At 35.6% G+C, this 144,179-nt stretch overlaps 2 protein-coding genes across 6 annotated transcripts; both read left to right on the plus strand.

The window, feature by feature from the left end:
* Positions 1 to 5,686: 5,686 nt before the first annotated feature.
* Positions 5,687 to 49,544, plus strand: SLC6A5_3 (Sodium- and chloride-dependent glycine transporter 2; the record flags this gene model as incomplete). Of its 5 annotated transcripts, XM_051210460.1 has the most annotated exons (18): positions 5,687 to 5,931; positions 6,329 to 6,509; positions 12,453 to 12,738; positions 15,016 to 15,147; positions 17,011 to 17,175; positions 19,071 to 19,171; positions 19,535 to 19,586; positions 24,189 to 24,321; positions 28,554 to 28,884; positions 30,270 to 30,508; positions 32,608 to 32,732; positions 35,186 to 35,390; positions 37,442 to 37,578; positions 38,630 to 38,781; positions 41,193 to 41,455; positions 45,179 to 45,553; positions 47,123 to 47,424; positions 48,870 to 49,544. In XM_051210460.1, the coding sequence occupies 4 exons, from the start codon at positions 38,658 to 38,660 to the stop codon at positions 47,162 to 47,164; spliced, it is 804 nt and encodes a 267-aa protein (XP_051070454.1). In that variant the 3' UTR covers positions 47,165 to 47,424; positions 48,870 to 49,544. The 5 variants fall into 5 exon arrangements, with proteins under 5 accessions (XP_051070454.1, XP_051070453.1, XP_051070452.1 ...); XM_051210459.1 differs by lacking the exons at positions 12,453 to 12,738; positions 19,071 to 19,171; positions 37,442 to 37,578 and having other exon boundaries at positions 28,558 to 28,884; XM_051210458.1 differs by lacking the exons at positions 12,453 to 12,738; positions 19,071 to 19,171; positions 28,554 to 28,884; positions 47,123 to 47,424 and having other exon boundaries at positions 35,186 to 37,578.
* A 49,653-nt stretch (positions 49,545 to 99,197) lies between these two features.
* Positions 99,198 to 102,421, plus strand: MS3_00001083 (uncharacterized protein). The gene has a single exon (XM_051208594.1). The coding sequence runs from the start codon at positions 99,608 to 99,610 to the stop codon at positions 100,493 to 100,495; it is 888 nt and encodes a 295-aa protein (XP_051070456.1). The 5' UTR covers positions 99,198 to 99,607; the 3' UTR covers positions 100,496 to 102,421.
* Positions 102,422 to 144,179: the final 41,758 nt, after the last annotated feature.

Below are 144,179 nucleotides of genomic sequence, written 5' to 3' on the forward strand. Positions count from 1 at the left end.
ATGACCGATCCTCTTGATGTTGGGCGTCCTTCATCTTATTCAGCAACACTCTGTTAAAAACGTTTCCTGGTGCCGATGGTAGTGTGACGCCTCTCTAGTTTCCACATTAGCTCTTGATGAGGTGTCCTTTTTCCAGTTCGTCTGCACTTGTTGTTCCTTTCAAATATTCCTGAACAGAACACTGAGCATCTCTGAGGTTACTTCTATATCTTAACTCAGTGCTTTGACTAGTGTATTTTCAGGTCCTGCCGCTTTCCCACTCTTCATTTTTCTCGTGGACATCGTGATTTCTTCGATCGCTAGTGAGGTGACATTTATAAGAAGGTCTGTAAGTGTTTTTTTGATGTCTAGTGTATTCAGTGGAGCTGGTCTATTAAAAAATCCCTTGAAGTGTCCTACCCATCTGTTCCTCTGTTCTTGGATCTCATTGACTGGCTTGTCTTCTTTGTTGTTGACCAGTCTCTCTGGTTTACTATAATTTCCTACTAGTTTCACCGTTTTGTCATGTTGTTGTCTCATATTTTATTCTCTTGCAGCTTTATCTGTTACTCTTGTTAGATCTTTCACGAATTTCCTCCTGTCAGCTCTTTTTCACTTGCTTGTGTGCTTCTGTGTATTCGGCTTATGACTTGACTGTCTGTGTTCTTGTTCGTCTGTAGTGAATCGCTGTTTTCTTCTTCTTCCTTTCCTGAATTTTGTCCAGGGTTTCTATTAGATCTATTCTTAATGACGATGCTACTTTCGGCCCAGCATCTCCTAACACGTTGAAGTTGGTGCTTCTTTGATCCCTTCCCAGTTGTCCTCCATCGTAGTTTCTTCTTTTAGTATATCTTGTAAGACTTGGAACCTGTTGTTGAGAGCCATCTGGAATTCATTGAATTTGTCGATATCTTGAATGAAGTCTGTATCGAACTTTTGCAATGATATTTCCCCAGTTGTACAGTGCTTCTTTAGCTTCAGTGTAATCTTGAAAACCACCAGGTGGTGATCTGAAGCTATGTCATCTCCTCTCCCGGTTCTCACATCTATTGTCCTTCTGAATTTTTTAGCGATACATTTATATGGTGGGTCTGGTTACTTGTAGTGTGATCCTGTGAGACCTGTATAGTTTTTTTGCATGAGTTTGTGGGGGAATATAGTGCCATCATTTTCGTCCCTTTTTCCCAATCAGTAACGCTAGAAGATCTACAGGCGGTGTTTATTTACAGGAAGGCTGAATATTATTTTTTGGTGTTCAAATAATTAGTCAGGCTGGTTGAAAGGGAAGCACTATAGCTCAAGATGACGTAACTACAAATTCTTTTTTCATACACCTGATGGTAATCCCCATCTGTTATGTTCAACACCAATTACGAAGCCAGTGGAAAATCCTATCATCCAAGTAGAAACTAGCACCGATATTTAGTAAATATATAATCAAGGCGTTACCTCCTTGGTCTCTGTACCCACTTTTGTGCAGAATAACTTGTCTAATTTAGACTAAGACCTTGATGCAATAGGATGACTGGCTTAACCTTGAGGCTAGTATGAGTGAGTTTGAAGTGACACCAACTACTTGGAGTAGAGAGACGAAAGCTGTTCTATCACCTGATTGACTGACAAGCACGCGAGTGAGAGAAGACAAGCCAACTAGAACACTACTCGATTTATCCTCAATTCCGATCTGGTCCCCGATTTCAGATTAGTCCAAAATGATACATGAATAAATAGATGACTAACCGCACCACAACGCACAAAAAATTAGGAAAACACAATTATTTCCAAAGCTGGGAACTAGAGTAGAAAATGTTGTACAAAAGATTGCGTTTAAATTACAATAGCTTTAGAACAGAAAAAGCTATGGCAGTGAATCATACATCAAACGAAAGCATATGGTTTGTAGAATAGACTAGGGACAAAAATAAATGTTACTGTTCTGCAAGCTTTGAATTACATGAAATAACGTCCTCCAAAATAGCTTCTGTAGTTTGTCAAGGCTTCTTGTTTCTCTGTTCATATCACAAGGGATGCGCCAATCAGAATCAAGAACATGACTTTTAGGTTTCTTAGCAAACTTCGAATATAAAGTATGACGAATAACAAAAATACTACGTACATTGTTCAAAACATCTAAAAGAAAATGAGGACTTATTGTTCACAATCATGGAGTAATATTGATAGTTTTGACGTATCAAACGCTTCATTCTTTCTCTTTGGATTTTATGTAACAAGCAAATTGATATTATCCCTACACTCTAACACAAAACACTTGATCTTGAAACAAACCTTAAACTGATAAAACTACACTATGCGTATGAACTAATCAATTAGTGTCTCATATGTTTGAGGAAAATTCACCCATCCAAATAGCAACAGAGCAATCTTATATTATGGCTGATGTCAGTTCGTGATTAAAACCCTGACCCTAAACCCATAAGTTCTACTCTAAATATCTAACTCTAACTAGGAACAATGTGAGTATTTTTAGAAATCTGTTGAAATCTTTTAGAGGTTTTAGAAAAACAAACTGAACAAACCTGCAAATATCTTTTTTTTTTGTTTAGTTAGTTGGGTAAAACCCAGGTCCTGAAATAAACTCATTCTGTAGATAATTTTTTTAATATAATGAGACAATTAACTGTTCAATAAAATTGACAGTCATCATGTACATTATGTAGTATTTCGAATAATTGTAGACAACTATTCATATGTCTGACTGAATTAAAATAGAACCATGAGGAGAAAAGTAATATTAACGAGAATAGACTGTAAGAGCAAATCCGTTCTGAGATCCATTCGAAATCTTGATTGTTACGTTACGAAAGGTAATAGCAACAATTTATTCATGATATAATATTTTGCATAATACTAACCAATTCTTCTTGAATTAGGTTGAAGTTATTTCCCATCATTCCAGTATAAACTTGTGTTCTATTAATTCTATTTTACTCATCTAAGTGGTTACATATTATTCGGAGCATTTATCGTAATACATTCAAAACTGATTTTTTAGATTTACCAAATCTGGAATTTCATTGATGATTAATTGTGGAATTTATTAAGATTAATAGACGAACATGATAAATCAGGATAGTGAGACAAGTTCATACTTTATTCTCAATAATCAAATTTAACGTTTTGTTCAGTATGGCAAATATGAACTTCGCCTAGTGTAACATTCACATTCTTTGTATTATTCTATGTGAAGTTTGTGTTTACAGTGAACTAGCGTATCTTTACATTTATATAGTGTTTATTAACTAATCATCGACTGTACGTCAAATGAGTCTAAATATAAAAGTATTTAATTTAATCTCATGCTTTCCAAGTCTATAAATTTTCATTGCACCAGTTTTCCGAGTATTTTCCCTTCGTTTCATAGAACTTTCAGGAGTTCCTCATTTTCAAGTATAAGCAATATGATAGAGCATAATTAATTCGATTTGAATATATTGATCACAGACAACAAGCAGAAATGATTCGTTTGAATAAATCTCTTTTCTGTCATACTGTGTGTACAGACAAGTGAAAATCGTGATTCCTAAACCTAGAAGTTTCAACAAAATTCACAGTGGTAATACGAGCTTTTTGAAGTCAAGTCATTCAGAACAACACATAAATTGATAATATTGTTTTTGACTGTTTTGATTAGATCTTCATCAAACTTTAATATATTGTAATGTATTTATACGTGTATATGAAAACTAATAAACCGTTCAAGTCTATTTATAAGTCAATGGTAAAAATGAAATACATTGTACCCCAATTAATAACGAATGAAAAGTATACATTGATAATAAAACCACAGGTCTTGTAGTAATTTTTAGGATAATTAAAAATATGATGATATTAGCAAATATTTCATCATTGGAATTAGGTGAAAACCTTGAAAAAACAAATTCATTGCAAAAAATTAACAGTAATGATTATGTAGTAAGAAGTGGGTAGTTAAGAAGAAATGAAAACGGGTAGAGGAGAAATGTGTAGAGCGTAGAAAGAATTAACAAGTCTGATAGATTTCCGCTGATCAAGGAAATGACAGGGAAATTATAGATATGTTTTAGGCACAAAGTCTATGGTTTAGGTTCGAATCTACAGTTTCCGCTATGAGTAAGAGACGAAATAAACGTTACTAGAAAAACTTCAAGATATTCAATCTGCTGCTCCCAATACTTTGGTTCTATCTAACGCGTATTTATAACCGACCATGTATTATAGAACAAAATTATATGTTACCTTATTTTAGATGATGGGAATATTTTTTAATATCTTCGGTTTTTTCCAGCATATTTTTACGAAAATATACAATTTTCGCAAGCATGTTTATAGAATATTTCGATGAAAGCCAGAATTTCATATTTATGTTGCTACTTTGTTAAACTTCTTATTTCTGTTTGTTCTAATGTAGACATTATGCAACATTCATTAATATGTCGTCGACACATAAAACCTGCGTTCAGTAATAGTCTAGAAATAAATTGTGATCATCAGTGCATATTTTGAACGTCTTTAAGACGCTCGCTACAAAGTAAAAATGGAAACTCATTTTATAATGTGATGTAAACTTAGTTGAATGAATTAATTAGCATTTTTACGGAGTACAATAAAGGATTACATACTCGTCGAGATTATTAACCAACCTAAATGGTCTCGCTCGAACTGTTTCTTTATTTTATTGAAATCCACCAATATTCACAACTTTAAGCTGATAGTTATCATGTACAGACTGGTGACTAGCTCTGAGAGGAAATGCTCAGAGTTTAATCGTGTTAGGTGTGAGATGGGTAGATAGACAATGGAAGATGGTGATGCGACTTCGATGATCGATTAAAATCAGAAATGTATACGAATGGATTCCAGTTCACCAATCTAAGGATGATTATTTCACGTGCCAGTTCTAATGTTCTGAGTTTGTGAGTACGCAGTGCTCAAATAGCTGTTCTGTGCTTCTAAATTTTCCATGGTTGTCTAACTAGGTTCGGTTCAATTGAATTTTTGTCGACAGAAACTAATTATTAGTAGTTGGACTTCATTGTATGAAATAATAACATTGAATCTACTAAAAGTGTAAATACACGCGAATATTCTATCTAACCTACCTGTTTCTATACTCATTATCTAAATGTGCTTTTGAGATTTTCTGATTAGAACGATTCAGTTTAGACGAAATGAAATATTCAAGATATTAATTGTTTTGCCAACCGACTATCGCTTTTACTAACTTATTGTCCAGGTAATTTTAATACGATTATATATTACAAGAACCTTTCACATTCAATTGTAAATTTAACCATAGTTTACGATTGAAAGCATGGGTTTGACAGATCACATGTGGCTTTATATTATTCGAAATATTTCAGTGGGATACAGTGATTAAGGTTTCAGTAATAAAGGACGTTATTGACGTATTATTAGTTGAGTTTTACTGAATTGAACTGATGATGAGTTTGATTTGGTATCTTCAATATTTGGATACTTTTCATGGCTCAAATCAAGAACTCAGATTTCCCCATATTTCCAGACAATTTTCTGAATTCCCAGAATTAAATTTGATCTGATTGTCTACCTTAAAAAGAAATAGTACCTATGTTATTATTGGGCATTGTATTCAAGGTCATTCCTGAAGATAAACCCTGATAATGATTGGACAGTTCAATATATTGAAATAAAACACCAATAAACTGATTCCATTTGCGTAGGTGGACATGGCGATTCAAATATTGACCTTGACAATGCTAGGCTAAAATAATTATTTCGATTTTTGCCACTGTTTCAAGGCTGCTGCGCTGCGCCACTGTGGACTTGTCGTTTTGGCCGTTTGGATTATAGTAATCGTGTACACTCTAAATCTGTCGGATGACCGACAGGAAAGCACAGGATGTTGATGGATGTTTTCTATCAGACGACCATGGCATGCGCAATTCGCATGATGGAAATCCGAACAAAAATACAGTAAGTCAAGCTACCGTGGTAATAAGACATAAAGTCACATCAGTTTGAGCAAAATCATAGCTTTCGAGACAAGGAATCGTGCGCTTTCTATGAGCGTCAACAGAAATAGCATTTATTTTGCGCAATTTATAAACTGTATGAAAGGAATTATTAGCTTTTTAACTGTTTTAACCAAGCAAATATTTGAATTATTATAGGCAGAGATGGGTGGTGGCTAGCACGTTTCGTCCTATCTAGGGCTTGTCAGCTGGAGCGATGTACAAAATGACTTAAATATTTGGGTGTTTCTGACGTTATTGAAACCCGTAAAGTATACTCGAAATATACGACCAACCCTATCTTCAACATAAATATCGTTTCATCATCAGTTATTTTCAACTAATTTTCATTTTCTTAGTCTTCGGTACCGCTTCAAGATGGGACAGGAAATAGCGGTGAAGTAATCCTAGTACGCCAGAATTCAACTGAGCGAGGTGGCTGGAATGGGAAATTGGAATTCATGATGACATGTATTGGTTATGCTGTCGGTTTGGGGAATGTTTGGCGTTTTCCATATTTGTGTTTTAAAAATGGTGGAGGTCAGTAAGATTCTACTCGTATAAGTAATTGAATTATCTATTATGCTCAATTAACCTTGTCTGCCCCGTAAAATATATCATATTATTGTTTCTTGATAATCCATTGTGAAGTTTATATTACATAACCAAATTACTTTTAGAAGATGTTTGTAAATTTCTATAATTGTTTCGCTCGTTTGCGTCAATTTGCTGTTTCGAACAAATGTTTAGATATACATCAACCTTACCAATAAAATGTATTTGTATCATCACATCAATTTACCATATTCTCTCTAATTATATGTAGAAATCACCCATACGGAATAGGACTACACTCATTTAAACCAAAATGATCAATAATGGGCTTTGTAAAGATTGTTAGGTGATATTAAGATTCCAAACAACTATATAAAACCTGGTGTCATTGGACAGCTACTTTGTCTAATTATGAGATTCCTCAGTTGAACCAGAAACATACTCGCAGCTAAACGTCCAAGTCTAATTTCAATCAATTCTCTATACTGTGCGACGATCCTCTATTTCTTGTATAACTGTGGTTTAAACTAACAAAATATCAATTAATTTAACCGTTCAACACTAAGACGTTTTGTCACATAGTTCAGATGATCGGTTTTAATTTTAAAAATATTGGTTTATATGGTTGTGTTTCCTTTTGAGTTTACTATTTACACATAAGTATGCATTCAAATTTTGGGAGTATCATACAAAAGTGAGTAATAAATATGTTTTAGATTTTTATACTCCATTTATTTACGAGTATAATCGCTTTTGAATTATCTCAAACAGAGTTTATCAAGTACGTAAATCGGCATAAACAGATTGTACTTGTTTATATTAGCGCAAACTACTATTTCACAGTTAAACTTATTGTGTTGAGTAGATGTATTCAGTTATTTCGTTCTATTTTTTTATAAATTATAACATACATCCTATGAAGTTATGTGTATCTGAATGTTGTATGAAACAAATATGACTGAGAACAAAAATATAAATTCAGGTAGATTGTTTAATTAACGGGTTTTCATCCTCATATTAAAATTTGAGCCCAGTAGTTTTTGCTTCGAATGCTCAATATATCATTTATTGGGCGATTGATACTGATTAACTGCAGTTCTTAACATAATCGATGGGAAGATTCAGACAATTACAAATGAAACTAATTCGTGCGCGTTATACAAGTTAGCAGCCATCTGGACTCAGTAGCTAACGTGTTAGGACTTTGAGGTTGGAACTGAGTTCGTTACTTGAAGTGAGTACCAGCACAGGAATGGCAATGCATTAATCTGTCCTAACGATGGCGGAGTTTGATGTCCTACCTCAGGTATTTATCTTGATTAGGAAACCACTGTAGACTAGAAGACATTGGACAACTGTTTCGTCCCATTGTGGTGCCACCTGGGGTTCATTCAAAACGTAGCAATGCGTATGCAAGACCTCACTGCTGAGGGAACACAGGACCAGTAATTCTAATCATTGAGTTGACGTTCAACTGTTAACCTTTCTACGTTTGAGTCCTTTCTGGGCTTAGATTGTAAGTAGCTTCCGTGAATATGCATCGCTATTTCAGTTTGGCCGGCCATTTTCATAAATGTTCATAGTGACCATTTGGTAAACGAATAATTCATTGAATCTATACATAATTCGTGATATAAAGAACTTTTGTTTCTTTATACATCATAAATACTATAAACATCAAAGGATATTTTGTAACACTGAAATGTCTAGTATATAATTCATTAACTTAGGGTAAATAAGTAGTATCCGTCATTACTACTGCTGAGAAACAGGCGAATTTACTTATCAGTGATTGGCGTCATCATAAAAAGACGTTTTTATAATATCTCTATTTGACATAAAAATATCGTTCTTATATCATATGAGACAAGATTTGTAAACAAAACCCACATTCAGCTATTGCTGTATGTGATAATTTAAACTTGAATGGAAATCCTTATTAAACAATGAAATTTAATAAATGCATACTAAATACAGCATTCTCATTTTGACAAAATCATTTGGAATGCGTAACAGACTTTTTACAAGTACATTAGTGCAATCAGTTTTACTAACTTTCCTATAAAAGGATTTTTTTGAAAAAAAGACGAAATATAACCCGTGAATATCCTACGTAAATAATGATCACTGACAGATTGAAGTAAAATGATATTTAATACGATTATTTGTTAGTGTACGTTTTCACGGAACAATATCAAAGATAAAATAGTCGTGTAAACCTAAAATATTTCTTAGTCACACACTAAACTATAGGGTCTTGTTAAGAGATAGATGAATACTGTACATATGTGAACTAAATTTAACTAATTGAAGCTTCAAATATTGTTTGATTTATATCATGGCCCATAATCGATTCCAGTTGCATTCACTCTTTATCTTCTCCCAGATCTTGAGTTTCAATATTATTTATTTGACGGATTCATTCTGTTATCAAATCGTCTGTATACTTGATATGTTTTACTGCTGCGTATAACAACGCTACTCTGGTACTCACCATTTTCCACTGATAATTATATGCTACTTAGAACAAAATACTGTTTTTGAATATTTTTGAGTTTTTCAACTTCATACTTTCTTTAACATTGATGCAAGAATCGTAGAAAATAGGAGAGATGTAAATATACGCACACATTGGTTAAATGGTTAAAAACAGTCTAACCATTTATTTATCAATGACGTACAATGCTATATTGACGAAAGGTATTAAAAACAATACTCTTTATGATAATTTCTCATGTCAAAAGGATAACAACTGAAAACTAGTTCCCAAAAATATTCCAGACTATTTCAGTGTACGTTAATGAATAGTGCATTTGAAAGGAATTATGTAATACTCCATTCTGAAGGAAACAGTTAATTCCTTTTTTTAAATAACAAGTTTATGTTTTTTCCAACAAGACATTCATTGAATTGGCTCATTCAAACTGTTGGTAAAATAGTTAGATTTGAAAAGATAAACATTTTCCCGGTTATCGTTGTGAATATATATTCCAATATTGGTTTACATCATTGTTATGGCTTCCGTTAGGAACAGTAAAGTTCTCTTTTCTAGTAACGAGATTTTCATAATTCAACTGCTTTGTACTTAGGATGGTGTTAGGTCAGTGTAATAGTCCAAAGGAGTATTAATAAAACAGTAGTCTGGTATTATTTTCTGTCTGGAAATTCTAGTGAAACATACTACCAAGCAGCACTGGTCTGTTGAAAGCTGACAATGTCATATTTGCTATTGTATACCATATAAATTTCATGATAATCGTCTCACGGCAAACACTGGGATAAATGAAAACTAAGTAACTGCTTTAAAAGAAGTTCTGTTGAAACAATACTTAGTTTTTAGTGTTAGATACCATCTAAAGTCCTTAATTATAGTTCCAGTATGATCATGGTATATAAAGTGGTTTTACTATAGTACACATTGAAGGTATTATTTCAGATATTTAAAACATCAATTTTTTTATTGAACTTTTGAACAAAATATGGTTTTTTTTTACAAATTATGAACATGTTTAACCTTGGCTAACTCAAAACAGTTCATTTTGATAAATTTAGAACTAGATGAGTACATCTCTTACAGTCATTTTGTAAATGGTGATCAGCAATTGTGTTTGGTTTTTAGAAAAAAGAGTAGGGTGATAAAAAGGAAAATTCAAGCATAGATTTTCTTGTATAGTGATTTCTTTCCTAACTAAACATTTATTCATTCTTTTTTTTCATTATATTAATATTACTTCTGTTTAGTCAATAATGAACTGAGAAATGGCTGTATATTGTACCAGTTAAAATTCTAAATATTATTAGATTGTTTCGATGTGTGGTTCATGATTTGTGATAAGGTATATATAGTATTGTTGTTCTTGCCAAATACATAATCTTGGAATCACCTGACAGTAGATGATCGCACCTTCTGCAACGATTTATGTCAGTATCAGGTCTCTGACAAAGCCAGAACACAAGTTTCTCGAAATAGGAAAACTGACCATAATTAGTTTAACAGTTAAGAAAATAACAAGAAAATATAGTAAGGATGAGAATAACAAATTTTACTGTTGTTAACAAGTAGTCGTTTTTCTTCTATTTTAAATTGTTAAGCTGCAAACATTTACAAGTGTCGGACCATAAAGTGACAACAGTTTAGAAATTTTCACTCTGATCACTGACTCTAAAAGGAAAATAATTTTAATTGATATCTTACTGTGGTATAAAAGGCCCAGTTCATTAGCATTTTTCATGTTTTATTTATGTTCTGATCTTTGACATTCTGTACTTGTAATTATAGGAGTTTATTTATAATCATTATTTAGTCACTAACAGGCAGTCAAATATTGACGCGCATTCAAAAAGCTCAGTTGGCTCCTTTCAACTTCAATCTCTTATGGCATAGGGAGGGTCTCTGTTTGTCAACTAAAGGACGAGTTTACTTCTCAGTAATTCGCCATATTCTCCCTAATGGATTTTAAAATCGCGATTAATAATGGGTGATATTTTTAGGTTACTAATATTCAATCATGAGTATCTTCAAAGCATTGCTCATATATTTTGTACAACCAACTGAGTAATACTAAAACTAGACATCGGGTTCTAATTAAATATCTCAGAGCAATTCACAAGGTAGGGAATCTTCGCCGACTGAGGTAATTGAAACCTGTTTTAATCATACCCGACCACCGCCTACCTCGACGAGCAATTAAATCTTGTGTAGTAGCAGAAGTACGTTAGAAGAAAGCTTAGTGTTGGCAAAAACAAAACTCTGCATTTGTCTATTAAGTCATTGATATTTTAACTTAGCCATGTAGGTAGGTACGAACTACCTGGTTGTGGTTCACCCGATAATGGCGTCCAGAAGTTGAAGACTTCGGTCAGCCTGGTTAAGTGTCGTACAATATGGGGTAAGTGAATTTACTTCTCAGATATACAAGACAATGCAAGCATGAACCTAATGTTGACAGCAGATTAATATTTTGTTCTCTTTCCAAAAAGAGCAACAGTAATTTCTTAACCAATTACATTGATTTCTATCAAAATGTACCTGACATGTGTCACATGTCAGTCAAAATACAGTGGAAATTTTATAAAAATATGGACTTTTGGACTGAACTAGTACAAATACATTAATTAAATATGAAGGAATGTTAAACTGAATAATCATCACACTGGATAGAAAAACATCGTATATCCTTGACAAATACAGAAAAGCATCAGATAAAATTTGGTAAAATCTATGTCATTCATCATTATTTAGAGATCTTAAATAGTCGTTTAATCAAAATATGTATCAAAACGATGTGGATCTTCTCTAAAATAGTTACACTGCTTTGTCAGTTAAATATAATCCAGAAAAATGTATCTTTGATGAAAATAAAATAGGCATGGAATATTCAATATGATTTTTATTCACCTAACGTTATGTATGTCAAAAGGCAGATATATGAAAAACAAAGAAAATTCTGACTGATTTCTTTTTCAAATCCCTAAGAACGATATGTTTTTAGGATGAATTCTGGCACACGGCTAGCTTTAGACAGATATTTTTAATACCGAATCAATCAATTGTTTTATGGGAACACCCTTAAGTTTTTTAGACGTCTGCATCTCCTTAAAGGCTATCTATTCGTCCCACTGGTTTAGTAAAATGGTATTTTTCAAAAAGATTATTCATGAGCTTGGAAACGATAGTATTTGGTGGGTTTTTTTATTTTATTTGTATGTTTATGATAGTAGGATGTAATAATGAAAATCTTTGTGTCAAAATCACAAACAAGTTTGGATTTTCATCAAAATAATTTACGAATGATTAAAAAAACCACTTATCTATCAAACTTGATAAGTTAGTTCAATAACAGCCTTATGTTAGGCAACCAATTGTTTGTCATTTTTCTATTTTAATTTTTGAATGCTAATTTTTTCAAATACTATTTTTGCCAATAGTATTGATCACAAAATATCGTGGGAAGCTGAACGTATTTTGAACACTTCTGGGAATAGAAGAAACGTTTTCGTGAACAACCGCCCTCTTTTTTCCCATATTGTAATGTTGTAGAGATTGCAATTCAAGTTCTGTGTTTATGTTAAAGAAATAGCGAATAAACGCAAATGAAGAGGAGATTTCCATTTCTTTCGATATTCAGACAGAGATATAAGGTTTAGCGATTGTATGAATGAGTTTGAAAAGGACGTCCTCTCTGTCCAGTGATTAGGTTGTCAACCCACTGAAGTATGTTCAGAGGCGTCTGCTTGTTTGATTTTATTACATTTTAGATTTGTTTTTCTGATATACTACTTATTATATAATAAATAATGTATCATATTAACTAAACTACATAATCAGAAGGGGTTTTGTAGAGATTTCAGGAATTTCAATAGTTCAAGTCATGAGTCAATTGAAGCTAGACCACCATGGAAAATCTGGAAGCACTGGATGGCCGTTTCGTCCTATTGTTGGATTTCTCAGCAGTGCGCATCCACGATCCTGGAACTGTCGTCCAGTGCTTCCAGGTTTTCCATGGTGGTCTAGCTTCAATTGACTCATTATTTGAACTATTTTAAATTACATAAAATTAATGAAATTTTATGCAATCGGTTCCCTTTATGAATTTAAATAGAGCAAGAACAAACATTGATGCAGAATAGTATGAATTCATATTATTTCGAGGTTTCTCGTCAGCTGCTTACAAACCGAAATTGTGATAGAATTTTTACGTGGAGATAGTGTGAAACAATTGACATAAATGAGTGTAAATAACTTGATTACAATAATAACTATATATATATATATGCTAGAAACAGGTCAGAGGTCAAAAGAGGGGGGAATAGCAATGGGCAGCCCTCTAGGCCCAATTCTTGCCGACATATTTATGGGACATGTGGAACAAAAGAAACTGAAGCACTCAATCGACAGTACCACACTCTACTGCAGATATATGGATGACACGTTCCTTGTCTGCAAGAATCACCAACACTCCACGTACCTACTTAGTCTGTTTAGTAAAGTACACAAAGATATAGAATTTACCATGGAACATCAAGTTGATGATAAATTCCATTTCCTAGATATTGGAATTAGGCGAACATCAGATGGCACACTACAAAGACACATTCACCGCAAAAATACTTGGGGCGGAGTTTATCTCAATTTTAACAGCTTCTGTCCAATGAGTTATAAAAAGGGTATTGTGCGAAACCTTTTTGACGGCGCACGAAAAATCTGCTCAAAAGAATGCCTCGAAGAAGAAATTACTACAATCACCAAATGCCTACGTGAAAATGCATATCCGGATAAATTCATCCACAAATATGCTAATACAAACCCTCCGATTAAGCATGATACAGTCGAAAAGAAAACCTGCTTCCTATCCTTGCGCTTCAAAGGAGATGAAGTCGCCGGAATTATCAACCACAGAATTAATTCCGCTTTAAAAGTGACCTACCCGGCAGCCAAACTGACTACGTCATGGAAAACATACTGCTCACTGAAACAAACGAGAATCGACAAGTCCTCTCCCCTCAGTTGCTCCAACTGCATTTACCAATTCACATGTACGTGCCGTAGCACATACATTGGAAGAACTGAGAGAAGAGTACAGGTTCGCATTTCTGAGCATATTCCGAAGAACTTGACGCTGCGAGGGACTAAAGCTTTTAACAGTGCAATAGCTCGGCATCTACTTGACACCGGGCATACCGTCGATATTATACGCGCGTTTAAAATTATCAATAGACAAAGAACTACCACTCTCCGCTTTGCTGAAGCCATTGCAATCAAGAAACTGAAACCGGACTTATGCATCCAAAAAGAGACTTTAATAAACTTATCACTACCCCGGTAATCTTTTTGTTTCTGTTTGTTTTGTGTTTTGGTTATTTTATTCATTTACTTATTCTAAGATATTTTATACTCCCCCCCCCATTACCTAATTCTTAAAATAAATTTTATTCACACATTTCCACCACCTGATACTCTTAAATCATCTTAACTTTCCAAACCCTATTTAATTATTGTTACGTAATCTTCCTTATCATTATTTAATTCCATTAATCTCCACAATTATCACACAATTTATGAACTTCATTAAATTATTACACCACCCACCCTGAATTAACCCCCCTCTTTTGACCTCTGACCTGTTTCTAGCATATATATATATATAGTTATTATTGTAATCAAGTTATTTACACTCATTTATGTCAATTGTTTCACACTATCTCCACGTAAAAATTCTATCACAATTTCGGTTTGTAAGCAGCTGACGAGAAACCTCGAAATAATATGAATTCATACTATTCTGCATCAATGTTTGTTCTTGCTCTATTTAATGAAATTTTACTGTACTTTAATTTTTGTTTTCTAATTGGCAATGTATATAATGAAAATTGAACGTACTTACCGTAACACTTTTGTACAATTTTGATCATGTTTAATTATGATATTTAAATGATGTGTGATATGGAAAAAGCATTTCATTGTGTTTGATTTATTTAATATAATTTTTAGGTGCGTTTTTAATTCCATATACATTAATGTTAGCATTACTTGGATTACCATTATTTTTTCTGGAATTCGCTTTCGGTCAATTCGCTAGTTTAGGTCCAATTTCTGTTTGGAATATTAGTCCATTATTCAAAGGTATGTATAGATGTGTGTGTGTTAGTATGTACAGGTAATGTTTATTTTATTATATTGTCTGGGAGAAAAAAATATACTTTACTATATGAAATTTTTGTATTATTCAGCATGTTAACCATAGCTCAGTAGGTTAGTGACTTCATTTACACTGTCTTCAGTGCAGATCCTATGTCAGTATTTTAAAAATCCCGAATAAAATAACTAGAGGAACCTATTGAGTTAATAAACAATAAACAAACACAATTCAGCAAGCTTGAGACGCGGGGATGGGAATTGTCTTATCAGAATGAATTGTCTTGTTTTTCTTATTCAAAGTTATAAGATGATATCTAAACATGAAACATTTGAGCACTTTATTTTAGCAACTATATAAGAACTTTTGATTATAATCATGTAATCAGGTAATAAATATTTCGCTACATAATCCGTAGTCTGACTATGAACAATTTCACTTATAATACATGGATTACGTGAAGGAATCTTACAGTGTTTATTTCATAAAATACAATTTTTCAAATGTTTGTCACCATCTATTTTTTGCAGTAAATTAATTTTGTCATCTCATGAATTGATTATCGCAGTTATTCTGTCACAGGTTTTCTCATCCATAGTTTGATGACAAAAAGAATGTTCCGTTTATTATTATCATACTTTTCTAAAATCTTCAACTTTCCTAATATTCATCGACTACATAATTTGTTAAATTCGTTTTGAAAATGTGCCATTTGAAATAGGAAAAAAAAACAATTCTATCCATTGTTTTGTCAGAGCATCGATGATTGTATTCCTTTGATAGAAAATATCTAAAATTTATATATATATATATATATATACTCATTAAATTCAACGAGTCCATAAACTATGTCTATGATTGAAGCATTGGAATAGGTATTCAACGTGCCTTTTCTAGTTTGAAAACAGAAAACTGGTTTTCGAAAAGAGAATTTTCAGTTTTTGTTTTGATTTTTTCTTTCTGAACAACATATGTTCATATAAATAAATATCTATTTTCAATATTTTGAAAAGAAATTATTCACATAGTAAATAAATCAAATTATCAATCCTATAAACCTAAAATATAATACAAAGTTATTCAACGATATACCGAATAAAAGACATTTCTTGGTAGAAAAAATCATAAAAAGAAAACAGAGTTTCACAAATATATTTTATATGTCTATAATTGTGGTAAACATTGTCATTTACAAAAACAACATATACAAACATTGACATGTTGAACACTAGCTCCCTGGTGTTTTAGATTTAAACAAACTGATTATAGATAGTATGTTATAAAGCTAACAAAAAATGTGCATATATTTTGTCAGAATTTATTCTTTTAGTACAATCTAGTTCTTTATTGAAATTAAAATGGATGATTTTTGCTTACATAGATAAATTTTTAATAATTTCTCTAAGTCAAATGAAAAGAATATTTCCCATTGATTTAAATCTATTTGTAAGTTAATGAATGAAATACATATATTAACGGAAAACATATGGCAAAGTAGATAGCTAGTTTATAGTTGAAGTAAAAAAAAGCATTAATTTTCTATTCTTAGAGCATCCACTTGACGAATCCAAAATAGGATGAAACCTACGTCTATGATCCAACTTTACTGAAAACTGTAATATCAAGTCGATTCTATATGAATACGTTTATGCCAACGGAAGCTGATCTTTTGTAGTTTTTTTATATCAACAATGTGAAATACATACTGTGATAAATATAATTTATTAGAGTAAATCACTTATTCCCTGTTATCACATAGCGCCTCCCAAAAAATATTACGTTTTGTCATCTATACATTACAAAGAAAGTCTACTGATTACATTGTGAATTTTGCTTTTTACATTTTCCAGGTATTGGTTACGCTATGGTATTTTTATCATGGTTATTAAATATCTACTATCAAGTTATCGTTGCACATTGTTTATATTATTTTGGTGTTAGTTTTACGCATACATTACCTTGGACAGAATGTAATCCTCCCTGGAGTACACCTGATTGTATCGATTCAAACAGAAGTAAGTGATATTTATTATGTAGATTAATCTAAGGATCACGTTAAGAAGTGATTATTTTTAATTTACACATTATTCACCGTAATAAGTTAACTATTCAATGGGTAGATTTATGTAGCCGTACCAATCTTCATTTATTAAGTTTCTATATTGAATTATTTCTTTGCTAGCTTACATGAATGTTTACAGTATATATATCCTAACTGCAACTCCTGTTCGACATTTTATCGCTGTTCCTTTTTAACGTGATTGATTAATCGACAGGCCAAACGTTTACCCTCTAAACCATTGAGCTGGCATACAACGGCGTTAATGTCTAACCTCGAAGAATCCACGTAATTGCGCGACCATCTTCCATTGTGGAACTCATCCATGTCAGGTAGAGACAGGTATCTACCTCAGTACAATGGAAGATGGTCGCGCAATTTCGTGGATTAGTTGAAGTTAGACACTAGCACCATAAGATGCCTGCTCAGTGGTCTAGAGGCTAAGCGTTCGCACGCGAGATCAAAAGTCCTGGGTTCAAATCCCGCGAACGGAATTGTGGATGCGCACTGCTGAAGAGTCCCATGATAGCACGAAACGACCGTCCAGTGCTTCCAGGTTTTCAATGGTGGTATAAGATCAATCGATTCATGATCTCAATCAAAACTTAGTAATCTCCCACAACCCCATATTGATAATTGTTTTATTTGCTGGCTATTGTTATGTATCAACCTAATCGCTTTTAATTTATCCTAAATTAATAAGATCTCAGCTGAGTTGCACATTATAGTAAGTAGTAACATGGGACGATCATCCAAAACATTCTAAATCATAATCCTTTTTTATTCTAACTATCGTAATGGATCGAGTTGTTTGATACCTTATAAGCTCAAATACAACAGGGTAACGGCTTCAAGCTAACACGTTTTATTTGATCTCTTCAAACTGTTCATCATGAAACTGCAATTGATAAGTATTTGTTTTGAATTTAATTTTACATGGACAATGGTCCATGTAAAATTGATTGATCACTAACTAATGACTAGTGTCATGTTGATTCAGTTCTTTTGTGTTGATCAAAGTCTGCTAACAAAATCGTAATATGACCCAGGTCTGTAGTATTTCGTCGATTAACTACAGCCAACTCAGTCAGTCAGTAACAACGTAGAACTTCGTACGTACGTACATCAGATTTGAATGTGACCACCTTGGTCTCTTGTGCTGTCACGGGTATGAGGGCTGATATCACTTCCCGGCTGCCCACACCGTGGAAGGGTATTTCTTGAGGAACCTGAAAAGGAAATTGGATTAGTGTTGGTCTTGACGATCTGGGAGCGTGACCGCAGAGCCCAAGGGACAACTGCTTGAGGCCGGTCGCGCACGGCCTTTTTGTGGAAGGTTTTTGACGTGTTAGCTCCGTTCTTCAAAGGGCCTTACCGCCGGAGACGGAAATCCGTGAGGTAAGGTGATGTGTGACATTTTTAGGGTCGACCTTTTCTAACCCCACCCCTCCTTGTGGGAAGGCAGCATCGCTGCAGATGCTGGTTGTCTGAAGGAAACACCTTACTGCTGTCACACCCCTCTACAGTCAGCAGTACGACTTCGCCCTCAGACCTTGAGTTGCTGCTTTTAGTCTTACCGTTCACCAATCGACCTGCCTGGCATGGTAGAACCTGCAGGAACATATGTTCCAGCCAATATAGCTCTGTTGGGTCATCACGATAGGCAAGCCCGACCACCGCGTCAAGGTAGCAGCTTCGATCGGGACAGCCAACTAACACAATTAATTGTTGTTTAATAAGTATCTACTGCATTGCAACTATAATTATTTACATTAAACTTCTTCTACTCTAAACTTTACTATTAAATTGCCCATTTACTTCTATATTTTATCAAAATACTTTACAAAGTAGCAGATGAAAATCGGTTCAGTTCCAGTTGTATACACTTATTATGTAGAAATCACAAATCTTCACCGTTCAGGCGATGCTTCTTTACTTATGTAAATCACCAGGTATGGGGATTATTCATAATCCTGATATTTACTCTGTTGATGTACAAACGTTGACAAAAACTATAATTCGTTGCTTTGTAGTTCCTTTATATATTTCTTGTGTTTTTTTTTATAAAAAAAAGCTGATTTCATTCTATGAAAATACTAATGAAATTTCTCATCCAAGTTTTGATAAATCTAATCTTGTTCACATGTCTACATTTTATGGAAGTGAGAATTTATTTCAATATCATGTCAAGTACAGTTGATCTATTTATACATCAGTTTATTAAATTATGCATATACATATAATGTGAATTTCTGTGAATTTTTACTGAATTACACTTCTAACATAAATATGTAAATATTCTGTTTTGATTTCAGTGAATTACAGTAACATCACATATCCTAAAACACCATCAGAAGATTATTATTTGTAAGTGAAATTTTATAAATTATAATTTTATTGTTAATTAATTGATTTATAAATATGGAGAAATGATTATGGTTGTTTTATCCAATAAGACAATTGTTTACAACCTTCTCTACTCTTTACTCTACTCCACTCCACTCTACTCTACTGTACTTTACCTTGTTCTATTCTACTCAATCCTTGACTATTTTCTTTCTACTAATTTCTCATTATCTCGGATATGAACAAGACAAACATCGTTATAATTGTAGATAGTTTTCATATAATATAAATTATTGAAACTAGATAATATGCTAATGTTTTATTCATTATGCCAAATGCTTTGTGCATATTTTATTCTATTGAAGCTATCATGAAAACAAAAATAAATACCACATCATATTGGTTTAGACTAATATGAGTTTTTTATGCCTCAATTGAATGATTAATTTAATAGGTCATCCAACGGGTAACTGTACTCCATATTGTAATCAATAAGATATATATATATATATATATATATATATATATATATATATATATATATATATATATACCACTATTAAATGTAGACCATAAAGCGAAATCATGAGAGTGGGTCAATCGATCTCCTGAATAAGTTGAATAACATAAAAAATTCACTAACATTTTCATAATTGATAAAGTAAATAATTTGCTATATGTTGAAACATAAATGATCGAGAAACAGTAACTGTTCAATGAACCTAAATGAAATCAAATGAACAATGAGCAAATTATTTGTTAACATTATGATCATGATCATTAATATCGTCCAATGGCATATCAGTTTGTAAGTACTTACGAATACCGGTTCAAAGTTACCAATAACATTATCTGTAAGTTACTATTCTCATTTATTGAAAATAACCATATTATGTAAGTGCTTCTGAATTTACGTTTTTGTTTACATTTATTTAAATCTATATTCACGTACTTATAATTGTCTTTCTGCTCGTTAAGTAAAACATTTTGTAGTAGTATAATGTTTTAGATCCATTAGATATTTTTGGTCATCCATCATTGTTACAGGACAGATGGAATGTGGCTAACAGCGCAATCCAGGACTGGTGTTTCGCCTCGTTTGGGACTCATCAGTTGGATATACCCGGAAATGAAAGTTAATAATCATTCCTGGATTCTAACCCGATACCGTTCGCTCCCAGCGCCATCGCGTTTTCCACTTAGTGACTAAGTCCAAAGACAGTGGGATGAATTCTTGTTCATTAGTATTAGTTGTTTGAATCTTCCCATCATGTTTATGACTGAAAACTACCATTCTATACTTCTACATGTGCAAGTGGTGCAAATGGCCTCAATATTCCATTACATCAAGGATTTTAAACGCAAATAGATGGTGGCGATAAACTATAATTTCCACATTACACACGTCAGCAGCTATCTCGACTCAATAACTAAGTGAATAGCGAGTTGATGTTTGAAGCGAGCGGTACTGGATTCGAGTACCGAAGTGAACATAAACTCTATCTGAGGAGACTCAAGTGAGACAAAACGCGCGTCATGGATTCCACTGCTAGCCACCGTCCCTCTTTGCTTATAATACTTGTAACTCAAAGGAATCCATACAAGATGCACATATACCAATAAAAGACTGAATAATTGCCGTTTTCAACATTATTTGGATGATGTAAACAATCAACACAAAGGAATAGTTTTAAAGCTCTAATTGTTGTGGTTTGAAACCTGTGGTTGTGATTTCAATGTATTTATTGATTACCTTCCTGTATATCCTATATATTATTATTGTTGAACACTTCTGATTTGTCAGTTCTTGTCAGTACTTCGCAAGTACCGTTTTATATTTACAATCGTTTTTGATGTACCTATCAGCTATTTTCCCTCTTTATGTCCTAAACAAAATGTATCGAAAGTGGATTCATGCAAATTTGTTATATTTAGAATTATTTGAATATTAATTATTTTTATTGTTTAATAAAATATACACCAGGTGTATATACAGTTTTGTTTTGTTTTAATGAAACATTCAAAAAGAACATTATAGAAATGATTATGCGTATTACGCTTCAAAATAGACACATTATTTCATTGATTTATTAAAGATGTGTAGTAATCTGAATTTAAGAAAAGTTAAACTGGGGGAAATTTCTATTTTCTTTTTTTCAACGGACTATTATTTATGGTATCTGGGTAAATTTGGACTATTTATTAATTATGACAACAATTTCTATATCGCTTAGCTAAATTTATCTTCGAATCAACAATTCACCAATATATTAGTATAACTATGACAATTTATATATTATTATTAATAGACTGTTATTTACATCTACTATACATTATTTGCTCTATAATATCAGTATAGGGTTGGAGAGATTGTTCAATTTCATGGATATCATGAACTGATCTAAGTTGGATAGGCACCGAAACTCTGAAAGCACTGAGTATCTTTATCGTCCTAGTATGGTACCCCCTAATAATGTGCATTTGCGTTCCTGGAACCGAAAATCAAATTCAAGATCTTCGGTCTCATGCGTGAACGAACAAACTCTAGACCACTGAGCCGGTTTTTAATGGCTTACTGGTCTAAATTCTGTCAGTTCTCTATATTGCGCGAATATCTGTTTTCTTCGGTGAGTACCTTCCTGACAATCGGCAGTGTATACTAAATGAACATCAAGTTACTTCACGTTTTGAATATTCGCGTAAGATAGGTCTGTTCGTGATAGCAATAAAATTGAGCTATTCCGACAACCCTATACTGATAATTTTCATTTAGTTATTGGTGATTAGCTTTGAGAGGATATTCTCAGGGTTCTAGTAAGAAGCCATGATCAATGTAACTCAACCACTTCAGGTGTGACGGAAATATTCATCGACGACAATGGAGGGTGTTCGGGCAGTATAGAGGACTGATTGGAGTTAGACCTGATTACTGAACACTCATCACATTTTATAAAAATTTGGTTTCAATGTAATGCGAATTGTAATTCGAAGTTGTTATTATGACCTGGGATTAATGAATCAATCAGGTATGATCAGAGTAAACCCTGGCACAACGAGATAAAATTAACAGGACACAGCAAAAGAGATTGGAATACATTAGTAGCAGTGACGATGCAAAAGACTAGACATTGAGAAAGTTTCAAAAATACAGAATGTAAAGGATTCTAAGAAGAAATTCAAGGTTGAAAGATGAAGGGTGAATATATCTGCACCATTGATAGCAGTTTACAGAGTCTCTTACCACTGATCACAGTTACCACAAAGATTTCAATCAGGTTAGCCTGTATCTGCCAACGTGACTAAAATGAACAGTCAGGGACTTTATGGACTGATGCCATGTTTTAGTTAAGCATCGTCTAGTTTAATTCCAACCTTTTATTACCACGAAAATTGACTCTCAAACAAGCTGGCGTCTAGGTATACGTAACATCTCTTGACTGTCTTAATTAGTGAAGACTCAACTTTATCAGTCCATTTGTCACGTTTGCTTAACACCATATGGTTAACCTCAATATATACTCACTTCATTACTTTTGCATCTTTTCCTGTATTTTGTTTGCCTAAACAGAATATGATTCATCTTTACAGTAATTTCGTTCTGCATTTATTATCAATGTATCAAAGAGTATGCTATTCCAGTTCATCAATGTTATGTTGTTTAATCATGGAGAAATGTTATCTCGTGATCTGTTCAGATGCGTGTGTAATAGTTTCCTGTTAAGAGTTATTGCTCAGTCAACTTCAGAAGTGTTTAGTTCACGTGCTTACGCTTTATCCTGCAAATTGACATATTTGGCTTGTATATGTGATTATTCTGATAGTTTGACATCAGTAACTGTCTTTAGTTAACAATGATGGAAACTAAAATAAACTGAATGTTTGTTTCTTCCTAGTGTTACACTCCTGAACAGTTCCCTTCCAGTAATCTGACGGTCATATTTTCATTACAAGGGATTGAGGTTTTCACTCCGTTCGCGAAACGTGTAGAGAATGTGCATAGCGGTGTGGTTCTATACGACAATAAAATAGTAGTTTAATGCTTCTTTCTTTCCTAGCTAGAACAGGCCCTTAATGTTGAACTCCAAAATATAAAAATACACTCGTAATATACTCTTTGATCAAAGTTTTTCTGATGTTATCAAAATTGATAATAATAGGAATAACATCAGATAAATATAGAATAATCAAGCTTAAAAATTACGTTTAGTGAATATCTTTGTCAACAATCTTTTGAAACTGAACATGGATTTTGTTTTGAATTGTCTAACAAAACCATGCATGTACTCCTTAAGATTAAAATTTTTTATTCTTAATGTAAACTTTCAATCTCCATTTATTTTGAATATATTGACAAGAAATAAACAATATAGAATATCAGTCTATGGAATACCGTCAAGTTCAAAATCAATCAAATTAACAAACTGACAACTTAACCATATGACAAATTTTGATTTGTGTTCTGTAATAGTAAAATACTTACTACTCACCAAACAATAACAAAAATAAAAATAATCTGGGAATAAAATGATATTTATGTGTACTTTATAGTTATCAGGAATTTCCTTTTTAAATCATCTACATTAAATAATTATTAAGATGCTAAGTTTTTTTTATATTATTTAGTAATCAAGTTCTTAAATTATCACCTGGTTTCGAAGAGTTCGGTGCACCAGGTTGGGAATTGTCTTTATGCCTTTTATGTTGTTGGATTTTGTGTGGACTAGCGGTTATTAAAGGTGTCCAGTCTCTTGGCAAAGTGAGTTACAACCGAACTATTCATTTATTTACTTATTTTTCGTTTACATTACACTCTTAGATAGTTATCAATTAAGTTTGAATGTTGGCAATATTTGTTAAAAGGTATACAGTGACTTTTAACCATATTATTTATGTAACGTAAGTTAATGTATCTTCGGTGTGATGTACTACTCATATATAATAGATGTACAATGGATAAATTGTACAAATCGAATAGAAGTTACATCATAAGAAATGCCTATATTTTAGTGTATAGCTCATCTGAGCAAACTGAAGTATCATAAAAGTGTTGTTTATATCTTGGCATCACCATCTCCAAATTCATATATTTCAATTGGAAGCGTTTGTTAACATCAATAAAAGTTATTAAAAACCAACTATCCATAAAATTTTGTTCAATCATGACTATAAGTAATTGATACAGAAACTCGATACAAATATAAAATCTTTCAATACGCTTGCCCAACTGCGCAATCGGAGAAGTCTGAATAATAACTTAGGACTTATTATCGACGAAACGAAATAATTAGGCAAACAAATCACTGATCCATACACATTTTACCTTCTTACTCACACATGATCATTTAATCTTAGTACTCGAGTTCATGCACAGTCGATCTCTTCCAGTAACGTGTTTCATTTACAATTTCTCACAAATTTATTCACTATAGACAGCATGTATTCACAAGAAAGTGGTAGGTTTAATTTCACCGTGTTCATTAAGAGCGGTGTAGAGTTTTGCTTCCAGTTTGAAGAACTGTATAGTGCGGAAGTCATATTCTCTGCTGTGTCGTTTATAGAAATTAATTTATTTTTAGGTAGGATCAGTGTAAGATATTTTATCTTTGTGTTTTGGACTCATCAGTATTCTATATCCACGTCACCTTCATTAATCTAACTACTGTTAGATCCAAGATCTCTGGTGTGTGGGCGAGAATGATATTGACTGGTTATTAGCTTAGTCAGACTAATAGATAGTCTGACAGGTACTAGATGAGTTATATATTCTCTCACCCTTATTGTTATTATTATTATTATTACTATTGGATTGTTGACTGACTGTTATCGGTCTTTGGTGTGGAAGTATATATACGTTCTAGTCAGGCAAATCATGTGTTCTTGGTCTGAGTTGTGTTGATGTCGTCTAGAATAGACACTGGGAGTGAATCTAGTGTAGATATTCGTTTAAGGCAAATTAACGTCCTATTTGTGTAGACGAGAAATCCAACTGTTATGACAGCGGTGACGGTGGTTAAGACGGATGTACTACCAAATATTCAGTTAAGGTGGATTTTTTAACAGTAAAATGGATGATCTGAAATCTTTATTGCAACAGCGAAATGCTGTTATCGAATTATTGGTCAAAAATATGACAGCATTCCTAAGAACCCAGGTATTTAATTGTGCTATGACTTCGGATTCTATTGCGAATTCAAAAAATGAATTTAGATTTGACCCAGAAAGTGAGATTACTTTTAAGGCGTGGTTTAAGCACCATGAGGATTTGTTTGTTAATAGTTATAAATAGTGGGACGAAGGTTCTAAACTGAGATTATTACTACGGAAGCTCGGCGTTTCTGAAGATGAAAAGTCTTATAATTTTATTCTCCCAAAGAAGACAGCCGACATAAAATTCAGAATGCCTGACACGCATATTTGGGGAGTGATCATCAATTATTCACACTAGATACTAGTGTTTCCAGCTTGTAAGAAAACCACAGAATGATTATGTGACATATGCAAGCATCGTGAACCAGGAATGTGAGAGGCTCCAGTTACAGGAAATTCCCTCATATCAGTTTAAATGCCTTATTTTTGTCTGTGGGTTACAATCTGCAGTAAATACAGTTGTCAGAACACGGACTTTAGCGAGAATTGAACAAGATCCTAATATCAGTCTGCAATCAGTATCAGAAGAATGTCGAAGAATGGTTAATTTGAAGCAAGACACAAATCTAGTAGAAAGGAACAGTGAACACGTGGAAGTTAGTGCTTTGTGGATATCTTTTAATGGAAATAAAGATTTGTACTCACAGTGAACCCCAAACCGAATGAAACCTCAAACGTCTTACTGGCGATGCGGTGAGTGGCATTTTAAAAACGTCTGTTTCCGATGTGGTGGATATGGCCATGCCAAAGATTGCCGACCGTCAGCATGAGTTCGGTAAGGGAAATAAGACGCGGATGTTACAAGAGATATCACAAGTGTTCAATTCTCATCTAAGAGGAAGTACGTGACTGTACTTTTAATGGTAAACCGGTTAAGCTGCAAGTTGATACCGGGTGTAGCATAACATAAATTTCTAGAGAGACTTCGGTAAAACTTGGTCGACCTCAATATCAACCTGTATGTTATAACGCTAAAAGTGCCACTGGAACTAATATTACTATTGGAAAAATTCAGCTACCTCTCACATTGGGTGATAAGAATAACACTGGCAAATGTTATATATCTGGGGTCTGTCATACTAAATTATTAGGTATTGACTGGATAGATAGATTTGGTTTATGGGATCTACCGTTGAGCACTGTCTGCAATATGATTAATTCAATGGTACCTCAAACGCTGTAAAGTCAGTTTAGCAGGTTTTGTGTAAAAAAATTGCATGATAAGTTTTCAGATATCTTTGAGGGTAAATTGGGACTAAATGTGAAAGTAATGGCCGGTATGTATGTCCAGCAGGAAGCGAAACCTGTGTTCCTTCCAAGGAGGCCGGTACCTTATTCGATTACTGATGACTTGGATACAGAACTTGACAGACTGCAGAGTTCTGGGGTTATTTCTCCTGCAAATTACTCTGCATGGGCAACACCATTATTGATTGTAAAAAATCTAATGGTAAATTACGTGTATGTGTAGACTTCTCCACTGGGTTAAACAAAGCACTACAGAACCATTTATACCCCTTACCCATCCCATATGGATGCTCCATATTTTCGAAGATTGATTTTTCAGGTGCATATTTCTAGGTGGAGGTCGAAGAAGTTTGTAGATTCCTGCTGACAGCGAACACACATCGGGGATTGCTCAATTATAATAGACTGCCTTTTTGTATAAAATGTGCCCCGGCAATTTTTCAAGAAGTCATGGACACCATGTTAAACGATGTTCCGTTTACCATGCCATATATGGATGATATTATTATTGCCAGTAGAAGCGTAGAAGAATGCTATGACCATTTACAAGATGTTTTTCTCGCATTAGAGAGTATGGCTTTCGTTTAAAAGTAGAAGAGTGTTCATTTTCCATGATAAGTATTATATATTTGGGGACAATTACGGATTCCCGTGGACGTAGACCTGATCCTGAAAGGGTGCATGTCATTGTAAATATACCAGCTCCATCTAATGTTAAAATGCTTCAGTCATGTTTTTGGGAATGACTAACTATTATAGTCACTTTGTGCCAAATATACAAGCCCTTCTTGCTCCTCTATTGAATGCACTGTTAACTAAGAACACTACATGTAACTGGAATAAGGAATGTCAAGTGTCCTTTTAAAAAATGAAACAGATCTTGGCGTCTGATTTATTGCTTCCTCACTATGACCCAAACCTTGAGTCAATGGCAGCGGCTGACGCATCTGATTCTTCATAAATTTCCTAATGGGTCACGAAAAACCATTTTTCATGCTCCACTCACGCTTACTGTAACTGAAAAGAATTATAATCAGATCGAAAAGGGGGCTATAGCCTTAATGTTGGTGGTCGGGAGGTTCCACAAGATGCTATACGGTAGGAATTTTACCTTGCAGACTTGCCATAGACCGTTGCTGGCCACATTTAGCTTTAAGAAAGGAATACTTATTCACATTGCAAATCGGCTAACTAGGTGGGCTACTATGTTGCTAGGATATGACTTCGAATTACTGTACAAGCCGTCAGCTCGTATGGGTCATACAGACGGGTTGTCGAGGTTAATTGCTAATAGTTTCAAATTAGAGGAAGATAGCGTGGTTGCTTCCATATCACTTGCACCGGAAATAGAAAGTATTTTGTGATACTATCAGAATCCTACCAGTTACGGCAGAAGCGGTTGAAGAAGCAACGGCAAATGATTCTCTACTTAAAAGAATAAGAGGAGCTGCTTTAAAGGGTTAGAAAGAGGATAGAGTGGATTGAGAGTTTCACAAATTTTTTTGACAAATGGGTCTATATCGATTTATGATAATTGTTTGACGTATGGCGATCGCATTGTCATCCCTATATCTCCAGTTTTTTTGTGCTTAGACAGTTTCACACTGGTCATCCGGGAATGAACAGAATGAAGGCAGTTATACGTAGTTATGTCTCTTGGCCATTAATGGATAAGATTGTGGAAGAACACTTATTGAGATGTCGTCGATGTGCCGAAGGTGCAAAAGATCCATTGAAAGTAAAATCCCAGCCATGGCCAGAGAGGAACAAGCCTTGGGTCCGAGTACACATCAATTATGGTGGACTGTGATAAGCGGACAATATTTTTTGGTGGTGGTATATTCATACTCTAAATGGCCTGAAATCTATGCTGTATGAAAACCCCCTACATTTGAAACACTGTTACATCTCAGACAACTATTTGGTAGGTTTGGAACACCTAATGTTTTGGTTTCAGACAACGGAACGCAATTTACATCGAGTTTTCGGAGTTCTGCAAACAAAATGGAATTGAGCACATTAGAACTCCACCGTATCACCCTAAGTCAAATGGGCAAGCAGAAAGATTTATTGATATTCTTAAGCGAGCTCTTCTAAAGATGGGAGGAGAAGATAACGTAGAAGAGGCTCTGCAACAGTTTATAATTTCTTATGGAATTAAACCTAATCCAAACTGTCCAGCCGAAATAATATTTGGCCGACCGATTAGTACATTTTTTGATGTTTTGATCCCGAAAGATAGAACTAGTGGGCTACAAAGTATAAAGGGAATAGTCAGAAAATTCGAGAATTTCAAGCGGGTGACTTAATTTATGCACGTGATTTCCGGCTAGGAAAGCCAAAATGGATATTTGGGCGTCTGAATAAAAGACTTGGGATGATATTGTATGAAGTAATGGTCGAAAATACACTAATTATTAGACACAAATCAACTGCGAGACAGAAAAAATGTTAGTGAGTCATCTAAATTCAAACCTTTGCCAGTGGAAGTATTATGTGAAACACCCAATATCCCACCACCACCTAATGTTGAAATGAGAAGAATCAGTTGAAATCAGAAGCTAGCCGAAGGTCATCAAAAGAAGGGAAACAAACGAGATTTTTTCAAATAGACCTAAAGTTTAAGTCATATGACCAAACTTTGCGAGGGGCTTATGTGTGGGCGAGAATGATAATGACTGGTTATTAGCTTAGTCAGACTAATAGATAGTCTGACAGGTACTAGATGAGTTATATATTCTCTCACCCTTATTGTTATTATTATTATTATTACTATTAGATTGTTGACTGACTGTTATCGGTCTTTGGTGTGGAAGTATATATACGTTCTAGTCAGGCAAATCATGTGTTCTTGGTCTGAGTTGTGTTGATGTCGTCTAGAATAGACACTGGGAGTGAATCTAGTGTAGATATTCGTTTAAGGCAAATTAACGTCCTATTTGTGTAGACGAGATATCCGTCCGTTTAACAATCTCATTTAAACCAAGTTTAATCCAACGCTTTATATCTTCAACTTTGATTAATTCTTAATTTGACGCGACAATCATCGGTTGTTTGTTTGATTTATTTGTTTGTATGTTACCGGTATGCTACATTTTACTCAAAGCTTTTCATCAATAAACACCATTGCTTATTTACGGTATAAATTTTATTCTGTCGATCCATTAAACCTTTATTGCTAGAGTATATGCATTAAACGAAGCGGATAAAATGTAAAACTAAGATTTGATGAGTTCATAATCTAATTTGTTAGGTCTGTTCCTAATTACCAATATGAAATATGCACATTACTCGATTGCTCTATTATAGGTTTCTTACTTCACAAGTGTATTTCCGTATATCATGTTAACAATTCTTCTCATACGAGGAGCACTCCTCCCAGGCTCAGGAGCAGGTGTACTATATTATTTAACACCTGATTTTTCACGATTAACAGATCCCCAAGTATGGGCTGATGCTGCTACACAGATATTTTTCTCTTTGGGCTGTTGCAACGGTGGTTTAATAACTGTGTCAAGTTATAATAAATTTAAGAATAACTGTTGTAGGTAAGTGGACAGTATGGTGTTACATCACTGGCATAATTTTGTTTGTCTACATTCATTGATATATGATTATGTCAAGTTATATCGCCATTTCTATCAATTGTCTATTGATGCTCGATTTTCGTGGTTAAAATCCCTTTCAAGTAATTGGTCTTATGATAATAGTAAATTATGGCCCTTACTGTCGAAAGTAATTCAGCTTTAGTGGTTTACATGATTACTCGATGATGCAATACATTTTGCATGGCAAACTTATGTGAAATCTTAAAAATAATAGACTAAAATAATGATGGGCCCAGGTACACCGGATTGTTATTATTGTTGACTAGGATGAAATGTCAGTTCAGTTATTTCAAGTTTTTAGCAAAGTTCTAGATAAGGCTAGTATTTGATTTGAAACCTGAGAGAATATATTATGATTAGTACAAATATCTATGCTGAAAACATTGTCAAGTTTGATTTTATTTACAATACCTGTCAGTTTTCACTGCGATTTTCTCCTGTTTTCCATCGTTTTCTATTTTCAAATTTTATTTTTAAGACGTTTTATCATTTATGTATGAAGCAAATAGAATTGATGATACATGAAATTCACTCACATTTAACTTTTGGATGTAAACCCATATTCACTAACTTACTTACGCCTGTTACTCCCAATGGAGCATAGGCCGCCGACCAGCATTCTCCAACCCACTCTGTCCTGGGCCTTCTTTTCTAGTTCCATCCAATTATTGTTCATTTTTCTCATGTCTATTTCAATTTCTCGGCGTAATGTGTTCTTTGGTCTTCCTCTTTTCCTTTGGCCTTGAGGATTCCATGTGAGGGCTTGTCTTGTGACGCAGTTGAGTGCTTTCCTCAATGTGTATCCTATCCACTTCCAGCAATTCTTCCTGATTTCTTCCTCCGCTGGGATCTGGTTTGTTCTTTCACACAGTACGTTGTTGCTAATAGTGTCCGGTCAACGGATCCGAAGTATTTTGCGTAGATAACTGTTAATAAACACCTGTATCTTCTGGATGATGGCTTTCGTAGTTCTCCAGGTCTCCGCCCAATACAGTAGAACTGTCTTGACATTTGTATTGAAAAACACTAACTAGAAAAAAAAATATTCAAACCTTCTAAATATTCACTAAGCTTTAAATTTATTGTGAAGTAATGTCAGTATAATGTTACATGTTTTGTTGTACCTATTTGATTTATTATTAGTAGTAGTTGTAGTAATATATAATTATTATTAATCTAAGGATTGGGACACTAACAAGTTCACATTATGAATTATTATTTGTATTGTTATTTTGCATGTTTCGTCACTAAATAACTCAGTGCTTTTTATAATCACCATTTATACAGATCTTAAAATTGTAACAATATCATTTTTAGTAATACAACAGAACATTATTGTCTGCTCATGTATATGATGAAAATGAGGATTTAAAGTGCTACTTAAATGAGTTATGTTTGAAACCCTTGGCTTCTATTACCAGATTAAGGTGTTGGAGGTAGTTGGCCGGAAACCCTAGGCCTATGTTTCATCCTAGTTGACGCATGACAGCAAAATGTAACTGTACTCTTGAGTGGATTGATGCTACAGGTAGGATTAAAACCCATTTAACCCAGTCCCACAGTCAGAAGTGACCGCTAGCTTATTCAGGTTACAACCATCTTCTATAGGATTCAGATATTTATAACTGACCTAACATTCTATAGTGACAGATGCCGATGTACACTATAAAACTAGGTGATGCAGGTTAGCATTTTAAGTACCACTTCAATTCACTCTAGATATTGTAATTATACCTCCGGAAGGGTTAACGGCTAGCATGAAACAATAGGTCCAGGGTTACCTACCAAATGATTACCTTCAGTCACCTACTATCAGACGAACATTTAATGTCGATTTATTTAAACCATTAGTGTTGTCAAATTCCAACTTGATCTAGATAATTCAATGAGCATTAATTAACAACACATTAGTCGTTAATTGGATGTACGTATAATCATGACTTACACATTATACAGTTAAATATTATTATTGTTATTATTTTCTCATTGTTATCATCATGTACTTTCACAACTTCACTTTCACTGAATAATTTAAATAGAGATGCTGTCATTGTGGCAATCATTAATTGTGCAACTTCTGTCTATGCTGGTTTTGTGATATTTTCTAATTTGGGTTTTATGGCTTATCAAAAAAATACAACAATTTCTGAAGTTGCATCCAGCGGTAAGTGACTTCAAATTGCATGCTCATGTGTTTGTGTTTTATCCACAGATAGAAATTTTGTGTAGATTGTCGTGATGTGTTTGTTACTGTTTTATTTTCATTTCTATTTCGTTAACGTTTTCTCATGTTCTTAGGTTTTTGTTTTCGTTTCTCATTGATTAATATTAACCCCATCTGTGTGTAATGTCGATTTGTTTGATAGGACTAATGGATCGATAGTTGCTTTTGTGTAATATAAATATACTATCTTGTTCTGTGTGTGCCTATTTTTCGTTCCCACCAACATGAATCAAGTAAATTTGCATTTTTTTGCAATTCATAGTCGAATTTGTAAAATTATTTATACGTGTTTCGGCATGACGGCTTAATAATCGACTGAAGGGGTTTGGACATTAAAGTATGTATAACCAACTAACACCTACTTCAATGCATTATGGATTAGGTTGGCAGAAATCTGGGGGCTGACAAGCCGGGGCATAGACAGCTCATAAAGTCAACGAGTTTTGAATTGAACCGTCTTCATAGATATTTGTGTTTGGGCCAGTTTTGCAACCAATAAATGGAGATTTTACATGATATCGATCAGAATCGATAACATTAACTCTAATGTATACACTCTTGGCCTTCCGATGTATCTTGAATTTTGAAGAAACCTTATGGTATGGAGCTTGCGAATTTTCTCAAATCATATTATTTTTTCGACAACCACAGATACTGTTACTACTTAAACTATTCCACCATTTGACCTGATAATTTATTCTTATTGTGTTGTTACGACGTCGCAACTTGAATCAGTGAAAATATGTACCCAATTCTGCGTTATTTTTAATCGATTAACTAATGATCATCAGATACGAAAACCTGCAATAGACATCACGCCGCTCTGATCTGTCGTTGCTTTCTTCAAATGCTAACAAAAGAAGATGAGTTGTAGGATAAAATGTTTCCATTTGATTTCGAAGCTTTGTTATTATTTTAACAACAACAGGCTTACAATCTAATGTTATAAAGTTTTTTATTGTACATATGCATATCAGTTTGCAAATTGTGTATCAGTGTGTTCGATGAATATGTTAACCTTTCTGTTAAAGTTGTGAAGTTTCTTTATGCCGATTGTTGGAATAAACTTAGTATATTGAGAAAAACAACCGGGATTTTTGAATGTGATGAATTATAATGAAGACTACGAATATTACATAGGTGATATAAGGTCACGATAACAGTCGATTGCCTAAGCTCAGAACAGGTTTGGTTTCTAATTCATTTTCTATTGTGTGTTTGAATCTTCCTATTGATATTTAGGACTGCAATTGATCAGCTGACGAGTCTTAAATTGCGCTGCTAGCCCCCATTCATTTTTGCTCATAAGTTTCATTTTCTGATGATATATTTTATAGCTGGTCAACTGTGTAAATGATGAATGGAAGTGAGGAGAGTTATTAAGAGCAATAATCTTCTAAGAAAAACGTTGAGACAGTTTAGGTCTGATTTTAAATAAATCCTAGGGATTCACTTGTATTGATTGTGCGAACTTTCCCATTGATGTTTGTCACTTTAATTGATCAGGCACTTTTATATGAGTGCCGAAGGGAATAACAACTCTGGGATGCGGTTATATCCAACTGATGGACCTCAAATAGGACGAAGCCGGTGTCTTTGGTTCCACTGGTAGCCACCATACTTCACTGTATCGAATAAATTCTTCGATTTTTTTCAACAATAAAACTGGAAATCGAACACATGTATTGTCGTGGATGCGTGATCCATCTTTGCTTATGATGCTTGTGACTTAAGGTAATATCAAGGTAGTCCGCACAGGATGCTTATATGTCAAAATGAGACTGATCAATTGCAATCCTAAACATCAATGGGAAGGTTCAAACAAATAATTCAAAATGAATTAAAATTTCACTCCATTGCACAAGCTAGGGGCTTGTATTTTCTGTAGACAAATCCCGCGAATAACAAGTTTGATCTGAATACGAAAGTACTTCATGAACCTTATAGTGGAGTCGAACGATACGAGACCAAAAACATGTATGTGATCTGGAGCGGAAGAAATACCCAACTATGTGAGTAATAGGTGACTCAATTTCTATAAGCATCAGAGAGATACAGGTAATATATATATATACATACGTACTAGAATATACACTCATGCATAAAATATCCAGAAGATTACATGTGGTCGAACATATGAGTGATAGAATAAATGAAAATATTAGAATGGTCCATGTTGACTTGAGATGCTACTAAATGTCACACTTTTTTTACTTATGATTAAACGATAATTTGTTTTTATTAATTTTATGGCTTCGGAAATGTTTTTCTTTTAACAAAAAGTGACTTGTGTTTGGGCAGAAAATCGTTGCAGTACAGTGTTTTTATTCATCATTTTTCTTTTTCAATGATATAATTTCACAATTATCATTTTTATTCTTTTAATCATCAAGGTCCTGGACTTGCTTTCATTGTATATCCTGAAGCAATGACAAATATGCCACTTTCTAGTCTATGGTCGGTTTTATTCTTCACAATGATGTTAACACTTGGTTTCGGTTCACAGTTCTCTATATTGGAGACTACTCTTTCTGGTATACAGGATGAATTCAGACGATTAGGTGTTCATCTAACTGAAAGACGTAAAATTGCGTTCCGGTATGTGTTTAAACTAAACAAAAAACTATCAGCATCGTCTGTTTTTATGTTTGTTGGAAGTTATTTTAATTCAGAACCGACCCAAACTAGGGGACCGTTGAAAGTCAGGATGTACTGGACAGTCATCGCGTTCTACCACTGGGCTGCTCACCAGTCTGTATAAACGACTCGACTAACATTAGATATGTTAATCTCTTGAGACCCGCTCAGTGATTTAAAGATTAAGGACTCACATTGAGACTGGTATATCCTGGGCTCGAACCCAAGTAGGTTGTATATCACAACTGCTCAATAGTTCATGTTAAGACGAAAGAGCTATTCGGTGCTTCCTGGTTTTCAAGGTTCCTTTAACTAAGGTCAATTACTGATCTCAATAAAAAAATTCGGTTATTTGTTTCAATTTCATTACTGTGTTGTTTCATTAATTTGTGTATCATGAAAATAAATATCACATAATTAACTTAGATATTTATGGGTGATACACTCCTTATGGGTTTGCTTTTCTGTTTTAATTACTTTTTATAGTCTCACATGAAAACAATCTAGGCTAAAATTTCAAGTCCTTATCGCTTAGATATGCAAAATGAAGATCTATTTGTGTATAGGTTTATTCAAATATGACTAGATTGTATGTTGAAAGATGAAGGCAAATAAATATATGGGTCAGGCACAACAATAAGTTTAATGTTTCACAAAGGAGAATTGAGGAAATAAAACCATTTTACTCAGAATACGGGAAATTCAGGTCAAGTTATATTTAAAATTTAAAATAAGGAAATTGATCTACTGAGGTTAATTTTTTTCTTTTAAACTGCTTTATCTATATCGCTTGATCCTAAGGTTATTAGTAATTTAACATAAATCGTAAAAGCTGATCTGTTTATCTTAACACAGATAGGATAAGACAGCTTTAAACATTAGTGCATATTGATTAATTCCAGCCTACAAAATGTTGGAATAAGTGAGGTGGGGATTGATTATTATTATGTCATTCATGTGACTGTAAAAAACTGATTTGTGAACAGATTTAGAAACTACGTAGTTAGTGGTTAATTTATAATTCAAGACCAGAAATGATCTGCGGGATATTTTCGCTACGATTGGTAATGACATATCTCTAGTTCATTTTGATTGTGGATGCTGGAAGTGTATACATTTTTAGTAGGTTCTTTTTTATTATTGTTTAATTGTCTGATTGGTTATGATATGGTTATGGTTTAAATTTAATTTTGACGATTATATTGGCAAATTCTGCATCTTTTGAACTAGAGAATACATTCACGCAAAAAAAAACCGATTTGACTACATGACCAATTTTCTCTGTTGAATCCTATACCTAATTGCGTAATCAAGTGATTAATATTATTTTGTATTTTATAATTTACTGTATTGTTTAATGGGTTTTACGTCACGTACAATAGATGTTGTTTCTCTAACATCTCATTCTTCTTTTAACTTGTATCATCCATACACGCGCGCTGTCTTTAGAGATTATAATATATATCATTTAACGTCACTGCAAATATGTATTTATCTTAATTATGTTAACAATTCTCATCTCTTTAAATGAAATGCTAAACATTTAAGTGGATTTTTTACGGAAGTTATAGTTTTTATCTTTTGTTTCATACAAACGATATTGAAGTATAATTTTACATTGATGAATGTAGACGTTTCACATCTGCATGGTGAGACAGTTAGTCAATACCACAAAAGTTTATTGGTAACTTATATGAATCAAACTGACTTAAATCTCATATGGAGCAATAGTTTGGTCAAAAAACTCCAAACATCTTTTGCTGTAACCGATGCCAATTAGAGATTTTTAGACGAAAATCAAATATTTTACCGGTAGTAAATAAATTTTTCTTCATTTAGTGAATTATTCAAATAATGTCGCATAGAAAAATCAACAGTGGTGAAATTATTTTTACTTAAATGCTTTTTTAAAATATATTAAGTTTATTAAATTTACACTTGTTATGAAATACACTTCAAGCTGACTAAAATTTTAAAGTTCAAATTTCATCGGATTTCGTTCGATCTAACAGTTTATGTACATGTGATATTCAATGAAGAACAATATAAGTATTGGATTGGACAACACGTGGAGCAATAACGTTCGCACTATGTTCAAATAATTCGAAATTAGGATAAATAGTATTGTAAACAACGAAGACTTGTTAAGGTAAAAGCCAATTTTTTTATTTATACAAAATTCACACTATGCTTCTGTAGAATATGAAAATCAAACATTAATTATTTCATCTGTATATCTTCTCAGAGTTCTGCTCTACATTCTCTATAGTTGTTTTAATCCTGTTATTTTGATTGCTCTCTATTTTCCATCCTTTTCTTTTTATTTCAATTTTCTGCTGGTAAGAATTCCACTTCCTATTTCCGCTACATACTACTTATGTCTGTCCGCATTAACAGAGCACACCATAATATTTTTGATAATGAAAAATTTTGTGCAAATCATCTCACCATTTATTGTTTTCCTCAGTCATAGATTTCGTTGTCATACACATTGTTTTTCACAACTAAGGTAAAATATTGGGTAAATTGGTGATAACATTAAATGTGATTATTTTAATGTTTATTCCTATAATGAGCAATTTCCTTTCGACATTCAAATCTGATTGGATATATCATGATTTCAAATATGGTAAAAACATCTGATACATCAAACCATTCCTAACAAAACACAACCAGTTTTGTAACAAAATTTTGAAAAGGAAAGTGTATCTGCTTGAAAAAAAGCTATGGTTATGACTATTACAGATAAGTAGGATGTTCGAATGTCTCAGCTAAATTATGACGTACTGTTTTTTAGTTTAAGTAGTCCATTAGATTGCAGATTACTTCATGAGACAAAAAATAATTCAAATTTCGAATGGTTGATTGTGAACACTTAATGCGTTGTACAATATTTTTAAGGTATTGCACTTTCTCGTAAAAGTCAACAAAATCGATGATATTTCAATTTGTTTGGGTGATATTTTCGCAAAAACTACGTTTATCTGAATGATAAATTCGTTGTTGGTGTAGTATACGTCAAATGGTAAATATGAACTTATGAAAAACAATGTTCTCCGTTTAATTACATAACTTCGCGGTCAAATTTTTTGGGTTTGCATTGCTGAATTAAATATGTATCCATGTATACTAGTTGACAGTTCTCTTGGTTACTATAATAATAATAGTAATAATAATAATTTTTGTTGACATATTTACAGGATATCAGTATGTTGTTTGAATTTTTTCATGGGATTGCCAATGGTTTGTGCTGGTGGATATTATCTTGTAACAATATATGACAATGTAATGAGTGGTTATGCTCCATTAATTGTTGCACTAAGTGAAACGGTCGTCATTACATATGTATATGGTAGGTCAGATGGTAATTACTTTATTCAAAAGTTTAGGTTTATTTTAGTTATTTCAAATATGATAGAAAAATGTATGTTTGTTTTTTGTTGTTTAATAGTAAGATAATTCGGAATTATTTAGAATTAAGGATTAAATTGGAAACACTAAAATATTAACAAAATCTATCAATAGCTTTATCTATATTGGTTCTTTTCATTATGAAATAAACATAAACTTGAATAACATTTAAAAGAAAATAAAGGATTATTGGTTTTATGATTTATAAAGAAAATTAACGATTATTAGTGTTTACGTTTTCAGTTTATTCGATAAAATTTGATCAACAACAAAAGAACTAGACAAATTTGGCATCTAGTATTAAAAAACGGTTATTCGAAAATTAAAATTAAGGCCTTTTCATGTCTTCACTGTTGAAACTTCTTGGAATCGACTGTGAAATTGACATTGTGAGAAAAAATTCAATGTTTAAAACGTACGATCGTCCTCAGAAAAATAAATAATTTGAAACTAATTTAAACTAACCGCTTAAACATATAATAATGTGTATTTAAACAAGCATTATAAGCAGAGATGGATGGTGGCCTGTGATCAAAGGCAATATTGAGACAATCCGCACAGAATACGCATATGCCAATAAGAGACTGATCAATTGTAGTCTTAAATATCAGTCGGAAGATTCAAACAAACAATACAAAAATGAAGTAAATAAGGTTTCCGGAAACATTGAATGTTCGTACAAATCAGCATTTTAGAAAATGGTCTCATTGATACTTATTACAGAAAATTGATTATTATCTGGTGATTAAGCTTTTTCTATTAGCTGCCTTGTCAAATAGTTATTTCAAAATTGCATTAGTTAAAATTTTAATAAAACAAATGATGTTTATTTCATTCGAGGGATAGTTGTATTTCAAGCCTAGCTTCGATTGATTTGGTGTATTTGACATTTGTCCGATACGTCCGAATGTGCTACAAATGGATCGAACTTGGCATAACTTCACTCCAACACTTTGTCCATTATGACACTTCTTTATATAACAAAATGGCTGCTCAGCTTTTCAGCTTATAACAAATTTTTTCATTCAGTTTTGATCCACTTCTTTTGCGTCAGAGCAATTGTTCCTTACCATTGCCTTTAACTGAAATGTGTGGGTTAGAACAGAAAAGAGAATTTTTACGTAATAATTCTGAGATCAAAATACATTATTTCAATTAGTTAATTTCAGGAATAAAGGGTGATAGTATTGGATAATTTATAAATAATGTAAGCGAAATTGTCTACACAATTTTATGCACTTTTCATAATACAATTATCGAGTTCATCCATTCTATCACGTAGAAGATTTCAATTTCTATAAATAACAAGTAAGAAAGTTTGCTACTTCATGAGTCGGCGTCCAAAGATAGAATTCTAACTGTAATTACTTTGCAATTTAATCTGTGAATAGATTTCTAGTTTATTAGTCTTAATGTTTATCCTAAATATGATATTTAGCTGATTCCATTGATAATCGGTTTTCCATTCCGTACATATTTAAACTGTACCAATCATGATTTCTCACTAGATATTTCTGGAACATCTTGGAGCATGTAGTTAGTAAGCCAACTATTGTAGTATAGTTGAAAGTGTTTTGTGAAGGTTAATTTGCTTTCATTGAGATGAATTTGTGACAGATACGTTATACCTACTTCATTTAAAGCAAAATAATATCTTAAATGCCTTTTATCACTTACCTAATTACTGCAACTTTGTTTTTTTAATACACTGTACTACATGTACTACATTGTACAATCTACTGATGGTGGGAACATCGGTTCCAATTTCCCCACAAAGCTATTCAACTTACATGGCAGGTTTGACCTGATGGCTTAATCTCTATGTGTCGATGTGATATGGCAACTTGAACTGATTTACATAAGTACAGGTTCTACGTTGTGACTGACTGACTGACACATATGGCAGGATAATATAGACGCCTATGTTGGGTTCTTGAGTCATATTAGGTCGCAACATAATATAGTCATTCAATCGATTCATGAGTTTTTTATAGACATTCTCCATCAAGGTTTCCTTCATCAGTTTTACTTCATCTTCAGCTATATTATCTTTGCACAGATACGGTCATTCCTGTTGAATAGATACTGGGTAATAACTATAGCCACCTAGAAACCTCTCCCAATCAATGTAGACAGATTGCTTAATTTGATAGTCTTCTCTTTGACTAAAATGTACCAAGTTTACGGATTTACTTGTATGTTCATGCATATACCTAGAATGCAATAATCGTAATTGCAAAAAATATTTGTTTACTATTCAAAATGTTAAAAAATTACATAAATTTTTTACATAGTGATAAATTTATTATTGCACTTATATGCTATCACTTTTGTTCATTGAATCACTCTTAGGTTTAAGACAATTTCGATGCGATATTGAATTGATGATAAATGAACGACCTAATTGGTATTGGCGTATTTGTTGGCTTGTAATTACACCAACTATTTGTCTTTTACTAATTATTTCTGTATTAACAAATCGGATTGAATTAAAAGAGAAGAACTATTCTTTCCCACCTTGGGCATATGTATTATACCAATCACTATCTGCTGGGACTGTATTATTAATCGTTGGTTGGTTTATTTATAAATACTGCAGTGAAGGTGGTTTTCTAGTAAGTGACTTATTGATAAGAATTTATTGCTTGAATTCCTTATCTTTGTTGCAGCTAGAACAACACTTGGAAAACTCAATATTATATAACTATTTTATTCTAAAGTGGACAACTTGAATATTTTATCTCAACTACGCAACCATTTGAAATATTCCACTTATCTCCTTATTGATCTGCATTTAACAAGTATACAACGTTTACTCAGTTTTCATAGTTTTTGTCTTTTGTTTAAGACAGATCTGTATATAACAATAAAATTAACACAGTAGATCGAGTTCACATATTTGTAGATCCTTCATCTTGAAAGTGATATCCTCAATGTAATAAACCGAAATTCAACGAATAAGCATATCTACCTTCGGTCAACCTTAATGCAAGAAAAGAAACTTGTTCAGCAGAATTTCATGTAGCTTATTTGTTGCCGCTTTATACTATACAGTAATTAATTTGTCCTAAGCCATAGTTATCGAAATCAATTATAGTCTTTACTTGGTAAAATAGAAAAACACTATAGTAAATCGTTAATTTGCAAAATATCATTTCATCATATCAAACTGGACTGTTGCTTTTGCAATCATCAATCCATTGTCTCACACTTTATGGTTCATGCGTTTATTTTTACAAATTGCATTGCGTTCCCGCTCTTCCTTCATCGATCTTTTCCCATCTTCTGCTGCCAGACATTACGTTCTTTAACTCGCGTCATATACTACTTATATCAATATAAGTAGCACACCACAATAGTTCATTCTTGTTTATTGAAGGAAAAAAAACACATTGATTCAATGTATCACATATTTAACCTTATAATTCAAATTTAAGGATAGGTTGTTTAAGTTGTTTCTATTACCATAAATTGTAATAATAATTAGTATGATAGTTTGATGGGTAGCCAACTAGTCTGAGCTTCTTCAAAGAAATAATCAGATACAAAGTCATTAAAGAGTATGTAAGATTTTTAAAATACTAAATCTTCCTAAAATGTTTGTCTAATCAAGTCCGGATGTTTTATTTTGTGCATGGTAATGAGGGTTATGAGATTGATGTAAAAATCGTTTACAGTGTGAAAAAAGTGCATGAATCCCTGTCTGTATACATATCCATATGCTATTGTCGTTAAAAAAAATACTGTGAGGAATAATGTCTCTGACTGCTAGAAAAGATAAATTCATCGTCTTGCTTTCCATATTACTGATGGTACTTATGAGTTAATTAATCTAGTCAAAGTGTGTCATGATTGAAAATAGTCGTATAGTAAAATAGAGGAGTTTTAGATAACTATCAAATATATTTAAACTTATTCCAGTGGAAGTCAATCAAAATGAAGTGATGTTGCGTGATAAAGTAGTCAGGCATATTAAAAGTTATAAAGTGTTTCAAACAATCATTTACAAATGAAAAGGTGTTATTCTAATGTAATTCAAGTTTTCAAGTACTAAAAAAAGGTTACATCACTTCAAAAAGTAATCATCAATCATTAAGAGCTTATGTTATGTAATAATTTCGAAATAATAAGTAGTAATCTATAGAGTAGAAGTTGACCGTCTACTTAGTAAAAAAGATAATAATTAGGAATTATAATTTGTAAAATTCGAAGGGGTTCTAAGACCATGACAGAATAAGGGGTTGAACATGACTTCTGTACACAGTCCAAGTTTGAAATGGTGAATTGCTATGGCCTTGACTGTGCATAAATTCCTCATCCGAACGTTGTTTCAGCTAGTTCTTACGTTGTAGAGGATTTTTAGCGTAGGAGCGCGTGGCGAGCTGTAACCTGAATTGACTATCTGTCTGACGACTGAGCTCTTGATTGATTTGTATGCTGCTTTAAATTACTATACACCACTTGGATATTTCTTTACCGAGTGCGTTCTTTGTACGATCAATGTAACCTGTTTCACAAGAAAAAATAAAGTATCTATGAATACGATTGTACAGCTATGGAAAATGATATCGTCGAAAAAATATTCTTTGTTGAAGCGTCGCATAGTTCATTAAGATGTTAAATTAAAGACAATCATAGATAAATGTGTTACATTTTATCAGTATAAGGTTTTGGGGATTGTTGAGTTTTAAATAAGATGTCAGACCACCACTGAAAACTTGGGAGAACTAGATGGTTGTCTCGTCCTAGTATGAGACTCTTCAGAAGTGTACATCCACGATAACGCGTGCTAGATTCGAACCCCGGAGCCCTGGTCTCGCTTGCTAACGCTTAACCTCTAGACCGATGGGCTGTCGTTCAACGATGTTAATGTCTAACTTCAACCAATCCACGACATTGTGCAACCATCTTCCATTGACTTCGGTGGGTAACTGCCTCATATGCTACATGGTTGAACTCCACTGGTTACGGTTTCTCACTTGAACTCCTGAGAAGTAAATTTTTATTAGAAACAAAATCCAGGTAGTATAGACAGGTTAATTATTAAAATTCATGTTTTTTAATTTGATAATCACCATTTACCACCAATTAATTCACTGAATTCTGTCTCTTCTATTAATAATATTAGACAATTAATAGTATATTCTGTGATCATTTTTAACTTGAATTATTTTCCATGAATTATTAGAACAGTTTTAAATTTTAATCGCTGAGATTAGATTATTTATATCTATGTTTTTGCATAACTAATGATTCATTTTATTTTTTTAAGTTGTATAACTTCACATCAATTATATACTTTATATTAAATAAAATGAGTAAATTTTAATTCTTATTATTCTACTACCATTACATCGCCGAATATTGCTCCACTGCATTGTGGATAAAACCTCTATGTCAAAAGCTCCGAGATTAGTGCCCCCTGCTTCGATTTGAGTACATGGGCATTATCCCAACCCTCACACAAGTCGAATAATGAAGTGTGGAGCATTTATATTTGGTGCCTCCCTGAACCAGTATTTATGTGCTCAAGTAAATAAATATAAGATCGTAAACTATAAAAATAACTACTGAAAAAAACAACCATGAATGTCTCAGTTTCATGTTGAATAAATAAAATTACACATCATTTTTATCAATGGATTTAAACTAGAAAATGATTCATTTGAAAACAGTACATAGTTGTTGATTCTTCATTTTGCTATCAGTAGGCCATTGTCTCCGTTTTGTCTTTATGTATACATTTGTAATAATCAAGGAAGTATTGTGGTGTTTTGTTTGACAATTGTATTCAAAGTAAAAATTCTTACGTGTTTATATGTATGGCCATAAGTTTTCAACTTGAGTAATCTCAAACTTGTGAAAAACAATAGTTCAATTTATACCATCTGATTCTTTTTCAAGTATTTCTTATTTCGTTGTGAAATTTAACATTAATACTACAAGCAATTTGTGGAGATTATTGAGTTCTAAAGTTTGCACCACTAATTAATTTTAGTTAAACTGTCATTGAAAATCAAGAAGCGTTTTACAACTAACTTTTTCTATTCTGGATCTTCTTCAAGAACCAACCTGTAAGTTTTAAACTTTCAGCTCGTGGCAGATGCCTGACCTCTAGGTCAATAAGCCTTCAGCCAATGATCTACATACCTAACTTCAATTCGTTTGCATGGTTGTGAAGTTCAATACTAGGAAGAAACAGTTCAATGACTCTTGGTTATCAATAGTTGTTCAACTTGAAACATTTAGCGATATTAGCAAAATTATTATTGTCACGTTTTTCTATTTAAGAACAATTAAATTTAGACAAATAGTTTTTTTCTTTTTTCTTTGAATAGTTATTAAAAGAATTCCTAAAACCTGTACATGAATGGGGACCAGCCGATAAACAACATCGCGCTGAATTTATATCAATGATTAAATCTAATGAGTCACGTATTAATGAAGCTGGTGGTAATCTTTATACATCACCGATTGGTGGACCAACTACCATAGAAGGCAGTCAATTACAATTAGGTTATGGATTAAATAGTTCACTTAAAAGTGGTCTGACTGCTGCTGGTGTTATAGATGATACTAAATTCTTTCAAAGTAAATTAAATGTTGCTGAAAAACTTACACATGCTCATACAAAAGAAGTAGTAAAACGAGTCGTCAGCAATGCAGATATTAATCCAGCCAATGCTGCTGCATTATTGTCAGCAAGTCAAACAGTAAGTAAACATAATTGTTTTTACTTATATGTTTTCATAGTTTAAATTGAGGTCTAATTAAACCGTTGAAAACCCTCAAGAATTGGACGGCTATTTTGTTTTTCTATAATTTCTACAAATACACGTATACTCATATTAAATATTCTTAAATATTTGTATTTTTTCCTTTTTGGTGATGTCGATCCATGTATGGTCACTAACTTGACTTTATTTATTCAATGTAGGACTAGCACAATTCACGCTTTGTGTAACTGAGGGCTTCAATCATACTTCTAATAACCTCGCTGAAGTAGACATTGCTTTAGGTTCAAATACTGAGCTGGTTCTCCTGGGCTGAATTCCAATAAACAATCTAATGTACACAGTCTAATTAAACGGTACAGCAAACATTTAGAAGGATAATAACATACCCTCTTGCCTCTGCTATCTCCGGTTATGTGCGGATTTACTTGAGAAGGAAATTGTGAACTTTAGTTGCTTCAAATTACATAATCCTGCATTTATTTTGTTAAGTGTGCAGTTCTAAATGCGAAACATATATTTAACACGTTTTATTTTTGTGATTAATTTATTTTTTCAACTCTAACGTTTGTATGGGAATTTCGAAGTGTGTTTATTACACTAATGTGAATATTTAATGAATAGCTAAAAATTTAGAAAAATCAATAGCAGTATACCAGATATAGAATGTTTTGCAACCACATAGAATATAGCATTTTCAAATGATTTCAAATCTCAAAAGCCCTTAAATTACCTCGGTCACTATATTAGAGCTCCCGTTGTTAGTTTTACACATCTTGCTATTGAAATATTGGTAGATTTTACTTAACTATTAGTTAGGCAAAAGCCATTCATCATAGCGCTTTAAATTTCTACAAGAGATGGAAAGGCTCTGTCATCAATCCAATCGGTTCGTCTGACTGATATTTTTAATGACAGATATTTTTTCATACTACAATTAGAGTCTTATCATTCAGCATGTTTTGAATGTGACTCGTTTCGTCAATTGATAAAACAATGGAAATCGGAGAGTATACTATGAAACTGTTTCGATTTTTTCTATTGTCCTCAGTAATCTACATGCATGTATGATAACATGCTTACGTTAAAGCACGTTATTTGGCTGGTATTTATTGATTCGCAATACTGATTACAATTGTTTCATGATGTAACCCGACTATTATTTTTTTCATTGATAATACTCAATAAGTAATGAAATTCGCATCAGATAATCGTTGAGTCCTTTGTACCTAATGACTCCTGTTGATCAAGTTACAATGAGATCAGAGATCTAGCTGACTCTACATTGCATACACTACGTTGAAATTGTATGTGGTTGTAGGTTGTCGACAGGAATTCCGAGACCTAGACTTTTTTTCGTTCTGGGTGGTACTTGTTAGCTAAGGCCTGTCTACAATCTTTAGGAAGTGGTGCTATCCGGTGAGTTGGAGCCCATGATCTTCCTCCTGTCTCATATTCTGAGACATTACCATTAAGTTATATGGCTTGTGACTGAATCCCTATATGATTGAGATATTTACAGTTTGGTATTTGGTTCTTTCCTCTCAGATGCGAAATGTTACTTCAGGATTGACCTGCGTGAGCAGTTGAATAAATGATAAGAAGTGAAGTCGTTGGATGCATCAGACGCGTCGCTTGTATTAGGAGTCTCATCAGTCCTGGTGTTCTCGTGTCTGACGAAATTTTGGCACTGATTCAAAAGGCTCTATCGGGTCTTGCCGAATTGCGTCACTTGTGGAGTAGTCGAGATGTCCGTCTCAGAACCAAAGACAAGTTCACTGCGCTGCAATTTACCCCATTCTACTTTTTGGATGAGAAACTGAGTAATCTATGTCTGGGCTAGGAGTAAGGTACGGCGAGACTAGTTTATGAATGAATGACCTTTGAAGGGATCCCAAATGACCTTGAAAATGTTAGCCACTCAGGAAACAGTATAGAGTAAAAATTTATTATACAAAACGAAAGAATTCAAGTGGATATACTTCGTTTACATGATTCAAAGATTTGTCAAGATTAGAAAGAGATTCAGAGGTTCTAAAATCTTAATGCACACGGTAGAGGAACTCATCCATATGGCCCCAGAATAGTCGGCCTCTGGAGCCATGATAATGTGGCAAAACTCTTTCAGCCCCGACCACATAGCTTCAATATTGTTTGTGTGCACTCTGTTGTGCAAGCTTGTCATTTTTATTACGCATATATCTCTACAATACTTATACCACTGAAGAGCCGAAGCTTCAGTAACATCTGCGAATGTTGCAGCCAATGTTACTGATGCTTTTATTGTACAGTTCGCAATGATTACCATAATTTGCCTTAGCCTCAATCTGGGTCGAGCGAAAAAAGTTCCTATTCCAACAGACTTCTTCCTCCAACATATTACATCGAAAGACAACATCACGATAGTCTTCACAAGGTCCACAAATCATTTGATTACCACAATCACAAATAAACTAACTCCTTAGTGGTCCAAATTGTTGTAGCCGCCCAGTTATCACATCTCTAAAATCCTCTGTCAACCGATCGTTCGTGAGCATCAGGTACCGAAATTGATTCGTCCATAGATTATAATCTATAGGGTACTACTTAGGGATGACAAATTGATTGATGGGGGAGTAAATATTCATAAAGTGATGTAGTTTTGACATGTATAGTTGACCACCACCTACCTAGATGGGTGATGTTTACTGGCTGAGAGTAAGCTGGAAGAAAGCTAAGAAGATTGAAACCAAAACATGGCATCAGTCTATTAAGTTATTGACTATTCAACATGGACGTGTTAATAGGTGTAGACCACGTGGTTGGATTTCTCGTTATTATCGTATACAGTACTTTAAAGACTTTGGATGATATGGCTCAAAATATTTTGCAATGTCACAAATGTATCCATTCTTTTGTCTTCTTAAAAATTCTGAGCTCTTGAATTTCTCATAACTTCTTTTATGTTTTCAGTTCACTAATTTATATCTTCAATAATCATGTGTTCGATGACCAGTCTTTATATCCCAACTGACGCTGTCACTGCCTCTGCTATTCTGGGTTTTCTCCTGATAATTTCATTTTTCTGTGCTAATAATGTATGGCAACTTGAACCACCGTACATGTGTACTGGATTTTACGTTATGACTGATCAACTGACTGACAGACGGATGAATACGCCTTGAATACTAAACAAATATCATATTTGTCCTAATCCTTAATTCTGATTCAACTCAATTGAACAATCAAATGTACTACATATTCAGTTATCCATATATAGCTGGCTGATTCTTTTTTTCTCAACACTTCATTTTAGGCATTAGCTGCAGTTAATTCTGTTGCTCTACTTGGTTCACAACCGTTATCTGGTTGTATTACAGGTAATATAAACATTGATACAAGTGGAATAAAATTACCGGAACAGTTTTTCATATCTTCAGATTGTGATGAAATGAATGAATCAGTCAAGTCTACTGATCAATGAAAAATATAAAAACACTACACTGATTATTCTTTCGTTTTTTTTTGCTGAAAGTTTATCCTATCATTATACAATACATCAACGATTGTGTCTGTGTGTGTGTGTGTTGGTTTATTTGTTTATTAAATCTGATTTATTTTTTTAATGAAATTGTAACAACATAAATTTAGTGTATGGAAGTAAATACACAAAACAATCCACCCATTCCACACACACACACATCTACATAAATTATTAGTTTAACCAAGTAAATCAGTTGAAAAATATCACTATACACAACTTTTTTTTGTTTTGTTTTGGTTTCTTAATACCAATTCTATTGGTTCATTTTTGATTCTTCGTTCTATTAATTTATTCATTATTTACTACTACTACTACTACTACTACTACTACTACTACTACTACTACTACTACTACTACTACTACTACTACTACTACTACTACTACTACTACTACTACTACTACTACTACTACTACTACTACTACTACTACTACTACTACTACTACTACTGCTGCTACTGCTGCTGCTGCTGCTGCTGCTGCTGCTACTACTACTACTACTACTGCTACTACTACTACTACTGCTGCTGCTGCTGCTACTCTGCTACTACTACTACTACTACTACTACTGCTGCTGCTGCTGCTACTGCTGCTGCTGCTGCTGCTGCTGCTGCTACTACTACTGCTACTGCTACTGCTACTACTACTACTACTGCTGCTGCTGCTGCTGCTGCTGCTGCTGCTGCTGCTACTGCTGCTACTGCTGCTGCTGCTGCTGCTGCTGCTGCTGCTGCTGCTGCTGCTGCTGCTGCTGCTGCTACTACTGCTGCTGCTGCTGCTGCTGCTGCTGCTACTGCTGCTGCTGCTGCTGCTGCTGCTGCTGCTGCTGCTGCTGCTGCTGCTGCTGCTGCTGCTGCTGCTGCTGCTGCTGCTGCTGCTGCTGCTGCTGCTGCTGCTGCTGCTGCTGCTGCTGCTGCTGCTGCTGCTGCTGCTGCTGCTGCTGCTGCTGCTGCTGCTGCTGCTGCTGCTGCTGCTGCTGCTGCTGCTGCTGCTGCTGCTGCTGCTGCTGCTGCTGCTGCTGCTGCTGCTGCTGCTGCTGCTGCTGCTGCTGCTGCTGCTGCTGCTGCTGCTGCTGCTGCTGCTGCTGCTGCTGCTGCTGCTGCTGCTGCTGCTGCTGCTGCTGCTGCTGCTGCTGCTGCTGCTGCTGCTGCTGCTGCTGCTGCTGCTGCTGCTGCTGCTGCTGCTGCTGCTGCTGCTGCTGCTGCTGCTGCTGCTGCTGCTGCTGCTGCTGCTGCTGCTGCTGCTGCTGCTGCTACTGCTGCTGCTGCTGCTGCTGCTGCTGCTGCTGCTGCTGCTGCTGCTGCTGCTGCTGCTGCTGCTGCTGCTGCTGCTGCTGCTGCTGCTGCTGCTGCTGCTGCTGCTGCTGCTGCTGCTGCTGCTGCTGCTGCTGCTGCTGCTGCTGCTGCTGCTGCTGCTGCTGCTGCTGCTGCTGCTGCTGCTGCTGCTGCTGCTGCTGCTGCTGCTGCTGCTGCTGCTGCTGCTGCTGCTGCTGCTGCTGCTGCTGCTGCTGCTGCTGCTGCTGCTGCTGCTGCTGCTGCTGCTGCTGCTGCTGCTGCTGCTGCTGCTGCTGCTGCTGCTGCTGCTGCTGCTGCTGCTGCTGCTGCTGCTGCTGCTGCTGCTGCTGCTGCTGCTGCTGCTGCTGCTGCTGCTGCTGCTGCTGCTGCTGCTGCTGCTGCTGCTGCTGCTGCTGCTGCTGCTGCTGCTGCTGCTGCTGCTGCTGCTGCTGCTGCTGCTGCTGCTGCTGCTGCTGCTGCTGCTGCTGCTGCTGCTGCTGCTGCTGCTCTCTCTGCTGCTGCTGCTGCTGCTGCTGCTGCTGCTGCTGCTGCTGCTGCTGCTGCTGCTGCTGCTGCTGCTGCTGCTGCTGCTGCTGCTGCTGCTGCTGCTGCTGCTGCTGCTGCTGCTGCTGCTGCTGCTGCTGCTGCTGCTGCTGCTGCTGCTGCTGCTGCTGCTGCTACTGCTGCTGCTGCTGCTGCTGCTGCTGCTGCTGCTGCTGCTGCTGCTGCTGCTGCTGCTGCTGCTGCTGCTGCTGCTGCTGCTGCTGCTGCTGCTGCTGCTGCTGCTGCTGCTGCTGCTGCTGCTGCTGCTGCTGCTGCTGCTGCTGCTGCTGCTGCTGCTGCTGCTGCTGCTGCTGCTGCTGCTGCTGCTGCTGCTGCTGCTGCTGCTGCTGCTGCTGCTGCTGCTGCTGCTGCTGCTGCTGCTGCTGCTGCTGCTGCTGCTGCTGCTGCTGCTGCTGCTGCTGCTGCTGCTGCTGCTGCTGCTGCTGCTGCTGCTGCTGCTGCTGCTGCTGCTGCTGCTGCTGCTGCTGCTGCTGCTGCTGCTGCTGCTGCTGCTGCTGCTGCTGCTGCTGCTGCTGCTGCTGCTGCTGCTGCTGCTGCTGCTGCTGCTGCTGCTGCTGCTGCTGCTGCTGCTGCTGCTGCTGCTGCTGCTGCTGCTGCTGCTGCTGCTGCTGCTGCTGCTGCTGCTGCTGCTGCTGCTGCTGCTGCTGCTGCTGCTGCTGCTGCTGCTGCTGCTGCTGCTGCTGCTGCTGCTGCTGCTGCTGCTGCTGCTGCTGCTGCTGCTGCTGCTGCTGCTGCTGCTGCTGCTGCTGCTGCTGCTGCTGCTGCTGCTGCTGCTGCTGCTGCTGCTGCTGCTGCTGCTGCTGCTGCTGCTGCTGCTGCTGCTGCTGCTGCTGCTGCTGCTGCTGCTGCTGCTGCTGCTGCTGCTGCTGCTGCTGCTGCTGCTGCTGCTGCTGCTGCTGCTGCTGCTGCTGCTGCTGCTGCTGCTGCTGCTGCTGCTGCTGCTGCTGCTGCTGCTGCTGCTGCTGCTGCTGCTGCTGCTGCTGCTGCTGCTGCTGCTGCTGCTGCTGCTGCTGCTGCTGCTGCTGCTGCTGCTGCTGCTGCTGCTGCTGCTGCTGCTGCTGCTGCTGCTGCTGCTGCTGCTGCTGCTGCTGCTGCTGCTGCTGCTGCTGCTGCTGCTGCTGCTGCTGCTGCTGCTGCTGCTGCTGCTGCTGCTGCTGCTGCTGCTGCTGCTGCTGCTGCTGCTGCTGCTGCTGCTGCTGCTGCTGCTGCTGCTGCTGCTGCTGCTGCTGCTGCTGCTGCTGCTGCTGCTGCTGCTGCTGCTGCTGCTGCTGCTGCTGCTGCTGCTGCTGCTGCTGCTGCTGCTGCTGCTGCTGCTGCTGCTGCTGCTGCTGCTGCTGCTGCTGCTGCTGCTGCTGCTGCTGCTGCTGCTGCTGCTGCTGCTGCTGCTGCTGCTGCTGCTGCTGCTGCTGCTGCTGCTGCTGCTGCTACTACTACTACTACTACTACTACTACTACTACTACTACTACTACTACTACTACTACTACTACTACTACTACTACTACTACTACTACTACTACTACTATACTACTACTACTACTACTTCTTCTTCTTCTTCTTCTTCTTCTTCTTCTTCTTCTTCTTCTTCTTCTTCTTCTTCTTCTTCTTCTTCTTCTTCTTCTTCTTCTTCTTCTTCTTCTTCTTCTTCTTCTAAGTAGTGGCAGTAGTAATAATAATAGTAGTAATAATAATCACAATGGGTTATAGTTGTGTATGCATGTTATCAATTGCTTCTTTCCTAAATAAACACATCTTATACAACGTATACATGTATTTAGTTAATGTACATGATGAAAATTCAGTAGTACATTAATTGTTTACTATCTCAACAATTGTTAATAACATTTAATAAAATTATATTTTAATATGACAATCATTATTTGTAATAAATCATACTGTTTAATATTCTGCATTTTATTATTATGAACAAATATTTGTTCCTGTTTCTGTTTTCTTGTTCTTTTTTTATTATAAATTAACCTCAATTTCTATATTACAACTATCCTAGTACTTACTACTGTATTCATTCTAATATTATGTATACTAAATATGTTAGTAGATGAATAGTAAAATACAAACAAATTAAATGATAATAATAATAATAATAATAATAATATTTGTTATATTTATGTTTGATTGAATAAATTTATCCCATAAACTATTTTTATTTTCTTTTGATTGATTGTAGTTCAATAATGAATATACATTTAGATAAATTTATAATTATTTACCATGTTAGTGATGTGAATCAGTATCCTGTTATTTATTTATTTATTTTACAAATAAATAGAAATTTAATTTGTTATGAACGGGGAATTAAGAAGCCCAGACAATTACGAAAGCTATTTTCTTGGGACGTTATTGCATTTCATTCAAACCCTGTAAAACACTTATATTTATTTTTGTCCCTATCTTATTCTACATAACACGAGCTTTCGTTCTATGTATCATTCACTAGCATACCCTTTTTTGTTCCAAAAATATTGTAATTTAAATATTATATTTTGCACTATAATTTCTACCCTAATTCCCTGTTTCGGGCATAACTGTATTTTTCCAAATTATCCTACGTCGTGGTCAAGATATGCACTTATTTATTCATGTACATTTTTGTAGTAATCCGAATTCAGAGAATCCAGAGTTTAGTGTTCCAACTGTCTTGTCTTCTTTCACTCGCGTGCTTGCCAACCAATCAGGATTTAGAATAGTTCTCTCTACCCCAATCGAACTCACGCGTATTAGACTCAAGGTTAAGCCACTCAGCCTAACGCGTCAAGGTCATAATTTAGACTACACAGACCAAGGTCAAGTCATAACAAGTATCACGGGGTAAAAGCGATCCAAGGTCATAACAACTGGCGACGGAGAATTTTTTTTCTTTCCTATATTGATTGATCCAGTACAAAATGCCTGTTTCATTGGATGACCTTAAAACTATTCTTCAAATGCAGCAAGCACAAAATGAGGCAAATCAGACGAAGCTTTTGGATGCATTCGCACGAATGTTCTCATTACAGTCGTCCTCAGCTTGTCAATCAGATAAGCATGAAAGCATCATAAATTCTATTTCTGAATTCCAGTATGATCCTGAAGCTAATGTCATTTTCAGTTCGTGGTTTCACCGCTGTGAAGATATTTTCCGCGTTGAATGCTCGCATCTTGATGACGCAGCAAAAGTCCGCTTACTCTTAAGAAGACTGGGAACACAGGAATATAATAAATATGTGAATTTTATCTTGCCGCAAAATCCACGAGATGTATCATTCAAAGATACAGTCCAGATTTTATCTGATATTTTCGATGAACAGTCCTCATTATTTAATACTCGCTATAAATGCTTCCAAATAACGAAATCTCCAGAGGACGATTATCTCACGTATGCCGGGAAGGTAAATCGACAGTGCGAACGCTTCAAAATAAACGAAATCACAGCGGACCAATTTAAATGCTTGATTTTCATATGTGGTCTAAAGAATGAAGAAGATGCAGATGTCCGTACCAGAATGTTGGTACGCATTGAACAAGAACCAAATATGACATTACAAATGGTCACAACCGAATGTCAGCGGTTACTTAATCTCAAGCATGACACTGCGATGGTGCAACAGAAGGGTAAACCTTCCGGTTCTGATTCAATTAATGCGCTCCGATCCATAAAATCATCGAAACAAAACTGTACAAGCATGAAAAAACCTGCCAACCCCCCATCACCATGCTGGTTCTGCGGAGCATGGCATTTTGCAAAATTCTGTCCGTTTAAGAATCATAAATGCCGCAAATGTCATCGCATTGGCCACAAAGAAGGTCATTGTTCGTTAAATAAACGCAAGACTAAACATCGTAGTGAAAATTCAAAGCAACAATCAAATAGTCAGATTAAAACCACGTTTGCAACCTTTAAAGTTGGATTTAAAAATAGGCGGAAATTTGTAAATTTATTAGTAAATGGAAAACTTATACGACTTCAGTTAGACACTGCTTCTGATGTCACGTTGATTTCAAAGAACACATGGCACAAGTTAGGATGCCCATCCATCCGACCGACAGAACATGTCGCCCGAAATGCGTCAGGAGACATAGTAAAGTTGACAGGAGAGGTCCTATGCAATGTTCAACTTATGGGAAGTAAATTTACAGATGTTTGTTATCTAACAAATCGACACGATTTAGATCTATTGGGATTAGATTGGATTGCACATGTTGATACTTTGAATAAATTATTAGATGAGGTATGTTCTCAAAATGTTTCCTATGATTCTATCCAAATCCCTAATGATATTTCTAAATCAAATGTCTCCGACGAATCATCCTCTCTGGATATTAACGAATTAAATGCTTCTGATGAAACATGTTCTTATGATCTTTCTGAATCGAACAATTCAAATGTTATGTGTTCTCACCATGTCAAATCTAATACCGCCGATTTAGTACCTTCTCATAAAATTTCCAAATCGAATACTTCAGACAAAGTATGCGCTAGTGAAACTTCGGAATCTCATGTACTTCTTTCTAATGTTATGTCTACATCAAAGTCTTCTGCTTCCTCTCAATTGTCGTCCGTATCTTACATAAACCATCTTCGACAAATTCTTCCAGTGACAGCTGCTCGAATCGCTGAACACACTCGCCGCGATCCTATCTTAAGACGATTATCTACATTTATCCAGCGTGGTTGGCCCCCACGTATAACATCTCATGAACTGAAACAGTATTATCAACGACGCCAATCTTTATCCATCGTCAATGACTGTATAATGGTTGCTGATCGCGTAGTGGTTCCGTATAACTTACGCTCACTCGTCCTGAAACAACTGCATACAGCCCATCCAGGTACTGGAAGAATGAAAGTTATTGCTCGAAGTTATGTATATTGGCCTAATATCGATGAACACATCGAAGATTTCGTGCGTGCGTGCAGAAAATGTGCTGAGGTTTCTAAGTGTCCACGAAAAGCTGAACTACATTCCTGGCCATCTCCAGAAGAACCTTGGTCGCGTATACATGTTGATTTTGCTGGCCCATTCCAGGGTACGTACTTCCTCGTTTGTGTTGATGCTTATTCAAAATGGCCGGAGATTTTTCCTATAAATCAAATCACTTCGCAACAGACTATCATGAAGCTACGGCAGTTATTCTCCCGTTTTGGAGTTCCAGATGTTCTCGTGACAGATAACGGCACTCAGTTTATTTCTTCCATCTTCTCAGATTTCTGCAAGAGGTTTGGAGTCAAACATGTCCGTTCACCTCCGTACCATCCACAATCGAATGGTCAGGCCGAAAGGTTTGTAGATACCTTCAAAAGAGCGCTACTGAAGGCAAAAGGGGAGGGAAAGATAGAGGAGATTCTTGATGACTTTCTCTTGGTCTATAGAACAACTCCAAACCCATCAACACCAAATCAAATGTCCCCAGCAGAAATTATGTTTGGTAGAAAAGTAAGAACTGCCCTCGATGCCATGAAACCACAGCAAAGAGACATCGGAAAAAGAAACAGAAAGATGGAAAACCAATTTGATCGCCATCATGGGGCGAAACGCAGAATTTTCCAGAAAAATCAGAAAGTATACGTCCGCGATTTCCGATATTCACCTCCACAATGGACCAGTGGACGCATACTTAAGAGACAAGGGAACGTAATGTATGTGGTGGAAGTTGAAGGACAGAAGTGGACACGCCATGTCAACCACATACTGGAAAATGCTGGCACTTCACAGAAAACCGAGAAATTAGACTCAATGTGGAGAATCATTCTGGACAGTTTTGACATAAAATGCTCAGCGACTCAGAAGACCACGCAACCTGAACAAAGTCCTATTAGGAAAGCATCACGGAAACGCAGAAGACCAGATATTCTACAGGTAGACCCAAAGAGGAGAACATACGTTTCCGAAGGAAGATATCAATGATGATATCTCAGCACTTACCTGTATATAGTAACTAACCATTTTTTTTTTTTTTTTAAAGGGGGAAGGTGTTATGAACGGGGAATTAAGAAGCCCAGACAATTACGAAAGCTATTTTCTTGGGACGTTATTGCATTTCATTCAAACCCTGTAAAACACTTATATTTATTTTTGTCCCTATCTTATTCTACATAACACGAGCTTTCGTTCTATGTATCATTCACTAGCATACCCTTTTTTGTTCCAAAAATATTGTAATTTAAATATTATATTTTGCACTATAATTTCTACCCTAATTCCCTGTTTCGGGCATAACTGTATTTTTCCAAATTATCCTACGTCGTGGTCAAGATATGCACTTATTTATTCATGTACATTTTTGTAGTAATCCGAATTCAGAGAATCCAGAGTTTAGTGTTCCAACTGTCTTGTCTTCTTTCACTCGCGTGCTTGCCAACCAATCAGGATTTAGAATAGTTCTCTCTACCCCAATCGAACTCACGCGTATTAGACTCAAGGTTAAGCCACTCAGCCTAACGCGTCAAGGTCATAATTTAGACTACACAGACCAAGGTCAAGTCATAACAAGTATCACGGGGTAAAAGCGATCCAAGGTCATAACAACTGGCGACGGAGAATTTTTTTTCTTTCCTATATTGATTGATCCAGTACAAAATGCCTGTTTCATTGGATGACCTTAAAACTATTCTTCAAATGCAGCAAGCACAAAATGAGGCAAATCAGACGAAGCTTTTGGATGCATTCGCACGAATGTTCTCATTACAGTCGTCCTCAGCTTGTCAATCAGATAAGCATGAAAGCATCATAAATTCTATTTCTGAATTCCAGTATGATCCTGAAGCTAATGTCATTTTCAGTTCGTGGTTTCACCGCTGTGAAGATATTTTCCGCGTTGAATGCTCGCATCTTGATGACGCAGCAAAAGTCCGCTTACTCTTAAGAAGACTGGGAACACAGGAATATAATAAATATGTGAATTTTATCTTGCCGCAAAATCCACGAGATGTATCATTCAAAGATACAGTCCAGATTTTATCTGATATTTTCGATGAACAGTCCTCATTATTTAATACTCGCTATAAATGCTTCCAAATAACGAAATCTCCAGAGGACGATTATCTCACGTATGCCGGGAAGGTAAATCGACAGTGCGAACGCTTCAAAATAAACGAAATCACAGCGGACCAATTTAAATGCTTGATTTTCATATGTGGTCTAAAGAATGAAGAAGATGCAGATGTCCGTACCAGAATGTTGGTACGCATTGAACAAGAACCAAATATGACATTACAAATGGTCACAACCGAATGTCAGCGGTTACTTAATCTCAAGCATGACACTGCGATGGTGCAACAGAAGGGTAAACCTTCCGGTTCTGATTCAATTAATGCGCTCCGATCCATAAAATCATCGAAACAAAACTGTACAAGCATGAAAAAACCTGCCAACCCCCCATCACCATGCTGGTTCTGCGGAGCATGGCATTTTGCAAAATTCTGTCCGTTTAAGAATCATAAATGCCGCAAATGTCATCGCATTGGCCACAAAGAAGGTCATTGTTCGTTAAATAAACGCAAGACTAAACATCGTAGTGAAAATTCAAAGCAACAATCAAATAGTCAGATTAAAACCACGTTTGCAACCTTTAAAGTTGGATTTAAAAATAGGCGGAAATTTGTAAATTTATTAGTAAATGGAAAACTTATACGACTTCAGTTAGACACTGCTTCTGATGTCACGTTGATTTCAAAGAACACATGGCACAAGTTAGGATGCCCATCCATCCGACCGACAGAACATGTCGCCCGAAATGCGTCAGGAGACATAGTAAAGTTGACAGGAGAGGTCCTATGCAATGTTCAACTTATGGGAAGTAAATTTACAGATGTTTGTTATCTAACAAATCGACACGATTTAGATCTATTGGGATTAGATTGGATTGCACATGTTGATACTTTGAATAAATTATTAGATGAGGTATGTTCTCAAAATGTTTCCTATGATTCTATCCAAATCCCTAATGATATTTCTAAATCAAATGTCTCCGACGAATCATCCTCTCTGGATATTAACGAATTAAATGCTTCTGATGAAACATGTTCTTATGATCTTTCTGAATCGAACAATTCAAATGTTATGTGTTCTCACCATGTCAAATCTAATACCGCCGATTTAGTACCTTCTCATAAAATTTCCAAATCGAATACTTCAGACAAAGTATGCGCTAGTGAAACTTCGGAATCTCATGTACTTCTTTCTAATGTTATGTCTACATCAAAGTCTTCTGCTTCCTCTCAATTGTCGTCCGTATCTTACATAAACCATCTTCGACAAATTCTTCCAGTGACAGCTGCTCGAATCGCTGAACACACTCGCCGCGATCCTATCTTAAGACGATTATCTACATTTATCCAGCGTGGTTGGCCCCCACGTATAACATCTCATGAACTGAAACAGTATTATCAACGACGCCAATCTTTATCCATCGTCAATGACTGTATAATGGTTGCTGATCGCGTAGTGGTTCCGTATAACTTACGCTCACTCGTCCTGAAACAACTGCATACAGCCCATCCAGGTACTGGAAGAATGAAAGTTATTGCTCGAAGTTATGTATATTGGCCTAATATCGATGAACACATCGAAGATTTCGTGCGTGCGTGCAGAAAATGTGCTGAGGTTTCTAAGTGTCCACGAAAAGCTGAACTACATTCCTGGCCATCTCCAGAAGAACCTTGGTCGCGTATACATGTTGATTTTGCTGGCCCATTCCAGGGTACGTACTTCCTCGTTTGTGTTGATGCTTATTCAAAATGGCCGGAGATTTTTCCTATAAATCAAATCACTTCGCAACAGACTATCATGAAGCTACGGCAGTTATTCTCCCGTTTTGGAGTTCCAGATGTTCTCGTGACAGATAACGGCACTCAGTTTATTTCTTCCATCTTCTCAGATTTCTGCAAGAGGTTTGGAGTCAAACATGTCCGTTCACCTCCGTACCATCCACAATCGAATGGTCAGGCCGAAAGGTTTGTAGATACCTTCAAAAGAGCGCTACTGAAGGCAAAAGGGGAGGGAAAGATAGAGGAGATTCTTGATGACTTTCTCTTGGTCTATAGAACAACTCCAAACCCATCAACACCAAATCAAATGTCCCCAGCAGAAATTATGTTTGGTAGAAAAGTAAGAACTGCCCTCGATGCCATGAAACCACAGCAAAGAGACATCGGAAAAAGAAACAGAAAGATGGAAAACCAATTTGATCGCCATCATGGGGCGAAACGCAGAATTTTCCAGAAAAATCAGAAAGTATACGTCCGCGATTTCCGATATTCACCTCCACAATGGACCAGTGGACGCATACTTAAGAGACAAGGGAACGTAATGTATGTGGTGGAAGTTGAAGGACAGAAGTGGACACGCCATGTCAACCACATACTGGAAAATGCTGGCACTTCACAGAAAACCGAGAAATTAGACTCAATGTGGAGAATCATTCTGGACAGTTTTGACATAAAATGCTCAGCGACTCAGAAGACCACGCAACCTGAACAAAGTCCTATTAGGAAAGCATCACGGAAACGCAGAAGACCAGATATTCTACAGGTAGACCCAAAGAGGAGAACATACGTTTCCGAAGGAAGATATCAATGATGATATCTCAGCACTTACCTGTATATAGTAACTAACCATTTTTTTATATTTTTTTTTAAAGGGGAAGGTGTTATGAACGGGGAATTAAGAAGCCCAGACAATTACGAAAGCTATTTTCTTGGGACGTTATTGCATTTCATTCAAACCCTGTAAAACACTTATATTTATTTTTGTCCCTATCTTATTCTACATAACACGAGCTTTCGTTCTATGTATCATTCACTAGCATACCCTTTTTTGTTCCAAAAATATTGTAATTTAAATATTATATTTTGCACTATAATTTCTACCCTAATTCCCTGTTTCGGGCATAACTGTATTTTTCCAAATTATCCTACGTCGTGGTCAAGATATGCACTTATTTATTCATGTACATTTTTGTAGTAATCCGAATTCAGAGAATCCAGAGTTTAGTGTTCCAACTGTCTTGTCTTCTTTCACTCGCGTGCTTGCCAACCAATCAGGATTTAGAATAGTTCTCTCTACCCCAATCGAACTCACGCGTATTAGACTCAAGGTTAAGCCACTCAGCCTAACGCGTCAAGGTCATAATTTAGACTACACAGACCAAGGTCAAGTCATAACAAGTATCACGGGGTAAAAGCGATCCAAGGTCATAACAACTGGCGACGGAGAATTTTTTTTCTTTCCTATATTGATTGATCCAGTACAAAATGCCTGTTTCATTGGATGACCTTAAAACTATTCTTCAAATGCAGCAAGCACAAAATGAGGCAAATCAGACGAAGCTTTTGGATGCATTCGCACGAATGTTCTCATTACAGTCGTCCTCAGCTTGTCAATCAGATAAGCATGAAAGCATCATAAATTCTATTTCTGAATTCCAGTATGATCCTGAAGCTAATGTCATTTTCAGTTCGTGGTTTCACCGCTGTGAAGATATTTTCCGCGTTGAATGCTCGCATCTTGATGACGCAGCAAAAGTCCGCTTACTCTTAAGAAGACTGGGAACACAGGAATATAATAAATATGTGAATTTTATCTTGCCGCAAAATCCACGAGATGTATCATTCAAAGATACAGTCCAGATTTTATCTGATATTTTCGATGAACAGTCCTCATTATTTAATACTCGCTATAAATGCTTCCAAATAACGAAATCTCCAGAGGACGATTATCTCACGTATGCCGGGAAGGTAAATCGACAGTGCGAACGCTTCAAAATAAACGAAATCACAGCGGACCAATTTAAATGCTTGATTTTCATATGTGGTCTAAAGAATGAAGAAGATGCAGATGTCCGTACCAGAATGTTGGTACGCATTGAACAAGAACCAAATATGACATTACAAATGGTCACAACCGAATGTCAGCGGTTACTTAATCTCAAGCATGACACTGCGATGGTGCAACAGAAGGGTAAACCTTCCGGTTCTGATTCAATTAATGCGCTCCGATCCATAAAATCATCGAAACAAAACTGTACAAGCATGAAAAAACCTGCCAACCCCCCATCACCATGCTGGTTCTGCGGAGCATGGCATTTTGCAAAATTCTGTCCGTTTAAGAATCATAAATGCCGCAAATGTCATCGCATTGGCCACAAAGAAGGTCATTGTTCGTTAAATAAACGCAAGACTAAACATCGTAGTGAAAATTCAAAGCAACAATCAAATAGTCAGATTAAAACCACGTTTGCAACCTTTAAAGTTGGATTTAAAAATAGGCGGAAATTTGTAAATTTATTAGTAAATGGAAAACTTATACGACTTCAGTTAGACACTGCTTCTGATGTCACGTTGATTTCAAAGAACACATGGCACAAGTTAGGATGCCCATCCATCCGACCGACAGAACATGTCGCCCGAAATGCGTCAGGAGACATAGTAAAGTTGACAGGAGAGGTCCTATGCAATGTTCAACTTATGGGAAGTAAATTTACAGATGTTTGTTATCTAACAAATCGACACGATTTAGATCTATTGGGATTAGATTGGATTGCACATGTTGATACTTTGAATAAATTATTAGATGAGGTATGTTCTCAAAATGTTTCCTATGATTCTATCCAAATCCCTAATGATATTTCTAAATCAAATGTCTCCGACGAATCATCCTCTCTGGATATTAACGAATTAAATGCTTCTGATGAAACATGTTCTTATGATCTTTCTGAATCGAACAATTCAAATGTTATGTGTTCTCACCATGTCAAATCTAATACCGCCGATTTAGTACCTTCTCATAAAATTTCCAAATCGAATACTTCAGACAAAGTATGCGCTAGTGAAACTTCGGAATCTCATGTACTTCTTTCTAATGTTATGTCTACATCAAAGTCTTCTGCTTCCTCTCAATTGTCGTCCGTATCTTACATAAACCATCTTCGACAAATTCTTCCAGTGACAGCTGCTCGAATCGCTGAACACACTCGCCGCGATCCTATCTTAAGACGATTATCTACATTTATCCAGCGTGGTTGGCCCCCACGTATAACATCTCATGAACTGAAACAGTATTATCAACGACGCCAATCTTTATCCATCGTCAATGACTGTATAATGGTTGCTGATCGCGTAGTGGTTCCGTATAACTTACGCTCACTCGTCCTGAAACAACTGCATACAGCCCATCCAGGTACTGGAAGAATGAAAGTTATTGCTCGAAGTTATGTATATTGGCCTAATATCGATGAACACATCGAAGATTTCGTGCGTGCGTGCAGAAAATGTGCTGAGGTTTCTAAGTGTCCACGAAAAGCTGAACTACATTCCTGGCCATCTCCAGAAGAACCTTGGTCGCGTATACATGTTGATTTTGCTGGCCCATTCCAGGGTACGTACTTCCTCGTTTGTGTTGATGCTTATTCAAAATGGCCGGAGATTTTTCCTATAAATCAAATCACTTCGCAACAGACTATCATGAAGCTACGGCAGTTATTCTCCCGTTTTGGAGTTCCAGATGTTCTCGTGACAGATAACGGCACTCAGTTTATTTCTTCCATCTTCTCAGATTTCTGCAAGAGGTTTGGAGTCAAACATGTCCGTTCACCTCCGTACCATCCACAATCGAATGGTCAGGCCGAAAGGTTTGTAGATACCTTCAAAAGAGCGCTACTGAAGGCAAAAGGGGAGGGAAAGATAGAGGAGATTCTTGATGACTTTCTCTTGGTCTATAGAACAACTCCAAACCCATCAACACCAAATCAAATGTCCCCAGCAGAAATTATGTTTGGTAGAAAAGTAAGAACTGCCCTCGATGCCATGAAACCACAGCAAAGAGACATCGGAAAAAGAAACAGAAAGATGGAAAACCAATTTGATCGCCATCATGGGGCGAAACGCAGAATTTTCCAGAAAAATCAGAAAGTATACGTCCGCGATTTCCGATATTCACCTCCACAATGGACCAGTGGACGCATACTTAAGAGACAAGGGAACGTAATGTATGTGGTGGAAGTTGAAGGACAGAAGTGGACACGCCATGTCAACCACATACTGGAAAATGCTGGCACTTCACAGAAAACCGAGAAATTAGACTCAATGTGGAGAATCATTCTGGACAGTTTTGACATAAAATGCTCAGCGACTCAGAAGACCACGCAACCTGAACAAAGTCCTATTAGGAAAGCATCACGGAAACGCAGAAGACCAGATATTCTACAGGTAGACCCAAAGAGGAGAACATACGTTTCCGAAGGAAGATATCAATGATGATATCTCAGCACTTACCTGTATATAGTAACTAACCATTTTTTTTTTTTTTTTAAAGGGGAAGGTGTTATGAACGGGGAATTAAGAAGCCCAGACAATTACGAAAGCTATTTTCTTGGGACGTTATTGCATTTCATTCAAACCCTGTAAAACACTTATATTTATTTTTGTCCCTATCTTATTCTACATAACACGAGCTTTCGTTCTATGTATCATTCACTAGCATACCCTTTTTTGTTCCAAAAATATTGTAATTTAAATATTATATTTTGCACTATAATTTCTACCCTAATTCCCTGTTTCGGGCATAACTGTATTTTTCCAAATTATCCTACGTCGTGGTCAAGATATGCACTTATTTATTCATGTACATTTTTGTAGTAATCCGAATTCAGAGAATCCAGAGTTTAGTGTTCCAACTGTCTTGTCTTCTTTCACTCGCGTGCTTGCCAACCAATCAGGATTTAGAATAGTTCTCTCTACCCCAATCGAACTCACGCGTATTAGACTCAAGGTTAAGCCACTCAGCCTAACGCGTCAAGGTCATAATTTAGACTACACAGACCAAGGTCAAGTCATAACAAGTATCACGGGGTAAAAGCGATCCAAGGTCATAACAACTGGCGACGGAGAATTTTTTTCTTTCCTATATTGATTGATCCAGTACAAAATGCCTGTTTCATTGGATGACCTTAAAACTATTCTTCAAATGCAGCAAGCACAAAATGAGGCAAATCAGACGAAGCTTTTGGATGCATTCGCACGAATGTTCTCATTACAGTCGTCCTCAGCTTGTCAATCAGATAAGCATGAAAGCATCATAAATTCTATTTCTGAATTCCAGTATGATCCTGAAGCTAATGTCATTTTCAGTTCGTGGTTTCACCGCTGTGAAGATATTTTCCGCGTTGAATGCTCGCATCTTGATGACGCAGCAAAAGTCCGCTTACTCTTAAGAAGACTGGGAACACAGGAATATAATAAATATGTGAATTTTATCTTGCCGCAAAATCCACGAGATGTATCATTCAAAGATACAGTCCAGATTTTATCTGATATTTTCGATGAACAGTCCTCATTATTTAATACTCGCTATAAATGCTTCCAAATAACGAAATCTCCAGAGGACGATTATCTCACGTATGCCGGGAAGGTAAATCGACAGTGCGAACGCTTCAAAATAAACGAAATCACAGCGGACCAATTTAAATGCTTGATTTTCATATGTGGTCTAAAGAATGAAGAAGATGCAGATGTCCGTACCAGAATGTTGGTACGCATTGAACAAGAACCAAATATGACATTACAAATGGTCACAACCGAATGTCAGCGGTTACTTAATCTCAAGCATGACACTGCGATGGTGCAACAGAAGGGTAAACCTTCCGGTTCTGATTCAATTAATGCGCTCCGATCCATAAAATCATCGAAACAAAACTGTACAAGCATGAAAAACCTGCCAACCCCCATCACCATGCTGGTTCTGCGGAGCATGGCATTTTGCAAAATTCTGTCCGTTTAAGAATCATAAATGCCGCAAATGTCATCGCATTGGCCACAAAGAAGGTCATTGTTCGTTAAATAAACGCAAGACTAAACATCGTAGTGAAAATTCAAAGCAACAATCAAATAGTCAGATTAAAACCACGTTTGCAACCTTTAAAGTTGGATTTAAAAATAGGCGGAAATTTGTAAATTTATTAGTAAATGGAAAACTTATACGACTTCAGTTAGACACTGCTTCTGATGTCACGTTGATTTCAAAGAACACATGGCACAAGTTAGGATGCCCATCCATCCGACCGACAGAACATGTCGCCCGAAATGCGTCAGGAGACATAGTAAAGTTGACAGGAGAGGTCCTATGCAATGTTCAACTTATGGGAAGTAAATTTACAGATGTTTGTTATCTAACAAATCGACACGATTTAGATCTATTGGGATTAGATTGGATTGCACATGTTGATACTTTGAATAAATTATTAGATGAGGTATGTTCTCAAAATGTTTCCTATGATTCTATCCAAATCCCTAATGATATTTCTAAATCAAATGTCTCCGACGAATCATCCTCTCTGGATATTAACGAATTAAATGCTTCTGATGAAACATGTTCTTATGATCTTTCTGAATCGAACAATTCAAATGTTATGTGTTCTCACCATGTCAAATCTAATACCGCCGATTTAGTACCTTCTCATAAAATTTCCAAATCGAATACTTCAGACAAAGTATGCGCTAGTGAAACTTCGGAATCTCATGTACTTCTTTCTAATGTTATGTCTACATCAAAGTCTTCTGCTTCCTCTCAATTGTCGTCCGTATCTTACATAAACCATCTTCGACAAATTCTTCCAGTGACAGCTGCTCGAATCGCTGAACACACTCGCCGCGATCCTATCTTAAGACGATTATCTACATTTATCCAGCGTGGTTGGCCCCCACGTATAACATCTCATGAACTGAAACAGTATTATCAACGACGCCAATCTTTATCCATCGTCAATGACTGTATAATGGTTGCTGATCGCGTAGTGGTTCCGTATAACTTACGCTCACTCGTCCTGAAACAACTGCATACAGCCCATCCAGGTACTGGAAGAATGAAAGTTATTGCTCGAAGTTATGTATATTGGCCTAATATCGATGAACACATCGAAGATTTCGTGCGTGCGTGCAGAAAATGTGCTGAGGTTTCTAAGTGTCCACGAAAAGCTGAACTACATTCCTGGCCATCTCCAGAAGAACCTTGGTCGCGTATACATGTTGATTTTGCTGGCCCATTCCAGGGTACGTACTTCCTCGTTTGTGTTGATGCTTATTCAAAATGGCCGGAGATTTTTCCTATAAATCAAATCACTTCGCAACAGACTATCATGAAGCTACGGCAGTTATTCTCCCGTTTTGGAGTTCCAGATGTTCTCGTGACAGATAACGGCACTCAGTTTATTTCTTCCATCTTCTCAGATTTCTGCAAGAGGTTTGGAGTCAAACATGTCCGTTCACCTCCGTACCATCCACAATCGAATGGTCAGGCCGAAAGGTTTGTAGATACCTTCAAAAGAGCGCTACTGAAGGCAAAAGGGGAGGGAAAGATAGAGGAGATTCTTGATGACTTTCTCTTGGTCTATAGAACAACTCCAAACCCATCAACACCAAATCAAATGTCCCCAGCAGAAATTATGTTTGGTAGAAAAGTAAGAACTGCCCTCGATGCCATGAAACCACAGCAAAGAGACATCGGAAAAAGAAACAGAAAGATGGAAAACCAATTTGATCGCCATCATGGGGCGAAACGCAGAATTTTCCAGAAAAATCAGAAAGTATACGTCCGCGATTTCCGATATTCACCTCCACAATGGACCAGTGGACGCATACTTAAGAGACAAGGGAACGTAATGTATGTGGTGGAAGTTGAAGGACAGAAGTGGACACGCCATGTCAACCACATACTGGAAAATGCTGGCACTTCACAGAAAACCGAGAAATTAGACTCAATGTGGAGAATCATTCTGGACAGTTTTGACATAAAATGCTCAGCGACTCAGAAGACCACGCAACCTGAACAAAGTCCTATTAGGAAAGCATCACGGAAACGCAGAAGACCAGATATTCTACAGGTAGACCCAAAGAGGAGAACATACGTTTCCGAAGGAAGATATCAATGATGATATCTCAGCACTTACCTGTATATAGTAACTAACCATTTTTTTTAAAGGGGGAAGGTGTTATGAACGGGGAATTAAGAAGCCCAGACAATTACGAAAGCTATTTTCTTGGGACGTTATTGCATTTCATTCAAACCCTGTAAAACACTTATATTTATTTTTGTCCCTATCTTATTCTACATAACACGAGCTTTCGTTCTATGTATCATTCACTAGCATACCCTTTTTTGTTCCAAAAATATTGTAATTTAAACATTATATTTTGCACTATAATTTCTACCCTAATTCCCTGTTTCGGGCATAACTGTATTTTTCCAAATTATCCTACGTCGTGGTCAAGATATGCACTTATTTATTCATGTACATTTTTGTAGTAATCCGAATTCAGAGAATCCAGAGTTTAGTGTTCCAACTGTCTTGTCTTCTTTCACTCGCGTGCTTGCCAACCAATCAGGATTTAGAATAGTTCTCTCTACCCCAATCGAACTCACGCGTATTAGACTCAAGGTTAAGCCACTCAGCCTAACGCGTCAAGGTCATAATTTAGACTACACAGACCAAGGTCAAGTCATAACAAGTATCACGGGGTAAAAGCGATCCAAGGTCATAACAACTGGCGACGGAGAATTTTTTTTCTTTCCTATATTGATTGATCCAGTACAAAATGCCTGTTTCATTGGATGACCTTAAAACTATTCTTCAAATGCAGCAAGCACAAAATGAGGCAAATCAGACGAAGCTTTTGGATGCATTCGCACGAATGTTCTCATTACAGTCGTCCTCAGCTTGTCAATCAGATAAGCATGAAAGCATCATAAATTCTATTTCTGAATTCCAGTATGATCCTGAAGCTAATGTCATTTTCAGTTCGTGGTTTCACCGCTGTGAAGATATTTTCCGCGTTGAATGCTCGCATCTTGATGACGCAGCAAAAGTCCGCTTACTCTTAAGAAGACTGGGAACACAGGAATATAATAAATATGTGAATTTTATCTTGCCGCAAAATCCACGAGATGTATCATTCAAAGATACAGTCCAGATTTTATCTGATATTTTCGATGAACAGTCCTCATTATTTAATACTCGCTATAAATGCTTCCAAATAACGAAATCTCCAGAGGACGATTATCTCACGTATGCCGGGAAGGTAAATCGACAGTGCGAACGCTTCAAAATAAACGAAATCACAGCGGACCAATTTAAATGCTTGATTTTCATATGTGGTCTAAAGAATGAAGAAGATGCAGATGTCCGTACCAGAATGTTGGTACGCATTGAACAAGAACCAAATATGACATTACAAATGGTCACAACCGAATGTCAGCGGTTACTTAATCTCAAGCATGACACTGCGATGGTGCAACAGAAGGGTAAACCTTCCGGTTCTGATTCAATTAATGCGCTCCGATCCATAAAATCATCGAAACAAAACTGTACAAGCATGAAAAAACCTGCCAACCCCCATCACCATGCTGGTTCTGCGGAGCATGGCATTTTGCAAAATTCTGTCCGTTTAAGAATCATAAATGCCGCAAATGTCATCGCATTGGCCACAAAGAAGGTCATTGTTCGTTAAATAAACGCAAGACTAAACATCGTAGTGAAAATTCAAAGCAACAATCAAATAGTCAGATTAAAACCACGTTTGCAACCTTTAAAGTTGGATTTAAAAATAGGCGGAAATTTGTAAATTTATTAGTAAATGGAAAACTTATACGACTTCAGTTAGACACTGCTTCTGATGTCACGTTGATTTCAAAGAACACATGGCACAAGTTAGGATGCCCATCCATCCGACCGACAGAACATGTCGCCCGAAATGCGTCAGGAGACATAGTAAAGTTGACAGGAGAGGTCCTATGCAATGTTCAACTTATGGGAAGTAAATTTACAGATGTTTGTTATCTAACAAATCGACACGATTTAGATCTATTGGGATTAGATTGGATTGCACATGTTGATACTTTGAATAAATTATTAGATGAGGTATGTTCTCAAAATGTTTCCTATGATTCTATCCAAATCCCTAATGATATTTCTAAATCAAATGTCTCCGACGAATCATCCTCTCTGGATATTAACGAATTAAATGCTTCTGATGAAACATGTTCTTATGATCTTTCTGAATCGAACAATTCAAATGTTATGTGTTCTCACCATGTCAAATCTAATACCGCCGATTTAGTACCTTCTCATAAAATTTCCAAATCGAATACTTCAGACAAAGTATGCGCTAGTGAAACTTCGGAATCTCATGTACTTCTTTCTAATGTTATGTCTACATCAAAGTCTTCTGCTTCCTCTCAATTGTCGTCCGTATCTTACATAAACCATCTTCGACAAATTCTTCCAGTGACAGCTGCTCGAATCGCTGAACACACTCGCCGCGATCCTATCTTAAGACGATTATCTACATTTATCCAGCGTGGTTGGCCCCCACGTATAACATCTCATGAACTGAAACAGTATTATCAACGACGCCAATCTTTATCCATCGTCAATGACTGTATAATGGTTGCTGATCGCGTAGTGGTTCCGTATAACTTACGCTCACTCGTCCTGAAACAACTGCATACAGCCCATCCAGGTACTGGAAGAATGAAAGTTATTGCTCGAAGTTATGTATATTGGCCTAATATCGATGAACACATCGAAGATTTCGTGCGTGCGTGCAGAAAATGTGCTGAGGTTTCTAAGTGTCCACGAAAAGCTGAACTACATTCCTGGCCATCTCCAGAAGAACCTTGGTCGCGTATACATGTTGATTTTGCTGGCCCATTCCAGGGTACGTACTTCCTCGTTTGTGTTGATGCTTATTCAAAATGGCCGGAGATTTTTCCTATAAATCAAATCACTTCGCAACAGACTATCATGAAGCTACGGCAGTTATTCTCCCGTTTTGGAGTTCCAGATGTTCTCGTGACAGATAACGGCACTCAGTTTATTTCTTCCATCTTCTCAGATTTCTGCAAGAGGTTTGGAGTCAAACATGTCCGTTCACCTCCGTACCATCCACAATCGAATGGTCAGGCCGAAAGGTTTGTAGATACCTTCAAAAGAGCGCTACTGAAGGCAAAAGGGGAGGGAAAGATAGAGGAGATTCTTGATGACTTTCTCTTGGTCTATAGAACAACTCCAAACCCATCAACACCAAATCAAATGTCCCCAGCAGAAATTATGTTTGGTAGAAAAGTAAGAACTGCCCTCGATGCCATGAAACCACAGCAAAGAGACATCGGAAAAAGAAACAGAAAGATGGAAAACCAATTTGATCGCCATCATGGGGCGAAACGCAGAATTTTCCAGAAAAATCAAAAAGTATACGTCCGCGATTTCCGATATTCACCTCCACAATGGACCAGTGGACGCATACTTAAGAGACAAGGGAACGTAATGTATGTGGTGGAAGTTGAAGGACAGAAGTGGACACGCCATGTCAACCACATACTGGAAAATGCTGGCACTTCACAGAAAACCGAGAAATTAGACTCAATGTGGAGAATCATTCTGGACAGTTTTGACATAAAATGCTCAGCGACTCAGAAGACCACGCAACCTGAACAAAGTCCTATTAGGAAAGCATCACGGAAACGCAGAAGACCAGATATTCTACAGGTAGACCCAAAGAGGAGAACATACGTTTCCGAAGGAAGATATCAATGATGATATCTCAGCACTTACCTGTATATAGTAACTAACCATTTTTTTTATTTTTTTAAAGGGGGGAAGGTGTTATGAACGGGGAATTAAGAAGCCCAGACAATTACGAAAGCTATTTTCTTGGGACGTTATTGCATTTCATTCAAACCCTGTAAAACACTTATATTTATTTTTGTCCCTATCTTATTCTACATAACACGAGCTTTCGTTCTATGTATCATTCACTAGCATACCCTTTTTTGTTCCAAAAATATTGTAATTTAAATATTATATTTTGCACTATAATTTCTACCCTAATTCCCTGTTTCGGGCATAACTGTATTTTTCCAAATTATCCTACGTCGTGGTCAAGATATGCACTTATTTATTCATGTACATTTTTGTAGTAATCCGAATTCAGAGAATCCAGAGTTTAGTGTTCCAACTGTCTTGTCTTCTTTCACTCGCGTGCTTGCCAACCAATCAGGATTTAGAATAGTTCTCTCTACCCCAATCGAACTCACGCGTATTAGACTCAAGGTTAAGCCACTCAGCCTAACGCGTCAAGGTCATAATTTAGACTACACAGACCAAGGTCAAGTCATAACAAGTATCACGGGGTAAAAGCGATCCAAGGTCATAACAACTGGCGACGGAGAATTTTTTTCTTTCCTATATTGATTGATCCAGTACAAAATGCCTGTTTCATTGGATGACCTTAAAACTATTCTTCAAATGCAGCAAGCACAAAATGAGGCAAATCAGACGAAGCTTTTGGATGCATTCGCACGAATGTTCTCATTACAGTCGTCCTCAGCTTGTCAATCAGATAAGCATGAAAGCATCATAAATTCTATTTCTGAATTCCAGTATGATCCTGAAGCTAATGTCATTTTCAGTTCGTGGTTTCACCGCTGTGAAGATATTTTCCGCGTTGAATGCTCGCATCTTGATGACGCAGCAAAAGTCCGCTTACTCTTAAGAAGACTGGGAACACAGGAATATAATAAATATGTGAATTTTATCTTGCCGCAAAATCCACGAGATGTATCATTCAAAGATACAGTCCAGATTTTATCTGATATTTTCGATGAACAGTCCTCATTATTTAATACTCGCTATAAATGCTTCCAAATAACGAAATCTCCAGAGGACGATTATCTCACGTATGCCGGGAAGGTAAATCGACAGTGCGAACGCTTCAAAATAAACGAAATCACAGCGGACCAATTTAAATGCTTGATTTTCATATGTGGTCTAAAGAATGAAGAAGATGCAGATGTCCGTACCAGAATGTTGGTACGCATTGAACAAGAACCAAATATGACATTACAAATGGTCACAACCGAATGTCAGCGGTTACTTAATCTCAAGCATGACACTGCGATGGTGCAACAGAAGGGTAAACCTTCCGGTTCTGATTCAATTAATGCGCTCCGATCCATAAAATCATCGAAACAAAACTGTACAAGCATGAAAAAACCTGCCAACCCCCCATCACCATGCTGGTTCTGCGGAGCATGGCATTTTGCAAAATTCTGTCCGTTTAAGAATCATAAATGCCGCAAATGTCATCGCATTGGCCACAAAGAAGGTCATTGTTCGTTAAATAAACGCAAGACTAAACATCGTAGTGAAAATTCAAAGCAACAATCAAATAGTCAGATTAAAACCACGTTTGCAACCTTTAAAGTTGGATTTAAAAATAGGCGGAAATTTGTAAATTTATTAGTAAATGGAAAACTTATACGACTTCAGTTAGACACTGCTTCTGATGTCACGTTGATTTCAAAGAACACATGGCACAAGTTAGGATGCCCATCCATCCGACCGACAGAACATGTCGCCCGAAATGCGTCAGGAGACATAGTAAAGTTGACAGGAGAGGTCCTATGCAATGTTCAACTTATGGGAAGTAAATTTACAGATGTTTGTTATCTAACAAATCGACACGATTTAGATCTATTGGGATTAGATTGGATTGCACATGTTGATACTTTGAATAAATTATTAGATGAGGTATGTTCTCAAAATGTTTCCTATGATTCTATCCAAATCCCTAATGATATTTCTAAATCAAATGTCTCCGACGAATCATCCTCTCTGGATATTAACGAATTAAATGCTTCTGATGAAACATGTTCTTATGATCTTTCTGAATCGAACAATTCAAATGTTATGTGTTCTCACCATGTCAAATCTAATACCGCCGATTTAGTACCTTCTCATAAAATTTCCAAATCGAATACTTCAGACAAAGTATGCGCTAGTGAAACTTCGGAATCTCATGTACTTCTTTCTAATGTTATGTCTACATCAAAGTCTTCTGCTTCCTCTCAATTGTCGTCCGTATCTTACATAAACCATCTTCGACAAATTCTTCCAGTGACAGCTGCTCGAATCGCTGAACACACTCGCCGCGATCCTATCTTAAGACGATTATCTACATTTATCCAGCGTGGTTGGCCCCCACGTATAACATCTCATGAACTGAAACAGTATTATCAACGACGCCAATCTTTATCCATCGTCAATGACTGTATAATGGTTGCTGATCGCGTAGTGGTTCCGTATAACTTACGCTCACTCGTCCTGAAACAACTGCATACAGCCCATCCAGGTACTGGAAGAATGAAAGTTATTGCTCGAAGTTATGTATATTGGCCTAATATCGATGAACACATCGAAGATTTCGTGCGTGCGTGCAGAAAATGTGCTGAGGTTTCTAAGTGTCCACGAAAAGCTGAACTACATTCCTGGCCATCTCCAGAAGAACCTTGGTCGCGTATACATGTTGATTTTGCTGGCCCATTCCAGGGTACGTACTTCCTCGTTTGTGTTGATGCTTATTCAAAATGGCCGGAGATTTTTCCTATAAATCAAATCACTTCGCAACAGACTATCATGAAGCTACGGCAGTTATTCTCCCGTTTTGGAGTTCCAGATGTTCTCGTGACAGATAACGGCACTCAGTTTATTTCTTCCATCTTCTCAGATTTCTGCAAGAGGTTTGGAGTCAAACATGTCCGTTCACCTCCGTACCATCCACAATCGAATGGTCAGGCCGAAAGGTTTGTAGATACCTTCAAAAGAGCGCTACTGAAGGCAAAAGGGGAGGGAAAGATAGAGGAGATTCTTGATGACTTTCTCTTGGTCTATAGAACAACTCCAAACCCATCAACACCAAATCAAATGTCCCCAGCAGAAATTATGTTTGGTAGAAAAGTAAGAACTGCCCTCGATGCCATGAAACCACAGCAAAGAGACATCGGAAAAAGAAACAGAAAGATGGAAAACCAATTTGATCGCCATCATGGGGCGAAACGCAGAATTTTCCAGAAAAATCAGAAAGTATACGTCCGCGATTTCCGATATTCACCTCCACAATGGACCAGTGGACGCATACTTAAGAGACAAGGGAACGTAATGTATGTGGTGGAAGTTGAAGGACAGAAGTGGACACGCCATGTCAACCACATACTGGAAAATGCTGGCACTTCACAGAAAACCGAGAAATTAGACTCAATGTGGAGAATCATTCTGGACAGTTTTGACATAAAATGCTCAGCGACTCAGAAGACCACGCAACATGAACAAAGTCCTATTAGGAAAGCATCACGGAAACGCAGAAGACCAGATATTCTACAGGTAGACCCAAAGAGGAGAACATACGTTTCCGAAGGAAGATATCAATGATGATATCTCAGCACTTACCTGTATATAGTAACTAACCATTTTTTTTTTTTTTTTAAAGGGGAAGGTGTTATGAACGGGGAATTAAGAAGCCCAGACAATTACGAAAGCTATTTTCTTGGGACGTTATTGCATTTCATTCAAACCCTGTAAAACACTTATATTTATTTTTGTCCCTATCTTATTCTACATAACACGAGCTTTCGTTCTATGTATCATTCACTAGCATACCCTTTTTTGTTCCAAAAATATTGTAATTTAAATATTATATTTTGCACTATAATTTCTACCCTAATTCCCTGTTTCGGGCATAACTGTATTTTTCCAAATTATCGTACGTCGTGGTCAAGATATGCACTTATTTATTCATGTACATTTTTGTAGTAATCCGAATTCAGAGAATCCAGAGTTTAGTGTTCCAACTGTCTTGTCTTCTTTCACTCGCGTGCTTGCCAACCAATCAGGATTTAGAATAGTTCTCTCTACCCCAATCGAACTCACGCGTATTAGACTCAAGGTTAAGCCACTCAGCCTAACGCGTCAAGGTCATAATTTAGACTACACAGACCAAGGTCAAGTCATAACAAGTATCACGGGGTAAAAGCGATCCAAGGTCATAACAACTGGCGACGGAGAATTTTTTTCTTTCCTATATTGATTGATCCAGTACAAAATGCCTGTTTCATTGGATGACCTTAAAACTATTCTTCAAATGCAGCAAGCACAAAATGAGGCAAATCAGACGAAGCTTTTGGATGCATTCGCACGAATGTTCTCATTACAGTCGTCCTCAGCTTGTCAATCAGATAAGCATGAAAGCATCATAAATTCTATTTCTGAATTCCAGTATGATCCTGAAGCTAATGTCATTTTCAGTTCGTGGTTTCACCGCTGTGAAGATATTTTCCGCGTTGAATGCTCGCATCTTGATGACGCAGCAAAAGTCCGCTTACTCTTAAGAAGACTGGGAACACAGGAATATAATAAATATGTGAATTTTATCTTGCCGCAAAATCCACGAGATGTATCATTCAAAGATACAGTCCAGATTTTATCTGATATTTTCGATGAACAGTCCTCATTATTTAATACTCGCTATAAATGCTTCCAAATAACGAAATCTCCAGAGGACGATTATCTCACGTATGCCGGGAAGGTAAATCGACAGTGCGAACGCTTCAAAATAAACGAAATCACAGCGGACCAATTTAAATGCTTGATTTTCATATGTGGTCTAAAGAATGAAGAAGATGCAGATGTCCGTACCAGAATGTTGGTACGCATTGAACAAGAACCAAATATGACATTACAAATGGTCACAACCGAATGTCAGCGGTTACTTAATCTCAAGCATGACACTGCGATGGTGCAACAGAAGGGTAAACCTTCCGGTTCTGATTCAATTAATGCGCTCCGATCCATAAAATCATCGAAACAAAACTGTACAAGCATGAAAAAACCTGCCAACCCCCCATCACCATGCTGGTTCTGCGGAGCATGGCATTTTGCAAAATTCTGTCCGTTTAAGAATCATAAATGCCGCAAATGTCATCGCATTGGCCACAAAGAAGGTCATTGTTCGTTAAATAAACGCAAGACTAAACATCGTAGTGAAAATTCAAAGCAACAATCAAATAGTCAGATTAAAACCACGTTTGCAACCTTTAAAGTTGGATTTAAAAATAGGCGGAAATTTGTAAATTTATTAGTAAATGGAAAACTTATACGACTTCAGTTAGACACTGCTTCTGATGTCACGTTGATTTCAAAGAACACATGGCACAAGTTAGGATGCCCATCCATCCGACCGACAGAACATGTCGCCCGAAATGCGTCAGGAGACATAGTAAAGTTGACAGGAGAGGTCCTATGCAATGTTCAACTTATGGGAAGTAAATTTACAGATGTTTGTTATCTAACAAATCGACACGATTTAGATCTATTGGGATTAGATTGGATTGCACATGTTGATACTTTGAATAAATTATTAGATGAGGTATGTTCTCAAAATGTTTCCTATGATTCTATCCAAATCCCTAATGATATTTCTAAATCAAATGTCTCCGACGAATCATCCTCTCTGGATATTAACGAATTAAATGCTTCTGATGAAACATGTTCTTATGATCTTTCTGAATCGAACAATTCAAATGTTATGTGTTCTCACCATGTCAAATCTAATACCGCCGATTTAGTACCTTCTCATAAAATTTCCAAATCGAATACTTCAGACAAAGTATGCGCTAGTGAAACTTCGGAATCTCATGTACTTCTTTCTAATGTTATGTCTACATCAAAGTCTTCTGCTTCCTCTCAATTGTCGTCCGTATCTTACATAAACCATCTTCGACAAATTCTTCCAGTGACAGCTGCTCGAATCGCTGAACACACTCGCCGCGATCCTATCTTAAGACGATTATCTACATTTATCCAGCGTGGTTGGCCCCCACGTATAACATCTCATGAACTGAAACAGTATTATCAACGACGCCAATCTTTATCCATCGTCAATGACTGTATAATGGTTGCTGATCGCGTAGTGGTTCCGTATAACTTACGCTCACTCGTCCTGAAACAACTGCATACAGCCCATCCAGGTACTGGAAGAATGAAAGTTATTGCTCGAAGTTATGTATATTGGCCTAATATCGATGAACACATCGAAGATTTCGTGCGTGCGTGCAGAAAATGTGCTGAGGTTTCTAAGTGTCCACGAAAAGCTGAACTACATTCCTGGCCATCTCCAGAAGAACCTTGGTCGCGTATACATGTTGATTTTGCTGGCCCATTCCAGGGTACGTACTTCCTCGTTTGTGTTGATGCTTATTCAAAATGGCCGGAGATTTTTCCTATAAATCAAATCACTTCGCAACAGACTATCATGAAGCTACGGCAGTTATTCTCCCGTTTTGGAGTTCCAGATGTTCTCGTGACAGATAACGGCACTCAGTTTATTTCTTCCATCTTCTCAGATTTCTGCAAGAGGTTTGGAGTCAAACATGTCCGTTCACCTCCGTACCATCCACAATCGAATGGTCAGGCCGAAAGGTTTGTAGATACCTTCAAAAGAGCGCTACTGAAGGCAAAAGGGGAGGGAAAGATAGAGGAGATTCTTGATGACTTTCTCTTGGTCTATAGAACAACTCCAAACCCATCAACACCAAATCAAATGTCCCCAGCAGAAATTATGTTTGGTAGAAAAGTAAGAACTGCCCTCGATGCCATGAAACCACAGCAAAGAGACATCGGAAAAAGAAACAGAAAGATGGAAAACCAATTTGATCGCCATCATGGGGCGAAACGCAGAATTTTCCAGAAAAATCAGAAAGTATACGTCCGCGATTTCCGATATTCACCTCCACAATGGACCAGTGGACGCATACTTAAGAGACAAGGGAACGTAATGTATGTGGTGGAAGTTGAAGGACAGAAGTGGACACGCCATGTCAACCACATACTGGAAAATGCTGGCACTTCACAGAAAACCGAGAAATTAGACTCAATGTGGAGAATCATTCTGGACAGTTTTGACATAAAATGCTCAGCGACTCAGAAGACCACGCAACCTGAACAAAGTCCTATTAGGAAAGCATCACGGAAACGCAGAAGACCAGATATTCTACAGGTAGACCCAAAGAGGAGAACATACGTTTCCGAAGGAAGATATCAATGATGATATCTCAGCACTTACCTGTATATAGTAACTAACCATTTTTTTTTTTTTTTTAAAGGGGGAAGGTGTTATGAACGGGGAATTAAGAAGCCCAGACAATTACGAAAGCTATTTTCTTGGGACGTTATTGCATTTCATTCAAACCCTGTAAAACACTTATATTTATTTTTGTCCCTATCTTATTCTACATAACACGAGCTTTCGTTCTATGTATCATTCACTAGCATACCCTTTTTTGTTCCAAAATATTGTAATTTAAATATTATATTTTGCACTATAATTTCTACCCTAATTCCCTGTTTCGGGCATAACTGTATTTTTCCAAATTATCCTACGTCGTGGTCAAGATATGCACTTATTTATTCATGTACATTTTTGTAGTAATCCGAATTCAGAGAATCCAGAGTTTAGTGTTCCAACTGTCTTGTCTTCTTTCACTCGCGTGCTTGCCAACCAATCAGGATTTAGAATAGTTCTCTCTACCCCAATCGAACTCACGCGTATTAGACTCAAGGTTAAGCCACTCAGCCTAACGCGTCAAGGTCATAATTTAGACTACACAGACCAAGGTCAAGTCATAACAAGTATCACGGGGTAAAAGCGATCCAAGGTCATAACAACTGGCGACGGAGAATTTTTTTCTTTCCTATATTGATTGATCCAGTACAAAATGCCTGTTTCATTGGATGACCTTAAAACTATTCTTCAAATGCAGCAAGCACAAAATGAGGCAAATCAGACGAAGCTTTTGGATGCATTCGCACGAATGTTCTCATTACAGTCGTCCTCAGCTTGTCAATCAGATAAGCATGAAAGCATCATAAATTCTATTTCTGAATTCCAGTATGATCCTGAAGCTAATGTCATTTTCAGTTCGTGGTTTCACCGCTGTGAAGATATTTTCCGCGTTGAATGCTCGCATCTTGATGACGCAGCAAAAGTCCGCTTACTCTTAAGAAGACTGGGAACACAGGAATATAATAAATATGTGAATTTTATCTTGCCGCAAAATCCACGAGATGTATCATTCAAAGATACAGTCCAGATTTTATCTGATATTTTCGATGAACAGTCCTCATTATTTAATACTCGCTATAAATGCTTCCAAATAACGAAATCTCCAGAGGACGATTATCTCACGTATGCCGGGAAGGTAAATCGACAGTGCGAACGCTTCAAAATAAACGAAATCACAGCGGACCAATTTAAATGCTTGATTTTCATATGTGGTCTAAAGAATGAAGAAGATGCAGATGTCCGTACCAGAATGTTGGTACGCATTGAACAAGAACCAAATATGACATTACAAATGGTCACAACCGAATGTCAGCGGTTACTTAATCTCAAGCATGACACTGCGATGGTGCAACAGAAGGGTAAACCTTCCGGTTCTGATTCAATTAATGCGCTCCGATCCATAAAATCATCGAAACAAAACTGTACAAGCATGAAAAAACCTGCCAACCCCCCATCACCATGCTGGTTCTGCGGAGCATGGCATTTTGCAAAATTCTGTCCGTTTAAGAATCATAAATGCCGCAAATGTCATCGCATTGGCCACAAAGAAGGTCATTGTTCGTTAAATAAACGCAAGACTAAACATCGTAGTGAAAATTCAAAGCAACAATCAAATAGTCAGATTAAAACCACGTTTGCAACCTTTAAAGTTGGATTTAAAAATAGGCGGAAATTTGTAAATTTATTAGTAAATGGAAAACTTATACGACTTCAGTTAGACACTGCTTCTGATGTCACGTTGATTTCAAAGAACACATGGCACAAGTTAGGATGCCCATCCATCCGACCGACAGAACATGTCGCCCGAAATGCGTCAGGAGACATAGTAAAGTTGACAGGAGAGGTCCTATGCAATGTTCAACTTATGGGAAGTAAATTTACAGATGTTTGTTATCTAACAAATCGACACGATTTAGATCTATTGGGATTAGATTGGATTGCACATGTTGATACTTTGAATAAATTATTAGATGAGGTATGTTCTCAAAATGTTTCCTATGATTCTATCCAAATCCCTAATGATATTTCTAAATCAAATGTCTCCGACGAATCATCCTCTCTGGATATTAACGAATTAAATGCTTCTGATGAAACATGTTCTTATGATCTTTCTGAATCGAACAATTCAAATGTTATGTGTTCTCACCATGTCAAATCTAATACCGCCGATTTAGTACCTTCTCATAAAATTTCCAAATCGAATACTTCAGACAAAGTATGCGCTAGTGAAACTTCGGAATCTCATGTACTTCTTTCTAATGTTATGTCTACATCAAAGTCTTCTGCTTCCTCTCAATTGTCGTCCGTATCTTACATAAACCATCTTCGACAAATTCTTCCAGTGACAGCTGCTCGAATCGCTGAACACACTCGCCGCGATCCTATCTTAAGACGATTATCTACATTTATCCAGCGTGGTTGGCCCCCACGTATAACATCTCATGAACTGAAACAGTATTATCAACGACGCCAATCTTTATCCATCGTCAATGACTGTATAATGGTTGCTGATCGCGTAGTGGTTCCGTATAACTTACGCTCACTCGTCCTGAAACAACTGCATACAGCCCATCCAGGTACTGGAAGAATGAAAGTTATTGCTCGAAGTTATGTATATTGGCCTAATATCGATGAACACATCGAAGATTTCGTGCGTGCGTGCAGAAAATGTGCTGAGGTTTCTAAGTGTCCACGAAAAGCTGAACTACATTCCTGGCCATCTCCAGAAGAACCTTGGTCGCGTATACATGTTGATTTTGCTGGCCCATTCCAGGGTACGTACTTCCTCGTTTGTGTTGATGCTTATTCAAAATGGCCGGAGATTTTTCCTATAAATCAAATCACTTCGCAACAGACTATCATGAAGCTACGGCAGTTATTCTCCCGTTTTGGAGTTCCAGATGTTCTCGTGACAGATAACGGCACTCAGTTTATTTCTTCCATCTTCTCAGATTTCTGCAAGAGGTTTGGAGTCAAACATGTCCGTTCACCTCCGTACCATCCACAATCGAATGGTCAGGCCGAAAGGTTTGTAGATACCTTCAAAAGAGCGCTACTGAAGGCAAAAGGGGAGGGAAAGATAGAGGAGATTCTTGATGACTTTCTCTTGGTCTATAGAACAACTCCAAACCCATCAACACCAAATCAAATGTCCCCAGCAGAAATTATGTTTGGTAGAAAAGTAAGAACTGCCCTCGATGCCATGAAACCACAGCAAAGAGACATCGGAAAAAGAAACAGAAAGATGGAAAACCAATTTGATCGCCATCATGGGGCGAAACGCAGAATTTTCCAGAAAAATCAGAAAGTATACGTCCGCGATTTCCGATATTCACCTCCACAATGGACCAGTGGACGCATACTTAAGAGACAAGGGAACGTAATGTATGTGGTGGAAGTTGAAGGACAGAAGTGGACACGCCATGTCAACCACATACTGGAAAATGCTGGCACTTCACAGAAAACCGAGAAATTAGACTCAATGTGGAGAATCATTCTGGACAGTTTTGACATAAAATGCTCAGCGACTCAGAAGACCACGCAACCTGAACAAAGTCCTATTAGGAAAGCATCACGGAAACGCAGAAGACCAGATATTCTACAGGTAGACCCAAAGAGGAGAACATACGTTTCCGAAGGAAGATATCAATGATGATATCTCAGCACTTACCTGTATATAGTAACTAACCATTTTTTTTTTTTTTTTTAAAGGGGGAAGGTGTTATGAACGGGGAATTAAGAAGCCCAGACAATTACGAAAGCTATTTTCTTGGGACGTTATTGCATTTCATTCAAACCCTGTAAAACACTTATATTTATTTTTGTCCCTATCTTATTCTACATAACACGAGCTTTCGTTCTATGTATCATTCACTAGCATACCCTTTTTTGTTCCAAAAATATTGTAATTTAAATATTATATTTTGCACTATAATTTCTACCCTAATTCCCTGTTTCGGGCATAACTGTATTTTTCCAAATTATCCTACGTCGTGGTCAAGATATGCACTTATTTATTCATGTACATTTTTGTAGTAATCCGAATTCAGAGAATCCAGAGTTTAGTGTTCCAACTGTCTTGTCTTCTTTCACTCGCGTGCTTGCCAACCAATCAGGATTTAGAATAGTTCTCTCTACCCCAATCGAACTCACGCGTATTAGACTCAAGGTTAAGCCACTCAGCCTAACGCGTCAAGGTCATAATTTAGACTACACAGACCAAGGTCAAGTCATAACAAGTATCACGGGGTAAAAGCGATCCAAGGTCATAACAACTGGCGACGGAGAATTTTTTTTCTTTCCTATATTGATTGATCCAGTACAAAATGCCTGTTTCATTGGATGACCTTAAAACTATTCTTCAAATGCAGCAAGCACAAAATGAGGCAAATCAGACGAAGCTTTTGGATGCATTCGCACGAATGTTCTCATTACAGTCGTCCTCAGCTTGTCAATCAGATAAGCATGAAAGCATCATAAATTCTATTTCTGAATTCCAGTATGATCCTGAAGCTAATGTCATTTTCAGTTCGTGGTTTCACCGCTGTGAAGATATTTTCCGCGTTGAATGCTCGCATCTTGATGACGCAGCAAAAGTCCGCTTACTCTTAAGAAGACTGGGAACACAGGAATATAATAAATATGTGAATTTTATCTTGCCGCAAAATCCACGAGATGTATCATTCAAAGATACAGTCCAGATTTTATCTGATATTTTCGATGAACAGTCCTCATTATTTAATACTCGCTATAAATGCTTCCAAATAACGAAATCTCCAGAGGACGATTATCTCACGTATGCCGGGAAGGTAAATCGACAGTGCGAACGCTTCAAAATAAACGAAATCACAGCGGACCAATTTAAATGCTTGATTTTCATATGTGGTCTAAAGAATGAAGAAGATGCAGATGTCCGTACCAGAATGTTGGTACGCATTGAACAAGAACCAAATATGACATTACAAATGGTCACAACCGAATGTCAGCGGTTACTTAATCTCAAGCATGACACTGCGATGGTGCAACAGAAGGGTAAACCTTCCGGTTCTGATTCAATTAATGCGCTCCGATCCATAAAATCATCGAAACAAAACTGTACAAGCATGAAAAAACCTGCCAACCCCCCATCACCATGCTGGTTCTGCGGAGCATGGCATTTTGCAAAATTCTGTCCGTTTAAGAATCATAAATGCCGCAAATGTCATCGCATTGGCCACAAAGAAGGTCATTGTTCGTTAAATAAACGCAAGACTAAACATCGTAGTGAAAATTCAAAGCAACAATCAAATAGTCAGATTAAAACCACGTTTGCAACCTTTAAAGTTGGATTTAAAAATAGGCGGAAATTTGTAAATTTATTAGTAAATGGAAAACTTATACGACTTCAGTTAGACACTGCTTCTGATGTCACGTTGATTTCAAAGAACACATGGCACAAGTTAGGATGCCCATCCATCCGACCGACAGAACATGTCGCCCGAAATGCGTCAGGAGACATAGTAAAGTTGACAGGAGAGGTCCTATGCAATGTTCAACTTATGGGAAGTAAATTTACAGATGTTTGTTATCTAACAAATCGACACGATTTAGATCTATTGGGATTAGATTGGATTGCACATGTTGATACTTTGAATAAATTATTAGATGAGGTATGTTCTCAAAATGTTTCCTATGATTCTATCCAAATCCCTAATGATATTTCTAAATCAAATGTCTCCGACGAATCATCCTCTCTGGATATTAACGAATTAAATGCTTCTGATGAAACATGTTCTTATGATCTTTCTGAATCGAACAATTCAAATGTTATGTGTTCTCACCATGTCAAATCTAATACCGCCGATTTAGTACCTTCTCATAAAATTTCCAAATCGAATACTTCAGACAAAGTATGCGCTAGTGAAACTTCGGAATCTCATGTACTTCTTTCTAATGTTATGTCTACATCAAAGTCTTCTGCTTCCTCTCAATTGTCGTCCGTATCTTACATAAACCATCTTCGACAAATTCTTCCAGTGACAGCTGCTCGAATCGCTGAACACACTCGCCGCGATCCTATCTTAAGACGATTATCTACATTTATCCAGCGTGGTTGGCCCCCACGTATAACATCTCATGAACTGAAACAGTATTATCAACGACGCCAATCTTTATCCATCGTCAATGACTGTATAATGGTTGCTGATCGCGTAGTGGTTCCGTATAACTTACGCTCACTCGTCCTGAAACAACTGCATACAGCCCATCCAGGTACTGGAAGAATGAAAGTTATTGCTCGAAGTTATGTATATTGGCCTAATATCGATGAACACATCGAAGATTTCGTGCGTGCGTGCAGAAAATGTGCTGAGGTTTCTAAGTGTCCACGAAAAGCTGAACTACATTCCTGGCCATCTCCAGAAGAACCTTGGTCGCGTATACATGTTGATTTTGCTGGCCCATTCCAGGGTACGTACTTCCTCGTTTGTGTTGATGCTTATTCAAAATGGCCGGAGATTTTTCCTATAAATCAAATCACTTCGCAACAGACTATCATGAAGCTACGGCAGTTATTCTCCCGTTTTGGAGTTCCAGATGTTCTCGTGACAGATAACGGCACTCAGTTTATTTCTTCCATCTTCTCAGATTTCTGCAAGAGGTTTGGAGTCAAACATGTCCGTTCACCTCCGTACCATCCACAATCGAATGGTCAGGCCGAAAGGTTTGTAGATACCTTCAAAAGAGCGCTACTGAAGGCAAAAGGGGAGGGAAAGATAGAGGAGATTCTTGATGACTTTCTCTTGGTCTATAGAACAACTCCAAACCCATCAACACCAAATCAAATGTCCCCAGCAGAAATTATGTTTGGTAGAAAAGTAAGAACTGCCCTCGATGCCATGAAACCACAGCAAAGAGACATCGGAAAAAGAAACAGAAAGATGGAAAACCAATTTGATCGCCATCATGGGGCGAAACGCAGAATTTTCCAGAAAAATCAGAAAGTATACGTCCGCGATTTCCGATATTCACCTCCACAATGGACCAGTGGACGCATACTTAAGAGACAAGGGAACGTAATGTATGTGGTGGAAGTTGAAGGACAGAAGTGGACACGCCATGTCAACCACATACTGGAAAATGCTGGCACTTCACAGAAAACCGAGAAATTAGACTCAATGTGGAGAATCATTCTGGACAGTTTTGACATAAAATGCTCAGCGACTCAGAAGACCACGCAACCTGAACAAAGTCCTATTAGGAAAGCATCACGGAAACGCAGAAGACCAGATATTCTACAGGTAGACCCAAAGAGGAGAACATACGTTTCCGAAGGAAGATATCAATGATGATATCTCAGCACTTACCTGTATATAGTAACTAACCATTTTTTTTTATTTTTTTTTAAAGGGGGAAGGTGTTATGAACGGGGAATTAAGAAGCCCAGACAATTACGAAAGCTATTTTCTTGGGACGTTATTGCATTTCATTCAAACCCTGTAAAACACTTATATTTATTTTTGTCCCTATCTTATTCTACATAACACGAGCTTTCGTTCTATGTATCATTCACTAGCATACCCTTTTTTGTTCCAAAAATATTGTAATTTAAATATTATATTTTGCACTATAATTTCTACCCTAATTCCCTGTTTCGGGCATAACTGTATTTTTCCAAATTATCCTACGTCGTGGTCAAGATATGCACTTATTTATTCATGTACATTTTTGTAGTAATCCGAATTCAGAGAATCCAGAGTTTAGTGTTCCAACTGTCTTGTCTTCTTTCACTCGCGTGCTTGCCAACCAATCAGGATTTAGAATAGTTCTCTCTACCCCAATCGAACTCACGCGTATTAGACTCAAGGTTAAGCCACTCAGCCTAACGCGTCAAGGTCATAATTTAGACTACACAGACCAAGGTCAAGTCATAACAAGTATCACGGGGTAAAAGCGATCCAAGGTCATAACAACTGGCGACGGAGAATTTTTTTCTTTCCTATATTGATTGATCCAGTACAAAATGCCTGTTTCATTGGATGACCTTAAAACTATTCTTCAAATGCAGCAAGCACAAAATGAGGCAAATCAGACGAAGCTTTTGGATGCATTCGCACGAATGTTCTCATTACAGTCGTCCTCAGCTTGTCAATCAGATAAGCATGAAAGCATCATAAATTCTATTTCTGAATTCCAGTATGATCCTGAAGCTAATGTCATTTTCAGTTCGTGGTTTCACCGCTGTGAAGATATTTTCCGCGTTGAATGCTCGCATCTTGATGACGCAGCAAAAGTCCGCTTACTCTTAAGAAGACTGGGAACACAGGAATATAATAAATATGTGAATTTTATCTTGCCGCAAAATCCACGAGATGTATCATTCAAAGATACAGTCCAGATTTTATCTGATATTTTCGATGAACAGTCCTCATTATTTAATACTCGCTATAAATGCTTCCAAATAACGAAATCTCCAGAGGACGATTATCTCACGTATGCCGGGAAGGTAAATCGACAGTGCGAACGCTTCAAAATAAACGAAATCACAGCGGACCAATTTAAATGCTTGATTTTCATATGTGGTCTAAAGAATGAAGAAGATGCAGATGTCCGTACCAGAATGTTGGTACGCATTGAACAAGAACCAAATATGACATTACAAATGGTCACAACCGAATGTCAGCGGTTACTTAATCTCAAGCATGACACTGCGATGGTGCAACAGAAGGGTAAACCTTCCGGTTCTGATTCAATTAATGCGCTCCGATCCATAAAATCATCGAAACAAAACTGTACAAGCATGAAAAAACCTGCCAACCCCCCATCACCATGCTGGTTCTGCGGAGCATGGCATTTTGCAAAATTCTGTCCGTTTAAGAATCATAAATGCCGCAAATGTCATCGCATTGGCCACAAAGAAGGTCATTGTTCGTTAAATAAACGCAAGACTAAACATCGTAGTGAAAATTCAAAGCAACAATCAAATAGTCAGATTAAAACCACGTTTGCAACCTTTAAAGTTGGATTTAAAAATAGGCGGAAATTTGTAAATTTATTAGTAAATGGAAAACTTATACGACTTCAGTTAGACACTGCTTCTGATGTCACGTTGATTTCAAAGAACACATGGCACAAGTTAGGATGCCCATCCATCCGACCGACAGAACATGTCGCCCGAAATGCGTCAGGAGACATAGTAAAGTTGACAGGAGAGGTCCTATGCAATGTTCAACTTATGGGAAGTAAATTTACAGATGTTTGTTATCTAACAAATCGACACGATTTAGATCTATTGGGATTAGATTGGATTGCACATGTTGATACTTTGAATAAATTATTAGATGAGGTATGTTCTCAAAATGTTTCCTATGATTCTATCCAAATCCCTAATGATATTTCTAAATCAAATGTCTCCGACGAATCATCCTCTCTGGATATTAACGAATTAAATGCTTCTGATGAAACATGTTCTTATGATCTTTCTGAATCGAACAATTCAAATGTTATGTGTTCTCACCATGTCAAATCTAATACCGCCGATTTAGTACCTTCTCATAAAATTTCCAAATCGAATACTTCAGACAAAGTATGCGCTAGTGAAACTTCGGAATCTCATGTACTTCTTTCTAATGTTATGTCTACATCAAAGTCTTCTGCTTCCTCTCAATTGTCGTCCGTATCTTACATAAACCATCTTCGACAAATTCTTCCAGTGACAGCTGCTCGAATCGCTGAACACACTCGCCGCGATCCTATCTTAAGACGATTATCTACATTTATCCAGCGTGGTTGGCCCCCACGTATAACATCTCATGAACTGAAACAGTATTATCAACGACGCCAATCTTTATCCATCGTCAATGACTGTATAATGGTTGCTGATCGCGTAGTGGTTCCGTATAACTTACGCTCACTCGTCCTGAAACAACTGCATACAGCCCATCCAGGTACTGGAAGAATGAAAGTTATTGCTCGAAGTTATGTATATTGGCCTAATATCGATGAACACATCGAAGATTTCGTGCGTGCGTGCAGAAAATGTGCTGAGGTTTCTAAGTGTCCACGAAAAGCTGAACTACATTCCTGGCCATCTCCAGAAGAACCTTGGTCGCGTATACATGTTGATTTTGCTGGCCCATTCCAGGGTACGTACTTCCTCGTTTGTGTTGATGCTTATTCAAAATGGCCGGAGATTTTTCCTATAAATCAAATCACTTCGCAACAGACTATCATGAAGCTACGGCAGTTATTCTCCCGTTTTGGAGTTCCAGATGTTCTCGTGACAGATAACGGCACTCAGTTTATTTCTTCCATCTTCTCAGATTTCTGCAAGAGGTTTGGAGTCAAACATGTCCGTTCACCTCCGTACCATCCACAATCGAATGGTCAGGCCGAAAGGTTTGTAGATACCTTCAAAAGAGCGCTACTGAAGGCAAAAGGGGAGGGAAAGATAGAGGAGATTCTTGATGACTTTCTCTTGGTCTATAGAACAACTCCAAACCCATCAACACCAAATCAAATGTCCCCAGCAGAAATTATGTTTGGTAGAAAAGTAAGAACTGCCCTCGATGCCATGAAACCACAGCAAAGAGACATCGGAAAAAGAAACAGAAAGATGGAAAACCAATTTGATCGCCATCATGGGGCGAAACGCAGAATTTTCCAGAAAAATCAGAAAGTATACGTCCGCGATTTCCGATATTCACCTCCACAATGGACCAGTGGACGCATACTTAAGAGACAAGGGAACGTAATGTATGTGGTGGAAGTTGAAGGACAGAAGTGGACACGCCATGTCAACCACATACTGGAAAATGCTGGCACTTCACAGAAAACCGAGAAATTAGACTCAATGTGGAGAATCATTCTGGACAGTTTTGACATAAAATGCTCAGCGACTCAGAAGACCACGCAACCTGAACAAAGTCCTATTAGGAAAGCATCACGGAAACGCAGAAGACCAGATATTCTACAGGTAGACCCAAAGAGGAGAACATACGTTTCCGAAGGAAGATATCAATGATGATATCTCAGCACTTACCTGTATATAGTAACTAACCATTTTTTTTATTTTTTTAAAGGGGGAAGGTGTTATGAACGGGGAATTAAGAAGCCCAGACAATTACGAAAGCTATTTTCTTGGGACGTTATTGCATTTCATTCAAACCCTGTAAAACACTTATATTTATTTTTGTCCCTATCTTATTCTACATAACACGAGCTTTCGTTCTATGTATCATTCACTAGCATACCCTTTTTTGTTCCAAAAATATTGTAATTTAAATATTATATTTTGCACTATAATTTCTACCCTAATTCCCTGTTTCGGGCATAACTGTATTTTTCCAAATTATCCTACGTCGTGGTCAAGATATGCACTTATTTATTCATGTACATTTTTGTAGTAATCCGAATTCAGAGAATCCAGAGTTTAGTGTTCCAACTGTCTTGTCTTCTTTCACTCGCGTGCTTGCCAACCAATCAGGATTTAGAATAGTTCTCTCTACCCCAATCGAACTCACGCGTATTAGACTCAAGGTTAAGCCACTCAGCCTAACGCGTCAAGGTCATAATTTAGACTACACAGACCAAGGTCAAGTCATAACAAGTATCACGGGGTAAAAGCGATCCAAGGTCATAACAACTGGCGACGGAGAATTTTTTTTCTTTCCTATATTGATTGATCCAGTACAAAATGCCTGTTTCATTGGATGACCTTAAAACTATTCTTCAAATGCAGCAAGCACAAAATGAGGCAAATCAGACGAAGCTTTTGGATGCATTCGCACGAATGTTCTCATTACAGTCGTCCTCAGCTTGTCAATCAGATAAGCATGAAAGCATCATAAATTCTATTTCTGAATTCCAGTATGATCCTGAAGCTAATGTCATTTTCAGTTCGTGGTTTCACCGCTGTGAAGATATTTTCCGCGTTGAATGCTCGCATCTTGATGACGCAGCAAAAGTCCGCTTACTCTTAAGAAGACTGGGAACACAGGAATATAATAAATATGTGAATTTTATCTTGCCGCAAAATCCACGAGATGTATCATTCAAAGATACAGTCCAGATTTTATCTGATATTTTCGATGAACAGTCCTCATTATTTAATACTCGCTATAAATGCTTCCAAATAACGAAATCTCCAGAGGACGATTATCTCACGTATGCCGGGAAGGTAAATCGACAGTGCGAACGCTTCAAAATAAACGAAATCACAGCGGACCAATTTAAATGCTTGATTTTCATATGTGGTCTAAAGAATGAAGAAGATGCAGATGTCCGTACCAGAATGTTGGTACGCATTGAACAAGAACCAAATATGACATTACAAATGGTCACAACCGAATGTCAGCGGTTACTTAATCTCAAGCATGACACTGCGATGGTGCAACAGAAGGGTAAACCTTCCGGTTCTGATTCAATTAATGCGCTCCGATCCATAAAATCATCGAAACAAAACTGTACAAGCATGAAAAAACCTGCCAACCCCCCATCACCATGCTGGTTCTGCGGAGCATGGCATTTTGCAAAATTCTGTCCGTTTAAGAATCATAAATGCCGCAAATGTCATCGCATTGGCCACAAAGAAGGTCATTGTTCGTTAAATAAACGCAAGACTAAACATCGTAGTGAAAATTCAAAGCAACAATCAAATAGTCAGATTAAAACCACGTTTGCAACCTTTAAAGTTGGATTTAAAAATAGGCGGAAATTTGTAAATTTATTAGTAAATGGAAAACTTATACGACTTCAGTTAGACACTGCTTCTGATGTCACGTTGATTTCAAAGAACACATGGCACAAGTTAGGATGCCCATCCATCCGACCGACAGAACATGTCGCCCGAAATGCGTCAGGAGACATAGTAAAGTTGACAGGAGAGGTCCTATGCAATGTTCAACTTATGGGAAGTAAATTTACAGATGTTTGTTATCTAACAAATCGACACGATTTAGATCTATTGGGATTAGATTGGATTGCACATGTTGATACTTTGAATAAATTATTAGATGAGGTATGTTCTCAAAATGTTTCCTATGATTCTATCCAAATCCCTAATGATATTTCTAAATCAAATGTCTCCGACGAATCATCCTCTCTGGATATTAACGAATTAAATGCTTCTGATGAAACATGTTCTTATGATCTTTCTGAATCGAACAATTCAAATGTTATGTGTTCTCACCATGTCAAATCTAATACCGCCGATTTAGTACCTTCTCATAAAATTTCCAAATCGAATACTTCAGACAAAGTATGCGCTAGTGAAACTTCGGAATCTCATGTACTTCTTTCTAATGTTATGTCTACATCAAAGTCTTCTGCTTCCTCTCAATTGTCGTCCGTATCTTACATAAACCATCTTCGACAAATTCTTCCAGTGACAGCTGCTCGAATCGCTGAACACACTCGCCGCGATCCTATCTTAAGACGATTATCTACATTTATCCAGCGTGGTTGGCCCCCACGTATAACATCTCATGAACTGAAACAGTATTATCAACGACGCCAATCTTTATCCATCGTCAATGACTGTATAATGGTTGCTGATCGCGTAGTGGTTCCGTATAACTTACGCTCACTCGTCCTGAAACAACTGCATACAGCCCATCCAGGTACTGGAAGAATGAAAGTTATTGCTCGAAGTTATGTATATTGGCCTAATATCGATGAACACATCGAAGATTTCGTGCGTGCGTGCAGAAAATGTGCTGAGGTTTCTAAGTGTCCACGAAAAGCTGAACTACATTCCTGGCCATCTCCAGAAGAACCTTGGTCGCGTATACATGTTGATTTTGCTGGCCCATTCCAGGGTACGTACTTCCTCGTTTGTGTTGATGCTTATTCAAAATGGCCGGAGATTTTTCCTATAAATCAAATCACTTCGCAACAGACTATCATGAAGCTACGGCAGTTATTCTCCCGTTTTGGAGTTCCAGATGTTCTCGTGACAGATAACGGCACTCAGTTTATTTCTTCCATCTTCTCAGATTTCTGCAAGAGGTTTGGAGTCAAACATGTCCGTTCACCTCCGTACCATCCACAATCGAATGGTCAGGCCGAAAGGTTTGTAGATACCTTCAAAAGAGCGCTACTGAAGGCAAAAGGGGAGGGAAAGATAGAGGAGATTCTTGATGACTTTCTCTTGGTCTATAGAACAACTCCAAACCCATCAACACCAAATCAAATGTCCCCAGCAGAAATTATGTTTGGTAGAAAAGTAAGAACTGCCCTCGATGCCATGAAACCACAGCAAAGAGACATCGGAAAAAGAAACAGAAAGATGGAAAACCAATTTGATCGCCATCATGGGGCGAAACGCAGAATTTTCCAGAAAAATCAGAAAGTATACGTCCGCGATTTCCGATATTCACCTCCACAATGGACCAGTGGACGCATACTTAAGAGACAAGGGAACGTAATGTATGTGGTGGAAGTTGAAGGACAGAAGTGGACACGCCATGTCAACCACATACTGGAAAATGCTGGCACTTCACAGAAAACCGAGAAATTAGACTCAATGTGGAGAATCATTCTGGACAGTTTTGACATAAAATGCTCAGCGACTCAGAAGACCACGCAACCTGAACAAAGTCCTATTAGGAAAGCATCACGGAAACGCAGAAGACCAGATATTCTACAGGTAGACCCAAAGAGGAGAACATACGTTTCCGAAGGAAGATATCAATGATGATATCTCAGCACTTACCTGTATATAGTAACTAACCATTTTTTTTTTTTTTTTAAAGGGGAAGGTGTTATGAACGGGGAATTAAGAAGCCCAGACAATTACGAAAGCTATTTTCTTGGGACGTTATTGCATTTCATTCAAACCCTGTAAAACACTTATATTTATTTTTGTCCCTATCTTATTCTACATAACACGAGCTTTCGTTCTATGTATCATTCACTAGCATACCCTTTTTTGTTCCAAAAATATTGTAATTTAAATATTATATTTTGCACTATAATTTCTACCCTAATTCCCTGTTTCGGGCATAACTGTATTTTTCCAAATTATCCTACGTCGTGGTCAAGATATGCACTTATTTATTCATGTACATTTTTGTAGTAATCCGAATTCAGAGAATCCAGAGTTTAGTGTTCCAACTGTCTTGTCTTCTTTCACTCGCGTGCTTGCCAACCAATCAGGATTTAGAATAGTTCTCTCTACCCCAATCGAACTCACGCGTATTAGACTCAAGGTTAAGCCACTCAGCCTAACGCGTCAAGGTCATAATTTAGACTACACAGACCAAGGTCAAGTCATAACAAGTATCACGGGGTAAAAGCGATCCAAGGTCATAACAACTGGCGACGGAGAATTTTTTTTCTTTCCTATATTGATTGATCCAGTACAAAATGCCTGTTTCATTGGATGACCTTAAAACTATTCTTCAAATGCAGCAAGCACAAAATGAGGCAAATCAGACGAAGCTTTTGGATGCATTCGCACGAATGTTCTCATTACAGTCGTCCTCAGCTTGTCAATCAGATAAGCATGAAAGCATCATAAATTCTATTTCTGAATTCCAGTATGATCCTGAAGCTAATGTCATTTTCAGTTCGTGGTTTCACCGCTGTGAAGATATTTTCCGCGTTGAATGCTCGCATCTTGATGACGCAGCAAAAGTCCGCTTACTCTTAAGAAGACTGGGAACACAGGAATATAATAAATATGTGAATTTTATCTTGCCGCAAAATCCACGAGATGTATCATTCAAAGATACAGTCCAGATTTTATCTGATATTTTCGATGAACAGTCCTCATTATTTAATACTCGCTATAAATGCTTCCAAATAACGAAATCTCCAGAGGACGATTATCTCACGTATGCCGGGAAGGTAAATCGACAGTGCGAACGCTTCAAAATAAACGAAATCACAGCGGACCAATTTAAATGCTTGATTTTCATATGTGGTCTAAAGAATGAAGAAGATGCAGATGTCCGTACCAGAATGTTGGTACGCATTGAACAAGAACCAAATATGACATTACAAATGGTCACAACCGAATGTCAGCGGTTACTTAATCTCAAGCATGACACTGCGATGGTGCAACAGAAGGGTAAACCTTCCGGTTCTGATTCAATTAATGCGCTCCGATCCATAAAATCATCGAAACAAAACTGTACAAGCATGAAAAAACCTGCCAACCCCCCATCACCATGCTGGTTCTGCGGAGCATGGCATTTTGCAAAATTCTGTCCGTTTAAGAATCATAAATGCCGCAAATGTCATCGCATTGGCCACAAAGAAGGTCATTGTTCGTTAAATAAACGCAAGACTAAACATCGTAGTGAAAATTCAAAGCAACAATCAAATAGTCAGATTAAAACCACGTTTGCAACCTTTAAAGTTGGATTTAAAAATAGGCGGAAATTTGTAAATTTATTAGTAAATGGAAAACTTATACGACTTCAGTTAGACACTGCTTCTGATGTCACGTTGATTTCAAAGAACACATGGCACAAGTTAGGATGCCCATCCATCCGACCGACAGAACATGTCGCCCGAAATGCGTCAGGAGACATAGTAAAGTTGACAGGAGAGGTCCTATGCAATGTTCAACTTATGGGAAGTAAATTTACAGATGTTTGTTATCTAACAAATCGACACGATTTAGATCTATTGGGATTAGATTGGATTGCACATGTTGATACTTTGAATAAATTATTAGATGAGGTATGTTCTCAAAATGTTTCCTATGATTCTATCCAAATCCCTAATGATATTTCTAAATCAAATGTCTCCGACGAATCATCCTCTCTGGATATTAACGAATTAAATGCTTCTGATGAAACATGTTCTTATGATCTTTCTGAATCGAACAATTCAAATGTTATGTGTTCTCACCATGTCAAATCTAATACCGCCGATTTAGTACCTTCTCATAAAATTTCCAAATCGAATACTTCAGACAAAGTATGCGCTAGTGAAACTTCGGAATCTCATGTACTTCTTTCTAATGTTATGTCTACATCAAAGTCTTCTGCTTCCTCTCAATTGTCGTCCGTATCTTACATAAACCATCTTCGACAAATTCTTCCAGTGACAGCTGCTCGAATCGCTGAACACACTCGCCGCGATCCTATCTTAAGACGATTATCTACATTTATCCAGCGTGGTTGGCCCCCACGTATAACATCTCATGAACTGAAACAGTATTATCAACGACGCCAATCTTTATCCATCGTCAATGACTGTATAATGGTTGCTGATCGCGTAGTGGTTCCGTATAACTTACGCTCACTCGTCCTGAAACAACTGCATACAGCCCATCCAGGTACTGGAAGAATGAAAGTTATTGCTCGAAGTTATGTATATTGGCCTAATATCGATGAACACATCGAAGATTTCGTGCGTGCGTGCAGAAAATGTGCTGAGGTTTCTAAGTGTCCACGAAAAGCTGAACTACATTCCTGGCCATCTCCAGAAGAACCTTGGTCGCGTATACATGTTGATTTTGCTGGCCCATTCCAGGGTACGTACTTCCTCGTTTGTGTTGATGCTTATTCAAAATGGCCGGAGATTTTTCCTATAAATCAAATCACTTCGCAACAGACTATCATGAAGCTACGGCAGTTATTCTCCCGTTTTGGAGTTCCAGATGTTCTCGTGACAGATAACGGCACTCAGTTTATTTCTTCCATCTTCTCAGATTTCTGCAAGAGGTTTGGAGTCAAACATGTCCGTTCACCTCCGTACCATCCACAATCGAATGGTCAGGCCGAAAGGTTTGTAGATACCTTCAAAAGAGCGCTACTGAAGGCAAAAGGGGAGGGAAAGATAGAGGAGATTCTTGATGACTTTCTCTTGGTCTATAGAACAACTCCAAACCCATCAACACCAAATCAAATGTCCCCAGCAGAAATTATGTTTGGTAGAAAAGTAAGAACTGCCCTCGATGCCATGAAACCACAGCAAAGAGACATCGGAAAAAGAAACAGAAAGATGGAAAACCAATTTGATCGCCATCATGGGGCGAAACGCAGAATTTTCCAGAAAAATCAGAAAGTATACGTCCGCGATTTCCGATATTCACCTCCACAATGGACCAGTGGACGCATACTTAAGAGACAAGGGAACGTAATGTATGTGGTGGAAGTTGAAGGACAGAAGTGGACACGCCATGTCAACCACATACTGGAAAATGCTGGCACTTCACAGAAAACCGAGAAATTAGACTCAATGTGGAGAATCATTCTGGACAGTTTTGACATAAAATGCTCAGCGACTCAGAAGACCACGCAACCTGAACAAAGTCCTATTAGGAAAGCATCACGGAAACGCAGAAGACCAGATATTCTACAGGTAGACCCAAAGAGGAGAACATACGTTTCCGAAGGAAGATATCAATGATGATATCTCAGCACTTACCTGTATATAGTAACTAACCATTTTTTTTTTTTTTTTTAAAGGGGAAGGTGTTATGAACGGGGAATTAAGAAGCCCAGACAATTACGAAAGCTATTTTCTTGGGACGTTATTGCATTTCATTCAAACCCTGTAAAACACTTATATTTATTTTTGTCCCTATCTTATTCTACATAACACGAGCTTTCGTTCTATGTATCATTCACTAGCATACCCTTTTTTGTTCCAAAAATATTGTAATTTAAATATTATATTTTACACTATAATTTCTACCCTAATTCCCTGTTTCGGGCATAACTGTATTTTTCCAAATTATCCTACGTCGTGGTCAAGATATGCACTTATTTATTCATGTACATTTTTGTAGTAATCCGAATTCAGAGAATCCAGAGTTTAGTGTTCCAACTGTCTTGTCTTCTTTCACTCGCGTGCTTGCCAACCAATCAGGATTTAGAATAGTTCTCTCTACCCCAATCGAACTCACGCGTATTAGACTCAAGGTTAAGCCACTCAGCCTAACGCGTCAAGGTCATAATTTAGACTACACAGACCAAGGTCAAGTCATAACAAGTATCACGGGGTAAAAGCGATCCAAGGTCATAACATAATTAAAATATAAATTATTTATTATTTATTTATTGTCATCTATGGACACGTACTGCTAGGAAGTAACGGCCGTTCAGGCTTTTCAGATATCAATGGTGGTCAAATATTGGTCAACTTATGATTTCAGTAAAACTCAACAATCATCTCCATGTACTGAAAAAAACAATAGTCAATAATTGTGTAATTGGGCTACAAAAGTAGTTTAATACAATATTTGTTCAAACACAATACTATATATGAAAAAAAAGATGTTCTTCTCAACAGATGAATTTACGAATCAGTCTTAGCTAGACCACATGTGAGACGCGAACTCAGGACCTTTTATCGCGAGAACGCTTAACCTCTAGACCACTCAGACAGCATCAGTTTTTACAGTTTTACGCCTAAATTGATAATCTAAAATGTGACTCGATTTGAGGTAAAAAAATACTGCTATAACTGTGATGGCAGATTAGAGGATAGCGAATTGTCGATCGGACCAAAGACGCGCAAACACGTAAGAACAGCCTACGGTTCTGATTGGTCCCGCTTTCCTGTCTAGCCCAGCCAGTTGAGTCCAGAACGCGAGTCTCAGTCTTGGAGGTATGAATCGTTATATTTCAAACATACTCTGTTTATATACCAATGAAGCAGACCACATCGTACCATAAAATAGAAAATAACATTGTACAATATTGACCAGTAGGAAAACGACACGTGAAATAACACCATTTCAAGTCCAAGGATAGTGTTAGACTTAACAGAATAATTTTTGGGATATTTTACTGAATATCCCAACAAATACATTGTTTACAATTGTAGAATGTGAATTTCGGACATTTTGTAAAATAAATTACATTTCTTAATCTTGAAATGACTAATATCCAGTTTTAACTTGAATAGGTTTATACATTAAATGTGATTGTGAGATATTAATAATCAAGAATAAATATGGATAACATAGGGTAATTACAAATACAGTTAAATGTTTATTGGAAGATTACAGTGAGCGATGAAATATGAATCCAATAAGACGAATGCTAAAAAAATGATTGGTAAGATTAATGTTATATCCGAGTGGAGATTAAATTACAGGTAACTCCCGAGGACTATTAATGGACTAATATTCTATAAATATTCTTATTGTATAATTATTCAACAATTACATTACGTATATTTATATTCCTCTTATTGTAAGCTTTATTTTGACCTATAACTTATTATTGTACGATTTACGGTTCTTAAGTTATGTTCAGCTTATTAACTACTGCCTCCCTCATTCACAGCCACTTTTTGGGCTTATTTGTGTACAAATATTATTTCCTATTTTATGGTACGTTGCGGTCTGTGTGATTGATATATAAACTAAGTATGCCTGAAATAAACGATCTGCTCTGATTCTGGTCTGATCTGCTCTGATTCGGAAGCTGGTATCTTGTTCTGGACTCAAGTGGAAGGGCTCGTAGGACATAGGACCAATAAGGACACTAAACTGCCCACACCGGTTGAACGTCATTGGTTGGCCTAGTGCGAAGATTCATATAAGTCGTATTCGGATTGGTAGATAAGTCGTGTGATCGAAAAGTCAGACATCCAAGGACATAACAATTGGCGACGGGGATTTTGGCAAAAACAAAATAATTGGGAGACGCAAGGTCATAACAATTGGCGACGGGGATTTTGGCAACAAAGAAATAATAATAATACAAGTGGTGACTCAGATTTTGGAAATAAATTAGCTGTATAATTGCCGGTGATTTTTGGAGCTAATATTATTGGCAACAAAAAAAAAATGTCGATTTCTTTCGAACAGTTGCGGTTAATATTACAGCACCAGCAGAAGATGTTTGCCTTGCAACAACAGCTATTTGTAACAGTTTTGGGCAGACTTTGCATTCAAGCAGAAAATAAGAAATCTATATATCATGCAGATAATGGTGCAGTAATGGACATTTCAGAAGCATATCCTGTGCAGGATTCAAATCCCTCTATACCAGAAGGAAAACGTAATATTGGTAAATTGTCCGGCTCACAGCAAGATGATATTGTTCTAAATGCACATGAATTTGTGGAAATACCAGATGATCAGGAGCCAGATCCTGTAGATGAAGCCCAGAGTCCAGAATTAAATGAAACGCTACTGGTTCTGTCCAGCTCTGAAAATAAACTCCAGCTAGAACAAAATTGTGGCCCACGTGCTATTAGTCGAGAAAGCTATGGTGACTCGTATTCAGAAAATAACTGGAGCAACACGATGAACCAAATTGTACCAGATGTTACTCAAAATCATCGGAAGACAGAATTTTATATTGAGTCAACTTATCCCATTTCTAATGACAGTGTGCCAGATATTGATTCTCAGAATAATGCATATGATTTTGATGAAACTTCTTATAACAATGAGGGAAATATGTCAGCTGAGTCGAATGATGGCCAAAAATCTAATTTAATTCTGTTAGACGTTGACTTTCTTAATGACTCGTTATCTGCTAACGAGATTCATAATGAATTTGAAAATAATGAACTCAGATCAAAGGCCGTTCATCATCATCTATTCATTTTTAGTGGCTTCTCCAGTCAATACGAGAAACATGGTTTAAATAAAGTCCTACTAGTTGTATTTTGGAGCCATAAGGACCCAACATTATTTCGAGGAGGAGGAGAATGTCGAGGAATTTAAAGTCACATAATTCTTTTTTTTAATCAGAATCTAAAGTTGGAATTTTCAAAAAAAAAAAAGGGGGAGGTGTTATATCCGAGTGGAGATTAAATTACAGGTAACTCCCGAGGACTATTAATGGACTAATATTCTATAAATATTCTTATTGTATAATTATTCAACAATTACATTACGTATATTTATATTCCTCTTATTGTAAGCTTTATTTTGACCTATAACTTATTATTGTACGATTTACGGTTCTTAAGTTATGTTCAGCTTATTAACTACTGCCTCCCTCATTCACAGCCACTTTTTGGGCTTATTTGTGTACAAATATTATTTCCTATTTTATGGTACGTTGCGGTCTGTGTGATTGATATATAAACTAAGTATGCCTGAAATAAACGATCTGCTCTGATTCTGGTCTGATCTGCTCTGATTCGGAAGCTGGTATCTTGTTCTGGACTCAAGTGGAAGGGCTCGTAGGACATAGGACCAATAAGGACACTAAACTGCCCACACCGGTTGAACGTCATTGGTTGGCCTAGTGCGAAGATTCGTATAAGTCGTATTCGGATTGGTAGATAAGTCGTGTGATCGAAAAGTCAGACATCCAAGGACATAACAATTGGCGACGGGGATTTTGGCAAAAACAAAATAATTGGGAGACGCAAGGTCATAACAATTAACGGTGAATTTGTACCAATAAAAATTATGTAAGGGAATGTGGATAAAAATAAACAAAATATTTTACAAAGACAGTTTGTATGCAATTTGGGGCATTCTATATTTAGGATTATTATTAGTTTTTTGGCCATGAGGTTGGTCAGGTTAAGAGAGGAAGAGGTTGGACATATTTTCTTTCAACATGTAGTTCCTGTTTTCTGATCCAATTGACTTTCAGGTAGTGACATTTGGAGAAAATTACTAGGCTGATGAATTAATGAGAACGACTTCAACTGGCACAATGACTAGTTTGCACTCAATGGGCCTGTATTGAGATGTTCACTGTCCTCACAACACCTTTGTTTAGCTATGCTGAGGGATGTTGACGAACATGAGAATGCAAATTTCTAGAACTTTAGCTGACATAGCTTTTTTCGCAAGAGCAGTCCAGTTATTAACTACAAAATAAAATGGGTGTCGTAGATGGTTCATCGTTAGTCATGCTTTCACAATCGAGTGCGTGGAAAACACTAGTTCTAGTTCTTAGGATTAAATGTGATTGTTATGCGTAATCTGTGGATTAGTATTCCACTGTGCGCATCTCTATAATTTATTGTATACTATAATTATAAGTAAGTAAACGCGTAGAAGGGATTTATTTCGTCTTCAAGACTTATTGCCATAGATTTGTGAATGCTCAGCTGACTCTACCTTCACATAAACTTCAACTCAATTGGTGATTATACATGAGAACTCAATTGTCAAAGCAAGCTGATAACTGATAGGACAACTGTTAAGAGAAACTGACGAAACGATGATAGATACTGAGTCATTTTAAGATTAATAGTGATTATTCTCAGCTCAACGTTTCAATTTCGTGTTTAGTACAAAAAAAGAAACATTTTCACACTTGAACACAATATTTAAGCAAATAGCAAGCCTTAGCAAAATACTAGCGGGATCAGGACATTATGTTTCTGGTTCGTCAGAACAAGATAAAATACTATAATGACCTAAGCTACCTAAGGTCGTTAATCATATTTCCTTACATTCCTGTTTGATTAATTACTTCGTCGATAAACTGACTATTGGCTACCTCACAACTCATGTTTCATAAAAAGCACTTCTGTTTATGTTCAGTTCCTCTATTTTAAAACATATCAAGCATTAAGTTAATGTTTTGTTACTATAGTTAACGTTGAACTCATATTTAGTCTATCGAAAGAAAATGGTAACAGAATATACATTTATTGCCTTCTAAACTTTTTATTTTGTACTTTGTAATTATATATTTCTTCTGGTTGCTATTAGCCACACACAAAAACGCATATAACATATAAGTATATACACCGATGATAAACTTTTACTCAGATCGATAATTTATTTCCCTATACTTATCTACCATCTATAATATATGAATGATTTGAATCCTTTCCATAAAAAATATCCTTACATTAATTTAATCAGAAATACTTTCAGAGTATAATAAACTATATTTTTGCACATGTACCACTTATCCATTGATGGGTATACGGTAGACCTATTAAAAATAGACACAATTTTCAAAGAAAAATGTATTTAACCTAATTTGATCACTAATGTATCCAATAAATTAGTGTGATGCCATTCATTTCTTCATTTCTGATCTATTCTATACAGTACGATAATATCTAATTGAGTAGGAAGTGAGAAATTATACTGGTTAGCTCCAAGAATTGTTTGTATAATTCAAACAAAATTATGAACGATTGTAGTGCAATTGCATGAAAAAAGGATGACACACAAATCAATTGTTCAAAAAACTACGATGGATCTCTATTCTTATTTGATAAAAAACAATTGAAATCATCTTGACGTAAAAAGAAACAAATACATCTGAAAGGACAATAAAAGCAATAAAATCACTTTTTTGTAAGGGTATTGTGGAGGTTGTTGAAATCTATGTTTTACAAGACAACTCTATCAGGATTCGGACCTAGAACCTCCAATCTACGTAGTTAACGCTTAACCTTTAGACAACTTAGCTTCATATAGTTCACACTTGTAAGTTCAATTGGTTCATATATTTTTCAACCACCTTCCCATGCAATGACAGGTCATTATATTATTCACGACATTATTAAACTTCACTGGTCATGGCTTCTCACTAGAACTCTTGGGTAGCGGATACACACTCTCAAGGATGAGTGTCTAATGCTTTCTAAAATTTTACGTTTGTAAACTAAGATCAGTTAGTTACAAAATCTGATAGCTTCTTTGATTATTGATTGATGAGTTCAAGTAGACAGTAATCAATTTGAAACAATCAATTCAGATTACAGCAGATAGAGTTAATTGGATTAAGACCAATGAAGCAATGTCAGAAAATTTATATGCCCAAATAAGAGCACACTATACGTAGTAATCTGAGACGAATTGTATTATGTTGTGATATGCGATAAAAATATAGTATTTAAGTGAATTAACATTGTCTCTTCAACAAAATACCTAAAGATAAATAATGATTAAGCAAAATCGATACTGAGCAAGTTGGCAACAATTCAGAAAAAAGCGTACGATACTATTGATGTACAAATTGACTTTGAGATCTTTAATCCAACGTTTAGCCATTGAGACTGTAGAAAGACAAAACTAGAAATCTATCACTGAAAACGCAATACCATTCAAGTGTATCTGCATGAGGATTTATGAAGATTGTTGCATTTTCAGGGTTGATCTAGGATAGACCACCATTGAAAACCTGGAACCACTATGCCGCCGTTTGGTTCTATTTTGGAACTTCTAAGTAGTGCCCACTCACCATCTTGCACGTGAGACTCGAAATCAAGATATTTGGCTTTGCACGCGGACGTTCAACAGTATTTGTGCACAAATATTTTCTAAAGTCAATAAAATAACTTTTCGAGACAATGATATTGAAATAACGTAATAAATTCCTGAAATTTTATAACAGGTCTCAATAAAAACAAAAGTTGATATTATTTCATATTTCAACAATAATATGATATTAATCGGATAAGGGAAAATGAAATAGAGTCTTATAACCTAATAGATTAAATCTAAATTGAAAGAAGCAAGTGTTTCTTGTTATTTCACCTTTAAATCATATCCTTTTCATTGTACTGTACATTAAACAGCTTTTCTTTTCACATTCCTATAATAATAAGCCCTTATCATTCGTGTTTAAGTAATAACCAAAATAACTGTCTGGATTTCAATAAAAGATAAACTAACAATCTCTGTTATAATTCCGATTAACTTGAGACTGTACTTTACTTGGCACATGTACATTCTAAGATTTGGTAGAAGATACAAATATATTGGATATTTTTGTACATTAATTTATTTATATACTTTTTCAGTTGAGTTAAAAGTGATTATGATTTAATAATTTCTGAGTCTTCTTTTTTTTAATCGTGATCAAAGTGTCAGGTAGTTTAGCTGTAGTGAACCTAAATTTATACTGATGTATATTTGTCAATACGGTATACAACGGAATTTCATCGATTGAATTTGCTTAGTGTTAAAGGACTAGATCAACATAGAATTGATCAACAATTTATTGATCAGTCAGTACAAATTATAGTCAGAGTTATCAGTTCATCTATTTCAAAATCCATCAATGAAGTAGGAGTATTACAGAAGCCATATAGTGATGGTTTACATTTTCATTCTCTTGCAAGAAATTACAAACTAAAAAGAAATTAATTGTTAATTAATTAATTCTTATTCAACAAGTCTTTATGTACCTTGTATCAAGACAGAAATCAACTTGTGATTAATGGATAGATTGCTGGAATTCTTCTAAAAAGATTTCATAGTTTGTTGTAATTGTTTAGAGGAAGACAAGTAGCGTTAATGTTTTTTTGACAATCGTTAAAGTATTATCACCAATCGATTGAAGTTGGCAATGCATTTTGTTGTTTTCTAGACTGTAGTGGAAAACCATATAATGTACTATTTATAGTTTCGTAAGTATAAATTTGTGTGAAGTGAAAATCAGTGACATAAGAGTTTTTTATTGTTATGTTATTTTCATCATTTCGTCAAGTAACCTTCTATTTTATTTTTTAAAACATTAGAACCATCGATTTCGATTAGAAAAAGCAACCATATTGTGGATTTGGATCGAAAGATATTTCCTTGCTAATACCCACAAACTAGTTGTATAACACAGTGAACAATAACTTGACAGTATAAATCTAAAACTATATATTTGAAAATGAATACCCTTGGGAAGACAAAACAAATCTCATTAGAATTAAGGATGAGAAAAAAAACAAAAGTTGAACAAAGTTTGAATCATTTTAGTGATAGAACAAAGTGATAAGATCTAAGCAGAATGAATGTCAGAAATTCAAACTGTTTACTGCTGACTATGTTGTTTTCAATGGATCAGTTGAACATTAAATGTTGTTGACTAACCGACCAATTACATTGTAAACATTCAAATATCAAATTAAATACTAACTAACATGTTATTTAGGTATTGATAAACTGACATTTAGATTTTATGTGCTGATTTTGTAACAAAAAGGAATGTTTCAGTTAATCAACATTATGGCGCTTTATAATGGTTTGTTTTTGTTTGTTCGGTCATAGATAAATGGGTTTGATTAGAAAATTTGTATCCATATTCAGGTTTGAAATGACTATTCTATTGGTTTGATGCTATAAGACCGATACTTAATGACAAACTATCAATTTAATTTGATCTAGATAATTGTGATCAAATAAAAAACCATTTTTGGAAACTAGAATGTCAGTAACACCATGATTATGCCCAATAAATCCAGCGCAGACCACAAGGTTTTAACCACTGAGATGGAGTCCTGTAAACGAGGTAAATGTTAATAGGCTTCTTTGACGATAAAATGGTTGAGAAATGAAGCAAAAGAAGTAATCTTTTCTAATAAACATCATGTTTGGCAAAGGTGGTTATTATTTCTTTTGTACTATTTAGACTTGTGTTAATTTATTTCCATTATTTATGTACTCTGAAGAAACATCTTAAATTAAGTCACGAAACGTCAGGATTACAATTTTTCCACTCATTGTGATATAACAAAAAAAATTTATTCTTAACTTTCCACCCACTGCCTAATATACTTGAAGCTAACAAGTCCAACATTGGAACTGATTCTTAAAACGTGGTTATCATTAAGATTGACTTCAGTTATACTGAATGATTATGAAGAGTATTTTTAACAAACTTAATCATTCGAGTCAGATAATTGTAAAAAACTTAATTGATTAAACATGTAGCTCAAATGATTAGCTTATACGTTTATACCTCATTCTAATCAAAAGTAAATATCCGGAAATAGATTCTTGTAAAGCAAATACGTTGTAACTAATCTGTGGTAATGTGGATTTAAATCCTGCAGAGAATATTAGTACCTCAATATTGGAGATATTCACCGCTGACGTGTGCCAACCAAAATAACGAATAAGTTGCAAATGTCCTGCTGACAATATCGAATCATCTTTCATCAGATAATTTGTAACTGATAGATAATTAACCAAAACCTACATTGATCTATCATCAGAAAACTGTGAAACTAAGCGAAATTGGGTAATTTTTTAAGAAAATATTTGTTTACATCAAAACTCATTTTAAATTGAGTAGACATAAAAATAATTTTCTAATCAAAAATTATGTCACAAAACGTTTTATTTAATAAATATATTTCAGTGCTCTTTGTAATGTTTATTAAGTTTTGTAACGTCTTGTACTTCAATGTGATGTACGTGTCTTGATCAAATAGTATAAATACACTCACTCAAGTTATATATAATTATTTTTGTCTTCATTAATACTTTGATAAGCATTTCTTCACATCCGATTTATATAATCCGGGCAAAATATATGAACTATTGTAATGCAAAACAAAGGCCAATCATACACTTCAAATGTTTTAAACGTTAAGTTTTTGATTTTATAACTAAAGGTTATTATAGATTTGTACGTTTCAAATTGAATGAGAAAACATATGATCTATATTAAGGTGATGGTTAAAAAAATATATGATAAGGAATTCTCGTATAATAGTTATAGCTTTTAAACAAATGTGAGACGAAACGGCCATCAAGGGCTTCCAGGTTTTCCATGGTTGTCTAGCTTCAATCGACTCATGATCTCAACTATTAAAAATGTATATCTGTTTATAACACTGAACATCGCTAAAAAATTTATTGTAATCACAAAAAGGTTATATAGTTTGTAGTGAATTAAAACTTTGGCTTACAAAAAATTATCTTAATTGAGATCTTGAACCAACTGATGTTAGACCACCATTGAAAACCTGGAAGCACTGGACAGCCGTTTCGTCCTATTGTGGGACGCCTCAGCAGTGCGCATCCACGACCTCGCTCCCAGTGAGATTCCAACCCAGGATCTACTGACTTCGCGCGCGAGCACTTAGCCACTAGACCACTGAGCCGGCATCCAACGATGTTAATGTCTAACTTCAACTAACCCAGGAAACTGAGCGACACATTCACCATTGTCTTCAGTGAGTTACTATCTTACAACAGACCTGGTTGAACTCCACTGGTCACTACTTCTCACTAGAACTCCAGGATATACTTCGTGAAGCCAGTCACTAGTGAGCATATGTTGATTAATATCAGATGGGTTTTTTTGTGGAGATTGTAGTAATTTCAATGGTTAAGATCATGAGTCAGTTGAAGCTAGACCACCATGGAAAACCTTGAAGCACTGGACTACCGTTTCGTCCGGCTTAGTGATCTAGAGGTTAAGCGTTCGCGCGCAAGACCGATAGGTCCTGAGTTAGAATCTCACTGGGAGGGATGGTGGATGCGCACTGTTGAGAAGTCTCACAATTGGACGAAATAGCTGTCCAGTGCTTCCAGGTTTTCCATGGTGGTCTAGCTTCAATTAAATCATGATCTTAACTATTAAAATTTTCTATTTGTACCAATGTAGTGTTCGGTAATAATATTATTATAAAACGTTATTTCACTTTCAATTCTTCTTCCTTAATCCCACGTCTTCTTCTATTATGCCTTCTTTTTTATTAATGAAACGTTTGATCAATCAGATACTACCTCATCAAATTCAAAATAGATTCCTTTAGTATGAAGATAATCCTAAGCCTGAGTAATTAGTCAATTACACTAAACCTGGAAACAACACATAATAATCAAGGTAATAACAATTTCAGATTACTAAAATCTCCTAACATTAAATTTATTCCGAATATTTTGTAAATGATTGTTGTATTGTTATTCATTAAACCCGTTCATTTCAACAATCATTCAACCGTCTTATTTATTCATTATACATCTTAAGATGTATACATACATAAATGCATCATTAAATAAACACCTAGATACTGTTGTATTCTACTTTTTTTTATCAAACAAAAATCTGCCTTAAAGTATTTAATCAATAATTGGATTAGTCATTAGTAGAAATGATTAACTATCTTGTTGTTTATTTAATTTTATACAAATTTATTGATTATTTACTAATCGTTTATGGATTAAAAAATAAATAAACAAAGTTAATCAATAAATAATGTCCTTGCTATTTTCCACTTTCTTTTCGGTTTTGTACAGTTCGGGTATTTTTTTTTCAAAAACAAAACAAAATGTTAATTAATAATAAACGAGGTTGAAAATAAATGGAAATGATAGCGAGAGAGAGAGAGAGAAAGGAGAAGTGAGAGAAAGAAAGAAAAAAAATAATGATTCTAGAAGTGATTAATTTTTTTCTTCTGAAAATTACAGATAATTGATTATTAGATGGTGGTTGGAGGTAGTCAACAGGAAACCTTGGGCCAGGGTTCCGCGCTACTTGGCACTCGTCAACAAGGTGTACCTGTAATCTTGAGGGAACTGGTGCCCTCTGGCAGATTCGATCCCGTGCCATCCAGCTTCACAGTCAGAGACGTTACCACTGAGCTATCCTGGCCGCGACTGACCTCCTGTATTACAAGTACACTTGCTGACGAGTGCCATGTAGCACGAAACCCGGGTCCAGGGTTTCCTGTCAACTACCTCCAACCACCATCTAATGTCAATATATAGTGCCCGCAGTGTCGAGTCATCTAGACTGGTGGCCACATTGAAAAATGATCGATAGCATTCGATCTGCACTAAAAAAAGAAAAATAAATCAATAGTTGATATTTATAATGGGTTATGTATGATCAAGATATAATTTCAGAAGAGCAGTTGAATGATTTTTCTTTATTCCTAGCCCTATTATTAAAATTGTTTACTTGGATTGTCAGTGCGACTGATGATCTATTCACAAGTGATTGATCACTGGGTAGTGATCAATGTCATGTGTGTCAAGTCCTTTTTAGTGCAGATCGAATGCTATCGACCTAACTACAATGTGGCCACCAGTCTAGGTGACTCGACATTGCGTGCACTATGTTGAGATAGAATGGTGGTTAGAGGTAGTCAAAAGGAAACCCTGAACTCGGGTTTCGTACTATTTGGAATTCGTCAGTAAGATGTACTAATGACTGGTGATTTACTTATCAGTTGGCACATCGATCAATAAACAACAGTCAAAACTTTAAGACTTGTTACTATTTGAGCTACTTCTAATGTAGTGTTCAATCAGAGGAAAAAGATAGAAAGTGGATCAGTTCTTGGTTGTACGCAGTCTAATTAATGCTCACAGGTTTTACAATAATATATACCTAAAGTATCTGATCATATAGTAATACATTTAGAGAATTACCATGTGTTCATAATCTTATCATAAGTGATACAAGCTAAGGGTAATAAATGAACGAATGACTAATTATTAATTTCGAATAACAAAACACAAGACAACGATTTATAAATTAAACGAAAGCTTGAAAATAGGAAAACATAAAAATACAACCGTCCAACTGTCGTCTATTCAATAAATGTACAGATAATAATCTTCTTTATGCAAAACTCAAGAGTTATATTTCCGCACTATTCACCACATTATACCAATTAGTTATTCGGTTTACGGAATTTTTGTATTACTTAAATGGTAAACTTTCATTTAGTTCATTAACTGTCGATATATTCTCTACTGTTGAAAGACTACAGCTGATTAATTACGTTTTTTACCTAAAATGATCTAGTTGTAATTTGCTAATCTTGTAATTACTATGGATTGTCATGAAAGTTTTTAATTTACAATGAAACAGATAAATCGAATAATTTCTTCTTTGCTTTGATTAAACAATATGTGGATTGGATGAATTTGCATGGGTCAATGATCATCAACACACTTAGTCGGAATATTGGTTAAGCGGAAGTCACTAATATTATTGGCGTGAGCGAATTTATTATTAGTGATCCCGTTAAGCAGAAGTATATATGTAAAGAAATATCAAAAATAGAGTTTAAGATTGTAATAGATTTGTTAATGTAGATTGTTTAGATAACTCAATCATTGAATATGATGATTATTCGCCGTCGAATAACAAATGAAAATGCCTACTAAATCAACTACTGTACTGAACCGTTATAAAAAGCCACCATGATAACATTGATATATTGATTTGGTAAACAGAAATCCCAGTAATAATCATAACAAACTATATCAGGTAGACAATCAATGCTTTTTTGATCTCAAAACTTTGTTATTCCACATGACGATGGTTATAGTTCAAATATAAGTGATTTAACACATATAATTGGGTACAAGTGTTATTTCATTACTTACTTTAAAATTTGTCAGAAAAATCAGTAGGCTACTTTTTAATTTGTAAAGTTTTGACTGACCAAAAATTGGTGGAACATGTTTACTTTCTGTTCAGAGTTTAACAGTGGGAGAATTTAGAGAAGTCGGGGTTTAAGTGATAAGTTACAGAACTTATCACGAACGAATGAAACATTAATATCAGTGCTCACTAGTGACTAGCTTCGTGAGAAATTTCTCGAAGTTCTGGTGAGAAGCCGTGACCAGTGGAGCTAATCCGTGTCGGGTAGAAACAGGTGTCTACCTCAGTACAATGGGAGATGGTTGCGCAACTTTGTGGATTGGTTTAGGTTAGACATTAACACCATTGGATGCCGGCTCAGTGGTCCAGTAGGTTAGGCGTTCGCGCGCGAGACCGAAGGCCCTGGGTTCGGATCCCGTGAGCGGTATCGTGGACGCGCACTGCTGAGGAGCCCCACAATAGGACGGAACAGTCATCCAGTACTTCCAAGTTTCCAATGGTGGTCTAACATCAATCGGTTCATGATCTCAATCGAAACATTATTAAATGAATTGTGCTTCAGGTACTTTAACTCCGCCTGTAGCTCTTCTAGAGTTACTGCCGGTCCCAAGCTTGGGTAAAGGAAGAGGGTTGGGCCTGCGGTAAGCGACCTTTATCCCGTAGAAAACTAACTCGCTACAAAAAACACTAACCAGAAGAAATAATTCGAACCATTTAAACTCTTCCCTGGGAGTTAGAAGGTCTTCATTTAGAAGAATTATGACGCTTCATGGTGAAAGCCGAATTCCTTCGGAAGCCACGAGGCCGGCGCCCCTTCTAACAACCAGAGCAAAACTTTTTATAGGTACATGGAACGTTCGAACAATGTGGGAAACCGGGAAGACCAGTCAAATATCAATGGAAATGAGGAGATACAACTTAGCAGTACTGGGAATCAGCGAAACCCACTGGACCCAAGCTGGACAGAAAAGGCTAGCTACGGGAGAGATGCTGCTATACTCCGGTCACGAAGAGGAAAATGCTCCACACACACAGGGAGTCACTCTTATGCTGTCCAATGTAGCACGAAATGCACTTGTAGGATGGGAATCTCACGGATCCAGAATCATCAAAGCATCATTCAAAACAAAGAAGGAAGAGATCTTAATGAATATTATCCAATGTTATGCACCCACCAATGATAGCAACGACAAAATTAAAGATCAGTTCTACGAGCGGCTGCAGTCAATCATTGAGAAATGCCCAAGAAAGGACCTCACCATTCTGATGGGAGATCTAAATGCCAAAGTCGGAATAGACAACACTGGATATGAAGATATTATGGGACGACATGGACTGGGAGAGAGGAACGAAAATGGAGAAAGATTTGCAAATCTATGTGCATTCAACAAATTAGTCATAGGAGGCACAATATTTCCACACAAACGTATACACAAGGCTACATGGATCTCACCGGACCACACTACAGAGAACCAGATAGACCATATTTGCATTAAAAAAAAATTCCGAAGGACAATGGAAGATGTGAGAACCAGGAGAGGTGCTGACGTAGCTTCAGATCACCACCTAGTTGTAGCCAATTTAAAACTGAAGCTAAAAAAGAACTGGACAAGTGGACAAACAGCAATACAAAGGTTCAATACAGCCTTCCTTCGAGATACTGACAAACTCAATGAATTCAAGATAGCTCTCAACAACAGATTCCAAGCCTTTCAAGATCTACTGAAGGAAGAAGAAACTACCATGGAGGACAACTGGAAAGGCATCAAAGAAACATTGACTTCAACGTGTCAAGAGGTTCTGGGCCTAAAGAAACACCATCATAAGGAATGGATCTCTATAGAAACACTGGACAAGATCAAAGAAAGGAAGAACAAGAAGACAGCAATTAACAACAGCCAAACACGAGCAGAGAAAGTCCAAGCACAAGCTGAATACATAGAAGCAAACAAGCAAGTGAAGAGGAGCATTAGAGCCGACAGGAAGAAATACGTGGAAGAATTAGCAACGACGGCAGAAAAAGCTGCTAGAGAAGGAAATATGAAACAGCATCACAATACAACGAAGAAACTAGCAGGGAAATACAGTAAACCAGAGAGGCCGGTCAAAGACAAAGAAGGCAGGAAAATCACCGAAATTCAACAACAGCGTAACAGATGGGTAGAATACTTCGAGGAACTCCTGAATAGGCCGGCTCCAATGAATCCACCGAACATCGAAGCAGCACACACAGATCTTCCTATAGATGTCAACCCACCAACGACCGAAGAAATTAGAATGGCCGTCAGACAAATCAAGAACGGGAAAGCAGCAGGACCCGACAACATACCAGCTGAAGCACTGAAATCAGACGTCGAAGTAACCACAAGCATGCTTTACCCTCTATTCAAAAAGATTTGGGAGCAGGAACAAGTGCCAATGGACTGGAAAGAAGGACACCTCATCAAGATTCCAAAGAAAGGAGATCTGAGCAAATGTGAAAACTACAGAGGCATTACACTACTGTCAATACCAGGGAAAGTCTTCAACAGGGTGTTGCTGAACCGGATGAAGGATGCAGTAGATGCCCAACTTCGAGATCAACAAGCTGGATTCCGAAAGGATCGGTCGTGCACAGACCAAATTGCAACACTACGGATCATCGTCGAACAATCAGTTGAGTGGAACTCATCACTATACATCAACTTCATTGATTATGAAAAGGCATTCGACAGTGTAGATAGGAGGACATTATGGAAACTTCTTCGACACTACGGAGTTCCTGAGAAGATTGTCCATATTATCCGGAACTCATACGACGGACTACAGTGCAAAGTAGTGCATGGAGGACAGCTGACAGATGCATTCCAAGTAAGGACCGGAGTCAGACAAGGCTGTTTACTCTCTCCATTCCTCTTTCTTCTGGTGGTCGACTGGATTATGAAGACCTCGACATCTGAAGGAAAACACGGAATACAATGGACAGCTCAGAACCAATTAGACGATCTGGACTTCGCAGATGACCTAGCCCTCCTATCACGTACACGTGAACAGATTCAGATAAAGACAGCCAATGTAGCAGGAGTCTCTGCATCAGTAGGCCTCAGCATACACAAAGGGAAAACCAAGGTCCTCAAATTCAAAGCGGAGAACAGCAATCCAATCACCCTTGATGGCGAAACTCTGGAAGATGTAGAGTCCTTCACATATCTGGGAAGCATCGTCGATAGACATGGAGGTTCAGATGCAGACGTAAAGGCGAGGATTGGCAAAGCAAGGGCCGCATTCCTACAATTGAAGAACATATGGAACTCAAAACAACTTTCAACCAATATCAAAGTGAGAATCTTCAATACGAACGTCAAGGCAATTCTACTGTATGGAGCTGAAACTTGGAGAACTACAACAACCACAATCAAGAAAGTACAAGTATTTATAAATAGCTGTCTACGCAAGATACTCAACATCCATTGGCCGGATACCATCAGTAACAGCCAACTGTGAGAGAGAACAAATCAGCTTCCAGCTGAAGAGGAAATTAGGAAAAGACGATGGAAATGGATAGGACATACATTACGCAAATCGTCGAACTGCATCACGAGGCAAGCTCTAACTTGGAATCCTGAAGGGAAGCGGAAAAGAGGAAGGCCAAAGAACACATTACGTAGGATAATAGAAGCAGATATGAAAAGGATGAATTACAACTGGAAGGAGCTGGAAAGGATTGACCAGGACAGGGTTGGATGGAGAATGCTGGTGAGCGACCTATGCTCCTTCACGAGGAGTAACAGGTGTAAGTAAGTAAGTAAGTAAGTAAGCTTCAGGTACTTTCATGAGCTAGTGTAAATAACATACATCGTAACTCAGTCGAATGTGTCGAGATATATTGGAAAGAGAATGAAAAATATTCTGAATTTTAAAATATTTTAGTGATCAATAAGGCAGTATTGTCACTGGAGATCGATTCGGATTTGAGGACTAAACTAGTGACGTTAGTTGTTTCTTTTGATATATAGGCTTGTCCATCGATTTTCGATGTTCAAGAAATTTTATATATCCAGCATTTACGAGTATCTTTCAATTCATTTGCTGAATGAGTGCTGTTTATTAGCGTGCGATTTTTGCTAAAGACTTGATACTTATCACATAGAAGCCCTCGAAGCTGTCTGCTGTATGAATTTTATTGAAATGCTTCCCAACTTAATGAACAATTATAATGAATACAGTGAAAGTTACATTACGAAATGAAACCTCTAATGAAAATTGTACTGTTATATGCAGCACTCATCCATTAAATAAACAGGAAAATAGCATAGTGCTAATTATAATACTTTACTTGAATGCTGAAAATGTTGAGAATAACCACAGTTGCACCGTACATTTTCATAACAAAATATAAATGACAAGTATTTAATGATGGTAACAAAAGTTATTTTACATAATAATGAAAACTTTTAAGTTACTTAGATTTAAAATAGTTGAACTCATGAGTCGATGTAAGCTAGACCACCATTGAAAACCTGGATGCAATGGACGGCCGTTTCATTCTAGTAATGGACTCCTCAGTTGTGAGCATTGATGATATCGCACGCGGGACTTGAACCCAGGACCTTCGGTCAAGCGAGCGAACGCTTAACCTCTAGACAACTGAGCCGTCATCCAGTGACGTTAATATCTAACTTCAATCGAGCCATGATCTTGTGCAACCCTACATCCATTATCTGAGGTAGATACTTATTTCTATCCGACATGGATCGGACTCTACTGTATGTATCTTTTAATCGGTAACAACTGAGTTACACTTATAGCTTTTTAATTTATACATTATTGACGAGAAATCATTACTTTATGAAATTAAGTTCCGGTAATAATTTTTTCTCAAGTGACTAACTTTTATTTTTTTGTGACGAAAAATTCGAATTCAGCGATATAATTAATTTAACCGGTTATCATTTTATCTAGAAAGTCAAAATATGCGCGTATAATCGAGGTATTATCAACACAGATTGTTAAGAATAAAATGTGTTTCTTCATATGAATTAATCATGGACAATCTTAGCTTTGAACTTAATAATAAGATTTCAGATTATTAAAAAGTACAAAATTACAAAGTATGTTTATGAAATATAAGAATCATGCACCTAAGACTTTGTTTGTAAATTTCCGTTATTTGTCCTTCATATTCTGTTTGATTCCTCAAGTTCACAATTCGTTTCTATTTTACTTTTTATTCTTTTCAACTCGATCTCTTTAGTCTTCCACTGCCAGGTTTTCTACTTCTGATCTGTGTTACATACTACTTATATGGACAAACATAAGTAGCATTTACCACATGCTTATAAGTTTTACTTATACCCATGTGAGTTTAATTCAGTAACTCGAATTTGAGGAGTCCCATAATAGGACAAAACAGCCGTCCAGTGATTCCAGGTTTTCCATAGTGGTTTAACTTCAAATGACTCATGATCTTAACTATTAACAATAGAAATCTGTTAAATTTGTATGTTTATGTATAGAGGAAAAACCAAAATATTTTGCATTATCGGCAAAACATTCACCATAAACATATTTAGTGGTTATAGTGATATAATCAATAATATATTACTGTATTGTTGGTATCATTACCAAGGTTTGACTTGATAATTTCGAATAAATTGAGCATCGGGTAGATTATTATAATTAAATTAATATATCTGTAATATCCCTATGAGTAGAAAAATAAGATTTTCTGACGTTTCGTGACTTGTTGTAAGTCACTTCTTCAGAGACTAATTAAACAGCCAAATCAAAATTAATCCAAGTCTAAATAGTACCACGGAACAACGCAAGAATATTGTTGTTTGTTCATACATTTGTTGAGTTGAAAAGTGCTGACAACTCGAAGATCACATGAAAAATTGATATCTTGTTTCTTGATAAATAATACTTAATCTTAATCTGTTCAGCTATAGAGGTATGTTTGGTACTGGTTTAGATAGTTGGATACTTCTTAACATCAAAGTTCGTACCTGTTTTTTTTTATCTCGATTATATCTCGACTTTCAGTTAAACAAATCACCTAGATTTACATGACATATTAACATTAGTGTACATATCACTATCGGTGTCTTTATTATGAATAAGTATATCAGATTATGGTGGATAGCAGTAAATAAGTAAAAATATTTGTTCACCATTAGTGTTATGGCTTTTGTTTAATATTTACAGATGATATTTTTTTAGGAATAACTAGTTTATTGCTCTCTTTATTTCTGCTAATTCTATTTGTCGAAGAATCACATTCATTAATCTTGATGATTATTTCTATAAACTAACTGTTTCATCAAAGAGTTTTCGGTTCGTTATGTAATAAATTCATGCAATACTTATTTACTTTAAATGGTCAACTGTCCTGATTTAACAACTATGGGGTTTCATAATTGTTTCTTTTCTTATTGAATATGAGTTTTTATTTACCCCGCATTAAATTACATCGGTTGTTAAGATTTAATTATCATGAAACTAGTATAACATTAGTGTTTTTATTAAGTTAATATATCTAGTGTTCTTATAAGTGTGTTTTTTTAAAAAGGACAAAAATTCTAGGAAGGATAAAATGTTTATCAAGAAACTTATGTTTATATGAATGATTAAAATAAACAATTATTTCAGTGATCAACACTTAACATCAAATAACATAGTGAGATATTATTAGTTCAGATGGTATAAACAGTTCAATCAATGGGATATCTTTCTGTTTATTTAGAGAACAAAAAAAGTGAATATTTTACATCACACGTTTAATATAATCTAAAAAATTGAACTGAAGAACAAAAGATATACATTTATTACTTATTAGTAAGGGGGATTTATAGAGATTGTAGAATTTTCAAAGTCTTAGTTTTTAGCTAGCTCATCATTGATAATCTAAAAGCACTTTGATAATTCCAATACCTCCACAAGTCTCGTATGCCAATAATAATAATAATGATATCTATAAAAATAATGTCTTCACCAGTGATTAGTTTCAAGATGTACTTCCGTAATTCAAACGAGAAGCCGTAACCAGTGGAGTTCAATCAGTGTCAGGTGTCAAACAATTATCTACCACGGGGAAAGGAAGGGGTATATGAATAAGTTGAAGTAAGACATTAAGACCAATGGATTTTGGGTCAGTGATCTGAAGGTTAAGCGCTTGTGCACTGAACCAAAGGTTCGGATTCTAATTCTTAGATGTAAATTAGTGGATAAGCACTATTCAAGAGTCTCACACTATAACGAAGACATTATCTAATGTTTCCAGGTTTTCGATGACAGTCTAGCTAAGGTCCATTCGTCATTTAAACCTTTGAAATATATTATTTATTTTCCCGTAGTTGTTATTCCACAGGTTTTTGTTAAAGTTGAATAAAAGCTAACACCGGAATCAGGGATGCAATGTTTGGTTTATTTAAGGCAGATAAGATGAATGCACGTTCATTCTAGTGAGATTCTAACATAGTAATTTCTGTATCAGATAGTGATGCGTTATCCACTGAGTTATCGAGTCGAGTAAATACGTAGATGTATAGAGGGTATGAATTACATTTATTATTCAACTTGACATTGGCTCAGGATACATATATGCCGAATAACACCACTCACTTGTATATATGAACAATCAGTAACGGAAAAATGCAAACCCATGCAACAAATACCATTAGTTAACAGTTGTAAAATGTCACCAACAAGTACTTGAATTGACTCAGGATCTTACCAAAGTACCACCAAAAAATTTAGATTCTGATTTCTTCTTCCTGACAGTTCCTTATTAAACTACGTAATTCATACAATTATGAAAAAGTTCCCAATAAATTATTGACGGATAAATGACAATATCCACCTGTTTGCAGACTTTTGTGTAAATCAGGTGTATTCTCGACATGTCATGTTAGTAATGTGGATAATTTCATTTCCCGATATTAATTGTTATATTAATGATAGCGAAAGTAAAAAAAAATAGATGTAAGCGAAAAATCAAAATCCGTATCAAGGAACAACAGAACACGAGTAACTATCCTGATAATATATTATACTTATGACAACTCCGAATATTTATGATTGGTGGATCCTTCTAATACAGAATGGGATCTGTATGAATTAGATAGAACAGATAACTGGTACTCTACATGTTCTTGATGCTAATAACCCATACATGAATAAGTGAGAGATAAGACAGAGCATCAAGGAAAGATTATAAATTCCCTCTATAGCCCAAAACTTCTATAAAACAACAGTGTTTATAGAGCGACGGACATAACTTTAAGGCGCATCACAAAAATAGCAAACTCAATACGTCAACAGCTGGTTAGTAAGAAACGTTATCTCGGATTTTCATTTCATGAGAACCAACATTTGATAAAAAGTACTACGTAATTTGAAGTCTTCTTATCACAGTAACGATGGTAACCAACTGTTGTTTTAATGACTAAATTTAAATTGACTTTTCATTTTTTACAATAAATTGTTCATAAATCTGTTACTCACTTGTATACCACAGACTATGTATGATCTACCTACTTTGGTTTAGGCAGTCAGTTAATATCTTTATCTCTTACACTTAAAGTATGGCTCATAGCCAAGTACATGAATCAATCCCCGCAAACGAGTTAATAACAACTGTGTATATAATGAAATGCATTGTTTTGTTAGTATTATATTTTGTTTTTAGAAAACCACGTGAGTTTTGTAAGTTTAAATAATATAAATAGTACACGCGATAACTAATTCCACTTTCCGAGTGTTTTAATTGTTGGACTGAGAATAAATGATAGTTTTTGGTATTTACATGAGCTAAGTTTATGGAAATTAAGTTTTTGGCGAAGATGAGATAATAACTTGTATAATTAGTCTTTAGTATTTATAAATTTTGAAGTGTTATTTTTTAGTAGTAGTAGTAGTAGTAGTAGTAGTAGTAGTAGTAGTAGTAGTAGTAGTAGCAGTAGTAGTAGCAGTAGTGGTAGTAGTAGTAGTAGTAGGAGGAGGAGGAGGACGAGGAGGACGAGGGGGACGAGGAGGACGAGGGGGACGAGGGGGACGAGTATTCCGACCGATGAGGTAATCGGTGAAATTATCTTTTAAAATCAAACTCTTTACAATATTGAAGAAGTAATAACGCAGAATCTTAAAGAGAAAAAGTCACTGTAATGAATAAACGTCAGATATATGGCAAATTGTACATTAGACTCAATCATCTAATAGAGTTATTTATGGTAAAGTGTAAGCATCATTAACCTGGATGAGAACGAAAAAAGCCATTAAACTGTTTGTATCATATTATTATATTAAAGACCAGTTTTTTAATGTTCTCATTTTATAATCGTTGCAAACTATTCGCATGATCTGTGCAATGAATATGCATTCTGAATTATTATAGTTGTTAGTTATATATACGATTGTTAATCATCTGTTTTGAAAGACATCTAAGAAACTTTCTCATCAAATATCCATTCTCCAGATATTTACCAGTGACCTAAGTTTTTTAAGAAAATCATCTATTCTAGCGCATTACTAGAGAAACTTAAATGTAAGTATCATTTTGAAGTTAATGGAACTTGATTAAAAATGATTAATCACAATTTTTCGATTACAATATCAACTTGAATCATATAACAAGGGATGAAGTATAAAACTTGGTACCGGGAGAAATCTTAAGTGACCGAAATCTGACGTCTCACATCATTTTTTTTTCGAATAAAAGTAATGAATAACAAGACCTCAATTAGCGTAAATTTATTGAATAGACTACGTAGTAATCTCGTTTCATTGGTTTAACTTTCACGCAATGACGTTAAATATATGTGGGAACTTGTACTGATACACAAGCTTTATTCTTCTTTCTATATGTCTGTCTGTAACTGTATTTTAATATCCTTTTTTTATACACGCGTTTATACACAAACACTTTTTATAGAAATAGATAAGCGTAGAAAACATTTAGAGACTGATTTTCCTGTACGTGTAGACGTTTTAAAAAAATTTATGGGATACAATAAAAATATGTATTTAGTCAAAAGTGCATAATTATAAACTGTGTAGTTTAAAAAGAACACTTCATGTGTAATGGCATTTTGGTCTAATATATTATGTGTATGATTACGTTTTTTAAATCCATTTTAGAAAAAAAAAATCAATCTTAAGTGATAAATTTTGATTTTAATAGTTGAACTTATGAGTCGATGTAAGCTAGAACACTATTGAAAACCTGAAAGAACTGGATGATTGTTTCGTCCTAGTATGGGACTCTTCAGCAGTGCGCATCACTGATCCCGTACTAGGACGAAACGACCGTCTAGCTTATATCGACTCATGAATTCAATTATGAAAATTACTACAATCTTCAAGAATTCCATTCTGATAATAAAATATTGATTTGTCATGAAAATGGAACTTTTGTTTCATAATAATAACACTTTTACTATAAGTTTAGTATGGAATTTGTTATGTACGGGGAAAATATAAAAATTGAAAGCGTTTTTTGTAGTGAAATTAATTTGTATATTTTCTGTGTATGCATAAAATCAATAGATGGTTTGTGGTATTTGTATATTACCTTAATTGTAAGATAACGTTTGACTAATTCAACATTTTTTAACATTCATTAACTGTATTTTATCAATAACAAATTTGTTGACCAGATTTATATTAATAATGTCTTACTTAAGCACATATTGAGGTTTACTATGTATTACATATTATGGTGGGAGAGAACAAACCAGATTCCAGTGGAGGAAGAAATCAGGAAAAAGCGCTGGAAGTGGATAGGACACACTTTGAGGGAAGCACACAACTGCATCACAAGGCAAGCCCTCGCTTGGAATTCTCAAGGCCAAAGGAAAAGAGGAAGACCAAAGAACACATTACGCCGAGAAATGGAAATAGACATGAGAAGAATAAACAACAATTGGATAGAACTAGAAAAGAAGGCCCAGGACAGAGTGGGTTGGAGAATTCTGGTCGGCGGCCTATGCTCCATTAGGAGTAACAGGCGTAAGTAAGTACATGTTATAGTCTTTTAGTCTATGGATTTAGCTATTTGAACTTTTCCAATTGATTAATACCGATAAAATATGGTACTTATTTGACTTTTCTAGCTTCTTAAATAGCAGGTTTTACTCGATAATAGTCTTTTGTAAATATAAACATTAGCTGAGCTATTAAAATCATTGTTCGTAGATGTAGGCGAATTCATAATGACTTAAATCTTATTTCTATTTTATAGCAGAATTCAAATTAGGTTATTTTTTACAACTGGAATTGAAGTGGATTATGACTAACTTCTCTAACTGAAACTGAATTTATCTTTTTTAGTCATAGATAGTTTCTAATTCACTTAGTATTGTTTTACTTGAATCTTCCCAGAGTGAACATCAACTCTTAGATGCAGGTACGTCCAGCTGATGGGTCTCAAATAGAACGAAACGCGCGTCCTGGATTCCACTGCTAGCCACTATCCATCTTTGCCTATAGATAATTTCTGTTTATCAGAATCATGCCTAAAACACTGGAAATATATATGGTGATGATTACAAAACTAAACTTGAACATATGGATTAAAAGAAAATAATACTCAGGTATGAAGTAGTACACGGTTCAATATTTAATAATGAATAATTTATTTCATACCATCTTGACCTAAAAAACAAAAGAAACTTTTGAGAAGAATACACTCGTTTTGTTAAGTTGGTAGATTTATAGCCTGTATCCTAGGTGATATGACTGCGTAAATGCTTATTTCGCCTTTGTTTTCATATCCACTAGTCGTGATGAACTATTTTACAGTTGTAGAAAATGAATAGTGAACCGAAACATAAAAAACACTAATAATAAACCATTATGAAGTAGGCTATTTTCCATATGAAGTAATGTTCATAGATAATTACAAGAGATGGTTGAAATGTTTAGGACTTATATAATGTTGAAAGACTACAGCCATAGATGAAACTATTACTTGTTATTCACTGAAAGTCGTGTGTGTAGTACAATAAGAGAAGAAAACGAAGTTGGTTGATTTACACAGGATAGAAGTAAAAAGACAAGCAGTAGAGTACGGAGTACTCACTTATGCCTATTTATTACTCGTCAATCGGATGTGACTGTATGCATAATAGCTATATTGAGACAATCTGCACAGGATGAATATATACCAAATAAGACTGATCTGATCTCAGTCAGAATATCAACAATGGGATAATCAAAATTCATAAATAAATATAATTTTGTTTTATCCTAATGAGTAGAAACTAGATAACCGAGTTCGGTTATTCATTTACTCTAAAGAAGCGGCCTACATTAAGCAACGAAACGTCAGAAATATAGATTTTTCTACTCATCGGGATATAACGAAAATATATTTATTATTAACTGTGTACCCAATTATCAAGTCGAACCTTGACATTGACATCTACATTGCAAATTAAATTGAGATTGGTTGGTATTATGTGAATTATTGAATAGTTTATACTAAGTAACCCTAAACGATGGAAATGCCACTTTGACTGGTTTTCCATGATTATTAAATGATTTCGCTTTAATTATTTATTTACCAATGGAACAATAAACATTAAACGAATTTCGATAATGTAATATAGGACTATATTATACATAATTAGTTGGTTCACTATAATGACCACTGAATTCACCAAAGATTATTCACTTCTGTCCATGCTTCAGTGACTATTCCATACAGCTGCATAATAGTAATAAGTTTATTAAATGTTTGAGGGTTAGTAGGTAAATGGTTTAAAGTGGCATACCATTCACCAGGAATCCGTTTTTTATACCTTATCCATCTAGAATATGAATACACTTCTTTATAGCTAAAATTGAAATGAAAATTGGTTTTTCTTGTTTGATGTATATAAAATACATAACCGATGAGAGAAATTATTTGTCAGACGTCATAAAATACAGTTAGATAATACTTCAAACAAAACAAGTAAGAGAATATCTACTCATGTATCATTATTGTTATGAAGTAGTTAATAACTTAAGAAGAAAAGCTAGTTTAACATTTTGCTCATACTATACAAACAGATTTCATTGTCCATCGAGTATAAGACTCAAATGAATAAGAAAATTTGAATTTTTTCAAAATAAAAAGCACTATTCCATTTATCAGTGATGTCACATTGTTATTGGGTTTAAAATGTACTATTTACATTACACAATACAGTAGTTGTTTATTCCAATTTTATATCTAATATCGAAAATCACATCTTTCTCATAAGTTGTATTTCACCCTAGTTTACTAAAACAAAGGATTAAGATGATAGTGACTTTACCGTGTGAAACAATAAACTGAGCAAGCAACTATTTCAAAATCGTCAATAAATAAGCACAGTGATAATTACTAATTACGGAATAGGGCTTTCTTTAGAGATCGTTAAATTTTCATAGATTAAATCACGGTCTTGAGTTCGCACGTTAGACCGGTGGTTCTGACTACGGGTCAAATAAAAAGCAGACAACTGTTTAGAATAACATTGAAAGATGAAATAACGGAAATTACTACCAGTACTACTATTAACAATGGTATTAGTAGTAGTAGTAGTAGTAGCAATAGTGGTAGTAGTAGTAGTAGTAGTAGTGGTAGTAGTAGTAGTAGTAGTAGTAGTAGTAGTAGTAGTAGTAGTGGTAGTAGTAGTAGTAGCAGTAGTGGTAGTAGTAGTAGTAGTAGTAGTAGTAGTAGTAGTAGTAGTAGTAGTAGTAGTAGTAGTAGTGGTAGTAGTAGTAGCAGTAGTAGTAGTAGTAGTGGTAGTAGTGGTAGTAGTAGTAGTAGTAGCAGTAGTGGTAGTAGTAGTAGTAGTAATAGACGTAGATACAAAATCACTTGTAAATTATAAAACCTTAATTGTAGCAAATAAAACCACCTTTATAAGATCTTAAAATTCTAATGCTACTTAAAATAGTAAAGCACTTGTCAAATTATTCTTTATATCAAATATTCTCCATAAATTATTGAGTGATTAGCAGTTATATCATGAAGGTTATCAAATATAGATTTTTTGTTAGTTATCTGTAAAAGTACTTAGATTTTTATTTCCCTCGCTGTGGATATTAAGATTTAAAAAAGAGGCAGAGAAAAATTCCTTCTTTTAAATTAGTTTCAACCTCCTTTTTTGAAATTTCAATACGTTATTATGTAAATATCTATAGGATAGTTTTGCCTTTGCCTGTTGCTAGCTGTATCAGTGAAAAAAATGTATACGTAAGAGACTTGTACGTAAATATCATTGATTCCCAATCATAAAAAAATTTAAAAGGTTTCTATTTTTAGATTTGAAACTACCTGTTTTTTTAATTTGATCGTTCTCACGTTAGTTACGATTTAAACTAGGAGGACACTAGCTAATCCATGATCATATGTATGCGAATAATAGACAGTTCAGTTAGTTTATTTCTGTTACGTATATGTCTACTAGCATGGTTAATGATTTTGTAACCTACAAGAGGGTGATTTTTCCTTAAACTGGGCTTTTTTATCAGGACTAAGGACTGCAATTTGAATAATAGCTATATTCTGTGTTGTATACACACACATACTAAGAACCTAAGTGGAATATATTTCTATATCATCAGGATGATAGGGAAGCCAGCCTAAACGGAAGTATTAGGATCAAAGCACTCTAACAACATAAAATCTCATATTGAAGCTTTATTAGCATGCCTAATAAATGTCATCGCATATTTGCAAAATCTCATTTCTTCCAATTTTGAGACTTCATTTAGAAATAGCGTTCCATTGTTTTAAGTCATTATACAATTTTATTATATGCCAAAACATTTTCCATTTGGATCTCGAGTTCCTATAGTTTCCTCGGTTCAAAAGATATTAGTTCAAGCCAATACGGTCTACAGACGTATGTGCATACGTTTGTCAATGATTTGAAATTTAATGACAGGAATTCATAACAAGATATTTTAGTGAACTATACACCTTCTTCGAGAGAGAACATCAAACAGTTTAATATTTCCTGTTTAATTCTAAGTGTATAGCAATAAGAATTTAAAACTAATTGATGTTGTTTTTATATGAGATAAGCTAATGTCATTAACGTTTAACACATTAACATAATACATTTTTGATACTGTAATTGTCCATTATCAGAAAGGCTAGATAATGTTAGAGTGGTTAATACACAGGTTTAAATCACTAGGTTACAGTTTCAGTTATGCTCTTACCTCATCGACATTGTCAGCCAGATAGCATAACCAGCCTTTACATCTGGTGCATGTATCATAAATGTACACAAGTTAGATGAATTAATTTACATTGTTACTGTCATCAATTTAATGACAACAGAATGTGGCTCAGTGATTTCATCTAACTTTTCATGCTGTTTCATAAGAACATTACCACACATATTCAGGTATTTAATTGAAATTAATCTGTCTGAGCATATCATTCCTTCGAACAAGATACAAACATCAATTAAACATTAAATATGGCTAGTTGATAATGTTGAAATTTATGAATATTTTAAGTTAATGGATGCAGTTTACTAGAAGAACAAGGAAATACAAACTAATTAGGATTTTCTGCTTCATATATGAAGAAAAATGATTTTTGAGTTTGGTCTCCAGTCAGTGCACACGTAATCAACCATTTAGTCCAGAATAAAGGCTTGTAATTTTATTACTTCAACAAAGAAAACAGTTGGTAAATGTATAATACGTGTTCATTACTCAACAGTCATAAGAAACACATGAAACTGTCAAGTTATTTTACAAAGGCACTATAGAACATGGTCAATGTTATTTAGATTTTCTATTCCTGTATTAAGAATTTAACAGAACATCTATTTTTGAATTAATACATCCTGTTCGGTCAATGAAACAAAATAAACATGAAACTTTTAAATGAATACATAGATAGCTTACTTAAAATATTTGAATTAAACATTCAATTACCACATGATGAATGCAAAGTTTCTTTATAAGGTGTTCAGTACAAAGAAGACTGTAGTTTTGCAAGGAACGTATTATCAATGTAAACAGAGATGTTGTTATGCTTGAAGAGATTACGAGTTCACCTAATCTGAGAACAGAGCGAAGACTCTGTGACACAATGACAGATAAGCTAGCTACTCCGTCACGTCCCAGCCCAGCTAACTAGAGAGAAGTCTAAGTTCGAAGAGAGAAATATATTCCGCAAGCAGCCAGAAGCACGAACAACCACAACAAGTCTAGTTGGACATACACTCATTTGTACACCCATTTTTGATTAATAATTAGAATAAAATCATATATATGAAAAATACTTACAGTTATAACAAATCATATGCTGAATGTAGTTTATGTTAACTGAATACAAGAATATCGTATGCGATACAGAATAAAATGTCATAGGGGGAAATGAAACAAATAATACACTGAGTAATCATTACATTGAATTAAAGCGGAAGTAATGTTTAACAAAAATCATAATGAGTAAGTCAATGATGTCAGAAACAATTGAATAAAATCACAGCGATATAAGAAATAATAAACGGGAGTGGGATATATATGAATTCAAAATCAATGAAGTGAAAATAACAGTAGTTTATGCATGATGTTCAAGAATGGAACTCCTGACCTCTTACATCTAACCTTTGTAGAACCACATCAAAATATACTATCATATTGTTTATTATATACACTATAAAATGTAGTATAACAATCAAGATAGATCTCATGGAGTTCTAGTGAGAAGCTGTGACAGCTGGAGTCCAGTCTTTGTCGCGTGTGAGAGAATTATCCACCTCAGACAATGGATGCGCAAGATCATGGATCGATTGAAGTTAAATATTAACATCTATAGATGTCAGTTCAGTGGTCTAAAGGTTAAGCGTTCGCTCGTGAGACCGAAGGTCCCGGGTTGGGGTCTCGCATGCGGGGCTGTGGGTGTACACTGCTAGAGGGTCCCATACTAGGACGGGACGGCCATCCATTGCATTCAGGTTTCTAATAGTTTTCTAGCTTAGATCGACTTGTGAATTCAACTGTCTAAATAGGGATCATACTAACGATAATCCCATGTTCTTTACGAAATGATTAATCCTAAACCTTATCATTTATTACACTTATACAAAATACTTTCTATAATGAATTATTCCAACAATATATAATAAAATGAAACTTTAGTGTATAACAAGTTGAGCATACTACTAGTATGTTCATCGTTCATCAATACTAAATACCTCAGTGCTTACTAATTATTAGAACGAATTCATCAAGTTATTTTGTGAGACGATTTGTAATGAATAGAAGCTTATTATCATTCATACAGGTTTGTTAGTCTTATATCTCTCACTGTTGTGTCTGGGGAGTGCTTAATTAGATTATGCTTTGTATTGGGACCGTCGAATACTACTAAGTGTAGTAAAAGGCAAAGATCCGTAACAAGAGTTTATTTGACTCTGGGAAGTAATCAAAAGTGATTAAAAAGGATACATCACTTTTCTATACGATTGACTTACAGTCAGATTTGTATGAATTGAACTGAGTAGTATTTAACGTCAATCAATCAACAAAAGTACAATTAAGTATGTATAACTAACAGACTTAAGTCATATAATCATAATAACGCATTGTGTCATTGAATAATAATAATAATAATAAAAAGAATTCAACGAAGAAAAGTTTCTTTTCGACGAAACCATTTACTTAAACTGTAAATTCCTATTTATGGTTGTATAGTAAATATATATCTATAGAAGGATAGAATAGGATGCATCATAAATTGAATCGAAACTTCAATTATCAAATAAGGTCACGTAGTAATCTGAGGTGGGGGGAAGAATAGAATAAGAATATAATTATTCCTTCTTGAAATGTAATAGGATGTCACAGACAATCAATTTCATGTGTCTATAATACTTCAATAGACTAAGCCACTGTTCGTTATGTCAGTTTTTACATGATTACACAGTGTTCAAAAAGAATCTTTACTAAACATGTTAGAAGTCAGAGCACATGTATATTCAAATCTATTATCGAGTTATTATTATTATCATAACAAAGCCTTACTTTGATGAACTTAATAGATATTGGATATTGAACAAAAAATATGATACACCCAAAGTTATTAATTTCATTTATGAAACATGAATTACATGCGTGATTGACTGGAGTATAGTATTATATAAAATTATTTGTAAAATTCAAAGGAAAGGACGTTTCCATACTATAAGTTGGCTATGAGCTTAAACAATTAACCTTGAATTATTCTACACGGTTGGAACAAACGAAGTGGCCTATTTTAAGTTATTCAAAATGACCAATTTTAAGAGTAATTTTTCCATCCCATTTCTGAATCCGTCATAAAGTATAGATGAAAGTTTACTACTTGGAAGGTTTTGACTAAAAATATGAGTATATTCGGTTTGTATTTTCATCAATGAATTCTTACATAAATAGAAAAGAATTTGAGTACAGTTTGGTAATAAATATAATTATGATTGCTTTCGTAGATGAGGATCGTTAAAAAGTCAAATTTAATTGAATAGTACTTGTGTTCTAATGTTTATGCTCCTATGAAAACTGTAAACATTGAACGCATATCATGAAATGTAAGAGAATAATCTCTCGAACTAGTGAGTTTCATTATGAACTGCAGTACTATGATACAGCTGCATTCAGTTGAGGAACTTTATTTAGTACAAAATCCATTTGTTATATTTATCTGCTAGACACTATTTAAAATAGAGTCAATTACGCAATGGAAGTCTGTTCAATTTAATTTAATGTTAAGAAGGACTGATCAACTGAAACTTGAAGTACTTACAATTAAAGAAAATACAAAGTCTTAGACGATTTATGCGTACATAAATCTTAACACTCTGCATTTGTACTTCAGATAACATGTGTAGAATATTCAGTTGCGCAGATTTACTTGTACAACACCAGCTTTAAACTTATGTAGACCTCGTCTAATTTTCGAAATGTACGTTTATTTCCTTTAAATGAGAACGTCAGTTGGTTTTCAACGATGAATTTTTGCATAACATTTTGCTTTTCTGGAGTAACATTCAAGGCTATAAAATCACATGTATTCTAAGCCATTCGAGTTAACTAAATGTCGATTTATTTTGGTAATTGGCAAAACCTACTTATAAATAGTATTAATTTTGTAACTAAATTTTTTAAATATATTTATGTATATTTTGTTATATCCCAATGAATAAAAAAATTATATTTCTGATGTGTTGTGACTTGATTTAAGCCACTTCTTCAGAGAAAATAAATAATCGAATTCGGTTATTTATCATTTTAGCTCTCTACACAATGCTCAATTTATTTGAAACAAACTAGATTTTATTGGGTTCATATATATGTTGATAACTGGGGGAAATATGTGAAATCTGATTATTCATACTTAGCGGCCAATGATTCACTGAGCTGTAGTAGATAAAAAGTATATTTGGAAAAAGGAATCTTTTATATACAGGGTGCTTTTTGGTTAAATTTTCCTAATTAAGATGGTTTGATGAAGTAGACTGGATAATTTAGACCTAGGTTTCATGATATTTTGCGTGAGCAACATCTGCCTGTAATCGTGAGGAAACTGATTTTCCAAGGGAGATTTGATTCCATCTCACTCAGGTTAATAATAACATATTAACTGTGAAATTCGGTTAATCTGGTTGGGGTATTCTTAGCAAGATATTTTCTACGGGATGGGGTTGCTGATTTCATACCCAACTCCCCTCCTTTACCCGGGCTTGAGACAGGCAGTAACTCCAAAAGAGCTACAGGTGGAGTAACGGGCGTAAGTAAGTAAGTGACTTTAAAATAAAATAGTTATATTATAATGAAGTATCTGTGACCATGTATTAGTCAAGCGAAGCATGCTTCACAAACTGTCCAGTTCAAGATTTGTTTAATTAGATCTTGTCGTTCTTGATAAGAATTTCTTAAAATCTGCTGTTCTATATTTGCGTTTAGTATGTTTCTAGAGAAAGCGGAAGAAAATGTTTAGCATCAGTTGGCATGTCTAAAGCATCTATTTAGTATGTTTTTAAAAAGTATTTATCAAATTGTTATTTCATAGTGATTTCATTTAGTCCATGTCATGCTATAAAAATTATTATTCAAAATTAACATTCCGTTACTCATGCATGAGTAGTTCAATTTTATTTAAAAAAAGGTACTCTGAGATTATTGATCGAATTTATAGAAACATGTCAGTCACTTATGTGAAGTTCTGTAGTTTGAAATAGTATGGAATTATGTGAGGTGAAATATAAACAAGGTTTTTCATAATTTGTTGCACCTGTAAGAAACACATCAATATAAGTATTAATAAGCGTTCAGTAGACTATTAATAATAAATATGATATAATTGTAATATTCGAATAAGTAGGAAAATGAAATGCTATTTCATAACTTAATGTAAGCAGCTTTTTGTAGGATAAGTGGATAACAAGATGATGTGTGATGTGAGTAGTACTGATTTAGAGTCGTGGAATCGATATTAAATCTGGTATGCAAGTACATCTAGCTGAAGAGCCCCCCCCCACTGTTAATCACCACCCATTTCTGACTAAAATGTTCGTGACTTTGTGGCAATATTGAGGCAGTTCGCACTGGATGCAAATATACTAAAACAGACAGATGATTTACGATACAGAACATCAATAGAAAAATCCAAACAACCAAAAGTTATGAGTAACTGACCGTAATTTAATTCAAGGAGTTTAGTCAAGACCGCTTCAATCTACAGGTTGTATTCATTATAAACCATTCATAGTTGAGTTATCACTAAAAACCATGAAGTACTGAAAAAACATGTCGACCTCCACACACAAAACCACTGAGTATCATACCAAAGCTATTTAGGTCACATTGTGAAACCTTGAACAGTAGAACATATGGGTAGAAATTTCATTGTACGATTCCAATAAGCGGGACAATCTTCATAAATTACCGTTAGAACATCAATAAAATCTTGAATTGATTCACTACTAAGCTGAATATTATTTTGGTTTATTTGAATTAATTTTTCTGTGATTGGCTTGATTTGTGAATAGTCAATAGTGTATGCATAAGAAAGTTCCATTCGATGACAAAGCAGTTGTCTAGTATACATGGATTTTCAATCTTATCCGAACTAAGAAAAATCTATTATGAATATAACTTAAATAATAAATGGGATTATAAGCATAGGTCGATAGTGTTTAGCAGTGGGATCCAGGACGTGCGTTTCGTCCTATTTGGGACTCGTCAGCTGGATGTACCTGCATCTAAGTTGATGTTCACTCTGAGACTCGAACCCAATAACGTTCGCTTCAAATGCCATCGCGTTATCCCCTTAGCTACTGCTAGCCCCTATCTGTCTTTGCTTTTAATGCCTGTAAAGTAAGGCAATATCGAGTCAATACGCACAGTATGCATATATACCAATAAGAGCTTGATAAATTTCAGTCCTAAACATCAGTGGGTAGATTCAAGTAAAACAATACCAAGTGAAATAAATAGGATTGTTTGACTTATCATATGTTTAAGTAATGCTAAGGAACGAATTCGATCAAAATGTTTAATACAAATAAATAAGTCCAATCGTTTTAATATCTTGTCATTCAAGTCAGAGGTAAGAGTGTATGGACACCTATTCAGTTTAAATCTCAAGAATATGAAGAGAGGAATAGAAAAGCAGTGGCGGACAACAAAGGCACTTTTTGGAGAATCATCTGGCTTAACTTGAAATCTGCGGAGTTTGTGATTGTACGTGCTTTATTTCACGTGTCATGAGCTATCTTTCAATGTATGAATTACTGTTGTATTCTTTTCTATTTCAAAATTACTGGGTTACTTGGATACAAAAGTATTTTCCTTATCCCCTGCGTGCTGTGATTTTTTAAATCATATATTCATGTGTTTATTTTAAGTTGGCTGACTTAAGAGTAATTCGGGTATACAGTTCCAGTTAAGTTGTCTTCTTGCTCCACTTGCCACACAACCAGGTCTTTGGGTCAGTAGCCTCAAGGTCGGGCGCAAACTTTATAACTTTCAAAGTTTACTAGGATACCAGCTACATCAAGTCAGCAACTTAGATTGAGACAACTGTCTCCTCTCTGCACACTAAATACAGACAAGTGTGCAGACAGATCAAGGTTATAATACACAGATTCTCTTTCCTCGTTGTTGAGTAATTTTGGTATGTTTTACATAGTAGAATCTTGTAGGATTAAAATATCACTAAATCACACTTACCAGAACCGAACTACATCCATTTTTAGAAGTGGGTATATAATATTTATATTAACAGTTTATGCTATCTGAATTAAGCGTAGGTAGAACCAAAATGTCTTATCGACGATATTTCAGAGTGAGTCATTCCACTTCAAAATTTTTATACATGGCTTTTATGAGCAGAAAATCAGTTAATTTCTATCATCAATCTTATAATTGAATTTTTTAAAAATAGTGAAATGAATTTATTATTAATCGCAAGATAACGTTTGTTGAATAGCATTCTGGGTAACTGAATCATGTAACCAAATACAAACTCACAAATACTAAATGAAAGCCTTATGTTTCTCATTGGATTGAATCCTTTTAGTAAATGCTTCTAACAAATATTAGGGTTAAAATTTCAAATACTTAATCTCAATTTCTGTCCGGTTAATAAAGAGTAATATTGAATAGGAAATATGAAAATGGGTAATTTGTAAAATGACAGTGGTAAATAATAATACTGAAATTTGAGTTATTACTTATGTCCTACTTATGAGTAATGTAAAAAATAATCTAAAAATGAATTTTATTCACAAAATAAAAAATTTATTCTTTAGAATCGAAATTAATTTTTGAAAAAAAATTGTAACCATATTTTTAGTTCAATGGATTTTATGGAATTGGCTTAAATGATAGGTTGTGCTTATCACACATTGACTTCAGTTGAGTAACCATTGAAAACTACATTGCAATGTACAGCTCTTTGACCTAGAATGTGAATTTCATGTAGTGGGTATCTACAACCCAGCACCTTCAGGGCTCGCAAAGAACGGTGAACCATTAGGATCATTGAATTCAAATCGAGTGGCACAATTTCAAACTTAATCATTACTGACATAGCTTGACAACAACCTTTTCACCGTAGACATATTTTTAGTCCATCGGTCAGGAATATCATTTTGTAAGTCATCAGAGAGCTGACCACCATAGTTTAGTAAGCAGGGTTTTATGAAGATTTGTACATTGAATAGTATCTTTATTTAATAACCTATAGAATAAATCACATAACTTATCTGATTTTCTGTCATAATCATTAGAGTATTGAGTCTTCTCCCATCATAACTCACTTGTACTGATGTGAAATATTTTGACGAATCTGAAAATAATAATAATAATAATAATAATAATAATGGTAAAATCTATGTTATATACCTATAAAGTCACATGCACGTTGCTAGGTTTGTTTACTAACTAATATTGGCTAGAGGACCATGAGATCCTATTACACTGTGTCCTTTATGAAGATTTGTATTTGACTAAAATAAGAGTCCCGATGTAATCTGAGTGTACGGGCATGTGATGGAAGTAGGATGTTTCTCTCAGATAGAGCCTATTCACTACAGCAGGGAAAGGTTAGGAAAGTCTAGTCCTTGAAGTAAAAGATCTTAAATTTCTTCGCAGATTTTCGTCATATGTTGCAAGACTCTACTTTGTAGAGTTAACGCACAGAGAACCATTCTCAGCAAAATCGGATATTACTGACCTCAGCAGTTGTCCCTTGGGCTCTATCATCTTCCTTCCAGGTTATCGAGAACATTACTTTTATTTACATTAGCTCGACGAAGAATTATCCCTTCGCTGTGTCAGAAACAAGGAAGTGGCACATGAGTTCCCATTTAAAAAGTGAGTGATTGGTTCAGTAATATCCAGGTTGATATTGAATCGTAATGAAACTTTCCCTTCATTATATTCACTAGCTATAATTACTTATTCATTTTATCAAATTTATAAAAATGGTTAATAGAAATGATCAAATAAAGCCTCTTTGGTGTTATTGTAGGAATTAATATTTAATGAGGTCAGAATAATGAACAATTAATGATATTAACTAATTCCAGTTAATTCATGATAAATTTGATTTTGATTGTAGGCCATAAGATAATCATTTAAAATAAGTTTAACGATTAATAATTTATCTGAAAATATCTTTGATATTTGCTATAAATTGTGGCCTTGTGCCCTATTAATATATGACGTAATGATACCGCCAATTAGAGAACAGTGATTTATCGACCGGTTCAATGACGCATAAAACCGTACGAGAAGTCTGGAGTCTTTATCGGTCCTTCTTCCTCCCTAACCCTGCCTCTTGAGTACAGAACACAAATCTTAGCCTCAGCGATATGAATCATGTATTTCAAACATATTATGTTTATATACAAACCAAAGACACCACATCGTACTATAAAACAGAAAATAACATTTATACAAGATTTAGCCAAAAGTGGTTGTGAATGTGGGAGATAGTAATTGATAGACTGAGCATAACTCAAGAATGATAAATCGTATAAGAATAGCTCATAGGTCAAAATAAACCTTATAATAAGAGGGACACGAATATGAATGGTTTAGTCACTTAACAATTATCCAATAAAAATAGATGTATTGTATTGGTCCATAAATAGTTCTCAACAGTTACCATTCATAATTCTCGTCAGGATAAACAGATATTTATGATCAGGATAATTTAAAAAGTAACTCCACTAAACTATCCGTCCGTATACTAGTAATCATTTTAGTTCGGATTGAGTAGAGAGGCATAATTTGGAATAATATGGAAGCAGGTGAATGTTTTGGTGCGTGTGTACATATGTTGACCATTTGATCAATCACTGAGGATTCGTTAGCGCTTATTTAAGTTGGTGGTTGGTGGTAGCCAATAGAGAACCTTGGACATGATTTTCATGTTACTTAACACTCACCGGAAAATATGTAAACCATTGAAAACTATAAAGGACTGTGTATGTATGGCTCTTCAGCAGTGTTCAAATACGACACAGCATACTACATCAACCATAATATGTTCATGTTTCATAATATCTCCTGATGATTGATCCGATATGGCTGCTTTCAACGTTTGCTATTTCGTTCAAATTTTATGTTATTATATGATTTACTAATATGTACCAACAATATAACTATCTGTATTTTGGAAGAAGCGTACATTATTGCTGATAAAAATATGGTCAAATTATATAAATACTTGAATTTTACCTCATGGATAGTCTTACACTAAGTGATCAGTGAAAACTAGGAGTTATTAAATAACTATTTCTCTCTACTAAGGAAAAAAGAAAAAGGTCATATATTAGGATAATCAACTTTTAAACTCTCCCTAACCTTCCGAAACTTCACATACTAATATTTAAATGCTTTTAGAAGATTGGAAGAAAGTAGCTGACTACGACCACATTCTCTCAGTCTTATTCATTCACTATTATGTAACATTTAAAATTTTGTACATCTGGTATCTTAGATATCCATCAATGTAGAAAACAATGTAAGAAAGACAATAATCAGTATTGTACTTCAATAATTATTTGATTTATCCTGAAACGTGCACTTTTTAGCTCGAAGAGTTTTATGAAAATTGGTTCTATTTGTAGGTGGCATCAGTAACAAACTTTTGTAGCACCGTTATAAACCAGGCAATACTGGACGGTCGTTTCATCCTAGTATATATATATATATATATATGGACAGTCAGTACAACCGTCATCGAATTTCCGAAAATCGTTCTATCTGATTACGTGAGAGACATTTAATATCAATTACTAGTTCTGTTAATTGATAGTAGGGAACCAAGTATAACTACATGAAGTTTTTTTTAATCATCCATCAAACCCCACCGAATATACCGCATTGTTTTTCCATGAATTATTTACATAAAGCTTAAACTATCGACATTCACTTTGACAATTCTGATCTTCATATGCATAATTAGATTTGTACAACTACTGTCCTTACGTTGAGCATAAAATAACATGAACTACTAAAATAAGTGATCAATAGCTTAATATATACATTCTCTCTGTTTTATCAATATCTTTTTTCTCCCGAAAAATTCTTTCCTAGTTTTGTTGTTCCTAAAGAACTGTGACATTAATTAACTCTACTAATACTCAATTTCTTATTAAAATGTTGTTAAATTTCTTGTATAATATGATGGATTTTATCAATTCTATAACTGTAGTGTATGCTATTCATGCTGACAGATGTAAGTAATATATAGCAGCAATCGGAAGTGGAATACCTGCTTGCAGAAGACTGAATTGAAAAGAATAGAAAGAGAAACAGTAAGCAATTGTAATAACAACATAATTGAAAGAGACACAAAGCATGTAAAGAAAAACAAGTTGAGGAAGATATGCAAATGATATATTTAATGTATGGCTTTCAAATTTTATAAAGGAAATTGGTTATTCCAATCAGAGTTCGGGTTCGCTTCATAACTAAATACTCTAGTTCATTCATCCATTAACCGGTTAATGTCAGTGAGAATCGATCACTGAATCCATTCCTGTTGATTAATTTGGTAATTATCTGTAATTACTTTCAGTTGCATTTTTCGATTTGTAATGCAATTATTGTCTGGTACATCATCATTTGATTAGTATCAAATAGATTAGTATTATTATTGTTAAACATGCATAAATTAGATTGGAGCTATCATAAAAGAAGTAATTGATAGGAGCTTTAAGGGAGACTATAATTTATGGAGTTATAATTTGATGTCAGGAATTAAAACTAGTCGTCTGAGTTCGACTTTAGGATTAGAGTTTTCATTAAAAATATTCATTGGCAGTAATGCTGACTGATGGATGAAATTCGCCCGATTGACTCATCCATAAATTATGGTCCTGACAGACATTTTCTTGATTAGATCAAGACCAAGACAATACATGAAGTAATTCTCAGAGGAATGTGAAATAAGTCATTTGATAATATAGATGGAAATATCCATTGTAGTAAGTAGTTAATAGACAGTAAATAGGTGAATAGTTAATAAATTATAACATTGTCATTCCAGTCACTAGTGGTAATTGTTAAATAATAATAATCGATTTTCGACTGATTCCTCTAGTATGCATCAAGATTTCTAATATGTAATAATTTGTACGTATATGTATGTATAATACGTAATAATAATAAAAACAAACGGTGTTTACAGTCTATTGGGAAAATAGTTTGTTCATAACTAAATAACATAAATCTGACACAAGGCAAAATAAATGAGGTCAAATGAACGCAAAACTTATATGACCCTAATAAAGAGGTAAAATGAATCATGTTTATTTTTTGTAAGACTAAGTATCTAATAGTATTTCAGGTATTTGTTAACTGATTAGTCATCGAAATATTTTGAATACGACGTTAGTTCAGTAATCCAATCTTTTATATCAATCAGCTTGGTAACACTGAACATGAATAGTAAATATATATAATCTGTTCAACTTGTGTTACCCAGTAACACTAAGATTCTGTTAACATGACATTGGGCAATAAATTGAAACACATTGATTCTCTGTGTCGTTGATCTCTGCTGATAGCTACACATCAGTAAGTGTAGCTGTAAATGAGAACGAAACGGCCGTCCAGTGCTTCCAGGTTTTCCATGGTGGTCTAGCTTCAATCGTCTCATGATCTCAACTAATGTAAATTAGATAGTGAATGATATTTTGTATCTAAGATCCTGATAATCACATTCGAGTAAAATCAACACTGAAGTTGATTTTCTAACCATTGGAAACATCAAGGAGATGAGCTGTGTGTGCTAGGAAAGTTAAAAAACTATACCGCTATTGATCAATTGGTATGATTTATAGAATAAAATTTTGAAATTCGAAGTAAAAATATCCATATTCTATGGGAAATAGTTGTTTGTGCTTTATTCAATGTCATCTAACATAAATCATATTCAATATACTTTCTCTGAATAATGTGATCTTCACATGTGAAACAACTTTTACCGTTCTTTTAGTAACGAATTTACAACGGTTATATGTGAGAATATTTAGAAAAAAATAGGAATATGGGAAATTCCTTTTTTCCAGAATTCTAACATTGGAAGAATCTCATTAGTCAATTTAAGTTTAACCACCACTGACAACGTAGAAATGCTTAACAGCCTTCTCGTCCTAGTGTATGCGTATAAGCAACCTCACAATATAGCAGATTGACTAGAGTCAGCGATACAAATTATTGGGTATCGGCACTACTGAGGAGTTTGTCACTAAGACGAAACGGCGAACTAGGGCCCCCGGCTTTACAATGGTGGGCTTACATAGATCGATGTATGATTTTATTGAAATTCAACAATGACCGCAACCCAATACTTACAATCTTATAAATAGAGGACGTTAGTTGACATTGTTGATTGTTCATAGCTTAGATCACGGTTAAATTTTAAGTAGACCAACGTTCAAAATCAGAAAACACTGAACATCTGATTCTTTTTAGTGTAACTTCCCAGAGAACGACATCCAAGACGTCATCAAGAGGGTTTGGACACAGAACCTTCTCCTTAGCCCACTGAGCCTAGATCCAGTGGATTACATATATAAGTTCAATCAATTCCCGATATCACCCAATCATTTGCATTTGTCTGAGGCAGATAACTGTCTCATACTTCAAATAGTTGAACTCTACTAGTCAAAGTTCATGATGTAAACTATGAAAATAGAAGGATACCTCAAGTTAAGGGATCACTACACCAACATGCAATAAACTGCTTACTCTACAATCGGTATTCAACTTTCTGAAAAAGTCTCAATCGATACATATATCTCTCTTCCAATAAAACAATTAAAAACATTATCAAGTTTCACGTTATTTCCTGACAAATGATACGGAAATGGGTAGATTTTAGCTAACAGATAACCTAATTCAATATGAACCCATCATATCTTTTTAGGTAATAATGAATTCTGTTCAAATATTTAGTTGAGGATTTCACAAGTTATAAATTAGAACACACAATTATTGTTATAAGAATAAAAAAGTGATCAAGAGCAATTTTTTTCTTTTTTTTTGAAAAAGAAAGTTTATTTGAAAAATTCCCATATTTTAAATTCAGAAAAACATAGATATAAGTGAACAATATTATTTTCAAGTAGATCCTCATCAGGCTTTACTCTAATATACAGTAATATTTATATGAATATACGAAATTTCACTAGTTGGAATCATGAGTCAATTGAAGCTAGACCACCATGGAAAACCTGGAAGCACTGGACGGCCGTTTCGTCTAGCTTCAGTTGACTCATGATTTCAACCAGTGAAATTTCTAAAAATCTCCACAAAACCCCTTCTGATATACGAAATTATTAAACCAATCAAGGTAGTTTATAAGTCAATGATAACAATGGAATAGATTACATAATAAGTGAAAAGTACAAATTGATAGTGTGATAACGGGTGCACTAGTTTTGATAAGAATAATAAAGGCTCAAATCAATGTTACATAATCGGAAATAGGTCAATGACTAATAATTTCATATATGCTTATAAATATTACTGTATATTAGAGTAAAGTCTGATGAGGATCTAATCGTAAACAATATTGTTCGCTTATATATGTTGTTCAAAATTTCTATAGATTAAAATCGAAAATATACACAACATTTTTACCAGACAATCTGATCCATATTTCTTTAGAGAAGAAATCAGATGTCAAAATTACCGAATATAAATTTTGATTTACAAATCAACTGGTGTTGACTTTTTAAATTATTTGTCCCACGAGCGAGATAGTGGATGCGCACTGCTGAGGAGTCCCACAATAGGACAAAACGGCCATCCAGTGCTTGCAGGTATTCCATAGTGGTCTGATTATTTATGAGTTATTCGGTGTGAAAAGAAAAACGAAACAGACAATATATAACCTTAGATTATGATCTTGGAAATAAAATCTGAATAGACGATATGAAGTACAATTCATTGCCCCGTTACAACTGCTGGTGAATATGCAAATATAACTTAATTTTTGAATTCATGAGTCACTTGAAGTTAGACCACCATGGGAAACCCGGAAGGATTGGACGGCCGTTTCGTCCTAGTATGGGACTGCTCAGCAGTGTGCATCCAGGACACCGCCTCGCTTAACCACTATATCACTGAGCCAGCATCCAACGTTGTTAATGTCTAACTTCAACCAATCCACGAAATTGCGCCACCGTCCACCATTGTCATCAGTGAGTTACTATCTCACAACTGACCCGGAGTCTTATACTAGGACGAAACGGCTGTTCAGTGCTCCCAGGTTTTCCATAGTGGTCTAAGTTCAATTGACTCATAAATTCAACAATTAAATTACTATAATATCCACAAAACCCCTTTATGATTAGAATACAAATATGAATTTAATCTATTATTCGATTTTTGTTTATTATCATATTATGAAATCAAACACCACATACATTCATTTACTTCAAACATTTATGCTCTGATATGCCCTGAATAGTCAATTGATTTTTTATACAACATTATTATTTATATTCATTCCTAGTATGGTATGACAAGTTTAGTTTATCAAAGTAATTTAGAATCGATAATTTTATTCCCAACTATAGCCTAGGGTCATCATTGAACTAAGTTTTTTCTCAACAAATCTGCATACACGTATATACATATTTTTCTCTTACTAAAATGTCAATGCATTTTACAACAAATAACTCAAATATATATAATTACATTAATGAGTTTTTAATGTGTCCGTGAGTTTAATTATTTTAATATGATGATACACGCCCCCCCCTATATTAGACGATACGAACTGAGGATCTTTAAATAGTACAATGAACGTTTTACTTTCAGATCACTGTACCAATGTCCAGTAGCCTAAATTTCTAGCTTCACTGGTGTACATTATCTTACATCATAAATTATATCTCTTCAACTATCATCATTAAATGACTCCATCAATTACTAATTCCCATTACTCAACACACAATAATTATAAGTAAAGATGGATAGTGGCTAGCACTGCGATCCGGGACACTCGTTTCGTCCTATTTGGGACTCGTCAGCTGGACGTGCCTGCATCTGAATTGATGTTCACTTGGGACTCGAGCCCAGTACCGTTCGCTCCAAACTCCATCGCGCCATCCACTTATCTACTGAGTCCTGATAGCCAACACAATAATTATTTCCTTTTGTTTGGTTGTGACTGCTAGTTTTGAAGAATCATCCACTGACCACTTCATCATGCTTTGTAGTGATTCATCATGTGAAATCAGTCTGTGTTATAGATTATTTCCATACTGAACTGATTTCCATTCCAGCTAACCAATAAAAGGTTGGATTATAACTTCTAGATATGCATAACCTTACGTTATGACTGTGTAGTCGTTTTATCCTAATAACTCTCAACCCGGAATCAAACACGGAACCTCAGGTGTTACGCTCGAATGCTTAATCTCTAGACCATTGAGCGTGTGTTCAATTTGCGATATTGCGTGTTTATGGAAGGCTTCTCCTGAAAATAGTGAGATATTCCTACAACATCGTGGATTGATTTAATTTAGGCATAAAACCATTGAATACTAAATCACTGATTCAGTGGTTAAGCGTTTGTGCGTGACACGACAGATCTTCGGTTCGACTTTTTAGTTGCAAAGTTGTGGGGGGTTTCAACTGAATAGTCTCATACTAGAAAGAAACACTTGCCCCGTACTTTGTTTTTCAATGGTTGTTTAACTTAGGTTAAGTGATGATCATAATTAAACCCAACAATCCTTACAAATACATAATCACAATTCATTTGGCCAGTGGAATAAAGAACGTTGTAGAACGACTATTATATTTTTTCCTGTCTGATTCCTTTCTATAATCCTAATCATATTCTATCTCCACATTCACTTGTACTGTGTATACGTATCAGTTCAAAGGATTGAATACAGTTTTAAATGTCTTACCAACCGAATCGCATAGTGATCAGTTTACATATTTTCGAAGTACAATAAATGAGATAATCTGATGTTTAGCAATAAGGAACATTTTGTACACTTGTGCAATACATTTCGGACGAAACGGTCATACTTATTAAATGATGAAGAAGTTTAAATTTATCTGTGTGCAACAACTGAACTACATAAGCATAGATGGTTTATGTATAATCCCTTTAAATTCTTGTTCACAATTTCATTTGGCTTAGACACTCAGTTAATAGTATTAAATTGTTCTCAATACATAATGCTGCCAGCCATTTCTATTCAGTGGGGCTTAATATATAAGTGAATGGGGGAAAAATCTTGATTTCTTTATTCATTTGTTATCACATTAGTAAGCTTATATAATCTGCAGACCTTCCAAACTTAGATAATGATACGTCGACAAATTTAATATTAGTTTTCTATTATCGATGTTATATTGTAGTTGAACCATGTATTTCAAGCTAGTAATCACTGGTGTTATGATTTAACACAATTTTTCACACAAACTAGAATTGTTTTTAGTGATTTTTACTAGGTTCTAAACAATTATCTACGCAAAATATTCCATATTCGTTGGCCGGATATCATCTGGAATAACTTACTGCCGCAGAAAACAAAATAGTTACCAGCTGAAGAGGAATTTAAGAAAGTGCATCAGAGATGGAAAGGACATGCTGCAGAAATCGTCAAAGTTCATTACGAGGCAAGCCTTAGCTCGGAATCTTCAAGGCTGAAGTAAAGGGGGAAACCAAAGAATACATTGTATTCGAAAATGGAAGTAAACATCAGAATAATGAAGAGCACTCGTCAACAACTGGAATGGAGAGCTCAGAACAGAGTAGATTATAGAATCCTGATCTATGGCCTATGATCCGTGTGGGGTAACAGACGCGACCAGTATTCAATATTCACATTTGAGTTGTTAATTTTAAAACTTTAAAACAGTTTCCTTGTGAGAACTTTTATTGTGTTATATTTGGGGAAGTAATCAATATTATTCTTCATAAGTAAACTTAAAAATTTACTATGTATCAGTTAATGTTATCTGAGAAAATGTCTTTCAATATATATATATATATATATATATATATATATATATATATATATATATATATATATATAATTGAGTTTCTAATAAAATAGATCACTTTTCTTCATGCCACGCTTATGCGATTAACAAAATCTCATTATACGTTTGCTTGCTCATCATAATTCACACCACCCCTCTCCTACTGAGGGATAGGAAAACATCAAGTTAGGGTAAAATAAATAAGAAGTATTACTTTCAAAAATGAACAGTTAATGCATTGTTATACAGAACAAAATATGAAACGATGGTGAACATAAACTTTCATAAAGATTATAAACCGATCGATGTTAGAATATCATTGAAAACCTGGAAGTATTAGACGGCCGTTTCGTC

Source organism: Schistosoma haematobium, chromosome ZW (assembly GCF_000699445.3).
Source record: "Schistosoma haematobium chromosome ZW, whole genome shotgun sequence".
In the NCBI taxonomy this organism is placed as follows: Eukaryota; Metazoa; Platyhelminthes; class Trematoda; order Strigeidida; family Schistosomatidae; genus Schistosoma; species Schistosoma haematobium.

What these genes read in the sequence shown, in the direction of transcription:
- MS3_00001083 (XM_051208594.1), top strand. Translation starts at nt 99,608, where the DNA reads ATGTCGATTTCTTTCGAACAGTTGCGGTTAATATTACAGCACCAGCAG.